This window comes from Sciurus carolinensis, chromosome 10, assembly GCF_902686445.1.
Source record: "Sciurus carolinensis chromosome 10, mSciCar1.2, whole genome shotgun sequence".
NCBI lineage: Eukaryota > Metazoa > Chordata > Mammalia > Rodentia > Sciuridae > Sciurus > Sciurus carolinensis.
The window spans coordinates 32,226,192-32,370,370 of record NC_062222.1 but is presented as its reverse complement, the minus strand read 5'-3'; the positions used below and the strand labels follow the sequence as shown (position 1 = coordinate 32,370,370).

Here is a 144,179-nt window from a genome sequence, read left to right as displayed (position 1 = left end):
TTCTCATGTTCTTTTAAAGTGCATTCAGTTCCTCCAAATAATTTTAGTGTTCTAGGATAATAACCCATGAAGGGTTAATTTTAGGATCTGAAAATATGCACTTTTTTATTTCAGTTCACTGTCTTAGAAAAACAGAAAATCTGGGCAAAATGAAGATTTGATTATATGAACTTTCACATAACTATGGTCAAAGGCATTAAATTTTGCAGTTTTTAAAAAATAGGACTCATGCATTTATTACATGGATATGTCCATTCTGTAAAAAATCATGGAGTTATATATGTGTGTTGTATTTGTACTATTTTGGCTATATATTTTATTTCAGTAAGATCTGTAAAACATATTTGTGAATACACATTCATATACATGCACACACACAATATTTTGAGGTCAAGAACCTAAACCTAATCTAAGGTAAACTATAATCTTTGATCTTTACAAAGACCCAACACGGAAATTCAACATGTGTTGGAATCAAAGAATATTCATTTTGTTTAATGGACTTATCCATTATGTTCTCAGAAATCTCCTCTCATTATTTTCACCAATGAATCAATTTCTCAGCTATTGACTATTTTCAAAATGTATAGGTGTCAACGTTAAAATCCACTTACTCCCAATACCCATAGTCTTCCCTTAGGACTCATTACTTTGCAAAGTATTGTCACACTAATATACAATTACATTTAGTTACTCAACACTGTTGCATATCGAACTTACAATTTAGGAAAAATAGAAACTTCTTGATATCAAACCAATAGTCTAGTTCCGGTAGGTAAATAGGTCAAGGAAGAAAGGCTTTCAAATTTAATTAAAGCAGGGTTTTTTGGTGTGTCTATTATGTACTAAAATTTGCTGATGTATTCTTCTACGACATTTTTGAAGCTGCAAATCCACTTTCTCTGACAGAGAGAGAGAGAGAGAGAGAGAGAGAGAGAGAGAGAGAGAGAGAGAGAGATCGATCTCGTGTAACTGTATTTGAAGAAAACAGCACCGAAACCTTATATTGGGTCCCTCATGAACACTGGATTCTGGTCATCTAACATGACACAATAATGCCCCTGTTCTGTCCCTCAAAGGAAATTATTCATTTCTTCATTCATCCGGGTGACAGTAGTTGCAAAATGAGTTGATGATGTTCCTGATATTATAATCAAGCCAAATCACCGAATGCATGATTAAAGCTTAATATGAGGAAGTGGGATGGCAACCAGTTGTTTGTCTAATGTGGGATCGCTGCAGTTGGGCTTTTCCTGTGGTAATTTTCCGCTAGCTACTTTACACTGTAGCCAAAGTGGGAGGTAAGCCATCTGCAAATCTCCCCCAAATTGTTACCTACGAAATAAGAACTATGAACATCACGGCAGGAAAGAATCACCCTAGCCCAGGCGGCAGGAAATGATGGCAGCTCTGGGAACCAGGCAGGAAGGTATAGTGGCGGCGGCTGCGCTGCCCACGCCGGCGGGGGCGCGGACCCTGGGAAAGGGCCGCCGACCTTTTCCACTGAACCTTTCAGACGCCTATTTGCTTGGTTTCTATTACTTTATCTGAAGCCTTGATGGAGCTTCGTCGCGAGTCTCCGAGCACTGAGTGGAGTGGTAGGGTTAATATGGAGAACTGCAAAGACTTAAAATGGCTGATCAGCGACTTCTTCAGATTTTAAAACTCGGCCGGATTCATCTGCTCGCCACTCCTTTTCCTCCGGCAGCCTTTGCCGGAGCCCGGCTACCTGGGAACAAAGCGCGCCGGGCGCCAGAGCCGACCGCGGCACTCCGGGCTGAATCGCCCTCTTCAACTCAGGCAGGAGGTCCACGGAAAAGGGACCGCGCTTCGCGCTGCCCCAGCCCCCCACCCCACCCGGCCAGGGCTGGGCCTGCGTCGGCCTCGCTCCCTGCTGCGCTGCGCCCCTCGGGTGGGCGTTATGTAACAGCCAAGAGCTCAACTCCAGAACCATTCTAACAACTTGTCGGGAGGAAGAGAAGAGCCTGGGGCTCGCGGGGGCCGCGGGATGAGCCTGAGCCGAGGCTGCAGAGCTAAGCCCGGACCACAGGCGCAGGCTGCAGCTACCGGGCAGGCGTCAGGGCTCTGGCAGTCCCGGGTGGGATCTGTCCAACAGCCCGACAGCGCGCCCTGGGGAACAGCGTGTTCTCTGTTGGCAGGGTGCCAATAGGCGCGCGAGAGGGGGAAGGGAGAGCTTCTCTTAGTACTCAAGGCAAGCGAGGACCCCCCCCCAACCCAAGAAAGACGCCCCCTCCAACCCCCACTCCGACTCCCTAGTGCGCACACTCTTCAATGCCTTTCGCCCCCTCTTTATCTCCCCAGCCAGCGGGGGTCTCTGAGATTACAGCCACCTTCTCTCTACGCCTTCACACGCACGCGCGTGTGCAGTCACTCACACCCACACACTGACACGCAGAAACACACACTCACATGCACACACACAATCCCACGCTCTCATTGCTAGCTTTCCGCGTGCAGCACCGGAAAGGCATGAATATTCATTACTTACAAGCATTGGTGACTGCGAAACTGTTGGCTACCTCCAAATTGTCGATGTGGGGTGTCAGTCTGAACTCCGAAGTGGAAAACTGAACCATCCCTACCCGAAATGCACTGTATTCTTGATCGGCGCCCCTCGGAAACAGCCCCCCTGCAAAGAGCAAACACCAAGCAAGAGAACCATGTCAGTGCCCTGGAGGGAGAAGAGGGGAGCCCGCTAGCACCCAGAAGCCCAGGAGTCTCTTATTCGCGCTAATAGGCCGAATAAACACATCCACGGAATCCGGCAGCCGGGGTCGAACGTCCAAAAGGTAGCCAAAGGGTCAAGACACTAATGAGCGTCTTGAGGGCAAGGTAGGTGGCCAGAAACGTTCGCCTTTACTCATAATCACAAGCTTTGCATTCAGACCCCTAGAGAACCTGAGCAAACTGGGAGATGTCATTAAGGCAGAATTAATAAAATTTGGGGGTCAGAAATGAGAAGACCTTTTCCTCTATTGTATCAAAGACATAGTCGTTTCTCCTTGCTTCATCCTAAGAAAATCATGTATATTCTAGGTAGTATAAAACTGGAATGCAGTCAAGGTATGACATAAGTCTACATGACATGAATTAATTTGTCCACTGTGAACAAAGATTACCACCAAATTATGCACAATTCAAAAGCATAGCACAAAGGGTACCTACCTATCTGTATGCTGTTAGAAGAGACACCAAAAATCAGTCCCCATAAAACAGGAGAAAGGAGGACAGAAATATGCATAATCTTTTGCATTTCCAAGAAAAGTAGAGCATCCACAAAATACCCCCTCTTTTTTTTTTTTTCCTTTTCCTCCTCTTCCTTCTTTGGCCGTTTTCCTCAGCAAATTAGATCCTTTGCATTTTGAGACAGCAGTTTAGCACCAAGCTGCTAAAAACCTGAAGTGGAGGCAGAAGAATCCCTATTTCCCAGGTCCTGCTGGTGGCTGCTGAAGCCCTGCGCCCTGTGCCCGCTCCCGAAGTCCGGAAGACTGGCTGAATGCAGTTTTCAGCGGAGCTGCCGCTGTAGTCCCAGTGTCTCGGAATATTCAGCACCCTCCCATGCACTCACACACACTCACCCTCTCTCGCGCTCTCTTCTCCCTCTCTCCTCTCTCACGCGCGCGCGCGCGCACACACACACACACACACATACACACACACACACATACACACACGGCACACACAGTCAAGTCACAGAGAGGAGCAGGCAGTCCCGGGCGCGCGTGCGCGACTCGCGGCAGGCCGCGGACTCGCGCGCACACCCCTCCCCCGCACGGTGCCCCGCACCCAGCACAGCACTGGCAGCTTCGCGTGAGCGGTGCTGAGAAAGCGCTGCTCAGAGCCGGGCAGCCGTTGTCCCCTGGAAAGACCTCTGGTCTCCGATGCTGTCGCGCCCACCGCGCACTTTCTGCCTTTCAGCACCGAGGACAGCGATTTCCTCCAGCCTGGAGATGTGGTTGTGCCTGGGCTGCAGCTCTCACTCGGAGATGCTCCAGCCTGGACCAAATGCAGCAAAGCTGATTTCCGGCTGCTGTGCATAAGAAGTCGAATTGCTAATTATTGTTGGCGGTGGAGTGCTCTCTCACCAGGCCCTATTGTTTTACATTAAAAACGATTTTGATTTTTATCTTCCATCTCCTGTGCAAACCCACTTCTCAATACAGGAACGCTGCTATTAACCTCACGGAACTTAGGTGAAGAGCAAACAAGCAAACAAATACTAAGAGAAGTGTTCCAAAACTGTGAACTTTGGCTTCATGTGTTGTACCAGGATCCAGGAAAAATCCAGAATTCTATCCTTAAAGGCTAAAATTGAGTAGAATATTTAGGAGATTGAATGTGTGAAGTGCTTTACATGGAAATTCCATCTGTAGAGTATATTCCATTGGACTGTGATGCCGACTTGCCAAGCCACCCTGCGTGCGTGCAAGGCTTTCGCTGACTTCACTGCAGACTCTCCTGCTGTAGAGAGATGTAGACTTGGCTCCTTAGATGTCCTTTCTTTGTATGGATTGAAAACAAAGATAGGCTCTTGGAAAGAAAAAAAAATAGAAGCTCAAGCTAGTCGAGAAGAGCCCCGGAGTTGCAGAATATCTTCTGCAACTTTTAGTTACAAACTTGATATCCCACCACATTTTGGCCCTCAGTTTCAAAACATCTTTTCCTAAAGGAAGTAAGCTATCTCACCGCGTAGTAGACGCAAACCACCGGAAAAGGAAAATGTGGCTAGGGATAAAAGTTTGTGGAAAGGAAATCGGTGGAGAGGAATGATTATAATCGCCCCTGTGGAATTTATGCCTTGCTCACTGCTTGCCAAGCCCATCCCTGAGAATCCATTCCCTCTGCTGCCTCAGAAATTCCTCACCAAATTACTGTTGTGAATAAACAAAGAAATGAAAGAACAAGTTAAAGGAACTTTCTATAGTAGCCAGGAGTTTGAGGCACAACACTAAGGAAGGAATTTACTAATATTCCAAAATGCCATCAGAGTTAGCCTATCATTTTACCTTCTGCAGCTGGGACATTAATATCACTATTGATGCTTCCTTATTGAATGTATTTACTCATACTTCCCCTTTTATCACAGTGGGCCTCAATATCTCCATTTTAAAAATGAGAAGGATGACTTTTAAATCCTATGATTTCAAATCAGGATCTTCTTTTTAAATTGTCAGTAAAGGAGAAAACCTATAATTTATTACTAAACTTATATACTACAGGTCAAAATAGTTTCTAATTTGATCACCAAGAATTATTGAAGTCAGTTAATAAAATCTTCTCAGTGTGGATAAAACCAGTCTTCTGAATCAAATTGCATTAGCTTTTTAAAAATCTAATGAATATAAAAACAGAAAGACACACACACACACATATCCAAAACTGCAACATGAAAAAGAATTTAGTAAATAATACATATTTAACCAATACATGTGATGCAAAGTACAAAAATACTTGAAAATATTCCCTCTTCCTATGTAAAAAAGAACATCTAAAAGAATAGATAATAGGACATAGCAAAATTCAAATAACTCTTCAGTAGTTTTCTTTCCTTCAATTTTTTTTTCACAAAAAAATCCTCAATCCCATACAAATAACTTGGTATGAAAGAGAGAGCGAGAGAGAGAGAGTGTGAGCCCAAGTGAGCTGAGAGAGGAGAGTAGCTTGAACATTGAAATGATGATTTTAAAGTACAGGTCGATGTAAATTGAATTTTAAAAGATAAGAATGTTTCAAAAACTATCTTCATCTTAACCTATTTCAAAGTCAAGAGCAGATATGAACTCAAAATTGAATGAACTACATTCTATAAAAAAAGAATTTGCTGAATCATAGAACATTTTTCCTAGTAAATATGTAGGAGCTCAGGCAAATATCACTATCCATTGACCAATTATAATTCATATATGAGATAGAAATAAAAATTTCAGCAGGCATTACCAGTAATTCAACTGCTATTCTATTAATCTATATTCACAATGTGCTTATGTATGGACCTTTCACACATCTGGGAAATTTCCTATAATATCAACATAATAGTATTGATATTATAATTCATGAAACTTTTCCAATTTACTATAATCTTAAATAACATCTATTTCTCAAGTGCAGAAAGCTGCCAATTTAATTGTAATATATTTAAAACAATTGAAATTAATGTTCTGCAAATAAATGGGAAATTTTTGTAATTTATTTTTCATATGTCCAGAGTTCTACTTTTAGCACTTAGAAACTTCTTTTTTTCTAGATTATTTATCTTAAATTGATCAATAATAAAATTGATTTTGAAAATTACTACAGTTGAATAGAATAGTGTACTCTAAGAAACAGTTTGTTATTTTCTGCCCTCTGCTGTTCAATTTTGGCAATTATATAAAACTTAAATATCGTTTTTGGATTCAAAGATAAGTTAGAGCAAAAAACAAGAAATAAAAAGTATTGGCCACCTTATCACTGACCTTTATGGTGGTTGATTGATTATTCTTGTTTTCTGTGTGTATATTTAAATATATTTTTTAGAATAAAGGCTAAAAATAAGTGTTACATGCAAAGTTGTAATTTATTCTATCTTTGTTTCAATATAGGAACTAGTGATTTCTCTTTTACATTTTCTATGAGATACTACCATGAAGAACTTTTGCATAAAAAATGTTTTTCCACCATGAAAACTTTTGCATAAATAAATGTTATTGTGTGTGGTGGGGGAGGGATGAATGGTAATTTCAAACAGAAGGGCACATTGACCTTCTAACTGATGTTATTATCAAAATTGCATTAAAAATACCAGTGCTAAGGATGAATTGTACAGAGGAAAGAGGGGTGGGAGGGGTAGGGGGAAGGAAAAATGACAGATTGAGACAAACATCATTACCTTATGTACATGTATGATTACACAAATGGTATGACTCTACTTCATGTACAATCAGAGAAATGAGTTTTACATCATTTGTTTACAATGAATCAAGATAAATAAATTATTTTAAAAATGCCAGTGCTATAATTCCTCTGATGAAGTCTGATCAAAGTCGACATCATCACCACCCTTCCTATTTACCCACTGAAACTGTGAAAATGTGGACCATCCGAAAGTCTTGGGTGCAATTCAAGTTAGAGAAAAATGAGAATCCATTCTGCTTTCACCAGGAGATGGCAAAAGGAACAACTCCTGCAGAAGGAACCTTGTTTTGAATGAGAAAACCAATAGAAGAGACAGGATTTTAATTACTTAGAACTATATATAAATAAATAAAAAGGGATATACATGCTGAGGAGTTTTAGTTCTTAACTAAAATAAAGAATAATGCTAATACAAATATTCAGTTTGAGACAGTATTGAACATACTTTATTTTTGTCACAAAATTTTAAATTATTGATTCAGAAATATCAATTTTATGACCTCAGAATATGTATCTAAAGCCAGGTTTTTGGAAGTATTTATGTGTTTTAAAAATAAAGACCAAAAATTGGAAAACTAGTTTTCATTTTAGGTCTAAAACATTTGATGATATGAATTTTAATTAATATTACCCCTAAAGGTAGCTATCCTATACCAGAAATATTTACTGGAATACAAAGCATTTCAATGGATTAATCTACTTAACAAACATTACTTAAGGAACTACAATATTCTCACTATTGCACTTAACACAGTGGGATAAAATGATGGGCACAACAGATAACTTCATGAAAATCCCAGACTTCAAGTAAATGCAGAATTAGGATCATGTGATAGGGCAAAAAGAAACCAGAGAAATGGCATATTATTTAGACAATGTAATGAGGGCAACTGAAAATCTTTTATGTCATTTATACCTTGGAGTTCACTAGAAGAGAAGTGTGTACACTATCTTGTAGGAAAAAAAGAATTAGCTTGAGGGTGATAAGAGAGCTTATCCTGGAACATGGCTTTACCTCTCTTTCTCCTTTACCTTCAACATATACAAATTCATTGGTAAAAGTTCTCAAAGGATGTGGACGAGGCTGGAAAGCAGAAGTGCAGGTGAGGTGATGGGTTCAGATTTGGACACATTGGGTTTACAAGGCTGGTGGGATATGACCACTCAATCTATAGTGTTAACACCTGAAACTGATTCTAAGACTCAGGGAAGAGACAAGTTAATTTTGAGACTCATCAGCCTATGGTATTTCATTAGACAGTTACTATTTCTTGACAAAGTCAATTAGAGCAAAAATTAGAAAATAGAAAATTTACTAAGAGGTGACATGTTTGTACATTTGAAATCCTACTTTGATTTAATACTAACAAATATACATCATTTTCCATTTTTTAAAAAATTGTCCAAGGCTATTACCTTGAGTATAGGCATACTGTGTAGTACCCCATTTTAGTTTCTTTACATAGAATAAGATCTTAAGAATATTGGTGAAGCAATCATAATACTAAATGCTTTTCAATTTTTAGGATTTTTTTAGTATTTAAAAATGGGTTTACACAAAACAATAAAAGTTTTACTCCTTATATTACTGATGCTTTCTATAACATTCAATATAACAGTCACAATTTTTATTATACATTATCAAGTTCCATGATATTTTAATTAAATTATGTAACCAAAACATCAAACTCAACTGCTATAGAAGTTTTTTCTTGTTTGTCTGTTTAAAAATATATTTAACTCTTGTTCAATGGATGACAGCAAAAATTAGATCATGATGTTGGACAAAACTAAACAGTGGGTTTCCACCAGTGTTTTTCATAAATTGTAAGAGGAAAAGGGAGTATAAAATATGAAATAAATAGCATAAAATTAGCTGCAACAGTTGGTATATTTTACATGATTCAAGATTTACACTTGTAAATCACCAAGAAATGACATCAGCAAAATTATAGAATGGGAAGTCCTGGACTTTTCTTCCCCCCACTGACTAAACAATATGCAGATCGATTTTTCTTTATGAGAAATCCAAAACTATTTGAAAGACTCCTGTACCCCAACTGAGTGCAAAAACACTCACACTGAAATCCTTGGGAAAATTTTGGACACTCTTCTTACCAAAGTCCCTGCTCATGGCACAGCACCATGTGAGTGGGGAGGAAAACTCCAACTCCAGCTTCTCCCTGGGGAGAGAAGTTGGACCACAGCTCTAATGCTTCAACTTTTCCAGGTGGCCAGGGGACTGGCTTCTGTCCTGGAGTGCTGACAATAGACTTCCTGAAGCTACCCAAAACAAAGATAACAGTCTAAACTAGTATGGAAACTTCACACAGTTTATTCTGCCAGTTCAGTGAAAAGTAAATGGGAGAAAGACAAATTAAAAAAAAAAAAAAAAAAAAAAAAAACTCAGCTCCCAGAGATACTCCCTGAGGGAAAGAGTTGCCTTACTCCTGAAGATGGAATGATCATCCAACATTCCAACACTTTCAGTTGCTACACAAGGAAATGTCTTTTTCTCTCCCATTTCATTGAACAGATGGGAGACCCCAGACGGTGGTGGGTTACTAAGAACAAAGACAGTAGAGTGGACTTACACAATGAATCTTCCACCAGGCCAACTGATGGAGGTTTTCTGTACACGGTGAATACCGGGAGAAGTAATATCCTATTTCTAATGTATAGATACCAATTTAAAAATTCAAGGAAAATGAAGAAAAAAGATTTAAACAAAGAAATAACTTTAAACTCTAAAAACTGGCCTTAATGAAATGAATACACTAAATTATCTGATCGAAGAATCAAAATAACTCTCATAAAAATGTTCAATGTGCTCATAAGAACATAATCAAAGTAAGAATGTCAACTGAGACAGAAAATTTTACAGTAGTCTATCAAAAATCTTGGAGCTCAATAATACCATAACCAAACTGGAAAAATTCTGAAGAGAAGTTCATTTAGACTCAGTCAAGCAGATGAAAAAAATCATCTCACTCAAAGAGAGTTCATTTAAAATAATGTAGTCAGAGGAACAAAAAGGAAAAAAAAAAAACAAAGAAAAAGAGTGAGGATGGATTAAAACCTTACAGAATATCATCAAGGGAACCAATATATGCATTATGGTAATCACACGAGGAGAAGAAAATGAGAAAGGAACCAGAAAGGTTTTAACAAGAAATAATGAATGAAAACTTTACAAATCTCAGAAAGCAAATGAAGATACAGATACAAACTTCAAAGGACTACAAATCAATGAATCCAAAGAAATCAACACCAAGACACATTATAATCCAATTTTCAAAAATCAAAGACAAAGAGAATTTTTGAAACTAATAAGTAAAAGCAACTTGTCATATAGGAGGAAGCTTCTAGGACTATCAATGTGTTTTTAAGCAGGAACTTTTCAGTGAGAAGAAAGTAGAATGGCATTTTCAAAATGCTGAAAGAAAAAAAAATACCAACCAGTGTTATATCCAGCAAAGTTATCCTTCAAAAATGAAAAAATATAAAGCCTTTCTCAGACAGACAAAAGCTGAGTTTGTTACAAGACTTGCCTTATAAGAAATGCTAAAGGAATACTTCAATTTGAAAAAAAAAAAATAGACCCTAAGCAGAAATAAGAATAAAACTCACTGGTAAAGGTAAATATATAAACAAATATAGAATACTCTATTCTTATAATAGTGGTTCATAAGTTACTTTTATTTCAAACATAAAAGTTAGGACTAAAGTACAGAAATGTGTTAATAGTTGTAATATAAATAGATGTAAATTGTGACATCACTAATATAATTATTTATATATATTTAAAGCTAAGCTGTTATCAAATAAACTGTCATATATAAGTTTTTTTCTAAAGCTTATGTCAACCACAAAGAAAATACAGAAGTTACACAAAAGAAAAACCATAATTACAGCATATAAATTTTCTTTTAAAAAATCAATAAAACACAATGGTAGACAACAAGAGAATAAAGAGGAAAAAAGAACTGTAAAATGGATGAAAAAAATTAGTAAAATGGCAATAAAAAATTCTTCCTTATCGATAATTCCTTTCAATTTAAAACACTTCTATTTTAGTCAGCTTTTTTACCACTTTGACTAAAAGACCTGACAAAAGCAATTTTAGAGAAGGAAAAATTCATTTAGTGCTCACAGTTTTAGAGGTCTCAGTCCCTTGATAACTGGCTCCATTGCTCTGGGCCCAAGATGAGGCAAAACATCATGGCAGAAAAGTCTCCATCCATAGACAGCCAGGCCCATTCCTTAAGGCCTGAGGTGAGGCAGAACATCATGACAGAAGAGTGTAGTGGAGGAAAGTGGCTCAGATCATGGCCAAGAAGCAGAGAGAGAGAGAGACTCCACTCACCAAATACAAAATATTTACCCCAAAGACATGCCTCCATTGCCCACTTCCTCCAACCACACTTTACCTGCCTTCAGTTACCATTCAGTTAATTCCCATCAGGATTATCTAAGTTATCTAAACCATAACAACTTTTCGATCCATTGACAAAGTGTCAGAATGGATTGGAAAAAGAAAGACAACTATATACTTGCTAAAAAGACTCACTATAGATTTAAGGATACATATAAGTTGAAAGTGAAGGAATGGAAAAAGAAGTCCAAAAGAAGCAAGGGTGGATATAGTTATATCTAATAAAATAGTCTCATAATAAAATATGACAGCCAAAAACTGTCATAAGAAATAGAGAAGAACATTACTCATATAATGATAAAGAGTGACTCTATCAGGAAGAAATAACAATGAAATACATAAGAGTGCATTGCAACTGATTGAGCAGAAATAAAAAGGATTGTAGTATACTACTATGAAAAAACTGGATAACCCAGAAGAAATAGATACATTGCTGGAAATGGAAACTTACCAAAGTTAAATCATGAAGAAATGGAAAAGATAAAATCTAAATAAGTAAAAAGATTAGTACTGAAAAAACTCCCAACAAAGAAAAGTCTATGAAGCTGAGCACAAGTTGTAATCTTAGGTGACTCAGGAGACTGAGATAGAAGGACAGAAAGTTCAAGGCCAGCCTAAGCAACTAAGCGAAATCCTGTCTCAGAAGAAAAAAAAAAAAGGAGATCTTGTGAACAAATAGCTTCAATAGTGTATTTCACCAAATGTTTAAAGAAGAATTAAACTCAATCTCACTCAAATCTTCCAAAGAATTAAAGAGGATATACTTTAAAACTCATTTTAGAAGGCCAACATTTCCCTGAAACCAAAGTCAAACCAAGACACAAGAAAAGGAAACTACAGGCCAATATATATGATGAACATAAGTGTAAAAATGCTCAAAAAATACAAAGAAATTGAATTTAATAGTGTATTTAAAAGATTATATACCATGACCCAGTAGGACTTATGCCTGAGATGCAAAGATGGTTCAAATATTGTGAATCGATTAATATGACACAAGCACATGAACATAATGAAGGTTCAAAGTTACATGATCATATCAATAGAGGCAGAAAAAGTATTTGGTGAAATATAATGTCCTTTTATGATAAAAATTCTTACCAAGTAAAATAGAGGGAAATTATATCAACATAATAAAAATTAAATATGGCATGTCATGTCCACAGCTAACATCATACTCAATGGTGAAAACTGGAAAATTTTCCACTATGAAGGAATGTATCAAACTATAAAGCTTTTTCATCTCAATGGGGAAAAAATCAACAGAGCAAAAAGGCAAGCTATGAAATCAGAGGAATTATTTCAACATCTGATAAATATGTTAAGGACTTAATGCCATTCTGTGGCACCAGGGTGGAAGGTGGCACCAAGGAAGGTGGTGGAAACATTTGGAGATGGGACCTGGTGGAAGGAAGTGAGGTCACTGGAGATGTACCCTTGACAGAAACGTCACTACTGCTCCTCCTCCTCCTTCTCCTCCTCCTCCTCCTCCTCTTACTCTTCCTTCTCCTCCTTCTTCTTTCCCTCTTTTGCTTTCTCTTTCACTCCCTTTCTCTGTTCTTTCAGGACACTATCAGGGGAGCAGCTTTGCTTCGTCACAGTCCATCATGGTCCCTGCCATGATGCTGTACCTTGCAAATTGATAAGCTACAGTCCAAGTGACATGGGAGGACTGGTCAAAGAATACTAAGAAGCACTCTAGTGAATAGTGAACTTTCTGGGTTTCGAATCTAATCTTCCTCTCTTCCATGTCTTTCTGGGTTTCCAATCTAATCTTCCTCTCTTCCATGTTATATCATATCCACTCCCCTGACTCCTCATAAGCAGGATCAATCATCCAGACTGCTAGGAAGAACTTGATACAGGCAATGCCATTTTGAAACATATCTTCCATCTTAGAACACAGTCACTCTCTGTTTACTCTGACTCACCCTGACCTAAACCTGAGACAATACTCCAACATTACATGAAGAAAGGAAATTGTAATCTGGGACTAAAATTCTGAAAAACACCTGATTCTACATGGAACAGTCACCAACACAAAGAATGGAGGTGAGGACCACAAAGACCCTTCCCTGACAACACCCTAGCAATGGCCTCACCACAAAATTTCCCCCACTCCCTCACTCCCCTATTACTTCCCTAGGCTGTAAATAGAAGATAGGTCTCAGTAACACTTATATTACTTGTTCATTTAGAATCAAAAAGAGCTCAATGTGGATAAAAAATAGCTTCCAATTCACCTAGAAAACAGCCTTATTTCCTAGAATAAATGTTCATTCCTCAGTCACACAGTCAATCATAACCAAGATTTTAGGATATCAAGAAAAACTTATTCAAGTAGGTCCTGATATGTCACAATGAGTGGTGTCACATACCATTAGTTCCAAGATTGTTAAATTCTGTTAATTAAAGGTATTTTATATCAGCCATTGTTTTTTAAAAATCCCTCTCTCATTTTGTATGACAATAGGGCATTATGGTGTTATCTCTAATCTAGTGTCAACACATAGCCATCTGCAAACTCATTCACCATTCTATGTAGCCAGTTGTTCTAGAAGGATAGAGTACATGTATAGCAAGATGAGAGAATTTTACCTAAAATGGACTCATGTACTACATACAGTTCTTTTGCCATAACATGTGTTTCCTGATGGGAATCAATACAGCAAGGTGATATGCTCTGGGTCTGTGTTGTTCCCCAAAGTCTCATGTGTTGAAGACTTGGTCTTTAATGCAGCAGTGTTCAGATATGGGGCTCTTGGGAAGTGATTGGATCATGAGGACTTTGACTTCATCAGTGGGTTAGTAATAATCTAATAATACTGTAGCCGACAGTATTATTGGAAGGTGGTGGATACTTCAGAAAGTGGGATCTAATTGGAGGAAGTAGGTCACTGGGTGTATGCCCTTGAATATATATCTCTTCTCCTGCCTTGCCCTGACTTTTTGCTTTTGCCTTTCTCTCTTTCTTTCTCTCTCTCTTTATCCTTTCTGGCTTCCATGAGATAAGTAGCTTACTCAACTATACACCCCTGCCACCATGATATTCTGCCTGCCTTAGGCCCAAATCAATTGAACCAGTCCACCTGGGATTGAAACCTCTGAAACTGAAAGCCAAAATGAATCTTTTCTCCTTTATTTTTTTCTCTAGTATTTTATGATGATGAAAAAATGACTAACACACAAGAGATTCCTTATAATGGAAAAGCATACTGCAAGTTCACTAACAGTAGTACTGGTAGGAGTTCTTAATGTTGGAAAAGCAAATCCATATCCAGAATATGATCTCAAAGTCATTCTGCATACAGACTTATGAAGAAAAGAATAGTGTGTTGGACAAAGAACTTAAATGATGTCCACAAACAGGTCTTCTTTCCACCTGATTGAGAATCAGTTTCAAAGATGTATGCACTTCTGAAGAGCATCTATGAATGGCATAAGTATCTTTACACTCTTCCCATCAATATTTCTGTCTCTCTCAGATAAATTAGTGCTCTAATTCTGTTCTATTCAGAACTTGGCAGTTGAACAACCTATTAGCCATTATCCATAGTCAGTGTACTTATGGATTCAGACTTGCTCTCACTTCAAATAAAGTTGAAAAACATGACATGTCATTTAGTTTACTAATGTCTTTCACATTCACTGTTGCGTGAGGTATTATATAGCAGTCATCCACTTTCAGCTGGTGCTCATATAACATACTTGGTCATCTGTAAACCAGGTCTACATAGTCCTGAATTAACAGGTCATAGGGAACTTCCCAAAAGACTGGATGAGTGTGAGTGTGAGAAGGAGTAAGCCTATAGGAAATGGTATCATGGAAGTCTCAGCCATCCTCTCATGCATTTTACTTGTGTTTATATATATGCTAAAATTCAGTCCTGAATATCTTTCTATTTCTATCTCATAATGATATAATGCTGTCCATGTCCAATTTTATCATTCAGTGGATGAGATAATACCCATTTCCTCTGGATTGGAAGATCACTGCAGAATCCTGTGGTGCCCTCCTGGAAAAAACTTAGTATATACCAGCATCCATGGGCAAATTAGAAACTGTATTTGACATGGAAAAAACTTTCCAACAGAGGGGAGCAAAAACTTGCTCCAAACCCTAGGCAACTGTGTGTGATTCTCTTATAGAAACTGCCCTATAGGCTTTATATTAGCATCTCTGTTTATTCCAGATATTTCCAATACCATTGAATCTACTGGATCTTAAGGTTCCAATGACAGCTTACATTCTATCCTAAACTGGCTGTTGTATTTTAATTCTCTCTGTCCAACTGTCATATTATAGGTCAATTCGAAGAAAAGTAAACCGTATGCCCAAATGTTATACATATCGTTTACAAAATGCAAAGAAGCCTACTAAGTATTGCTGCTTTCTTTGGGATGGGTCGTGCAAGGCACTAACTTCAGATCACAGAATACTTAAAAAGTTATCTATGATGCCTACCTCCTGACATCTGAGGGATATATGTGCTATGTACTGTCACACAATATTTTGCTAAGGCATCTTAGTTGCTTGCTACTTCTTGCTCATCAGACCCAATTATCTTGGTGTTATCAATATATCAATTTATTGTTTGGCTATAAGGGATATCACATCCAGATAAATCTTTGTATCTCTCTTGAGAGTACAGTGTGATCTAACTCTTAGTATCAGCCTATTATCAGTAAATGAATGATATTGGGTTGGGGAAGACTTGGCTTCATCTTGAAAGGTGACTGTTTTATTTGTGGTCATTAACTGATTTTGTTTTTCAAATAAAAGATGGTTTCCTCAGAGTCTTGACAGATTTGCTTCCACTTGCACAGAAATTTTGGGAAATTTGGTTTCTGAGCTCTTAGGCTCATCCAAGTCTGTATTAATATCTTCATTTTGTACATAAGAGTTATGCTCCTTGACCACCAGTACCATTAAGTTAGAGATGTGTGGTAGAGCATTTTATTGGCGCTGTGTAATCTTTGTTTACTTAAAAACAGAGCTTAGATTTCCCACAAGTCATAAATTCCTCACTACAACAGGAAAATCAGGGCTTTTTCCAAATTTCAAGGGATCTTTCTATTCTACCATGCATATTCTTAATTGTATGTTCACAGATTTTAATTTCTCATATTCTCTGCCTTTGCTCTCTGGGACCAGCAGAAGAAACTGGACGGCTCTAATGTCTAAAATCACTGCCAATTTCATGATTACTATATGCAACTGATTTCTCTCCTGCCTCTGCTCATCCTGTTCCCATATGTGAAAATGAATGCTGGTAATCATGATGCCACCATCTGACATTAATAATAGCTCACACCTCATGCCTCGTTTTATAAGAACACATTCGTTGATCCTTAAATACATGAGAATCTTATCCTTGAATCCTATTGTGAGGTTTTATTTCCTAGGGTCATTTCAGTACCAATTACTCTACATCTGATTCTCTGGAGAAAACAGGCAGCACATTCAAAAGGGATGATCCAAGGATATTTTGCTTATACTATGTGTGTATCTGGGGGAAACCACAGAAGTTAGTGCAATAATCCAGAGTTAGTTGCAACAGAGCTGTTAACACCCTTAGGCTGAGGAAGGAATCCAGTACCTGAACACAGGAAAGAATGATACATACAGAGAAGGCCTTCGTGAAAGATGCAGGGATCATTGGTTGAAGCACTGAGATCATCTCAGGTGACCTATTAGGAAGAAGCCAGAGGAAGAGACATTGTGATCTCATTCTTCTTTTTTCTTCCAACCATCTGACCAGTCCTGGTGTTCAATAAAGTCAACTAAAAGTCAGAGTGAAGGAAACCCATTGATGTAGTTCATACAGAGCAGTTGCCTGGGGCAGAGAACAGGGTAGAGAAAGAGAGAGAATGAATTTGAAGAGGAAATGGCAATATGCTCAGTGCACATGGGTCATTCTTTCTTAAGCAAAATTAAGATTCAGATAAATGTTAAAATAAGAGGTGAAAGCAAGACAGAAATCAAGAGTTGAACTGCATAACAGATATGGGATGAAGAAGATTAAAGAATGGAAAGAGAGCTTCATATCTGACTTATATGAGTTCAGATCATGGATTAAACCTCTAGAGAGAAAGAACAATAATTCAAGAGATGACCTCACAGAGTCTCTGTGAGAGAGAAAGATATGATTTTACATACTCCCCCTCCAAAATGTTTGGATTATGGTATAACAATGTCAGAATAAAGATGCAAGGAATTCTATGTGATTGATAGTTTGAGGCTTTGCCACTCTGATAAAACCTTATAAAGTATGTAAATGTTCTCTCGTGTGGCATTGGCATTAGTAGGTGAGGAAAGTACTATTATAAAAATGGCTTTGCATGTGTGTGTATAAGATATAGATGAAGAAATCAGAACTGTAAAACCTCGGAGGCAAGTTTGTCAACCTGCATGAGATAACTTCAGGAACTCACAACAGTTAAAATGAATTTGAGGATGAGAAGCTAATATACCGTATATTGCAGGAGACATCAAGAACCAAGGAAATTCTTAAAATCATCACTAAAAATTATACATTTTAAATCCACAAACTGAAAAAACCTGGGGAAACATATTTTGCACTGACAAGATCGGTTTTTATGGTATCAGTTACCTTTTCTGTATGACGTAAATATCCAACCTTCTGAATTTATTTTCTATAATTTAACTTTGTTAACAGGCACACAGACTTTACTTAGTAGCTCAAAAGGTCAGGAATCTGTCATTATTTTCAACATAGACAAATAAGAAGCATAACAAAGTTACCTTCTAATAGTTTCCCCTCCCCCCTTTGAGTATGAAAGGATAATTTATACAAAAAAAATTAATAATGGCAATTATCCTTAAAGATTCTTAGAACGACCCAACAAATCAAATAATATTAAAGACCGAAAAGTCTAATCATTGAAAGAAGTAGTACATTTCTTTTCAATAATCATTAATATAATATTAAAGGAATAATAAGTGAGTACAATACTTGGATAAAATTGCATTAATGTCTATGATATTTGGTAAAATTAAGTTCTTAATGCACTCAATTTTAATCTTTATTGCTGTTACATTGTCATGTATCCAACAATTATATATTAAATGTCTACAAAAATAAGAGAAATAAAAGACTAATATGATTCTTGCTTTTGCGGAGCTCATATTCTAGTGATCCAGACAGAGAAGAAATAATTCAAATGGCAGAAAAAATAAATTTCCTTTTGAACAGAGAGTTATGGAAGAGGAAAACAAAAATGACTTCAATCTCAAGACCTCTGCCAGTCTAAGCTACAAAGGGATGACATTCAGCGTGGTTAATCTTTTATTTAACAGAGCACTTTAAGGAGTTGTTGGAAGTCTTAGGATGGATCTATAGATAAGAAGTGGAGGAAATAACTTACGTGTGTGTGTGTGTGTGTGTGTGTGTGTGTGTGTGTAATTTTTTTTTTAATATAAGGAGACCATTTAGGCATGATGACATACAGCTATAGCCCGAGCACTTGGCAGGCTAAATCAGGAGCATCACTGAGCCCAGGAGTTTAAATCCAATCTAGGCAACAGAGTGAGACCAGGAAAAAAAAAAAGCAAAATGAAAATGAAATAGAATAAAATATAAAATAAAAGGAGACTTGAACTTATAAAAGATCCTCAAAGTGGCCCAGAAAACAGACACAAAGGAATACAGGATAACAGAAAGCTGGATACTACAGGGAAGGAGGTCCAGAATTCTTGGGAAAGAAGATATAAGCTACTTATTCAAAAAGTGGTCTAAGATTTAAAGTTCTATTGTTCGGATGAAAACTCTCTCTTTCCCAAACCTTCAACGTAACCTTGTAATGGAGGTAGAGTCTCAGCTCTTCATCAGAAGGGAGCAGAGAGAAATTACTATAAGGATTTTAGATATACAGAGCAATACCTACGACACTGTAACACACTTTAGTAAATTTGTTTTCAAGGGGAAAACAAGTTACGACGTAAGTTTTGGAAGCTCAAGCCTAAATAAAAATTTAGTTTAATGTAATATGAAAATACTGAATTTCTTATTAAGTCCGAATGAAGCAAAAAGCAGTGAAAGTTTTCTTTTCTAAAAAGAGTAATTTGATTGCTCAGCCCATGAAGTGTTATGCAAATAGCAGCAACAAAAACTGCAGTTCCAAGAACTTATTAACAGATATAATTAGATTCCAGAATCGAGCAGAATTTGGTTGATTCAATCAGTGTGATTTTCTTGGAATTGGTTTTAATCTAAGGTTAAGATTAATTCTCCTTAGTTTTATAGCAACTGGTGTTTTGTCTCCAGCTAGAGAGAAAGCAGTTTGGCCGTGGCATTCCAATCAGATGACCTAAGGTTTATCCTAACTGGCTTGCCAGCTCACATGGCTTACTTTGATCCAATGTCTATGTTGGGCGCCCAGCGGGTGGGGGGCAATGATATTTGAGAGATAACACTGAAGATGGGAAATTAAAGAATTTGTGTTAGTTAAAAATGGGGAGACATAAGAAAGGGATGTTGAACAGAGAGACAAGGAGGTAAAGTTGAATAAACAGAACAGAGAAACAACAATAACTCTAGTGAAGAAGAAATTTTATAACTTTATTTCTATATTCTTAGAAGACTAAAAATTGATTTAATCCCTTAAAAATAATTTGCTATGAATACAGCGTCCATTTCAAAGGGTAGTATTTACTAAAATTGTATAACCTAGTAACACTGTGAATTTAGGTGAAATAGTATCATTTGTGACTATATGTATAACCTGAGAGAATTTCAAGGTCATAAATGTAGTTTGAGACCCAAATAAACACTGAAATGTACTGAATGCCATGCTTTTTCCAGCAGTTTTACAACATCATAAATATTTTTGTGTCTTATACTGCTAATGAGTTCCATAAAAGAATTTTTAGCCCACAAACATCATTGTTCAGCATTCTTCTTTTGGCAACAGTAATTAGAATTTTTTATATGACTTTGCTAAAGTACTTCATGGTTGGATAGCTATTTTTAAAATATTAAAATAAACAACATTGTATATAAAATGACAAGTGGGTTTTATTTTTATTGATTTGTTGTTTTTGTTTGTTCACTCTTTTTTCCAGTATACTGAAAATATTAGTATACTAAATGGTATATTGCTACTGGGAAATCTTTGCTACCTTACCTCATGTATGGGGAATGCATTAAAATTACAACTGAGATTTTTCAGACAGTGACATTAAACAAAAATTCTAGTTAGAGTACATTGTACTAATGCATGAAGCAAAGCTATTTACTGAAATTAGGGAAACTTCAAATAAATCTCACAGACACCTAAGGTTTTGAAAAGTTAATTGTAAATGTACACAAACTTAGAGTTCATTATTAATTTTAGAAAAATGCTCCTGTCAGACAAAACACAAAAGTCTAATTCAGATATGCCATTAACATTCCTTTCTACTGGAATGCATTACAAAGCATAGCTCAGTGACAAGAAAACCTGGTACCGTTAATGGTAAGATAATTTATAGATATAAATAATTTATATTTTCAACTCCCTCTAATAAAAGGGAAGGAGAACTGTTTTAATTTTGGTACTCACCCTCTTTGAAATGTTTTTCTGGGCTTTAAGTTCTAAAGGCAGAGGATATATCTGGGATCAGATATAATTGACTTTGGATTAAACTGTCATCCTATGGAAAGGTATGGTTATGAAGTTAGAATATTAAAGCTGAAATGGTTTGAACTTCTAGAAACTTCCTCTGAGGTGATGGATAGAGATGGGTGTTTTCCTTACTTTAGTTTTTATTATTTTTCATGAGACTGGTAGGGTATGGGGTTCTTCATGAGGTATGGAGAAATCTGGAAGGACTTGAGAGCCACTAGAACCTACATTGTGTGGCCTGTGGGAACTGGGAGAGCAAAGAGTCCAGAGAACCACAGCCTTGGTACTAGGGCAGAGGATTCTGTGACCATACCTGGGAGGAAAGGATACCTGCTCCTGTCTGAATATCTCATGGCTCGGAAAATGAACATCTTGGCAACAGCTTGCATCATTGCAGAATGCCGTTTTTTCTCTCGCTTTCTAGATATTACTGATTCTTCAGTTTGTTATGTGACCCCAGGAAGGGAAAAGTTCCCTCCAAATATGACAACACTAAATTTCCCTCCACCCTGGGGAAAAAAGGGCACTGACTCGGTTTTAATTTAATTCAGCAAAATATGGGTCCTGTGACCTTCTCTACTGCTATGGAAGGAAATCACATCTTCTTTTTATTATTTTACTTTTGATCATAATTTCAGTCTGACACCAATAACTAAAATTTCCTTCTGGTTGGCATACTTCTCATTATTAAAATGATTTCCTTCTTTAAATTTGATAACAGTAGAGACAAAAAGAAACATTTATTTAGCTAAAATGTTTCCATAAATATATTAAAATCCCCTTTACTACGCAATTAAATGAGAAGAAAATACAAGTTATTACATTAGGAAAGAAGTAATCAAAGAATCAGATAAGGGTTACCTTTAGAGCACTTGGTTTCAAAACAATTTTAGAGTTATTGACAGAATGAATAGGTAGCGATAAAGAAGACATCAGCACCAAAATGTCCAAACTTTTCAAACAATACTTTTTGCCAATAGAAACATTTGAATAAATAAGTTATCCTATCTTCTTTTCAGTGGTGCGAAAAACAAGATACTGGGAGAAAGCGAAAGTTTGGAATAATATTTATGCAGCCCTGCCGGCATGGTGGTACAAGCCTGGTTCAGGAGGTTGAGGCAGAAGGATCATGAGTTCAAAGCCAGCCTCAGCAAATTAGCTAGGCCCTAAGCAACTCAGTGAGACCCTGTAACTAAATAAAATACAAAAAAGAGCTGAGGATGTGACCCAGTGGTTAAGCACCCCTGAGTTCAATCCCCAGTACCAAAAAAACCCAAATAATTATGCAGCCTAAATTTCTCCATAGACCAGCAGCAGAATTTGGGGCTCAGGGACCTGCATACATCACAGAGTACAACCATGGCATTCTTACTATGGTATTGTCCCATTTAGTATTTTTCTTGTTTGGCCATTAAAAATTTAAAGCAGTTTTTCAAATCCAGGAATGTTTCAAAATTATTTTCTAAAGAATAGAAACAGCAAATCTTTTGACATACTATACATACATGGAGTATAACTTATTCTAATCAGGATCCTATTCTTCTTCTTGTACATGATGTGGAGTTTCACTGGTGGTGTATTCATATATGAACAAAGGAAAATTATGTCAGATCATTCTACTGTCTTTCCTATTCCCATCCCCACTTCCTTCTTGGGCTCTGGATTTTTTTTTTTGTTGGGGGTTGGGCAGGAAGGGTACTGGGGCTTAACCCAGGGCCTCATGTATGCAGTGCAAGTCCCTTCACTGAACCCTACCTTGAACCCTGAGTTTTTTTAGGGCCTTGGCATATCAGGCAAGCACCCTGTCACTGAGCAAAATCCCCAACCCCATGGACCCTGCAGTTTAAAGCAGTCCTGCAATATATAGTAAGTGATAAATAAGAATGTTAATGTAGATTCTGTCTAATTCCTAAATGCATATGTGATCCACTGTTCATAACGCACTTAGAATATAAACCCATAATAAAATCATAGTAATGAGGAATAAGCTATGAGTCTCAATTTCTGAAACACATATGAAATCTACCATACAGGTCAGTCCTCACACATTTCTTCCTGTAATTTCATTCATCATTAATTTAATCATCACACATTTGCTGCATTTCTCCCGTAGGCAAGGCAATGAACTGTGGGAGATACAGTGGGAAACAATTCTAATGAGGTCCCTCTTCTTATAAAATTTTTATTTAATATTTTCTTATATTAAGTAAGAGAAACCAACAATAGCAAGTTAATAGACAAACTAAAAAAAAATAGTTGCAGAATGTGGGAAGGAGCAAGGGGAATCGAGTGCTTTGATAAAGAGGTGAGAATTGTCTTTTTAAAGAATAGCTATGAGAGAAGCCAATTTGAAGCTGTTATCTGAAGTAGTAGAAAGAACCACATCTTTCAACACGCTTATTTCCAAATTCAATTTAGGTGCTCATATAATTCAAAAGAGTGAAAAATTCACTCCAAGTAGACTGATGAATGTTCCAAGATACATCAGTGATGATCCATGTGACAGAATTGCATGCTCTTTCATTCTGACCACATAGCTGCAGAATCCCTTTATGACTCCTTAATGAAAATAGGAAAGAAGTGTCAGTGTAGACTCATAGATGAGCAGGCTGTGCTGCAGAGGACACAACATGAATTTAATCTGGTTCGTGTATAAGATTCTGTAGATCAGTAGGGGTGAGAGATTGAGTGATTAAACTGTTGTTATTATTTGTTGTTCTTGCTGTTGTTTTTATACTGAGGTTAAAAAGGTAACATATTTAAAGATCAGCTATAGCCTTCTGGAGCATGTTGTAGAGAATTCTGAATCTTTGATGAGTTCAGCAGGAAAGGTGTCAGAATGTGTGCTATGGATGTGGGAGAGGAGACTGGTGAAAAAGTGCCACCCATATGATCTTCCTCCTCTAAGTCTTATCTGAGAAAGATATCAGGAATTGGAGGTCATTAGCCAATTTTCTTCATCAGATCCTCCTAGAAACAGGGGATTCGAATGCCATCAGAAACCAGGAAAGGAAGCTGAATAGGGAAGGGGAATAAGTCAAAAAGACCTGTACATTTAGATAAAGTCCCAGATTTAATCTGATCCCTCACAAAGGTCTGGAACATGAGGTCCACCTCAAACAAAGGGTCCAAACTTCTGTTATCCCACACAGCCAGAAACTGGCCTCACATTACCCTGAGTTAGGAGCAGATGTAAACTCCTGGCACTTTCAGTTCTCAGTCCAATCCAGTGGTCAAGGACCATCTTCAAAAGAAGACCTCAGGCAAATTACATAACAGTTGATGGACCCAAAAATCTGATTTAAAAAATTCCCTATGAGGACCTGGAAACTGCACAAATAGGGTCCACAATACCACTTATCAAATTCTGCAATAAATGTGAGTGACCCAATCATTCACTGTGGCAATGGAGTAAAGAGGCCAACAATGAAGTGTAGCTTCTGGATTAAGATGTACACACCAAAGCCTCCCTGGCTTCACAGTGGTCAAATCCAGTCATCCTTCTAGGAAACAGAAATGGTGCTCTTGAGTTCCCGTGGTTGACACAGGGAGGGTATGAGATGCTGAGAAGGTAGAACGAGGTAGGGAAGAACTATAAATTGGACACTGGCTGGACAGATTATTCTATGACCTCTGTCTTTACATGCCTAAATGTAATAGATACATGTGAATGAGACACATGTACACTTTTCACAAGCTACATAAACTGTGTGGCCAATTTTAAATAACCACAGTAAATGGGAATTTGGCAATTGCCTGGGCTCTTCCCAGTAGCAAACATTAAAGAATATAAAAATCCAGAAGGGCAATAAAATATGACTGTTCTGATTCAGGAAATGGTAGAAGGGAGAGTTTGGGGTCTCCCACTCTTTCTCTTTTGAAAAATCTTGTCTGGCCAACAGATTAGCAAATATCTCTGGAAGGTTGACAGTAGACTATTAAGGATTACGTATGATGAATCCTCTTAGTCAGTCAGGCTGTATAAGAAGGGCAACAGAAAAAGGGAGCCCCACATGATCCTACACACCTGGCTAAGAACATCTTTTTCATTCCCTTTTACGGAGTCCAGCCAGGAGCAATTTGCCTTCTCCTGGAATGGAGCATACATTTCCGGTTTTGCCACTGGAAATATTTTAATTTACCAACACATTATAATAGTATATTGAAGTAGGATTTCAAAACGCTCACAAATAAGTTAGATCCCAAAACTATCGATATCATGATAAGCATATCCTAAGAGTAAGAATCACAGGAGGAACTCAAAACTGATTATCCCTTTATTCTTAATAGAGACTGGCTGATGAATTCAGGTTTAGCCTGGTCTGTGAAATTCCTGGGAAATTCATAAAACCATAAGCCATAATTTATTATTTCTCACAGACCCTGTCAATAAGGTGAAACTTAGTGATTTCTGAGGCCCTTTGGGTTTAGCAAAATCGTCTTCCTTATCTAAGAATCCCGATGACTTGTAATTTCAAAGTCACACACACCAAAAAAAAAAAAAAAAAATTCTGAATTGAAATTGAGATCTGAGTAGAAGCTTTCTACAGACTGGTGTCACAGGCAAGCCCATCAAGACCTTAGGGTCCAACTATTCAAATTACATTGCAAATGCCTATAATCAGATTAAACACCAAATGGACACTTCAGTGAGTTTGAGTAAAACCACCTAGCAGAAACCTTGGAGATTTGTATCTGAGAATAGCCTGAGACAGATGCTGATTGTAGCCTACTTGAAAGAATATTATTGTCAGCTTGTTATTGAATATTAATCAAAAGTCCCTCAATATAGAAAGGGTCAGATAAATCTAAGGCCAGAATTACCAAAGACAACTTAGATGATGATGTCAAAGAAGCATTTCCATAGGGAAAAAGCAGAATAGTGAGGGGCATTCACTAAGTGAAAATGGTATATTTAAAAGCAGCTAAAAGCTTGGAGAGTTCAACAGGTATTTCAGGATCATGGGAGAGGGAGCCCCACTCTGGTAGATCTTGTAACCTCTGAGGAACTCCTCACCTTCATTGCTGTAGATGCAGAAACTTATTCTTTACCAGTTGAGGAAAGGTAGGCCTCTTGGTCACTGGCAGTATTGTGAAATCTTAGGACCACATTGTTATTTGGAAATCAGCCACATATACTCAGCAGATGGTTAAATTTTGATGAGAAAAGGCAAGTGCAAGTTCACACAGGAGAGACAGAACCAAGAGGTGTTTAATTAAAAATGGAAGAGAAATTAGGCTCGGAACCTCTAAAGAGTGTTTGAATATTTATAGACTTGGGCTGTAGCCAAAGGCTTGCTATACAGTCAGGCAAATGGGCTCTAGATAGCACACAATAAAAAGTCCCACACATAAGAGCATTTGATAGGGCATTGTCCATGGGAATTTAGTGTAAAAATTAAATTGGTTCGTGCAGATGCCCGATAATACTGCTGCCAGCTATGCAAGGGATTGGGTAGATGCCTCTCTAGCTCGTGAGTTTGTGAACAAGTGGGTATGTGTGTGCTCAGACATGTGCTCCTGGCTTGGACGACACCATGTTCCTCTGGCACCTGTTGGAATGACAAAATGCAATAACAAACTGTGCCTAATGTTAATAGGAAGGAAATCACCTGTGAAGCTGATTACACTGGAGTTTGATACTGATTTATAACCAATAGAGCCTGGGATCTATAAATGGTTTTTAACTGGAATTGGCATAAAGTCTAATCTAGACTTGTCTTATTTTATCTCAAAAACAACCTTAGAGAAAATAATTAAAATGTAAAAAGAGAAAATTTTTCTACTGTCTCAGCCCACCTGGATATATTTTTTCTGGAAAAGAAAAGAAAAAGGTGCACATTTTACTGATACCAGTAAGCCAAAATGGGAACACACACACACACACACACACACACACACACACACACACACTAGTATCTGGACTTAAATATTTTAAAATTCTAATTGAAATACTAATTATTCAAAACAGGCATGGTTGGATTAGTTGTTTAATTGATTTGGTCCTCAAATCAACTTTGAGGGTAAGAGATGCTAGAAATCCACTTTAGGGACTTCTAGCATGAAGAGGTGGGAGTCTGCTGTAGAAGCACATGCCTATAATCCCAGCTACTTGGAAGACTGAGGCAGGAGGTCACAATTTCAAGGTCACCCTTGTCAACTCAGTGAGACTCTGTATTAAAATAAAAAATAAAAAGGACTGAGGACGTAGCTAAATGGCAGAGTGTCCCTGGGTTCGGTCCCCAGAACCACCCCCGCCACCATACACATGCATGCACACACACAGGTGGGAGTGTGTAGGATGGGAAAAAATGCAATGACTAATAATGATTTATATTTTTGCTGTATCCAGTGGTCCCACTCCTGGATTCAAATTTAACTATGCCAAAGAATGGTGATTATTCTATAAAAGATACACCATGCATGCTATTAAATATGGCAGCACCTATATTCACTAATAAGAGTCATAACTTCACTGCATGCAGATAAATTAGGGATAGTGTGACTGTATCATTATCAAATGGTGGGGACAAACCTGCAATTTTTAATCTGTCATATTCTACTACTTCTGCTTATGATTAGGGTCAAGAAGAGATTAGCAAGCCTGTTGTTATTACAGTGCTGTGGGTGAATAGGACATTAGAACCAGAAAAGGCTACCTTGAGCGGAAATCAATGGGAACAAGGGGAAATAAGAACCAACAGAAGAGGGTCTCATAAGTGAATCACAACCTGAGACAGGAATGCCATCATGTTATTTCCACAAGATATTTACAAGAGAGTCCTTAAGAATAAGAGAATAATATTCTTAACAATTTCTTTCATATCTGGCACTGATTGGGTCATTGGGGGAGTACCCTGAACTCATTTTCTTTGAAGAATTAGAATTGGAGTCCTTTTGTTATAGGAGCTCTCCCTTAAGAATTGAGTTCAGAAAATACAGGGGAAAGAGAGAGAATGGAGCACCTTGACAAGTCCAATGGGCTGTAGTCAAATTCAGCTCTTTTTCAGTTTATTTCTTCAGACCATAAAAGCATGAGAAATTGAATAATTACTCAGTTGGAACACCATAACTGTCAACAATCACAACAGAGGGCTGGCATTATCACCCAGGAAAGATTTTGAAAATCTAATCATTATGTAATTTGATATATTTAAAGTCTAGGTCAGGGAGTGCTTGGAGGGCTAAAGTAATTGGGAACATTTATGGAAATACAATTTGTTACAGTCTATGTTAAAATGAGATGCTATATCATGGGACATTGATGTTTTCCAATGGTTCATTATTTCAAATAAAAAAGATGCTGTTGTTTCCATGACCCAATGAGTTAGGATTGAAGGAAAAAAGGTATATTACTATATATCCCACAGCAAGGATAGGTCAGCAATTTGACATTATGTCTCTTTGACATCAGGCTCTGTAGAAACCTCTGCCATAATAAATAGGGTATGGTTATGTCCACAATCCTGATAGAATCTAGATTTACTGTACAAAGGTCTCTCTAGTCATCACCCAAGTTGTACTGATTATATGCACATTGTAAAACATACTTTCTGTTAAGAATGAGTGAAGAATAGTACTGTGATTTTACTGATGTATGATGTGCCAAGTATTCTTTTTTATCTGCTGCAGCCTGATGGGTAACAAAGGATCTGTAGCTCAATAAGTAAAATAAAATAAAGATTGTGCTTATTATAGATAATGACCACCAGGATGAGAAAATATTTTGAGAGGCAAATTTGAAAACCCAAATGATTTCAAATCACTTTCCTAAGGAATTTTCCAGCAAAAAATAAATAAATTTGCCCTTAAACTCTTAAAAATTCCTCCATCAACACGTTTCTAAAAAAGTTCAAATAGCTACAGATGCTGGAATTGAGAGAGCTAATAAAAAAAATCGAAGAACTGTAAAAAGACATGGTCACAGTTAACATGTTTTATAGAGAGAATTCCTTCTGCAAATATTCATAGTTCAAATCCTAGTGGTCAGAGGGCTTTGGAGCTTTATTATTTAATATAAAATAGTTTGTACAATAAAACATGAAAATTATGAAAATGTTTCTGATAAGTGTATATCAAGGATATCTCAACTGGGGTTAGAAGGGGGACTGGGAAGGAAAGACTACCATTAGGCACACAATAGAGTCTTTCCTTTATCACTGGTAAATGTGAAGAAAGGAAATAAAAGAAATCACATCTTTGTAAAGATGTTAGTAGCAAAGTAGCTGGAAAACACATTGGTAACAAAACTCCCTATCTTTGGAATATTTTTATAATGATATACTTGTTCTATCTAGCAATAACCATGGTAAATAAATCTGAAGCATACAGACCCCATGACTTCCTGGAAAATACAATGTAAACTATGCAACTATATATATATACACAAGGGCAATGCTTCTTGACCAAATTAACTCCCTTTAATAAGTAAAGAGGTTAAGATGATTATAGAAGTTTCAGAGAGAGGAGATAAAATGACAATGAGGCTTTGATTAAAAAAAAAAATAGCTAATCTGGGCAGGGTAACAAGCCTGTAATGCCAGCCACTTGGGAGGCTGAGGCAGGAAGATCATAAATTCAAGTCAAAGCTCAGCATTGTAGCAAGACACTGTCTCAAAATAAACAGTATAAAGAGCTTAGTGGTAAAGCACCCTTGAGTTTAAATCTCAGTACCTAATATGAAAAAACCCAAAACAAAACAACAGCAAAAAAAAGCTAAAAACTTCTCCAAAACCAAGAAGGAAAAAATACTTTATATTTCAAAATCCTATAAGAAAAGGAATAATGTTAAGGGGGAAAAGTTACCTAATTAAAATTTAGAGTATCAAAGAAAAAATCTTAAAAGTTATTGTGAGAACAGGCAGATAGCCTACAAAAAAAACAACAAACAAAAACATAAAACAACACACAATAAGATCTAGATTAATATCAGACATTTCACAAGGAACTTTCAAGGGAAAATAAATTTAAAATGTCATCCTCAATGAAATAGTCATTTAAGAATAAGGGAGAAGCACAATTTCTAGAAATTCATGATCTCATAAAACTTACCTTCGTACATAGTACCCTGCTGCAAACAATGTCAAATCCAGAGAAATAAACTCAGAATACAAAAATCAGTAACATTTCTAAACATTCACAATGAACTGTCCAAGAAGGAAAGAGAAAAAAAGTCCCATTCACAATTGTTACAAAATAAATTATTTTTAAGAAGTCTTGAAATAAATTTAACAAAGGAAGTGAAAGATCTGTACACTGAAATCTATAAAGCACTGGTGATAAAATTTTAAGAAGACACAAACAATGGAAAGATATCTTGTGTTTATGAATTGGAAAAAATAATATTGTTAAAACATCCATACTTCCAGAGTTATTGATAGATTCAGTGCAATTTCTACCAAAATACCAGTGGCATTTTTTATAGAAATTGTAAAAATAATCCTAAATGGAACCACAAAAACTCTGAATAACTTAAATAAATTTTCTTGGTGGGGAGAGGTACAGGAGATTGAACCCAGGGTTGCTTTACCACTGAGTCACATCCCCAGGCCTTTTGTATTTTTTATTTTGAGACAGGGTCTTGCTAAGTTGTTTAGTACCTGGCTAAATTGCTGAGGCTGGCCTGGAACTTGTGATCCTCCTGCACAACCAAGATGAACCCCAAGCAATCTTAAACTAATATTAACAAGAAGAATCACACCAGTTGATTTTAAAATACACTAAAAAGCTATAATAATCAGAGTAGCATGGTACTGGCACAAAAACAGACACATAAACCAATGGAACCAAAGAGAAAGTTCAGAAATTAACCCTTTAATTTATTGCCAATTGATTTTTGATGTTGGTATCAAGAATGCAAAATGGGAAAGGATAGTCTCTTCAATAAATAGTATTGGGTAAACTAGATATCTACATGTAGAAGAATGAAATTAGACCCTTATTTTACAACATATGCAACAATCAACTCAAAACTGATTAGTGATTTCAACATAAGAACAAACTGTGAAACTAAAAACAAACATGCAAACAAACGGGAGAACTCCGTGGCATTGATCTGGACAATACCTTTTTGGACCCTAAAGTACAGAAAACAAAAGTGAAAATGGACAAATGTGATTACATCAAACTTCAAAGCATCTGCAGAGCAAAGGAAACAACACAGTGAAGATACAAATAGAAGATGGGAGAAAGTACTTGCAAACAACATTTAATAAAGAGTTAATATCCAGAATGCATTAAAAACTCAAGGGTAGAAAAAAGAGCCAGTTTTTAAAGTGAGCAAAGGATTTAATTAGACATTTCTCAGAAGAAAACACATGAAAAGGCAATAGGTATATGAAAAGAGGCTTGGTATCACTAGTCTCCAAGGAAAAACCAACCAATACCACAATGAGATATCATTTCACATCTGTTAGGATGTCTGTTATCAAAAACACAAGAGTTAAATGTTGGTGTGAGTGTGCTGTGGTGTAGATATGGGTTGTGTCCCAGGAGGTCATGTAGGAGACAATACAAGAAAGTTCAGAGGTGAATGATTGGGTTTGGAGAATTAATCAAATCAGTGAATTAATCCACTAATACAGATTAAATGGGTGCTAAAAGTAGGCAGGTAGGGTGTGACTGGAAGTGCTAGGTCACCAGGGTAAACTTTGGAGTTTAAATTTTGTTCCTGGTGGGTAGAGCTCTCTGCTTCCGGGTTATGAGCTGCTTTACTTTGCCAGGTCCTTCTGCCATGACATTCTACCTCATCTTGGACCTAGAGCTATGAAGTTTGCAGACCCCAGACTAAACCTCTGAACTGTGAGCCAAAATAAACCTTTACTCCTTTAAAGTTGTTCTGGACAAGTCTTTTGGTCACAGCAATGCAAAAGCTGTCTAAAACAGTGTATGGAGGAAAGGAAGCGAAATTTCACTTAGTGGGGAATAAATTGAAGAGATTGCATTGTGCAGCATAACGAGGTATTTTGAAAATCACTGAGAGATTTTAAGTGGTCTCACTAGAGAAAAATGATAAGTATGTGAGGTAATGCTTATGTTAATTAGCCTGATAAAAACCATTCCATAACGTATACATACTTTAAAACAGTATGCCATGCTGTGCATGATTAATACATACAAAATTTATTCATCCATTATAAAGTAAAGTACACTTTTAAAATCTTCTAACTAATATATTCTAACAGGAAGAAAAGACAGGTAGAAATTGCATATGATAAAATGATTAGCAAAGAAATCAGGAAAACATATTGACAAGTTTAAATAAATATTGAATTCAATAATAAAATGGATATATTTTTTAGTATTCCAGAATTAAATTTTCAGGCAACTTCAAGTAATATCTGAGTTGAGAGAAATATTAAAAGAAATACTCGTTAATAGTCTTACTTGGTTCAGAGAGTGAATAGCTATGCTACATTTATTTAGACTTTGTGGAAAATACTTAGATATGTGAGTTAAATTTTTTATACACAAAATAATATAACATGTAGATTTCTACCTGCTAGAGCAAAGACAGAATCAAGAAAATGAGATCAAAACAACAAAGAGAAGGAGAAAGAGACAGAGAGGTAAAAATACCACAAAAAACGTCAGATGCAGGTTCATATCACTAAAACAGTAAATATAGTAAATATGGGTATGTCAAACATGCATATCAATAGACACTCAATTTACAGTGTTAAACTTTTATTTTGAACTTACTTTTGATTTACACAAGAGTAGCAAAGGAAATATCCAGTTCCCATGTTTTTCATGAAGCTTGCTCTAATGTTAGCCGTCCTATCTACCAAACTAACACACTGGTCTCAGCATTGTCTCTAATTGAATTACAGACTTTAGCGTAATTTCTCCTGTCTTTCCATCAATGTCCTTCTTATGTTCTAGGATCCCATGAAGGATATCATATTGTGTTAATTATCATATCTTCTTAGTTTCCTTTAAAAAGCGAGTATCCTTGCTTTTCATGAACTTGATACAATTGGGAGGGGTATAGTCTGTTTTTATGCTTTCATTAGTGCATTATACATAATGTTGGGGTTCATTTTGACATTATTATACTTGCATGGAATATAATTTGCCCCACATGAGCCTCCAGTATTTCTGGTAATTAGGATTGAACCCAGGAGTTCTTTACCACTCATTCACATCCCCAGCCCTATTTAGTTTTTGAGGCAGGATCTCATGTTTCCCAGGTAGCTTTGAACTTGCCATCCTCTTGCCTCAGTGTCGCATGTAGCTAAGATTATAGGTGTGGGCCACTATGGTCAGCATGACCTTAACTCTTCTGAAGATGACTGGCCAGGTCTTTCATATGCCCCGCAATTTGACATCTAGTATTTTATTACAATTCAGCAACGGTTCCAGATAGATTTAAAAATAATTCATATCACAGAGTTATATGCAATTCACAGGAAATATACATAATGCAAATAAAACCAGAAAGATGAAAACAGAAAGTTATATGATATATTAGCATTAGGTAAAATGAAGAAGTAAAAGAGAAAAGCTTGAAATTGTGCAATACAGAAAAATTCATGCAAATAAATGCAACAATCCACCAGAAAAGTTCATTGTGAACTCATATGTATGCAGTCATATTTATTTTTAATATTTATTTATGTTTACATAAAGCTTCAAAAAATATAGGAGATAAATAAATCTAGCAGAACTGTGACAAGAAAATGACAAACCCATAATTTTAAAAAATGTTTCTTGCAGATTATGTTCAAACACACACAGTAAAATAAGAAATCACTAACAAATGATAGCCAAATATACCATCAATTATGATACTAAAATCTATACTCTTAAATAATTTTAGATTAAAGGAAAATAAAAATTAAATATGTGGAGCATTTATAACTAAACATCCATAAAAATATCTGTCCACATTTTTGGTATGCGGTAATACCGAAAGGAGAATTTATAGTGCATTTGTTGGAAGATAAAAATGGTTAGCAAAATATGGACAAAGCATTCAAATCAAAGTATTAGGGAAAAAAAATAGCAAACCAAACCTAAAGAAAATCGAAGAAAGGAAATAATGAAGATGAAAAGAGAAATGAATGAAATAAAATACACAGACACACACAATAAATGAGTTTATCAATAAAAGTCAATTAAGACCAATAATGTAGAAACTCTCAAATGAAATCATAAAAAGAAAAAACCTGAAAAATATCAAGATAGAAAGTGACATAGATTTTAATAAATATTTTATATGCTGCAAGACATTATGAATGATGTTGAGACAATAAAGTTAAAGTCTAAATGAAATGGATAATTTTCTAGAGAAAAATATAAATTATCAAAATTTGCCTAAGAAGGAAAACATCTGAATTGTTCAGTATACATATATTTTTAAAAGAGCACAGAATCATAAATGTCCCCCAGCTGATCCTCAATGGCACAAGAACAAATCAATTATATGGCAATTATAGAAAACTAAAAAAAAAAAACATTAATTTCAGGTTAATTTACTCTTTTCCAGGGTTTGGTAAGACCTAGGAAGTTGCCCAACTCATTTTATGAGACTGGTGTAAGCCTGATGGCTAAACAGAATATAGATAACATTAAAAAAAAATAAATGGCCAATCTCACGTATAAGTACATATATAACAATTTTATAACTTTTAAGTGACTAAACTAAATATATAAGAAATATGCCAAAAATAATACATCACAAATATAGCTCATCCCAGGAAAAGTGGTATTATTTCAAATTACACAGTAACTATGTAGTAGGTTATAAGAGAAAAGCAATATGACCATCTCAATTGCTAAAAATTAAAACAACGCATTCAGCGTTTAGCTTCACAAAATTGCTTGATGTTATCTTCTAACTATACCACTTATTACAAAAGGACAATGAATTCTTCCATATAATCTTGGTAGTACTGTGATTGCATGGGATGTAGTTACCTTGCAGAATAATTTTGTACTATCAATTAAATTTTGGCTAACTACTGATGTGTGGTATTCTACTTGCTATCTACTTCCCAGAAACATTCTTACATAAATACCAGGAGATATTCACAAAAATGTTTATGGAAGATTTATTTGAAATAATAAAATATTTTTAAAATTTTATATTAATTGCTAATTAAATAAAATGTGATACATACTTATAAAGGAATAGTCTGGGTATTTATGTGAAATATTCTCAAACACTAATATTGTTATATTTTTCTTTTCAGTATTTAATTTAGATTAATAATCATGGATGCACCCAGGAATGATTACATAGGATCTCAATAAACAAATGGATGTGATCACAGCTTCAGCTTTATTATTCTCTTCTCTTTCACATTCCATTCTCTTTTAAACAATAAGATCACGTGTTTATATGTCACTGATAAAAAGAAAAAAATAAGCAAAATTTAAAGGAAATATAATATAAAGTTAAAATGATACAATTCTCAATGTTGGAATATGGATAAATATTTTCCTTTACCATGTTTCTGATTTTTTCCACTCTTACCTCTCTCTTCTTCCCTCTCATACACACACAAATTTAAAAGCATAATATAGAAAGATAGCTCAGTCTTCAAAAGAAAGGGGTTTTGCCCAGGCAGAGAAATAATATGGAAGCATTAATAGGAAGCAAGAAAAATGCTAATTCAAGTCCCATAACTCATATATGGTGAAACAAACAAACAAAAAAAACCCCACACCTATTTAACTTAGATATAATTTAATATCTATTTCACAGTTTGATATCTAACAGAAAGTTCTCTGGAGAGTCCAGATTAAGTACAAGCAAGGCAGGGTAGTAAACAGAACAAATAAAACTTGAGGATGAGAAGCTTTAGAAAGACTGGGCATTCAAGAGTGCACGGAGGAAGATACGTGGGAAGGAGGGAGCTAGAGGAAGACTGGGCCCAGAAATGGAAAATGAGTTGGGTTTGGGACTGCAATCAAGAATGGCCAGTCAGGAATACGTATAAGTTAGGATACCCTAACAAAATGTCTGCAGGTCCCCAAATCCCAGGAGGATGGGAGTGACTTGACCTATGTCAAAAGAGTTAAATGTAGCCTGAATTTTGTATAAGTCCAAAAAACTAAACTAGGTGAACAGGGAGGCAACTGGATATGTTTCTTCTCAGGATCATTTGGCATGGAAGTAATAGGGGTTGTTTTTGATGTATGGAATGAAGTGGGGTGAGAAGGGTGTATAGTTCGTTTTATGAGGTGGAGAAGAATGAGCCTGGGGTACATACAAGAATGGGAGTATTTTTAAATGAATAAACACACAAATAAATAAATGGAACAATCTGTGGAGACTAAGTTTTCTTTGTGGGCCATCTGGTTCATATCAATTAGCACACACTTATTTTATTTGATCTTTAAATAGGCATTCTGGCAAAAAGCTCCTAATGTAACCTTAAGTGAAACTGTTCCGTATATACATAAAATAGCCTTCAGAACTTCAAAAGGGGAAAAAATATAGTATGTATTAGTTACAAATAGAACACAATTGACGTTATTAAAATTTTTGCATATTTGTATACTTATATAAATATATCCAGTATGTCTATATACACGTACACATATTCATGTGCAAACATGGGTATGTGTGTCTCGTGTGTGTCATATGTGTGTGGAGGTTGGGTTAACCTACACCACTCTCATCTTAATTTGTTGTTTTGTAGGTAGAATACAAAATAAATCAGGGAAATAAAGTATACTACCCCTTAAAAACATACATAGGAATGGATGGCATCTAAAGGCCTTTTAAAGACCCTAGATATTTAAATAACGAAACAAAGTGTTATTGTATTTTCAGACATTCTTTTTCTGTTCTGGGAGTTACGGTATCTGCTTCTCATGTCTCATCAAATAGTATCGATAGTTGAAACTCACCAATTTAATAAATTAATTTACCTTAGTTTCTGTCCAGCAATATATTCATCTGAAGTGTTAAACACTTCAGAAAATGTTTTCTCAGTAAATGTACAGGAACTGTGGTTCTAATACAAAATATATTGCCTTAGTGGGAGATAAATATGATTTTAATAGTTAGAAATTCAAGTTGGTTTCATATATTTTAAGGATGAGTTCAGAATACAAAACATTATCATTATACAGAATTGGGTTAATTGGATATTTTGATTAATTGAGAATAACCATTATATTTAGTAGCTGGAACTTCAAAACATTAGACTATGATTCTATTAAACATAATTTAATATTCCATCTATGTTTCATAAAGAAACTTGGAATCATAGGGTTTTCCAGGATCATCATCATGAGAATTATTACCTTTTGTTTTTACCATGCATAGATTAATTATAAGAAATTGAAGTTCAATTTGTATATTATGTTTAATATAATTCTTTTTCTTTCAAAGATTCAGAAACATTCTCATTTATTCATGTTTTACTTTATATAGGATGGAAACTATATGAAATATTATCCTTAAATATGTGAATTTGGAAATTCTTTTTTTTTTGGCATTATTATCTTATATTGAATAACCCACAACCTAGCTTCTAATTATGAGTTACAAGTCAATATTCCAGACTCCTTTGCTTATTCCAATAATATCTCAATAAGTAATTTATAGTTCTATCTAACCCTCAAATTATATTCTATATGGATATCAATAAATTTGAATGCTAAGATATCTAAAGAGCAGAAGTAGTATGCATCTTTTGTCAAAATGGCTATGTGTTTTTTATTAGCTTAACATTCATTTTAATAAAACCATTTTGAAAAAAATGTGTTGTTAATAGTAATTTTACTGCAAGAAATAGCATAGTAGTAGTATGAAATAAAACCAGATAATTAAACATAGCTCCTTACATACTTATGTTCTGGGAGCTCTGCTGTGTACTGTGTATATAATGATACATTAAATTGTCACAATGTATGAAGTTGTCATTTTATTAAAAATACAAGTGGAGAAACTGAGGTTCACTCAAGTAAATGCTTTGCCAAGATCTACACAACTAGTGAGTATGACGCTAGCCAAGTCTATGTCCAAGTCATTGCTTTTAACCATTATAAAGACAGACATAACATTATAATTCATAAAACTTATATTATTATTCATCCCCTCTTTAAAAATGGGATGACCGAAGAAAACAAAGATTCTTTGACAAAGTCAGCAGGGTTGTAGGTGGCAAACCCTGAATCATAACCCACTATTTCCAATCCAAGTTTCTTTCTCCCTTCTTCTCCTATCTCCCCCTATATTTGTATGGGATATTGGCTTTCAGGTTAATTTAGCCCCTTAGTTTATTATGCAATGATGCATATTCCACATATATTCCTCACAACATTTTACACTTTAATTTGGACATTTAAATCAATTCACCTACAAGTTTGAAAGTTTCCAAGATGCCAGTGGACTGATGGGAAACTAGTGATTTTCAAATGAAAGAGCTTTTGAGCCTAGGAATGAATGAACCGGAAAAATGCAGCTGTGTTTAGAAAGAGGGTTTATAATAGTCCAAGACAGAATTTATTAGGTTATTCCCTCTTAATGAGTTCCACATAATATGCTCTCAGTTAATATGTTAAAGATCATCTTTGTAGTTGACAAGCCAGCAGACTTCGACTTAGCCTTAGGAAACATGCTGGAGTTTGTTACTAAGCAAGCAGAACTGATGCTGTGCTTGTCTTTCACATTCCAAGAACAAGATTCTCAAAAGCCTTATGCTGAGGGTATGGTCATCAAAGAGAGGCAGACAGATATCTACTACTGTCAAATTCTATTTCCCTTCTGCCTCATTTACAATTCTCAGAAAAGAACAGTCTGTCCAGTGGGAACATACAATAAACTAAGTTGAATTTTCCAAAGACTAAAATGATTTGCATCTTCCCCTAGTTTGCCATTTCACACACAAAAAAGTGTTTTTCTTACTGTCATCAATGGCACAGGGCAGGCAATACTAATTGACTAATAAAATCTCTATTCATTGAGGTAATTGGCAATGAACCTGCAGTTTCACTGCAATTCTTGCTAAACTGTGGGGGGCTCTGCCCTCCTTTGGGCTACTTCACTCTCAATGACATTAATTGAACTGCAAATGCCTCAGGCTGCAAATCGGGATTTACTGAAAATTGTGTCAGGTTATAGGATTGAGATCAGATGTGGGTTTTAGTTAAGAAACTTTAGCTAAAGTGCATTACATCACCAGCTCAGGAAGCTCTACTGCTCATTATTTCCTCAACAATGTTAAGTAGGATAAAAATTCAAATTGCATGTTAAGACTTTTTACTTCAATGTTTCTTCACTTTGCAACTTACATTTCTTCTTAGTTTCAGTAAACTTCTGACTTCTAGCCTCAATGTTCTGTGTTCTATTATAAAAGTTTCTATTTAGTCATCTTAAAGTATTTCTTCTTTATTTTTCTTTTAGACAAGTGATTTTGTTCCATCTTATGCCTTTTAATATGCATTATATTTTCATTTGTATTACAGTGATTTATGTATTTAGTATATTTGTCCTTCTCCCACTGTTGACTATATATCACTTAAGAATGGAAGTTATGTTTTATTCATCCTATAAACTCTTACTGATTTACAATCTTTCTGTTCCGAATTTCTTTCTGAGAGGGTTTTAAAGGAATTGCTCTTGAGTGTGATATGTGAGATTTGAGAAATTTGAAAATACTTATGGGAGTAAACTGTTTTACCAAAAATATACTAGAACAAAATTCACAAGTTTTTCATTATTTTCCTGGTTAAGAACATAATAAAATAATGCATATTTACATTTATATATAATGTAAACATATAGAAAATACAAAAATATATTAAGGTATAAAATAACAAGTTTGCATAACAAGTATACATATACAAAATAACAAATTTAACATATATGTATACATACTGAGAGCATAAGCAAACTTGAATATAACATCATATTTTCTGTTAATATTAATCACATGAAAATCTGTAAGATATTCTTACTCTAGTGATATAGTTGATGAATGAAAGAACTTGGCCCTAACCCCTCAAAAGATTAAGACCAGTTTCATTAAAAAAATGGAAGTGAGTGAAGGCTAAATCATTAATATATTGCATATGTATATGCAATTAACTTGAGAACACAATTTGAGTAAACCTACTGTTCTGAAGTAAGGTAATATTATCCTACCATGAAAATATTCAGTAAAGGCTATAAAAAAATTTCAAACTACTTCTCATTTTAGACCTAGTAGTTTAAAATTTTAAATCCAACAATGTGTATACACTGAAATCTTCAGTAATGCAGATGATGATAAATTGAGTAGATTTTAGAGCAGTTTAATTTGAACATGGCACACATAACAGAAAATATTTTGACTTCATCATATGCTGGACTTGAAATCATTTGACTTAAAAACATTTAACATTGAATAAAATACATTTCACTTAAATGAGTATTTGAAGACTCTTAACATCTGAGACTGGTTCATTTAAAAGAAATAGTGAACTTCAAATTAAGTACTTACCTAAAAGGAAAGAGACCGGCTGAACTTAAATGTGATATAAAATGTTCAAATCAGTTTGGTTGGATTTTAGGATGTGAGCAGAATAGAGGTGTGAGAAATGGCTGCAGAGATAAGTTCAATAATTAATAGAGATAATCGTATAAAAATTTTATGAGAATTTTTTATTCAGTTCATTGGGCAGCAGAAGGCACTAAAAATATTTGATCAGAAAAATGCAGTAATCGCAGTTCTATTTTAAAGACACTAATGTCACCACAATTAAATGAAACACATAATGCTAGATTGCATCCTGAACAATAGCAAAAAAGTAATGGGACCTTTGGTAAATTCAAATTGAAAGTCTAGATTATAGCATTTAATCAATGTTCATTTCCTGATGTTGGTACATTGTACTACTCTGGTTATGAAAGATAATGTCATTGTATTTTAGGAAACACTCCTAATGTAGAGGTAAAAGGACTCCGTCTGCTACTTTATTTTGAAAGTTTCAGAAAAAATAGTTTGAGGCACACATAGAAGAGAGAAAAATAAAGCAAGTGTGAGAAAATATTAACACTGGGAAATTTGGACAAAGGGTACATAGAATTATCTGTAACATTTTTTTCAGTAATTTTGAATGTCCAAAATGGTATAAAAAGTTTTTTAAAAAGAAAACCAACAGAGTAACAACATAATATGGGGTAAGAACTAAAATCAGAGATTGGGCAGATCATGGGTTACATTAGCATCTGTTTGGAGAGAAATTTAAGAGAACCTTAAATTTTTTATCTTTCAATTCAGTACTCCATTTCTGACGTCTGCGTCATGCAAATATTCATATCCATGCACACAGATACTTATTGTGATACTGCTGTTTTTTTATTAGGAAAAAACAAACAAACTAAGTTTCCACTTTAAAAAGAAATGAAATTCAGGTCCATTCATCCTACAGAATAAAAGGAGACAGAAGTTAGGTTTATGAATGTCATCTATGTCCCCACCTGGAAAGAACTCCAATACACATGAAATAAAAACAACAACAAAGAAATTGCAAAACAATACATACAATGTAAAATCTCATTTATGTTATATCCCATTATTTAAAATTATCTTTTATATTTAAAAATTAGATAGTGGATAAAATACTCAGGATAAGATCTGGGATGGTTGCAAATCAAGGTGAACCCTAGGGAAGAGAAAGACAAGCTTACAGAAAGAAAGTGATAATAGCAACTGACTCTGAATATAAGTGTGTGTTTGTTTGTTTTTGTACAGCAAATTGAACCCCAGAGGGGTTTAACCACTGAACCTCCTGCCCAGTCCTTTTTTTAAAAAAATGTTTTATTTTGAGACATGGTCTGGTTAAGTTTCTCAAGGCCTCACTAAATTGCTGAGACTGGCTTTGAACTTGCAATTCTCCTATCTCAGCCTCCTGAGATGCTGGGATTACAGGCATGCACCACTGCGCTTGGCCATGTGTTTTAAAATACATAAACATGTTAATGCATCATTTGTGCAATTCACAAATAAAATAATCACAAATTTAGTTCAAAATTAAGTCAAGTTATAGTGGAGTGAGACTGTCAACTGCTGATAGAGTCTGATTAAGTAGAGTGGGAAGATTAGGATAGTGTCATCAGGAATGGGTAGGAGGTAGAAAGTGTAGGGTGGAGAATGTTAGTCAGCTGTCACTGTGACAAATATCACAGATAAATCAACTTAAAAGGAGGAAAACTATATTTTGACTCAGAGTTTTTTGTTTGTGGTTGGGTGGTCACATTGCTTCTGGGCCTGTGGCACGGCAGAACATCATGGTGTGGAGAATGTGGTAGAGCAAAGATGTTAACCACATAGATTCTGGGAAGCAAAGAGAAAAAGAAGAGAGTCTGAGGTCCCAGTATCCCCTTTCAGTTATGCCCCTGATGACCTAATCTTCTTCCACTAGGGCCCACTTTATTAAGGTTCCCCTACTTTCCAATAGTGCCACAGGCTGGCTACCACTCCTTAAATACATGGCCTTTGGAAGAAATTTCCAAATTAATTTCCAAACCATAAGAGAGAATATTAGGACTGGGGACTTGAAAGAATATACAGTGTGATAAAGGAAGGGAAACTCTATGCCTTAAACAGAAATGGAAAATAAAAGGACCTACTGATTTATGAGGACATGATAATTTTTATTTTGAAGACACTTGATTTGAGGTACAGAAGATCCCACGAATTTAGAAATATATACTATAGAATGTACAGATGAGAACTGCCCTGGAGTTAAGTTACTAAACCTTAAAGAGAAGTATTACAAATCAACTTTTGATAACACTTCTCAGTTATGATCATTGTCTAATGTTCCATTTGAAGTCATATATACACACTTAATCCTGGGATAGCTATTTATATGTAATTTGGTATTACAATTGATCTTAAAGAGGGAACAATATTATATTACAAAGAAGAAATTCATTCACATTATTTTCAACAAATATATTTCTATATGAGATCCATCTTCAATATGGTACATCATACACTTAAAACTTTAGATCAAACTCCCCCATAAGAACGTAATTTGTAAAAATAAGTAAGACATAAGCAAATATAAGTTTTGCAAATACAATTTTAAATGATTTAAATCCTATTCAAGATCCCGTTTTTCCTACCACAGTTCCATTAAAGTGCTACTGCTTTGGGCCTCGGTAGGATACTGAAGTCCATCCATAGGGTTACTTGAGGCATTTTAAAATTATTCAGATGGGTACACTTTTGCAACTAGGGGGTGCTGAAGGACTAAAGAAGATTAAATTATATCCCATTAAAAAATTCAAGATCAGCAATGATCTTTTCAAAATTATATCCTCAATGAACTGAATAGCACTGAATTACAGATGGTGATTTGCATGAGCCATAATTATATTGAATTGGTCATAGGAAAGTTCAGCTGGAACAAAATCCTCCAAATAATATAAGTGTATTCCTTTGGTCTTATGTTTATGTTATGTGAATTACTGATAGTTCTAATTTCAGCTGTGGCAGAAATAAAAAGGTGCATTGGATGTGATATTAGAAAATGGGGGGGGTCTCATAAAAGGAGACTTAGTGCTTATTTTCAGGTTGGAACAAGATCAAAGTAAGTAAAACTCGGTTGTCTAGACTTTTGGCAAGAGAGAAAATACAAGTAGAAATGAAGTCTAACATAAACAAAGATATCATTTACATAATCTTTAAGGGTTTTGTAACATACTCCCAAATATTCAAATACATAAAACATAAAATAATTCAGAAAACATTTTTAATTTTACTTAAAATACGTAAGCATTTTAATAAAATAAAGAAGTTAAAAATCCTTTCATGATTATGGATTTTTTTTTTTCCAATTCAAGTTACTTCTAGTAATAGGGTACTTGTTTCCCCTTGGTTTCCTAAAAATGATGTGAAATCATATATCTGTCACTCCTCTCTGATTTAAAATATGTATAACTCTTTTTAAGGCACAATGCTTTTGTGTACTCTATCAACAAAAGAAATTCATGAAAATCTACTTGGGTTTTAAACTGGTTTAAATAAATTTTATGCTAAATATTTAATTGATGCATGTATCCTTTATGTATTTTTATTTACCAGAACTCAGAATTCAGTATGCATTTATATAAGTGTGGATTTCCCTTTATTTAAAAATGCTTACTGTGTTTTGTTATCTGGCAATTTGACAACACAGGCACACCTTAAAATGAGCTGATTTTACAAATTAATAGCTTTTGGAACTTTATTTCTCCACAGAGCCTGCATAATTATAACTGATATATTTCTACTTACAAAATTTAAACAATATGTAACACTACTTGGCTTAATCTGTGATAGTACCATCTAAAATTATACAAGAATAAGATGGTTTTCTTTGAAAGTTACAAGGAAGGAAATTGGGAATACTACATACATTAGAATAGTGACCATAACAGGAATCAGCGTGCACATCATTTTATTACCAGAAATATCTGAAGTATTTGCAGTTTACACTAACTGAAGAAAAATGTTTGGATTTATATTATGCAGTATGCTTATCCTTCATTTATTCCTAAAGCAATATGCTTGCTATACATATATACATCTTTATTAGAGCACAGACATTATAGGATCATGCTGCCATTCAAAAGTAAGGTGCCACATTTTATTATGATCAAATGGCATCCAAAATGCAATATATTGCTATGAAAATGCAAAAGTTTTCACATATCAGCAGGTATGAATTGGGTTTGTCACAATGAAATGGGATTTTACTTGATAGAAATGAAATAATTTATCATAAATATATAGACCAATATATAACATTGAAGAACAAGAAGCAGAAAGGAAATAGTGCTCTTGCATATAGGTCAATTCGCTTTGCTGCTGTTGGAATAACAGGTTTGGCAGGGGGAGGCTTCTTATTGTTCTTTGCCTGAGATTTCCCAAGTCCATTGTTGACTTCAATGGGTTTTCCATAGCAGTCATAATTGGATAATTCAAAATCTCTTGGTAAGCTTCCAACAATGCTGAAGTCATTAGATCTCAGGTCAGACTTTGAAGTACAAACCTTTTTGCATCTGGTCTCACCAACCTGAGGATAAAAATTAAGGACAAAATGTATTCAGATGGTACATCTAAAACTTTCTACTTATAAAACACATCTCTTCAAAAGGACATTTATAAAAATTGCTAGTTTCCACAAGAAGGTGTTTATTTTCACCACAAAGGACCAACAGAGATAATAAACAAATGATTAAACTATCAGATTGTGTTAACATTTAGGGCTTTGAAACGTTGCCTAAATAACAAAACCGTATCATGTGATAAAAGTTTGATTGGTTATTTTACACTAAGAAATAAAAGCAAAAATCAACATTGATTTTAGGCTTGTGAGAGTTTTCTCAGCTTGAAGACCAAGAAATAAAATTCATCGTTGGCCCAAGATATAACCATGATACAGATAATATTACTATAATGTATGGGTGACAGAAATCTAGTTCTAATCATTAATTTCCCTACTGTTCCTATTTCCAAATAGCGTTTTTATAAATAACAAGCATTTATCCCTTCGATGAGACAGACTGAAACTCTAAACCACATGTACAAATAAAAACCCAAAGAATCACAATTACAAAGCAAAGACTTGCTAGTGGGGAATATTCACAACTTGTTTGTTAAAGTTGTATGAAATCACGAGACAGAAAATACAAAGAAATTATATAAATTCACCCAGATGATACAGTACAGAGATAATTCAATTAATAATTTTAAATTATTAATTTAAAATCAATTCCTTATAAAACTAATTCTTTCTCACTGAACTCTGTCTAGCAATTAGAAATATGCTTAGAAAAATTAAAGGTATAGTTTAACCCCCAATGCACTATAATAGCACAAAAGGCCATGGAGAGGTCACCTAATGTCTCAATTGCTTAATTTTTTTTCTCTGTTCTTACAACTGAGTTTTGTGATTTGCCTTTGGAATCTTCATTATTGACATTTAGCAACTTCTTCTTACTGAGAAAGGAACTCATCTTATTGTCTAATGATTTCTGTTATAGTGACTCTAGATTTTGCATTCTTAGTATAATTAATATATTGAAACATTCTGTATATTCCATTTACCTTTACTAGATTATGGCTGGGTTAAAATATATATGCCTAATATAATAAATAAAACAAAACAAATTTTATTCATCAGTATTAATTTAGGTATAAGAAAACTATCTTTTATTTGAACAAATACTAAAATACATTTCCTTAGCAAGTGCCAGATGGCAGTGTTCAGAGACAGACAGCAAAAAATAATTCAGACATGCTGACTAAAAAAAAAAGCAAGTTCATAAGAACTTATGCCTCTTATTAAACAGTAACACTGTACTCATTAATTGTCCTTGGATATGCTAAGTACTCTGAGTTGACTTTTATGTTTATATGATCATTGTATGTATGACCAAAGCATCATATTGTACCACATAAATATGTACAAATATTATATATCAATAAAATAGTCAAAATAAAAAAACAAATGCTCAAATTACAAAATAGTGCTCATTTTTTAAAAGCACATACACATGTATTTATATGCACTCCTATCATTATACATTTAGTTTATTTTTAATTTTTTCCAATTATGAACATTTATTATATTATTTTTTAAGTTAGTAAACAAGTGTCAGCTTCATTATTAAATACTTTATATCACATCTATATATTGGATAAGAATGTATTGAAAGATGTTTATATGAATAAAATTGTAGAAGCATGTACAAAATATGTTGATAAGCAGGAATGACAATTAGGGAGTTAAAATTTCACCTTTGGAACTTCAAATACTTTCAGAAAAAAAAAAAAGATGTGAATCACCAATACATTGAAATACTTGGAGATTCTGTGAATCTCATTCTTACTTTCTCCCTTTAGAATTCTGGATATCAAAGGCTTTAGTTGCACTAACTCTGCTGCAGAATCCAGTTTGCAAAACTAAGGAGTACTTCAGCTTCTGCACTAGACTTCAAAAGCATAATTCCTTATCACTTAATTTTTACTTCTGCACAAACAAGAACAATTGGATTTAGTGTAAAAATGTACTTACTATTACTCAGATTTTTTTAATTTTTTTTTAATTTTTTTTTTTATTGTAAACAAATGGGATACATGTTGTTTCTCTGTCTGTACATGGCGTAAAGGCATACCATTTGTGTAATCATAAATTTACATAGGGTAATGTTGTTTGATTCATTCTGCCATTTTTTCCCTTCCCCCCCTCCCCTCCCACCCTTCCCCTCCATCTATACAGTCCTTCCTTCCTCCATTCCTGCCCCCCTCCCTAAACCCAACTCCAACCCCAACACTAACGCTTCCCACCCCCCATTATGTGTCATCATCCACTTATGAGCGATATCATTCTTCCTTTGGTTTTTTGAGATTGGCTTATCTCACTTAGCATGATATTCTCCAGTTTCATCCATTTGCCTGCAAATGCCATAATTTTATCGTTCTTTATGGCTGAGTAATATTCCATTGTATATATATATACCACATGTTCTTTATCCATTCATCAATTGAAGGACATCTAGGTTGGTTCCACAATCTGGCTATTGTGAACTGAGCAGCTATGAACATTGATGTGGCTGTATCTCTGTAATATGCTGATTTTAAGTCCTTTGGGTATAGGCCAAGGAGTGGGACAGCTGGGTCAAATGGTATTTCCATTCCAAGTTTTCTAAGGAATCTCCACATGGCTTTCCAGAGTGGCTGCACTAATTTGCAGCCCCACCAACAATGTAAGAGTGTACCTTTCTCCCCACATCCTCGCCAACACCTGTTGTTGCTTGTATTCTTGATAATTGCCATTCTAATTGGGGTGAGATGGAATCTTAGGGTGGTTTTGATTTGCATTTCTCTTATTACTAGAGATGTTGAACATTTTTCCATATGTTTGTTGATTGCTTGTATATCTTCTTCTGTGAAGTGTCTATTCATTTCTTTAGCCCATTTGTCAGTTGGATTATTTACATTCTTGGTGTAGAGTTTTTTGAGTTCTTTATAGATTCTGGAGATTAGCGCTCTATCTGAAGTATGATTGGCAAAGATTTTCTCCCACTCTGTAGGCTCTTTCTTTGCATTGCTGATAGTTTCCTTTGCTGAGAGAAAGCTTTTTAGTTTGAATCTATCCCAGTTATTAACTCTTGCTTTTATTTCTTGTGCTATGGGAGTCCTGTTGAGGAAGTCTGGTCCTAAGCCGACATGTTGAAGCTCTGGACCTACTTTTTCTTCTATAAGATGCAAGGTCTCTCGTCTGATTCCGAGATCCTTAATCCATTTTGAGTTTAGTTTCGTGCATGGTGAGAGATATGGGTTTAGTTTCATTCTGTTGCATATGGATTTCCAATTCTCCCAGCACCATTTGTTGAAGAGGCTATCTTTTCTCCATTGCATATTTTTGGCCCCTTTGTCTAGTATGAGAAAATTGTATTTATTTGGGTTTGTGTCCGTGTCATCTATTCTGTACCATTGATCCACCTTTCTATTTTGGTACCAATACCATGCCGTTTTTGTTACTATTGCTTTGTAGTAGAGTTGAAGATCTGGTATTGCGATACCCCCTGCTTCACTCTTTCTGCCAAGGATTGCTTTAGCTATTCTGGGTTTTTTATTCTTCCAGATGAATTTCATAATTGCTTGTTCTATTTCTGTAAGGTACATCATTGGGATTTTAATTGGAATTGCATTGAATCTGTATAGCACTTTTGGTAGTATGGCCATTTTGACAATATTAATTCTTCCTATCCAAGAACGTGGGAGATCTTTCCATCTTCTAAGGTTTTCTTGAATTTCTTTCTTTAGTGTTCTGTAGTTCTCATTGTAGAGGTCTTTCACCTCTTTTGTGAGATTGATTCCCAAATACTTTATTTTTTTCGAAGCTATTGTGAATGGGGTAGTTTTCCTAATTTCTCTTTCTGAAGATTCATCACTTATATATAAAAATGCCTTAGATTTATGTGCATTGATCTTATATCCCGCTACTTTACTGAATTCACTTATGAGATCTAAAAGTTTTCTGGTGGAATTTCCTGGTTCCTCTAAGTATACCATCATATCATCAGCAAATAGGGATAGTTTGAGTTCTTCTTTTCCTATTCATATCCCTTTAATTTCTTTGGTTTGTCTGATTGCTCTGGCTAGAGTTTCAAGGACGATATTGAATAGAAGTGGTGAAAGAGGGCATCCCTGCCTTGTTCCAGTTTTTAGAGGGAATGCTTTCAGTTTTTCACCATTTAGAATGATATTAGCCATGGGTTTAGCGTAGATGGCCTTTACAATGTTAAGGAATGTTCCCACTATCCCTATTTTTTCTAGTGTTTTGAGCATGAAGGGGTGCTGTATTTTATCAAATGCTTTTTCTGCATCTATCGAAATAATCATGTGATTCTTGACTTTAAGTCTATTGATATGGTGAATGACATTTATTGATTTCCTGATGTTGAACCAACCTTTCATCCCTGGGATAAAACCCACTTGATCATGGTGCACTATCTTTTTAATATGTTTTTGTATGCGATTTGCTAAAATTTTGTTGAGAATTTTTGCGTCGATGTTCATTAAGGATATTGGTCTGAAATTTTCTTTCCTCGATGTGTCTCTGTCTGGTTTAGGAATCAGGGTAATATTGGCTTCATAGAATGAGTTTGGGAGAGTTCCCTCCTCTTCTATTTTCTGGAATACTTTGAGAAGTATTGGAATGAGCTCTTCTTTAAAAGTTTTGTAGAACTCGGCTGAGAACCCATCTGGACCTGGACTTTTCTTGTTGGAAGGCTTTTGATGACTTCTTCTATTTCATTACTTGAAATTGGTCTATTTAAATTGTGTATGTCCTCCTCGTTCAGTTTAGGCAATTCATATGTCTCTAGAAACCTGTTGATGTCTTCGAAATTTTCTATTTTGTTTGAGTATAGATTTTCAAAATAGCTTCTAGTTATGTTTTGTATTTCAGTCGTGTCTGTTGTGATATTTCCTTGTTCATTCCGAATTTTAGTGATTTGGGTTTTCTCTCGTCTTCTCTTTGTTAGTGTGGCTAAAGGTTTATCAATTTTGTTTATTTTTTCGAAGAACCAACTATTTATTTTGTCAATTTTTGTATTGTTTCTTTCATTTCAATTTCGTTGATTTCAGCTCTCAGTTTAACTATTTCCTGTCTTCTACTACTTTTGGTGTTGGTCTGTTCTTTTTCTAGGGCTTTGAGCTGTAGTGTTAGGTTTATTTTTGAGTTTTACTTCTTTTATTAAATGCGCTCCATGAAATAAATCTTCCTCTAAGTACCGCTTTCATAGTGTCCCAGAGATTTTGATATGATGTTTCTTTGTTCTCGTTTACCTCTAAGAATTTTTTAATTTCCTTCCTAATATCTTCTGTTATCCATTCATCATATAGTAGCATATTGTTTAATCTCCAGGTGTTGGAGTAGTTTCTGTTTTTTACTCTTTCATTAATTTGTAACTTCAATCCATTATGATCTGATAGAATACAAGGTAGTGCTCTATCTTCTTGTATTTGCTGACATTAGCTTTGTGGCATAATATATGGTCTATTTTAGAGAAGGATCCATGTGCTGCTGAGAAGAAAGTGTATTCACTCTTGGTTGGATGGTATATTCTATAAATGTCTGTTAAGTCTAAATTATTGATTGTGTTATTGAGATCTATGGTTTCTTTGTTCAATTTTTGTTTGGAAGATCTGTCCAGTGGTGAAAGAGGCGTGTTAAAATCACCTAGTATTATTGTGTTATGGTCTATTTGGTTTCTAAAATTGAGAAGGATTTGTTTAACATACATGGATGAGCCACTGTTTGCGGCATAGATGTTTATGATTGTTATATCTTGCTGATTTATGCTTCCCTTAAGCAGTATGAAATGTCCTTCTTTATCCCTTCTAACTAACATTGGCTTGAAGTCCACATTATCTGAAATGAGGATGGATACTCCAGCTTTTTGCTGAGCCCATGTGCATGGTATGTTTTTCCCCATCCTTTCACCTTTAGTCTATGGGTATCTCTTTCTATGAGGTGAGTCTCTTGCAGGCAACATATTGTTGGATCTTTCTTTTTAATCCAATCTGCCAGTCTATGTCTTTTGATTGATGAATTCAGGCCATTAACATTCAGGGTTATTATTGAGATATGATTTGTATTCCCAGTCATTTGGTTCATATTTAAAATTTTTGACACATCTTGATTCCTCCTTTATTTGACAATTCCTTTAGGATAATTCCTCCCTTTGCTGATTTGCTTCTTTGTTTTTTATCTCTTCCTCATGAAATATTTTGCTGAGAATGTTCTGTAATGCTGGCTTTCTTTTTGTAAATTCTTTTAGCTTTTGTTTATCATGGAATGATCTTATTTCATTGTCAAATTTGAAGGTAAGTTTTGCTGGGTATAAGATTCTTGGTTGGCATCCATTTTCTTTCAGAGCTTGAAAAATGTTGTTCCAGGCCCTTCTAGCTTTTAGGGTCTGGATTGAAAAATCTGCTGATATCCGTATTGGTTTCCCCCTGAATGTAATTTGGTTCTTTTCTCTCACAGCCTTTAAAATTCTGTCTTTATTTTGTATGTTAGGTATTTTCATTATAATGTGCCTTGGTGTGGGTCTGTTGTAATTTTGTGTATTTGGAGTCCTATAAGCCTCTTGAACTTGATTTTCCATTTCATTCTTCAGATTTGGGAAATTTTCTGATATTATTTCATTGAATAGATTGTTCATTCCTTTGGTTTGTTTCTCTAAGCCTTCCTCAATCCCAATAATTCTCAAATTTGGCCTTTTCATGATATCCCATAGTTCTTGGAGATTCTGTTCATGATTTCTCACCATCTTCTCTGTTTGTTCAACTTTGTTTTCGAGGTTAAATATTTTGTCTTCAATATCTGAAGTTCTGTCTTCCAGCTGTTCTATCCTATTGGTTATGCTTTCTATGGAGTTCTTAATTTGGTTTATTGTTTCCTTCATTTCAAGGATTTCTGTTTGGTTTTTTTTCAATATCTCTAACTCTTTATTGAAATGATCTTTTGCTTCCTGAATTTGCTCTGTTAACTGTCGATTGGTGCGATCATTCAATGCTTGCATTTGCTCTTTCACCTCATCGTTTGCTTCCCTAACCATTTTAATTATGTACATTCTGAACTCCCTTTCTGTCATTTCTTCTGCCATGCTGTCGTTGGATTTTATTGATGTAACATCTAGATTTGTTTGGGGCATTTTCTTCCCTTGTTTTCTCATATTGTTCAGGAATCAGTGGGTCATTAAGCTATTGCAGATTTCCTCTATCAACTTATAATGTCCCTGAAGATTGCTAGTATATCCCCTCTTATCCTTCAGTAGCCTGAAGTCTTGGAGGAGGTTGATAATGCAGAGCTCCACGAAGAAGCTGCCTCTCTAGGTGTGGTAACCCTCAGGTGGCGTATATTCCCTGCTAGTGGGCAGAGGTGCCTCCACTTGTTGACCAATGGTCATCCAATGGGGAAATAGACCGCAGGCTGAGGCAAGGCCTGTTTGTGCCTATGTCTCTGGCTTTACCGTCCCTGTGGGAAAACCTCCCCCGGCCGGGAAGAGTCACTCTGTGGGGACGTCTCGCTGTTCAGTTGCCCTCCTAGAGGTTCCCCTCAATCTACAACTACCACCTGGGCTGGGCTGTCTTCCTCTGCAACGATCCCAGGGCCCGGACCTACATCCTGGGCCTGGGAGCCTCACCCTTCGCAGGCGAGTCTCCTTAGGCTGCCTCTCCCAGAGAATCTGCCCGCAGTCCTGGAAACTTCACTCCGCCCCTAGGCGTGTCTCTGTGCGGTTCTTCCAGCAAGAAGCCACCTAGTTCCTGGGACCCTGCTCTGCACCAATGGCCTGGCTATGCAGCCCCTCCCCTGAGCCACCACCTGGAGCCCCGTACAATAGCTCCGAGACCCAGAGACCCGCCACACACCTCCTCCTCCGGACAGCGGCCTGGTTTCCGACGCAGTCACTAGGAGTCCAAGCAACTCACTTCGGGTCTCCTCCTCCCGCCAACCACCCGTAGCCCTAGGCAGTCACTCCAAGTCCAAGTGACCCGCCCTGTTCCTCCTCCTCCTCCTTGGGGTAGCCCCCCGGGTGTTCAGGAGCGGTGGCTCTGAGACCAGGTGACTCACCACGCTCCTCCTCCAGGCAGGCCACCGGTGTTCAGGAGCGGTCGCTTTTACCAATCAACTCACCACTCGCCTCCTCCTCTGGCAACCGCCTGTGGTTCTGATGCAGTCACTCCCAGACTAAGCGTCCCACCACTCTCCTCCTCCAGGCAGGCCACCAGTGTTCTGGAGCAGCTGCTCCGAGTTCAAACAGCTCGTCACGCAGCTCCTCCTCCGGCAACCGCCCACGGCTCTGATGCAGTCACTCCCAGGTCAAGCAACACGCCGCGCTCCTCCTCCTCCTCTGGGCAACCTCCCGGCACTCAGGAGCCCTCGCTCTGAGTTCAAACAGTTCACCATGCAGCTCCTCCTCTGGCAACCGCCCGTGGCTCTGATGCAGTCACTCCTAGACCAAGCGTCCCGCCGCGCTCCTCCTCTTCCTCCGGGCACTCCCCCCCACCCCGTGTTCAGAAGCGGTTGTTCTGGGTCCAAACAGCTCACCACGCAGCTCCTCCCCAGGCAGCCGCCCGGAGCCCCAGCGGCTGCTCGAGTCCAAGGGCTATGCTGAGCCGCCTCCTCTACGATGATCCCAGTTGTCCGTGTTTACCGCTCCAGCGGGGGGAGGGGCGTCTCGCCGAGCAACTCCACTTCACAAATTCCCTGCGTTCCAGGGCTACTGCCCCATCCGGGACGCCTCCCCAACAGGAGAGACTCACCCGGCAGCTTTGAGTTGGTCCCAAGTCTCTCACTATCTCCTCTTTTGAATCTTGCGTCCTGGAGCAGCGTGAAATGCAGCCGCCCTCTAGTCCGCCATCTTGGCCCCTCTCAGATTTTTTTAAAACAGTTTAAGATGTGATTTTGGTGCCTGTAAGTAGCTAAACATGTGACCAAATTTATATGACTGTGACCTATGTCACACATGAATATTTCAAATTTTCTAAATAATTTTTGTTTATATAACCATATTCAATTCTGCAGCATTTTAATAAATATGTTTCTTTTACTACACAGTTTATTATTTGGCAATAGAATGCTATGTTTAGTCAGAGAGATTACTTAAATATAATAGACATGAAACTAAAGAATAACTTCTTCAAGGCTAAAATAATGTACAAAAGCAGTCTAAAAAGCTTCAAGTTGGTTATATTAAGATTTTACCATTTTAATTCATTGAAACCATGCTCAGAGATATACTGGAGAATTCTTATATTCAAAATGAGTGGAGTGCTCTTTTGTGCATGCGTGTGTATGTGCACACACCAGTGAAAAAAAATTAATGATGTGATACAACTGAATAAGAAGTAAGATTAGTTTCCCAACTAGGAAAGGTCTTTGAGGTTTTAAATAAGTCATGATTCATTAACTAGTTGTCTGATCTCTTGTTCCATTCACTGGAGAATTCACACACACAAAAAGTACTTCCTTTTTTAGTTGATAATATTTAGATTTTAGTAGCATATCAAATATATACATGAAAGTACAAAAGAGCTTGTAATATGAATACCATTTTCAACAGTTATCATAAGCAAAGGAAAGAAATAAACTGTTTAAATAATAACCCACTTAACACACAAGCCTAAAAATAAGTGTGGCTGTGCTAATCTACAATTTATAATTTTTCAATTGTTCCTTATTATGAATACGTGTCTTATTTACTTTCATCATACAAATTTATGTCACTTCTGAAAATTACTGGCAACAAAATTACCGGTAACAAAACAACAAAGAAGTTGTCAATAATAAAAAAAATTAAAAAGAATCACGCATATAAAACATTCCTAATTCTTCAAACTTTAGCCTCTAAAACTTTTTCTGTGGTCCTTTTAAGTTTCAATTGACATGCATTTAAAGGCAAATAATCTAGTGATCTGAACACTTAGTCATGATTTCATGGTGATAAGGTTTCTACTACAGAAGATAAAATATGTTCAGGGGAAATAATCTGTATCTATCAAGCTGTAATCAATCCTTATTCAAAACCAAATATCATTATCATAATAATGATACTATCTCACTCATGGACAAACAACAGCTTTTATTAGTTAATTTACTCAAAACTATGAGCATGGGTATTATTTGAATTTTATTCATAAAAGACTCAGAAAAGGTGCTGGGGACAGGAGATCCTCAACTGCTTTTGTTGAATAAAAAGAGAAATGTGAGTGAACTATCAAATTAGTGACCCAAATATTGAAATGGTTGAGAAAGTATCAGTGTTAAGATTATAAAAAAATCAAGACAATTATGTACATATAATGATAAATTTTTTTGTATGCAGGTCACAAATTTCATACTAGAAATCAGACTAATATTGTTTATCTTTTCTACTTTTAAAAGTCAATCTTTTCTTGAGAAAGTACAATATTATTTTGAAAATAAGCTACCAAAAGCTTTCTATGGTCCAAATTTCATTATACTTCCATTAATTACTATTGTTATTCCACATAAAAATAAATGACATAGCACCTGATTGAAATCACTTGGCAAAAGTCTGTGTTTAGAAAAGTAAAATACTGAAACAAATGAAGTTTGAATCCAAAACCATAATTATATTTTTCATAGGAAAACCACTGGCATGAAAGAAAATATAAAAATAGAACTTAAAAATTGTTTCCATTATTATACTTTCTTTCATGCATCTAATATGTAACAATCTTATGAATTAATCAAGTTACAGATTTGATATAGATCTGATGTGTACATTAATGTTTATTTATTTTTAGACTTGTTATTTTGAAGCCTGTCTCAAAATAAAAATATTACCTGGGTATAACATTTATTTTGGAAAGTTTATTTTCTCTGATAGAGATGAAGAATGATTTACATTTATTTCCAGAAATTAAAATTTCTGGTCAATTCTTACACTCTGTAAGCATCTCTCTATGATTTTTATAGCAAAAAGTCATAGCAATTTCAGAATCCAGAGAAGCTGTGTTTCTATTAGAAGTTAAAAACATAATTAAAATATAGAAGTTCTTAAATGTGTTGAACTATTATTCACTGGGTTATTATTCTAATGCTTGAAAGATAAATTTAATATAACATAACTGAGTCTTATATTTCAGGGATTCTCTTATCCTTCATATTCATGTTCATAAATAACCTTAATATGCTCTACAATGCTCTAAAAAGTTGATTCTAATTAGTCTCCTTCCATCAATATTCTACTTGACAGAATACATTAAGATGTCAAGGTCGTCCATACATGGTACTCTGTTACTAATTTCTGTGGTTATTAAGACCCCATAACATACTAGGGGATGGAACTGATTGTGGCATTGCTGGGGGAAAAAAGCATCTGTTCTGTGGAATAGCCTTGCCTTCTTCTGCACTAGATCTCAGCCAGAACTCAAGGTAGAGGGATTGGTGGGATGGAAACTTGAGGAATTCTCTATATACTAGCAACAGGTCCCCTCTTCCTGTGCAGTATCCATAGAGACCATGTAGAAGATATGGTCTTCTACCTCCACCCAGCAGTAACAAGGTACTTCTTCTCTTTCATACTGTGGTGAGATCATCGTAGGGCAACCATGCAGTCAGAAAGGTACCCCTCTGCTGTGTTAGTAGAGACCACATGGGGAACTCCCCATTCTACTCACTAGCAACAAGCCCACTCTTACTGAGTGAGGAACCTGGACTTTTACTGGAAAGTAATGAGATGGTTCCCTTCCCTTTCCTGGAAGGACAGAGTTAGAAGAAGCCAGCCAAAATAGGTTTAAACAAGATTCAATATTTCATAATGTGAAAGTGTCCACTTTACAACTGAAAATCATTATTATACCAAGAACTGGAGAAAATCACAAACTGAATGGAAAAAATTCAGCAGATGTCAAATTCAGGATGTCAAACATGCAAAATCTGAGAAAGATATCAGCATACCCATGATAACTATGCTACAGTGAGCTATCACATTATGCTTAGAAAAAAAATGAAATAAATAGAATGCTTCAGTAAAGAAATACAAATTGTAAGCAAAAATCATGTATACATATACACATACCAAATGATAAATTTTTGTACTGAAAAATACAAAACTAAATCATAAAGCTCATGAATGGTATCAACAGGAAAATGGAGGGGCAGAGGAAAGAATCAGTGAACTGAGGTGTAACAGAAGAGATTATCCCATCTCAAAAATAACAGAAGAAAATAGTCTGGGGAAAATGAACAGAGGCCAAGGATGTAAAATTATAACAATGGATCTAAAATTTTTGTCTGTCAGAATCTGAAAGATAGGAGAAAGAGGACAAGTCTAAAAAAGTACTCAATGAAATAATAACAGGAAACTTTACACATTAGCAAGAGATTCAAATCTACATTTTCAACAGGCTGAACAAATCCCAAAGAAGATTAACCCAAAGAAAACCACAGAAACATAATTTAACTTGTGATCACCGAAGACCCCAAAAAATAAATAAATAAAATGAAATTCAAAGATGAGTGACACTTTTCCTATAGGGGAAAAATAATTAGAATGTTACATTTTCATGAAAAGCCATGAAGTCAGAAGGAAGTGGCACAATACCAGTAAAGTACCTAATAGAAATGAAGTGTCACATCACAGTCCCATTCCCAGAGAAAAAATCATCCAGGAATGAAGGAAAAACTAAGACTTTCTCAGATGAAAGAAAACAAGAGTTTTCACCAGTACAACAATCAAAAAAAAATGGATAAAGAAATTACTTAAATGAAAAGAAAACAGTAAAACATCACCTTGGAACATCAGAATGAAAGAAAAATTAGTAAGAATACACAATAAGCTTTACTGCTTCTGAATTTTATAAATCATATTTGACAAGGATATAAAAATTATAACAATGTATCAATAATTAATTAAATATAAATGATTTAAATAAACCAGTTAAAACAAAAGAGATTGACAAAGCAAAAACCATAAACCAACTACAAGTTGTATACCAGAAACTCACTTGAAATATAATGATATAGACATGCTGGATGTAAAACTGTGGGAAAAGAGATATTAAAGACATGCCTTTGTTAAAGCCATAATCACTTCATTTTAATGAAAATTTTATCCTTACTCTTCATGAAGAGTATTAGGAAATCAAAAAGTTATACAACCTGAAAAGCCTCCTCCAAAGTAGCAGCTAAAGATTTGTAGAGGGCCTGGACTTTAGGCTCAGAAAACGAGTATAATGGCTTAACAATAACAACAAAAAAGAAGCCATAGACAGCACCATAGTTCATTTGCTTTTCTATGTAAAAAATGTGTATGTAGCATACTTGTCTAGCATTTAAGGTAGGAGGAGTAGTGGTGTTCAGCAAACTTACAGAGTAGTTTGGGGTCTGAACATAAGCAGAGCAGACAAGATTTTTAAGATTGGAGGATAGTGTGAAGTTAGTCTGTTAGTGGAATGGTAATGGTCTCCTGGTTGACTAGTCTTCCCAACCAGAAGACATCAGGAAGGGGCACTGTGGAGTTGGGAGACAACTAACCTTAATCAAAGAAGTTGCCTGTTGTTCCAGGACTCATCATTACTTGAATCTATAGGAAATGCCTACCATTCTTATATTAATGCCATGAACAAGTGGTAAAGTAAGGTTAAGGAATGAAATCCCATCCAATTCTCTAGCCACTAATGATTGGGCTGCACAGATCCCTCACTATGGGCACAGCTTCCCTGTGGGCTAGACATTCAATATACAAATAACCTGCCTGATATAGTCTATAGGTATTTCTCTAACTCCATGGGGGACAGGTGGGTTATTTCAACGAGAGCATTGGATTCCCCGAGTCTCCTTACTGATGAAAGGTCAGTGTTGTCCTCTGTCCTTTCACCAAGGTCTATCAGATGAGAAACACAGGGAGCTTCATATTCTGGCAAGATCTCCCTGTTTAATTATAACCATGAAAACTAAGTTGTATCATTAAACTCAGTGGGAAAGTCCTCAGCATTTTCAATTAAGCCACTGACTTTTTATTTTCTTAAGTAGTATTTGACCTAAGTGTTTTGAATCTTATCTAAAAAGCATATTTTCCAAAATGTATGTTGGGCTCAATTCCTTTTCATCTATGAGAAAAAAGTAAGTGAATGTGAATTCTATCACATCTTCTCACACAGAGAACAGAATCTCTCCTGACACTGCAGAGAGGATGGGGCAATCATGTCAATGGATAATGTCATTCTTACCTGCAATGTGCTAATATGAACAGGAGTCCCTGTGCCATTCACAGTATTCTTTTTAGCTGCATTTCCACCTTTTCCATCTGCTTGCTCGGCCTTAGCAATTCTGGCTTTCTCAGCTTCAACTCTTTTGGGGTTGTTCAACATCACCTGGACAACCGCATACTCCACCAGCGAAGCAAACCCAAAGAGGAGACAGGCAATGAGCCAAACATCAAGGGCCTTCACGTAGGATACTTTGGGAAGCTCAGCAGCAAGGGTGGTGCACTCAGAGGCCAAGCTCAGGACAGAGAAGATGCCTACAGAAACACACACAGAAATTGAAAGTTGCCTGTATCCCTAAAATAAATGATCTGCAGCCATTGATGATTTACTAAATTCCTTTCCTGTAACTTTCAATGAACCATAAACAACTCATTAGGTCCTTTGACATCTTGAAGACTAGAAGAAATAATGGGTGGATGCTTTTATGTGAGAATTATTGATTATCGTTAGGGATATTTGTGAATACTTATCATCCTAAAAATAAGTAGAAATTCAATGAAAACACAATTTGGTTCTGGTTTAAATACTGAAAATGTCTGAAACTATTCTGTAGAATCTCCAAGGAAGTCATAGAGCTATCTGATTAGAGAGGATTATTTCATCTTTTGGTTTTGTTTCAGAGAGATTTCAGTTACAGAGGGAATTTACACTCTGAACAAAATAGAACATACAAAGACATTTTCTGATAAGAATTATTTTTACGAAAAAAAATCCAATAGAGAAGACAAAGTAGAGAACATTCCTAATTGCTTTAGAAAAAAAAAAAAAAGCAACAATAATAACAAATTGAGTCCAACTTTTCAACAAAAGGAATAGAATTCTGCTATATGTAATATTAACTATACATGAAAAGTTAATGTCAATTTAACTAAAGTAATTAAAACTCACATAATCACATTAATTGAAGTAACTATAAAATGCTGAAGAATTGCAAAAATGAGTCTCTTTCTGAACTTGCTACCCTCTCTCTAATTTTCCCTTTTCTCTTTCTCCCTTCCTTCATATTTCAGGAAAGTGGAGACTGAAATACGACCTGTTGACACAGGCTACCAGTAACACACTGGTTCAGAAGAAACCTCACTCACTGTCAAAGGAGACTCACTTTAAGTCAACTCAGTTAACAGGTTAGAGTTGGCTCTCTAAGTCCATTTCACTTACTGGGTTAAGTATAGTATTTTCTTCTTAGATGTGGCCTCTCTAAGAATTAATGAATATATATTTTATATATATATATATAAAATTATATATATATAATTATATATATTATATATATTATATATTAATGAATATATATTTATATATACATATATATATAAAATTGCAATAATAAAAAGTGTACTAGACTCTTGTTTCCCTTTCCTTGAGGTGATAAGCACTATATCAATATTAATAATCAGTTAAAACACTAATATTATATTCTATGAATTACATCATCTCAAAACCTTCTGAAAGGTGTCAGTTTATTTACATTGTTCAAGAACCTAAGATATTATCTAGTAGAAAGAAAAACTTTCAGTAAAATATAATAACTTCTGAAGATGAAGTAATATTAGATATATAATGATTTGATAGGTATCTTGCTATTACAGTAATTATCCTCAGTTCTGAGGAAAAACTAATAATATAAGTTCTAATAAAATATAGAACTATATTTCAGAGTTAATATAGGTCTCAATGTTTCCTAAACTAAGTGGAAAACAACCCACCACCTAATACTATTTAGAACCTACACTACTAGCTTCTAGACTACCACATGAATACTTAACTGCATTTTTCTTTTCTTTTGAAATTCATATTTTCAAAGCAATGTACTGTAAGTAGCATTTTCAACTGAGTTGTTGTTTAGTGATATATTAAATAAATGGTTACATTTAAATTTTTTTCTTCTTTTTAGATATACATGACAGTAGAGTGTATCTTGACATACATACATGGAGTATAACTTATTCTAATTAGGATCCCATTCTTGTGGCTGTACATGATGTGGAGTTTTGCTGGTCACGCATTCATATGTGAATATAGGAAAGTTATGTACTACTGTCTTTCCTATTTCCATCTCCCTTCCCTTCCTTTCATTCCCCTTTGTCTAATTCAATGAATTTCTATTCTCTACTCCCACCCCTTATTATATGTTAGCATCCACATACCAGAGAGAACATTTAACCTTTGGTGTTTCTGGATTGGCTTATTTCACTTATTATAATACTCTCCAGTTCCATCCATTTACCAGTGAATGTCATAATTTCATTCTTCTTTATGGCTTAGTAATATTTCATTGTGTATATATACCATATTTTCCTTATCCATTCATCTGTTGAAAGGTACCTAGGTTGGTTCCATAGTTTAGCTATTGTGAATTGAGCTGCTATAAACATTGATGTGGCCACATCACTATGATACACTGTTTTAAGTCCTTCAGGGATATGCTGAGGAGTGGGGTAACTGGGTCAAATGGTGGTTCCATTCCAAATTTTCTGAGGAATCCTCATAATGCTTTTGAGAATGGTTGTACCAATTTGCATTCCCACCAGCAATGTATGAGTGTACTTTTTTCCCCACATCTTCACCAACATTTATTATTGCTTGTATTCTTATAATTGCCATTCTGACTGGAGTGAGATGAAATCTCAGTACAGTTTTCATTTGCAGTTCTCTAATTACTGTAGATATTGAACATTTTTTCATATATATGTTGACAAAATACTTGAGAATCAATCTAACAAAAGAGGTGAAAGACAATGAAGAGCACTAAAGAAAGAAACTGAAGAAGACCTTAGAAGATGAAACAATCTCCCATGTTCTTGGATAGGCAGAATTAATATTGTCAAAATGGTCATACTACCAAAAGCTCTATACAGATTTAATGTAATTCCTATTGAAACACTAATGATGTTCTTCAAAGAAATAGAAAAAGCAATCCCCACAAGAAAAGTGAAGCAGGAGGCATCACAATACCAGACCTTAAACTATACTACAGAGATATGGTAACAAAAATGGCATGGTATTGGCACCAAAACAGACATAAAGACCAAGGGTACAGAATAGAAGACACAGAGACAAAATCACTTAAATACAGTTATCTCACACTAGATAAAGGTGCTATAAACATACCTTGGAGAAAAGAGCCTCTTCTACAAATGGTGCTGTGAAAACTAGAAATCCATATGTAGTAGAATGAAACTGAACCCCTATCTCTCACCCTGCATAAAATTCAAACAAAGTAGATCAAGAACCTGGGCATTCAACCAGAGACCCTGTGCCTACCAGAAGAAATGTAGGCCCAAGTCTCCATCATGTTGGCTTAGGAACTGACTTCCTCAATAAGACTCCTAAAGCACAAGAAATAAAATCAAGAATCAATTAAAGGGGTGGTCTGAAACTAAACAGCTTCTTCAAAGCAAAGGAAACAACAGAAAATGTGAAGAGAGAAAATCTTTGCCACCTGCACCTCCTATACAGCATTAATCTCCAGGATATACAAAGTCAAAAACCTTAAAACCAAAAAATAAAAACAGAAACAACAACAACAACAAAAACAACCCATCAATAAATGGGTAAAGGAACTTAACAGTCACTTTACCTGGATTTTAGCAGGAACCTCTTTACTGCTTCCCTTGCTTCACCTTTACCCACCAGCAGTCTGATTTCTACAAAGTAGGCAACATTAAAATCAGTCAAAACTGATTAAAATTAGCCAGGTAAGGTGGTGCACGTTTGTAATATCAGAGACTCAGGAGGTTGAGGCAGGAGGATTGCAAGTTCAAGGTCAGCCTTAGCAACTTAGATAAGTCCTAAGCAACTTAGTGAGACCCTATCTCAGAAAATATAAAAGTCTGGGGATGTGGCTCAGTGGTTAAGCATCCCTAAGTTAAAGCCCCAATACTCCTCCCCCCCCCAAAAAAAAAAAAACCACTGATTAAAACTGGAGTCTGATCATGCTTTAAAGCCTTTTGGAGCATCTTATGTTGCTCTGAATAAACTTCGGAATACATTTGGAGGTTCTGCGGTTCATTCCTCACCATGGCTACCTTTCTGACCTCTCTCTCACTGCTCCACCTTTAACTCGTTCTGTTCCAGTTATGCTGGCCTCATCACTGTTTCCCCAGATACTCTAGCCATGGGCCTGCCTCAGTAATGCTGCCTCTGATGCTCACTGCTCAAGCCCACTCATTGTTTTTTTTGTTTTTAATTGGTGCATTATGATTACATGCACAATAGAAGGATTCATTAGGACATATTTGTACTTACACATAACATAATTTGATCAATTTCATTCTCTAGCACCTCCTCTTTCCCTTTCCCTTCCCTCCCCCTGCTCCATTCTTCTAACCTAACGATTCCTTTTCTACTTTTGTGACTACCTTTTTTTTTTTTTTTTTCTTTTTTTTTCCCCTCTAGATTCCACATATGAGAGGAAAACACATGGCCCTTGACTTTCTGAGTTTGGCTTATTTTCCTAAATAAGATGCTCTCCAGTTCCATTTTCCTGCAAATGACAGGATTTAATTCTTCTTTATGGCAGAACAAAACTCCACTGTGTACATATAACATATTTCCTTTATCCATTCATCTGTTGGTGGGCTATCTCACTGTTCCATAACTTGGATATTGTGAATTGTGCTGCTATACAAATTGGTATTCATGTATCACTACAGTACGCTTACTTTAATTCTTTAGGATAAATACCGAGGAGTGGTATAGCTGGGTCATTTGGTGACTCCAGTCCTACTCTTTCAAGGAACTGCCACACTGATTTCCAGAATGGTTGTACCAATTTACAATCCCATTAACACTGTGTAAGTGCTCCTTTCCCCTCACTTCCTTGCCCCCCTTTATTATTACTTGTATAAATACAGTCATCTAATTCTTGACAAAGGTGCCAAAAAGATAAATAGGAGAAAAGACAGGCTTCTTAACAAAAGATGCTGAGTAAACTGGACATCCATATGCGAAAGAAGCAACTGTATCCCTATCTCATACTCTGCACAAAAGTCAACTCAAAATGCATCAAAGACCTCGGAATTAGGCCTGAAACTTTTCAACTGCTAGAAGAAAACATAGGGGCAACAGTCCAACAGATAGGCACAGGCAACAGCTTTCTCAATAGGACTCTAAAGCTCAGGAAATAATACCAAGAATTTTCTGCATAGCAAAAAAAAAAAAAAAAAAAAAAGACGAAGAAGAAGAAAAGCAAGAGCATGAAGAGAGAACCTACAGACTCAGAGAAATCTTTGCCAGCTACTCTTCCAACAGGGGATTAACATTCATAATATAGAAAGAACACAAAAAACTTACCACCACAAAAACAAACAGCCCAACCAATAAATGGACCAATAAACTAAATAAAATTTTATCAAAAGAAGAAATTCAAACAGCCAACAATTATATGAAAAAATGTTCAACATCTTTGGCAATCAGGGAAATGGAAATAAAAACTTTGCCAAGATTTCATCTCACTCCAGTTCAAACAACAGTCACCAAGTTCACTCTTCACTCTTTCCTAGATAACCACATGATCCTCTTTTATTTCTTCACTTACTTCATTTCTTTATCCACATCGCCTCTCCTTGAGGCCTTTTCTGATAAGGAGGATGCTTTCCTTATAACACTGTCTTACATGTTACATACTGTACTTATATGGTATTTGTTTCCTCTCAAGAGAATATAAACTCATTAAGGCTAAGAAGTTTTGAAAAATTTATTAGCACTCATTTAATTATTAGCTACTTATTTTATGAACTACATCTCCATCTTCTTGAATAGTATCTTTCAATAGCACAAAATAAATATTTTGAACAAATTAAAGTACATGAAGTGCTTTTTCAAACTGTAAAGCGCTTATAAGTGTAGCTTAAAATTAACTTCAGAGTATTTAATATGGACTTCATACTCATTTTGTTAATCTTCCCAGTAGCCCCTGCAAACTTTCCAATCTTGGTTAATGTTAATATTATCTTTTTAATTTTTCAGTCAAAGAGAGAACCTTGAAGTTACCCTTGATTCTGCTTTCTTAAATCCCACAAAGGACACAATGACAAATATCTTTTATCATTCCTAAACTGACATTTCAGAAGAGTTGTTTAAAGTGGTTAGATCGGTTGGCCTAGTTCTTTTTTTTTTTTGTAAACACAGAGAGCTGGAATTCAGACCAAGGTTTAACTCTGGAGACTGACTTTCAACCAGCAAATACTTTTGCCCCAGGGACTAGGAGTATATCTCAGTGGTAGAGCATGTGCTTAGCATGTATAAGACCTTGCATTCAATCCTCAGCACCACAAAACAAAATAGTTACAAACAATAAAGTACTTCTGCCTCAGATAACAGACCCACAGAATATTAAGTGAAAGCTCAAGGACTTCATATCAGAAGTCTTTGAAAGAACGGGGATTTGCAGAGAAAAATCCTTTAAGGAAATATTAAATGACTGAGATGTTTCAAAAGTACCCTGGGAAATATACCGTTTAAATAAATAGCGCTGCATGATTGCAAAATATTTTCAATAAAAATTGATTATTTGGGAGAAATGCATGATAATTTTGACAAGTCTAAGAATTTAAATTTAGTGGAATTTTTTTGTTGTGTTGGTTTTTCTCCAATGCTATTTACTATATAGTTAAGTTTTATCCCATAAGGAAATAATTAATATATCAATTGTCCTTTTTTTCTTCATTATAGATACATAACCCTTAGGATAAAATTTCCCATATTTTTATATTTTAAGATATTAATTTGGTCTTCGTGGTTTACGTTAAATGTAAACCATGAAATTTCTTATTCAGACAACATTGTCCTTTTCATTGCTTCTTTCCTGGTTTCCTAATCTTTAAAATCTGTACTTCATTTAATTCCTCCAATAGGTTGGAAACAAGAGGTTCACAGGTCTTTTGAATGGAAGGAAAATATCAAATGTAACAAGCAATCACTCCTGAAAAAATCAGATACATCATGAATATATGAATTCCAGGTGACATTCAGAAAAAAACACAAACACAGAGAAGTAAAAACATTTTAGAACACTCCAAAACAATTAAAAATCTATGTCACAATATCCATATTTTTCGTTTACTTTACCCATAGGAAGGGCTCTTGATAATTTTCTAAAGCATTTTTCAATTCTTACAGACACTGGTATTTCTATGTTACAGATGACTAAAAATAATAAAATGGAGAGCAGGAAAATAAAGGGAAGATAATCAATTCCTATTAACTAAGTTTAAAAAGATAACTCATATCATTAGTTATGTGTCAGTTAATATCAACATTATATGCAGAGAAAAGCATCATTAGGTGACACAGTCATTGTGTGGACATCATAGAGTACAAATTTACATGGGCTAACCTACTATTCATCTAGGTTACATGGCATAAGATCATATACGAAGTCCATCATTGACTGAAATATCATTGTGTGGTGCATGACTGTATACCCTAAGATTGTGGGATGTATATAATATTATTGAAAAAGATTTCCATTAAAATAGTTGTTTTAAACTTTGTCACTTTTGAAGAAGTTTGATTTCAATAATATGTGAAAATTATGTATCAATATTTATTTAAGGTTTGAAAAAGAATAGATTAACTGCTTCAAATATACTGAGGATATGAAAAGGAAAGCTTCCAAACATTACAGAGGGCATAAATATTGAGAAAATCTAGTTCAGTATTAAATTTTGAAAGAAGCGTCCCTCCCCCCAAAAATAGGATGTCATTAATTCTGAAAGCCACTGTTTCAAAGTATCCAATTATATTATCAGTTATGTAAAGATACAGGTCAAGTAGCTCTTATCTGAAATCCAAAGAGTTTCATATTTCAGAATTTTTTTGGATTTTTAAATATTTGCATATATGTTATATGAATCTTTAGAATGGAACCCAAGCCTCAGCACAAAATTCCTTTATGTTTTATGTAAACTTAAACACATTGTTTGAAGATAATTTTGTACAATATTTTTAATGCACCTGCCTGCTGATGATAATCTATCACATGAGGTCAGTGTTGAATTTGTGTCAAGTTGGAGCTCAAAAAGCTTTGGATAAGCATTTTGCATTTCAGATTTTTGTATTTGCAAATGCTCAACCTGCATAACAGTCCTGACACAAGGGAGAAGCGTAGAATATTTTACCCAGGGGTACTCTGGCAGCACTTGCGTCTGGGTTGATCCAGAAGGAAAGCCAGGAGAGAACCACAATCAGCAAGGTCGGGGCGTAGACACCCATCATATAAAATCCGACCTGTCTTCTCAGGGTGAATATGACTTCCACACACGTGTAGTAGCCTTTTGGAAACAGACACACATTACAGTTATGAGGTCTGCACCAATATAAAAAAAAATCACTAACACACCCATAGGTGACAAGACATTTCCATCCAAGTCAATTTCACAAAGTAAATGCCATGACATGAGGAATGGATCCCACAGGCTGCTCCAGGATGGATGGCAATGTCTGGGAATTTAAGTCTCCGTGCAGTGAATCTGCCACCGTTCATCCCTTCCTGACCTGAGAGTACTGTTTGGGCTAATGATCTACAGGAGTCATAAAGGGAACAGTAGATCAAAGCACAGCAAGTATAAGAGGAAACTCTCTTAGACAGTCCTTTCCTCCCAAAAGAGTGTATCTGAGGGCCTGGAGTAGAGGTGGGGAGGGAATGGAGAAGACCAAATGTTGGCACTTCACAGTCTTTTGTGACTATAAACTGAAGACACTAATGGCAGTGTAATTTTCAGCCACATGTACCAGTGCTTATCCAGAAAGGATAAGTCCACCATAACCCAAATGCATAGTTAAAACAAAATTTTCAGTAAGTTTTGGAGATAAACAACAGCAATGGGAAGACATTGGTGTTTTCAGTTTATAGTTACAAAAGACTGAAGTACCAACATTTGGCCTTCTTCTCCATTCCCTCCCCATCTCCATTATAGGCCCTCAACACACTCTTAGTTGGGGAAGTGAGGAAGACTCTCTTTTCACACACTGAGACAAATGCAGAAATTGTTTTATAACATACTTCTAGAACTGCCAAGACAATTAGTCCCCAGATTTATTATGAATTACAGGCAGGCTCACGATAGCCTTTGCTGCGTAGAGGAAGAAAGTACAGAGATCTCACAGCACTGCAAACACAGGATATGTTTACAGATGTTGGAATGATTTTCAATGATTCAGTCCTTTTAGTTAGCAATTTAAATATGGGATATAATGCCTAAAATACTTAATTTAGAAAAAAGAATGTCATTTACCAGTTAACAAAAGTGAGACTATGCATAAATACCAAAAAAAAATTTTTTTTTAATTTCTCCAATTGTTTTCAGTTTAAGCTGTATATAATTACTTAAAATTGTTGGAACATATAAACAAATGAACAGTGAATAAGGAAAACAATTATGGGGGAAAGTATAAAGTTACTTTTTACTCTTTTACTGTTAAAAAATAACATTTACATAGTCTTCTTAATTAGGATGAATATTCATATTTGTAATGCCAGAATAATGTTTGGATTTATACACAGAGCAGTATTTATACACAACAGTTTCTTAATAACTGTTACTAAAAGGAAGGTTATTTATATCCCCTTAATAAGTAAATGAGAAATCTATTATTTTTCTTATATGAATTATAATCCTTGTTGCCTCTGAGAGATTAGAAAGGTAGTAGGGCTAATATGAAACAAAAATAATTAGCTGATTGGAATTGACATAAACTATAATTATCCCAAGTGCTCCCATATTATATTAAAACAAAAAAAAGTGCAGAGCATTTTTTTTTAATTTTCTCTTCATTAAAACTAGGCGATATATTAAATTGTTCACAGGTTTTATGAGATAGAAACAAACAAAACAATAAAAAATGTCCCTCCCTTTCCTGTTCCCCACCACTCATTTTAACTTCCTGCCCAATCAAGAACATATGTTTCCAACAATCATGTGTAATATTTCAAAAATATAAACTTTTATAAGTACAATTACTGCAATTAAGAAAGATCAGTTCCAAAGTACTTTGTTTTGTAAGTGTCCTTCTTCAGACTAATTTTATATTCACTTACCACACAGGAAAAGGAGCATGATGCATAGGGGCTTCTAAACATATTTTAGGTAGCCTCAGCTGTCACAAAGATTATGATAATTTACTACACACTTTAAAAGCAGCACACTTTAAAAATAACATTTTACGTTCCATCCCACTAGGTTTACATAACAGAAGTCCCGCATTTTGAAGCAAGCCTCCACCATGTACATTTTGCAAAGTTACCCACCAGGGGAGCCTCACAAGACATGGATGCATTTTGCAATAAAATACTATGTTTGATATTATAGTGATTTGGTCCATAAACTTTTATGAGAAACATTTCTTGATCTTTTTTGATCTTTCCCTAGTACTGTTACATTTATGAGAGACAGGTGGGCAGTTAATTGATATAAATGTTCATTGGGCAAATTCAATTTACTTTCTATTTCCTGTGAGGTTTTATTTCATTATTCACTCAGGCTACCAATTTAAGTATTTTTGTATATTTCTCCACCTTTCTGATTTCTTTAATCATAGAAAAGCATAATTTTAATAAAGTTAATGTTGAGTCATTATTTCCATACAAATTAAAGAGAATAATTGCCATGACTTTATATATGTATTGCTCTATCATATCTTTCTATTACTCTGCATCGTTCAGCATTCAATGTCCCATTTTTCACACATCTTCAAGTACCAACCAACATTAAAATGTTTTACTTATATTAATACAATATATGTAAATACTGATAAAGTACCTAAAACACAGTAAGTGCCAAAAAAATTGTTAGCCATAAGCTCTTTATTGTTTTCTGTAGCTAATGAGATTTCAGTGACTTGTTTATGCTTACTCAAAGAATACCACAAAAAATCCTACTCATGACTCTTGACTAATCCTCCCAATTCTTTGTACCAGAGTAAACTTTCTTATTTCCTTCTAAGAACTAAAATGAATTTTTATTGTATTTATTTACCACATAGGATTAGGGCTCTATAAAGAGCAGGGGCCTGTCTTTTATTCATTGCTCAGTATCTAATGGAGATTTTTTTAAGTAGGCCCTGAAAGTAAGACAAGGGAAAAAAAAAAAAAAGGCAAAACCTAGGATTTTCAATGCTACTAAATAACTTTGTGCCCTAAAACAAAATTACCAATAAAATTGCTAGTTTTATTTTCATCTCTAAATGAAGGTTAAAACTTAAATAGACTTGTCTTCAGATTTATCAAAGAAACTCAGTATTCATTTTGAAATACTAACTATATAATCTGAACATAGATAACTATTTTTTAAATTATAATAAACTGCACGAATAGTGTAATGATATCAAATTCAATATTCTAGTGCTTCACTTAGTAATATTATGACCTCAGCCAAGTGTCTTTGCTTCATTAGCCTAATGTGTCAAATGGAGATAATATAATACTTAACTCAGAGGATTACTGTGATGATTAAATGGTATAATTCCTGTAAAGCACTTAAAGCAATGCCTAGTATAGTAAGAACACAAAAAGCTGTCTTCTAAATGTGTTACTATGAAATAATCCCAAAACACTTTTTTTGACTTTCAAGATAATTTTTTCATAACCAGATGGTTATAAAATTCCTTTAAATTCTAGTCTTCTTAGTTTGAAGAAGTTTGGATGGGTGAAAGAATACTATGACTAGTGCCAAGGCTGATGTTAATTTGCTTGTTTATATTCAATAAGTCCTTCAGTTCCCCTGCACTTCAGTTATTGTACGTGTTAAACAAAGGAACTTGCTGGGTGCAAGGCTGAGGCAGGAGGATTACAAGCTCAAAGCCAGCCTCAGCAACTTAGCAAGATCCTAAACAACTTAGCGAGACCCTGTCTCAAAATAAAAAAATAAAAAGGGCTGGGATGTGGTTGAGCCCCTTTGGGTTCAATCCCCAGTACCTAAATAAATAAATAAATAAATAAATAAAGGTGCTAGCTACTTTTTATCCGTAAGATCACTTCTGTATCTAACAATCTACATTCATCTATGGTTGATTCATTGAGTATCTGATGGTCTAATTTTAAAGAGCTCTCAGTTTTTACTTTTTAAACACTTGATAATTAGTTAGCAATAAACTTATTATTTCTCTTATGCTAATATATTATAATTCCATAAATGAAAGAATTATATAGGTTATATAATCTGGCAATTATTTTATTCCCAAGTGTTATGGTTTTGATTTGGATGTCCCTCAAAAGCTCACATGTTCAGAGATAGGGCTTTTGGGAACTGATTGGATCATAATGTCTGACTACATCAGCCCTGGAAGGTGGGACATAGCTGGAGAACATAGGTCCCTGGGGGCATGCATACCCTGGAACTGTATATTTCCTTTCAAGTTCCCTCCTCTCCCACTGTTTCCCACCTGTCATAAGCTGAACTGCTTTCCTCCACCACATCCTTCCACCATGATGTTCTGCCTCACCTCCATCCCAAAGCATCACAGCCAACAGACCATGGACTGAATATTCTGAGTATGTGCCAAAAAATTCTTTCTTCCTTGAATTTTTTTCTTGTTAGGCATTTTGGTCATGACCACAAAATGCTAACTAATATACCCTGTTCTCTTTTGTTGTCTTTATTATAATAGTGTAGAGACATCAATATTTGCTCTCCAACTTTAATATCAAGAGGATTGTTTTAAATTATATTTTGTTCTTGACAATGTCATGATGGCGGCCTTTTATCTCAAACATTTGATCTCTCTAAGGTCTATGTGACTAACCTATATACCATTTTATTACTATAAAATAAATATTGCAATATAGTTAAACTTTACCTTTATCTAGTCCTGAGTATCTTCTGGCATGATTTACTTCTTGATACAGAATTACAATTGTTTAACAACTCACAAGTTGAACTGATTGTTACTAATAATAATGCTCAAAATTTTAGAATTTTTAAATTTATGTTGCCAAGTGAAATAAGTTAAAGCCCTTAATGCCTATAACTATCACTAGACAACAAAGATGAACACTAATTATATTATGACAGTACCGAATAGTGAATATCTTATTTTTTTGCAAGAGCTCAACATATTTTAATAAATGAGGATGATTTCCTTTTCATAACTGACTGTTCTATGATTTAGGCCAAGAAGATAGTACAGGGAATAAACATTGATGTCCAATTACCTCCCACTTTTATTGGTTTCTGTGTAGCACAAAAATTCATATTTAAAAAATTTTTTAAAATGGGCAAATCACAATTTAAAAACTGTTCAAAAGATAATGGAAGAATACACAGGGATTACATTGTTCATATCCAAAAATATTTAGCCCTAAACTGAGTTGATAACATGTACAAAAACCAATGACTTGGACAGTTAGCATTACTACAATAAAAAATCAAAAACCTCTTACCACCAGAATTAAATAAAGAAAAGCAAATCTACCTCATAAATAGAAGACCAGAAAACTTCAGTGAATGTAATGCTGTAAGTTTTAGTTTATAAATATAAACATAAAATACTTATACTGAACTTAATTTTAACTAGTTCTTTTCTATTCTTCCTTTAGCATCTATTAATATTAAAATGAACTTCTGAAATAGAACTCAGTTTTGTTTAAAATAAAGAAGACCACTTACCTGTGCCTTTGTAGTATTTTGTACAGTTGCCATACTCAATATCCTCCTTTTTAATATCAAATTGAGGCAAGGCAATTTTTTCTAACTGAACAGGATCCCCTGACTGCCAGATAAACCGTAAATCATCAGTTGTATAACCAACTATAAACAAAAATTAATGAACATGTTAGACTGAAATATAATTATACATTCTTAATATTTTAATACTCCAAATATTAAACAAAGGTAAGAAAATAGAACATTCTTATATGAAATTGTAGTTAAAAACGGAGAGTTAAAAATCCATGGTCGTTTATAAAAATATAAGCAAAACAGTTACAGATAATCAGCCTAAAGAAGGAATATGTTTAATTAATCAGCATATTTATAAAAGTTAAAATCCTAGGGCATCATGTATAGCAATTCACTTCTCTGTTAGAATTCTTAAGTCTCATCATCAATAAAATGATAAATGATACAAAATTTTTGGAGGTCTGGGGTTGTAGCCCGGTGGTACAGCGTTTGCCCTTCACAACTAAAAACCATATATATGGTTTAATTATATATATATATATATAAACCATAAATATATATATATTTAGAAAAAGATTTTTGACTACATACACTTAAAATCATGTGATAGATTACCCAAACATTTTCAAAAGAATGTTAAAGCATTCGAATACCTAATTTTTTGACAAATCCTGCCTGTCAGGAGGATAAGACAGGAGTTGCATTATGACAAAAGAGCAATCATAATTTCCCTATGTACACATATGAGTACACCATAGTGAATCTCAACATTGTATACATCCATAAGAATGGGGTCCTCATTAGAATAAGATATATTCATGCTTGTATAATTATGTCAAAATAAATTCTGTCACGTATAACTAAAGGAAGCATTAAAAAAAGGGCAATCAAACCATCTCTCAAATGGACATCATTACAGTGTCATTTCAGCATCCTTTTGGCTATAGTTAATGTGGTTACAATTCAAGGGGTACACAGCAGAGTGATCTACCATTGTAGATCACTAATGTGCATCTATTTTTAAATCCATTATTTTAGTGCATCTACTAATATAACTAAAATGTAAATGCACAGTTGGAATATTTTATAAAAATACATATCTTCAAACACACCTATAGGACAGATATAAAAATATGTATATATATACATATGCAATATGTGAAAAATCTCATTTTTTAGTTTGAAAGCAATAACTATTAACCAAATATAGGATCCATTAACAACAAATATTCACAAAGCAACTTTAGGTATAAAATCTAGCATGCATATGCATTATATTTTACAAGTTTATTATTCTTTACTTGTTGCCAAAATAGGTTGTGGTGTAGAGATAGTTAGACTAAAGATTTCTTATGTTAATTTTAGTGTTAATATTTCAAGGTTTTTGTGCTACTTTTATTTTCAAAAGATAAGCACCAGAGCAAATTAATTAATAAGCTTTATGGAAAATTTCAAGAAATTTATACAACATTTTTTATAAACTGAAAAAATATATGATCATGGGAACATGAAAAATATACTTTTGTAAAAGTCAAAATTATTTTTGGAGGAAGGAGGGACTGTACAGAGAGAAAAGAGGGGTGGGAGAGTGGGGGGGAAGGAAAAAAACAAAAGAATGAATCAAACACCATTATCCTATGTAAATGTAGGATTACACGAATTGTATGCCTCTACTTCATGTACAAACAGAGAAACAAGATGTACCCCATTTGTTTACAATAAAATAAATTTAAAAAGTCAGAATTATTTTTATACATTCATAAAAAATGAATTGATTGGGCTTACAGAGTTATTTTCAATGTTTTCCAAATTTCCTGCTGTAAAAATGGGGTCTTATCACTAGACAAGCTATTTTAATTCAGATGTCATTTTTTTCTTTATCTTTTCTGTATTACTCATTCAAACAGAGATGGCAATTGAATATACCCATATCAACTGTACTAAAATTAGACTGGAACAGGAAGGATTTGTCTATCTCCATATGAATTAATGTAATAAAATAATAATTACAGTTTTCCAAAACTATTCAAATGACCATTAATGTTTGAAATTATTTGTTTTACCACTGTTACATAAAATGTTAGTAGAATACATTTTCTAGACATAAGCATTTTATTTCCATAATCACTTATGCCATTATTTACTTACAGCTCTCGAGTTGCATCTTGCAGCGTTGTGTGTCCATGGGAAACAAAGTCAAGTCCAAAGGGCATGAAAGAGTAATGGATAACCTGAAAACAGGAACAGAGAAATCAGAGATAATTTATTATGTGCCTCTGCGATTCACTGATTTGAAAAGAAAAATACAAATAGACAAATATTAAGTATAAAGGAGTACCTCATGCTGACAAGGACATCACCATCGCGAAAAATAAAGAGAAGGATATTTTCCTGGGTTACATCATGAAAATTAGCACTTTTTTCATTTGCAAAAAATAAATCAGGTTTCCACAAACACTTGTACATGGTCGGATCCACCGTCAGTGCATCCGAGCCCCTAAAATCACTAGGGAGCTTCAGCCTGGGATCATTCCATTTTTGTCTCAGAAAGATGTTAACTCTATAATCCTGGGAAAAAAATAAATAAATGTGTGCATGTGTATATTTATTGCTACTTTCAATTATTTAAAAAATAGTGAATGTTTATATGTATTGCTATTTCTAAGAACATGTTCAACACCAGAGCAAAAATGTATTTCAGTAATTAGCAGCACAAATATTTTTGTTCTTCTGATATCATCTGAGATCACGACAACTCATAAATAGAGTATACACACATGGTAGTCCCCTGATATCTCCTAGGAACTGGTTCTAGGACTCCCTGTGTATGCCAAAATCTATGGATGCTCAAGTCCTTCACATAAAATGATTAGTACTTGCATATAACTGATGCAAGTCTTCTATATACTTTAAATCATCTCAAGGTTACTTATAACAATGCAATGTGAATATCATATGAACAGTTTTTATAATGTACTATTTTAGGAACAGTGACAAGGAAAGTTTGTATATGTTCAATACAGATGCAATGTTTTCCCCAATAGTTTTCATCTGTAGTTGACTGAACCCACAAATACAGAAGGTGACTATAAACTCTTCAATATAAAAAAGAAGGTAGATACAGAAGGTTACTATATGTTCTTTGGTAGGTCAAAGAAAAACTATCTGTGGCTACCCACATGTGTAAGTCATTATAGACAGAGTTTGAGATCAATAACCAATAAGACAGAGATTACATAAAACAGATCAGAGCCAGGCATGGTGGTGCATGCCTGTTATCCCAGCAGTTCAGGAGGCTGAGACAGGAGGATCATGAGTTCAAAGATAGCCTCAACAATTTAGTGAGGCCCTAAGCAACTTAGCAAGACCCTGCCTCAAAATAAAAACAAAAAAGGACTGGGGATGTTGCTTAATGGTTATGCACCTCTGGGTTCAATCCCTGGTACCAACAAAACAAAAACAAAAAGCAGATCAGAGTAGTTGCTAATTTCATAAGTGATATAGACATTCAACTACAGTAGAAAATATTTTTAAATGCACTAAATAGTTGAATATTTTAGTCAGTTATTTGCTTATCTTCAGTGATATTAATTTTAAAACTTTATAAAAACTGAATTTTTTAAGACATACAGATTCTGAAAGTATATGAACCCAGGAAGATGTATAATACCTTAGTATACTGTATATTTACCAATAAGAATGAAGTTCTGGCAGAAATTGAGTTATTAGTATATACAGTCAAATCAGTATTGAGATATGCTCAGATCTTCTAACTTTGATTTTATCTAAACTCAGCATATGTACCAAAGTATTCAAGTCATAAATTATATTGGCCTTCAGAGCCTTACCTATATTCTTTTTTTTTTTTTTTAATTTGGGAAAAATTTATATTTTCATTATTTGATTCATCTAATACACAAACATGGTATATCTATCCATCTATATAACTATTCTTTAAGGTTTTTCAATATAATTTTCAAAGCTTCCCATAAAGGTCTGCACATCTTTTCTAAGGTTTACATTCCTAAATACTTTATATTTAATATTATTTTAAATAACTATTGAAATTACATTTTCTAGGTATCTTGCTGTTGCATAGAAATGTTATCAGGTTTTGTGTATTTATTTTGTTTTATTCATATTAAATTACTTTATTAATGCTAGTGACTCGTCAGTGGATTTATTTGAATTATCTATTCAGATAGTCATATTATCTAAGAATGTTTTTCTAATTCTTATAGCTTTTATTTATGTACCTTGCCTTACTTATATTTGAAAGTAGTATAATAAGCACCTGTATTGTGTCCCTGATTTAAAGAAAACCTTTGATATTTCTTCATCTGGTATTTTTTTTTTTTTTGCATTTACATAGGGCAATGATGTTTATTTTTTTTCCCTTCCCCCACCCCTCCCACCCCTCTTTTCCCTCTATACAGTCCTTCTTTCCTTCATTCTTACCACTCTCCTTATTGTTTCTTTTCTTTTCTCTGAAATTGAGGCTTGAACTCACATTGCTTTTTTTGTTCATTTTTTAATTTGAGACAGGGTCTCACTAAGTTGCTGAGGGTCTTGCTAAATTGCTGAGGCTGGCCTTGAACTTGCAATCTTCCCGAATCAGTCTACAGAGTCACTGGGGTTACAGGTATATGACATGGCCTAATCCTTTCTTGTTTTCAGTAATCTAAAATTCATACAATACTTTTCCTCCAAAGACTTTGTTCTGGTCAAAATGAATTAGATCATGAACTTCAAAACAAAACCCAAATAATTAAATAGGATGGAATGATATATCATATTTTATTACATGATACAACCTAAAACATTTCTACATGACATAAATACATGTGCTTTAAAGTACAAATAAAATGTAAATAATGAGTAGTGATTCTAGAAAACCTTAGGAGCTTCTGCTCTCACTAATAAAATCTTATTTTTATGTCCAGATTCTATACAGCATTTGGAGAAGGATAAGGCACTAAATAATAATATGCATTTACTGAGCTACAGGTAGTGAAATAAGATTTGATCTACCTTTATCTTTCAAATCTAAGCTAGATATTCACAAAAACTTCAACAGACTGAGGTGATAGGTGCTAATTACACTGCTCTGTGTGTGTGTATTGAATGTAATATTGTATCCCATAAATATGAACAATTCATATATGTTGATTGAAATAAAAATTTTTAAAAATCTCAACATATAAGTGGACTCCTAAAAGTCATATGCAGATAGTTCTGAAGTTGAGGATTATATGAACAACAGTGAACATATTCATACCCCTAAAAAAATAACATTTTTCTAACTCAATGAACGTGGACTCAAGGAAGCCCTATAATACAGAAAATGAAGAGCTACACTACACAGCCACAAAAATTTTGTATTATAATGTACATATATAAAGTTTGTAATGGGAGTTAATTGACAACCCAATATCCAATTACAATTGTGTTATGTACAAAAATTAACTCAAGCATATCCAAGATGAAGGCCTACTTCATGTGAAGAAGCTTCCAGCAAATATACTGTTGCTTCCTGGCAGAACTTTTTATCTACTCCATGCAGGCATGAATGGCTTTCCACTTAAGAAGGAATATCTGAAATCCTAGTCAAATAAGCATGTGAAAATTTGATTTATACACTTATGATTTGTATATTTTTAACCATATATAGGTTATAACTTGATAAAAATGTAAATGAAAACTAATTAAATAAAAAGAATACATATTAGGTGCAATCATTTTCTAATAAAATATCAATTATACTACATTAGTGAAAGCACACAGTTAAAAGCCACTTGAAATCTTTTTGAGCACTCAACAGTATTCCATTTCAAATTCTTTGATAAAAACCTTGAAATGATCTGCCAAATTTATTGGTATTGTAAATTATATATACAAAAAACTATGTTATTACCTTCTCTGAGTGCTGTGCTTTTACCAAGGTAAAGAGAAGATGACTACATCTTTAAATTGTGTGTTTAATCTAAGTTTTCTCAACATTATGATCAAACAATATCATGTAACTATTTCTCAAGGATCACTATTAAAAAAAACAGGATGAGGTTGTCTATCTTTCATAAAATTGTTATTGAAGCTATAGTCCCATGTTTTGGTCAATAACTCCTGTGTAAAAACACACAAGAGGAATTCCTCTTATTTATTTAATGTTTTACTTGTTTATTCATGCATTACAAACATAATTGTATAACTATTTACTATGTGCTAAGTTTACTAAGTTTACTAAGTTTATTTAGTGTAAGTGCTTTACAAAAATGCATCTAATAATCAGAGTTTACTATGAAAACCTTCTCCTGATACTCTTAAATGCTTCCTTTTACTGTAAAATAAAAGTTTAGTATCTCACATTTTCCTTTTTCTTATCCTTATAGCTAGGAAACTGTAAGTTAGTCCTACTGACAATCTCCTTAACAATCTCTTCTCATATTCTGGTGTAACTGTCATTGCTTGACTATTGCATATTTTGTTGTATTTCAATTATCTCATTTGTTATTATATACCTTGAAAACTGTCCAGAAATAGCAAATTATGAAAAATAAATAACAGTTTGGAGATGTTATACAAGAGTCATTATTAGTTAGGTGTAGTTCCTGACATCTTCGCAGTTGTGGCTTCCAAAATAAAGGCATCTTATTTTAGCCTAATATTAGGTTTTCTTGTTTTATTAGATTACATTTATGTATGGAAATAGAAATGTTAAAGACCTCATTGGTATTCTTTAGACCAAAACAACTACTTTTCAGAATATATGCTGGTTTGCTTATCTGTAATTAATTTTAAGGACAGTACATCATATTTTATAATGATATTCCAGATATCATCAGGCAGGGATTAAAACAATGTTATTTAATTAACCACAGTCTGTTTTGCATAATTAAAAGAGAAGTCATCTATAATAATTGGGTAGAAGTTTAGAAATCAATTCCATGTTATATTGAATTATCTTTAACATTCACACACACACACACACACACACACACACACACACACTTTTGGTAGTACAATTCTATGTTCTACCTATTTCCCAAATGGTATGGTTAACTCATCTGAAATCATAGCAAAATTAGTTTTCCTCTTAAAGAATCTTTATAGAATCATTAATAGTGTTTCTCCAAGTTCGTTATTTCCTTAAATCTTTCTTGAAATCCAATCAATATTTCCACACAATTCAAAAATATATTTGTCACTTATTAGTATATTAAGTTTGAAGCATTTTAATTAGCAAAAGGCTGTATACAGTACACAAGAAAGCCCTGTGTAGCATGAGAGCCTTGATAAAATAAAGCTCATCTGTGGAAAAAATTAGAAATGATGAAAAACTTTGATTTACCGTCAACCCCCTTTTTATTCTATATGCCATCATCTATGACTTTTTAAAATTTTTTCATTAATCTAGTTTGGAAAGCCAAGTAAAATGGAGTCAGCAAGGACTTAGAACTATAACGTTCCTAATTTGAATCTCTACTTTGAATCTTAGAAGCTTTGATTCTGAACCAGTTTAACCATTTTAAGCTCAGTTTCTTAATATTGAAAAAGACAAATATTCCTAATGTGAGGATTACTATAGAACCTGCTATAAAGATAAGTTAGTTTCCTTCCCATTTTATGTCCTTGGAAATATGGCCATATATTGCATCACATGAATTTAGAATAGCATTTATTTAAAATTACTCCTAATCCATAGGTAATTGACTGGTTGGTTCATTCACTCAAAAATTACTTATTAGCCATGAATTCCTTTTCATGCTCCAGGTGCTAAGGATAGAGCTGCAAGTACTCCCTGCCTTTACAGAGATAACTATAAGGGATATTAATAACCAGTCCAATATAAAGCAAAAAAGACTATGCAAAGAAAAACAGTTTGCAATGGGACATCTACTACAGACTCTGAGGATCATTTAAAACTATACAAATCTACTGACACCTACATTCAGACCTGAAGAATCTTAAAATTTTTTGAAAAATTTGGATGTGAGTTATGTGCTAAATAATTTGCTATTTTGGCTAGGGCAAAGTGTTTTAGCCTCTTCAATCCTCAAATTCCTTGTTGATAAAACATGAGTTCCCAGATATTCCTAAGAATTAAATGAAATATTGTACCGAAAGCCTGAATCGTGGCTCAAGGTGAGTAGTCAGAAACATTAGTTATTTTTATTACATGTACCATGAATATTATTATCATTATAGCTACTATCATTTTGAAAATGTTACAGTTGCTATTGAGAGCAGTCCATTTCTACTGCTACCACCTTGAAGTTTTCCTGGGTTACTAAAAATAATCAAAATTAACATTAATTTTATTAAGTCCAAAAACTCTTTAAAATAATATTTTGTGTATACAAGATGTCAAGCATTATGTTGGTGTTAGTCCTACAGAGATAAACACAATATTACTAGAAAACAAATCTGAGATTTTTTAGACTTATTCAGTTTTCACTGATAAGATACATACGTTAACAAAGCAAACTTCCTTCATAAAGAAATAAAGTAAAACATCTAATCATATGTTCCATTTAATCTTTAGTTTAATTATTAAAGAGGTTTTAGATAAATAACAAGTAAGACAGTAAGAAAGTAATTGGTAAAGACCACAAGTAAGAAAGTAATTGGTAAAGACCCTAAAGGTAGTAAGAACAAAGTGATACTTGTTAAGAGAATAAATGATAGCTTCAGACACTAGGGACCGGGGAAGGTTGAAGAATCAAAGTATAGGAGACTACTGAAGAGAAGCAGAATTTTGACAGATGGTAATTGTTTTGGTTAGCTTTTTCATTGCTGTGACCAAAAGACCTGACAAAAACAATTAGAGGAGGAAAAATTTATTTAAGGGCTCATGGTTTCAGAGGTCTCAGTTCCTAGATGCCCGACTCCATTCCTCAGGGTCCAAGGTAACACAGAACATCACAGAAGGATGTGATCAAGGGAGAAGGCTCCAGACTTCACACCAGGAAGCACAGAAAGAGCTCTGCTCAACAAGGACAACATATATACCTCAGAGGCATGCCCCCAGGGACCCACCTTCTCCTATCTACTTTCAGTTACCACTCAGTTAATCTCCATCAGGAATTAATTCACTGATTTGAGTTGAGGTTCTCATAACCCAATCATTTCACCTCTAAACCTTCTTGCATTGTCTCACACATGAGCTTTTAGGGGACACCTCATATCTAAACCATAACAGCATCACTGTAACATGAGGGGATAGCAGAAGTAAAGAGTCAATAAGTCATCATTTCTTAGCATGTTCATCAACAACACAGAGCAATCATTAAATATTAAGCTAAGGAAAATGATGGACAATCAAGATCATCCCTATAAAGAAGACTGAACAAGAGATAGAGATTTTGGAGTGCTTATTGGAAAGATTTAAAATCAAAACCAAGAAATGAGCAAATGCTTAAAACTCAACAATAAGAAAACCACCAGATTTTAAAAACTGCTAAAAGACCTAAACATACAGCTCATCAAAGAATATATATACATGACAAATAAGTACATGAAAAGATGTTCAACATATGTCAGGGAAGTGGAAATTAAAACAAGATGGCATGACACACCTATTAGAATGGCCAAAACTCAGAACACTGACACCACCAAACCTTGTCAGGGATGTGGAGCAACAGGACCTCTCATTTGTACCGACAGAAACTACAAATTGGCATGGCCATTTGGGAAGACATATTAGTGGTTTCTTACAAAACTAAACCTTTGCTTACCATATGATCTAAGAGTCAAGCTCCTTGGTATTTGCCTGAAGGACTTGAAAACATATTATCAACACCAAAACTTGTACATTAATATTTAGAGCAGACTTATTCACAATTACAAAAATCCAGAAGCAACCAAAATATACTTCAAGTAGGTGAATGGTTGAATAAACTGTGGGACAGAGGAACAATAGGAATATTATTAGGAGCTAAAAAGAAAGAAACGCTCAAACCATGAAAAGATATGGGGAAAACAAATTTATGTTACAAAGTGAAAGAAGCCAATCTGAAATAGCAATATACTGCATGATTCCAAATATATGACACTCAGGGTCAAACCATGGAGAGACCATAGAAGTATTTCTGGTTGCTAAGTTTTGGAGAGGAAGGAAGGATGAACTGGTGAAGCGCAGTTGATACTGTGTATGATAACATAATGGTGGATACATGTCATCACACTATGACCTTTGGGTGATTTTGATGTGTCTGACTAGATTTATGAGTTGTAACAAAAGAACCCCTCTCCTGTGGGAACCTATATTGCTCTAAAATTGCATTTTGTTTATGATACATTTTGCTTTCACCTTTTAAAAGAATACTTTATGTTTTAGAGTAGTTTTAGGTTCGCAGAAAAACTGAGCAGAGAAGTCACAGATTTCCCATATATACTTTGTCCCCAGTTACTTCATCCACATCCAACATCAGAGAGGCACATGGATTACAATGGAGGAACCAAAGTGGTCACTCTTATTACTCAAAATTTACAGCTTACTTCAGGTTTCATCCTTGGTTTTGTATATCCTATGGGTTTTGATGAATGTTTGATTATGATTAATAATTTACCAATCTTCTATAAGCTACCTAATTTTATAGAATCCAGTTAATAGAAAGTAAACAATCAAACAAAATAACACTATCCTGAAAAATCATATGGCCTTTAGATGGGCTTATTCAACAAGATTTTATTTTTAAGTATGATAATAAAAAGATAAATAGTATCTTTGCTTATTCACAGTTTTGGAATATTTTTCCTGAATTTTTTATTAGATTACTGATTATGTATAATTAGACAGCTTATGGAAGGTGGATAAATTACATCACAAGGAAACCATACAGAGGAAGAGTTTGTCTAATATTGTTACACAGAGTACCAGAGTAGGAATGAAGGGCAAGAAAAAAATAAAATAAACAAAGAAGCCTGGGGAGAGCAAGATTTTGAAGAGCTGGCTAGGAGACTAATAATAATAAAATAAATAAATAACCCTGAGAATGTTATTTTACTAAACCAAAAATTCAACAGTTGAGGTGGTCAACAGCAACAATTGACACAGAAGACCACGTACAAACAATAATTTCGGACACCTGAGGAAGCTACCAAAGAGTAGAGCAAAAACATTTTTTGCTACAGTGGTATATTCAACACAAGATTACAGAGGATTAAGGAGTGAACAGAGAATATTTTCCTTATAATAAGGTCGGAAAAACAATGAAACACAAATAGGGTTTTAATAAGAATGAAATGAGGTGATATATGTACACTACATGAAATGAACCTGGAGATATTAAACACTAAACAAGTGTTTCACCCTCTCAGGATCTGTGCCTATGTTGCTGTTACTCCTTTATAGTTCTGGCAGTAGTGAATAATATTTTCTCTGATTCAAAAAACTTCTTCATATAGTATAACTAATTCAGTTTTGTTCTGGACTGTGGACACTGACCTACAATTATCCTTAACATTAATTTGTTTCAGTGACAACTCCACATGGTACTAAAATACAATTTTGTTGCATCTCCTGAATGCTCTTTCATGCTTTAAGATGCACTATTATAAGCTCAGCACACCACATAAAATTCAGATCTTTTTTCCAATCCTTTAAAATTAATTGCAATAGATATCTTTCAGAGTCATATTCCAAAGAGCATCTCTAAAACATTGGAGATCACCTGCTTTGTTGTCTCACTCAATGTATTGTTCTTGGCTATATTTTACTATTTTATTTTAAAAGAACTTCCAGGATTCTTTTCTATTACTTTTGTAGCTACATACTATTATGTTTCAACACAAGTTACAGCAAGCTTACACACCTTTTAAGAATGCGATAAAATTTCATAATTTAAATTAATATTTTGGGTTCAACATTCATTAAAAGGTAAAAGCTCATTAGTCAGTGTGCTTGGTTTCTGTTTAATGAGGATTTCCAAGTGATTGCTACTTACTGGCATTTTAAATGCTCTTTATTAAGATAACTATCTTTGAGACATTTATTTTCATTTTCAATTATTTAATCACAATAATTATAGCTGTTATTTATTTTTCAATGAACAAATTCCCCATCAGAAACAGACTGCTTTTTATCAGTGGGAAATTACTTAATTGTTTTTAAAGTGCTTGGTGACAAATACTATTCATTGTTTATTCCAAATGGCACACTATTAGTCATTATCTGGAAAATGGATGTTCTCCAAAATTTTCAGTATCAATTAACACCCAAATTAAACTCTTTCTTCAAGGCAATAAAACATTTCATAACAAGACAGTATAACTGGTTAGGTTTCATTAATGATATTTGACTACTAAGAACTTTCTATCTATATTTTGTAATGCTGCTAGGCTACCTCTGCTGGATGTCATTTTAACCTAACTCTTACATATGAAATCATCAACTCATTTATTTTCTCTACATTATGACAAAAAATTAGCATTTAAGAAAATAAAAGAGATCAGCATCTCACAGCATCTGGCAGCATTATAATTAGAGTTCTATCAACAGAGCTATTACAAGTCTGGTTTGAAAGGATTTAAAATTTAGACTTTAGTGAAGTTAAAAGTTTTACATAAGAATTAGAAGTTAACAAAAATGCCAATAAAATCTCTTGAGTGATATTTTAGCAATTTTTCTCAAAAAATCCTTTTAAAAGTTTACAGTTAACTATGACTTAGTATCACCTTATGAATAGTCACAATTTTCTAGACATATGCTAATAGCTCATTTTTATTAGGAGTGCCTCATAGGTAGTGCCACAGCGTCACACTAGACAGACTACAAATCCCCTGTATGAAGATGTTAGTTGTGTTCCTTCTGTGACAACAAAATACTTTAGACTTGGTTATTTATAAGTGAAGTTATTGCTCACAGTTCTAGAGACTGAGAAGTCCAAGATCAGTGTCTAGTGAGAAGCTGTTGCTCATAGATAGTACCTTCTATATGACATGGCAGAAGGTACAAATAAGTTCCCTCCAGCCTCCTTAATAAGGGCATTAAACCTGTTCATGTGGCTCCTGGTAATACGATTGCATGGAAGATTGGATATCAAGATATGAATTTGGGGGGGGACAGAGACCATAGCATGCAGCAGTCATGAAATTCATTTGGAAAAATAAGACCCAGAATAGCCAAAGCGATCCTTAGCAAGAAGAGTGAAGAAGTAAGTATCACAATACCAGACCTTAAACTATACTACAGAGTTAGAACAAAAACAGCATAGTATTGGCACGAAAACACACCCATTGACCAATGGTACAGAATAGAAGACAAAGAAAAAAATCCACATAAATACAGTTATCTTATGCTAGACAAAGCCACCATATTCAACAAATAGTGCTGGGAAAATTGGACATCCACATGTAACAAAATGAAATAAAACTTTATCTCTCACCCTGCACAAAAATAACTCGAAGTGAATCAAAGTCTTAGGCACTAGAACAGAGACCTTGCGCCTAATGGAAGAAAAAGTAGGCCCAAATCTTCACCATGTCAGTTTAGGATCTCACTTCCTTAACAAGCAATAAAATCAAGAATCAATACATGGGATTTATTCAAACTAAAAAGCTTCTTCTCAGCAAAGGAAACAATCAATAATGTGAAGAGAGCCTTCGGAATGGGAAAAAATTCTTTACCACATTCACCTTAGATAAAGCATTAATCTCCAGGATATATAAAGAACACAAAAAAACTCAACACCAAAAAAACAAATAACCCAGTAATAAACAAGCTAAGGAACTGAACAGACACTTTACAGAAGAAGAAACACCACAAATTTATTACCAAAATAAGTTTCCTTGGGCTAAATGCAAGGTATCTGTGCACAAAGCTGGTTCCCTCTTAGGTTTTGAGCAAAGAATCTATTTCTTGGCTCTTTTCATCTTCTAGAGAATTCTGCCTGAATTTTTTGACCTGTGGTTCCTTCCTCACATCATTCCACCATTATGATTCCTTTATCACAGCAACTGTTACTGCCTTGGATCTTCTTGTGTCTTTCTTATTAGGGCCTTTGTGATTACATGTGGACCCACTTGGATGAAGCAGAATAATTCCCCCTGTTCTTAATTGGATCACATCTGCCTCTTTTACCCTGAAAAACACCATATCCATAAGTTCTGGTGATTAGGACATGAACTTTTTGGGGGACTATTATTCAGCCTATCACAGGATATAATTCCTGAAGATAAATAATATGAAGAGAAATGAGTACAATGTCATTTTAAGCTTCATGATTTTATGTCTAAGATGTAAAATAAAATTTACTATGAAGAAAAGTTTTAAAAACTGTCAAAATATGTCTAATATCATCTTATCATAAATGAAACCATGCTAAAAATCAATAGGAAAAGCAACAAAATATGAAGAACAGTATACTAAGACACATTTTAAGGAAAAGATTTAAATATATATACACAAAGAAACACTGTTTTGCAACAACAAAGATGAGCAATTGCAAAGAACTTGAAATGAGCTCTTTAAGCTGATCCCAAATATGATTTTCTTTCTTGACAAGCACAGCTGTGTTGCCCAAAATGAGTTGAAGTCTATTATTAAAACAAACAAAAAGTCATGCAGCGGAAAGGCACAGAAAGACTGACAGGATCATGAATTGTAGTGCAATAATAATTCAATATAATTACAAAGCGTGCCTAAACTAAAGAAAGAAAATGGATTGTATATACAGGCTTTTATTTCCATGAAAGAGCTCTTATGTATTTCTGATGAGACAAAGTGCCTATGTATAGATTATTACAATAAACCATAATGTCCAATATTTCTCCCATGAGTGCAATAGTTCATATTTTCATTTATGAAAATCCCACCAGTTTAAGCCAAAGGTAGGAAATGAATAGAAAAATGAACAAATATTGTAAGCATAGAGCAGATGCCACCTAGACTCTCACAAATCATTCTTCTCACCGATCTGAATGCTCCTATCTCATTTGTCACAAATAGCACCACAAAAGCTGATAAAATTAGAAGTCACTGTTCCAGTAACTTCATATTGGGATGGTAACATTTATTTGACAATTTGGGGGATCCTACTATTAATATCAGTAAATGTCACTTTCGGTATTAATACTGATACCTTACAAAAACGTAAGGTAGTGGAATGTGAATGAACACACAGACATAAGAAATAGGAACTATAAAGCTACAGAATTGAGACATAAAACAGGTTGAAGGACAGGCGCAGGGGTGCCAGCCTGTAATCCCAGAGGCTCGGGAGGTTGAGGAAGGAGGATTGCAAGTTCAAAGTCAGCCTCAGCAACTTAGTGAGACCCTGTCTCAAAATAAAAAATAAAAATGGTCTGAGGATGTGGCTCAGTGGTTAAGCACCCTGGGTTCAATTCCCAGTACCGAACAACAACAAAAAAATAAGTAAGAATAAAACAGTCTGAAGGAGCTTATAACCAGAGATATGAAAGTGTATAAGGAATATGAACATAGCTGTAGCATTTCCTCCACTACACAAGTATGATTTGCAAATTACAGAGATTACTTTTAATTTAGCCAGCATTATTTGGCATTCAAAAGAAGAAAAAAAAAACATAAATGAGTAAGTAGGAAGGAATTTTTCCATCATTGACAACAATGTCAATGATGATTACCTTGAGTGTTTTGTTGTTTAATAATCAACTCACTGGAGAAAGGAGTTGCCCGGATCCCTGTCTGCTGCCTGACTAGTAGCAATTAATGTTCTATCTACCCTGAGGCTCTGTGTTCTGCATTGTGCTTTCTGGAATAAGCAAGCCTGTTGAGGTAGAAAGTCTGAACTGGAGAGGGAAATGTTGGGAAAATACTGAAATTTCCAAAATGTCAGGATATACTTTATTTCAGACGATCTTTTTAAAGAAGAGTTTTAGAAGGCTATTAATAAACAGATCCATAAATGCACAATGAGACTACTATTAAACCCATAAATGGCTTGTTTTCTTTAGGGTGAGATATTGTGAAATATCTTGTGAAACATTGTAATAGTTTGAAAATGCATGACAACCAAAGGGTCACTATCACTGAATAGTCACTATGCCAGGAAAAATACTATTGCTTTAAATTTGTAGTGTATCCCCTTTAAGATGTAATACAGCAGGTATACAACAGGTCTGTCTGCTGGCAACTCACATACTACCTTTACTTTTCCTGTTCTTAGATGAATCCAATATCTCTGCTTTCTCAATCTCATGCTGAGAAACTATTTTGTACTTAATTTGTTTTTGTACATTTTTTTGTAATTATTCATTGGCTTTTAAGGAGTATCCACTTAAAATAAGTCCTACCCATGAATGAATATGCTTTTTAGTTGCTCTCTTGAGTCTTCACTGTTGATTCTAATCAATGTCTATAACAAGTCATGAAGAACAAGTTTTGTCTAGATCCATTATTTCCTTGGAAGACATTTTAATGTTATCTATATATCTATAACTTGTGTCTTTCCTAACTAGTAAGCAACAAGGCTGAGCAAATCAATGGAGTAAATCTATGAAATATGACATCCTCACAAGATATGTCTATAACATTTTATAGAGGTGGATGAAGTAAACATTAGTGAAAGCAAAAAATAATGATTAGGATACAGTAGAATATTTAAGTCTATTTGATGACTGTGGTTCTGATTCTGAACATTTAGGCTGTGTCTTCCAACATGAGGTGTAGAAAAGACCAATTTTCATCCAGGTTATATGATCAAAAGAAATAGCAATAAATAATTTAACTCCTCTGGATAAAGACCTCCTCCAAAAATTTCAAAATTAACACTCTATGATAATGCTCAAAATTAATATCTTGTTTATACTTGTTGTGTCAATCCTTTTACTTACATTAGCCAAGAACAGAATTCATTCATTCAATATTAGCAAATATAAAAATTATTTATGTGTTCACTATCTATGCCTACTATCTTCTATATTTTATGGAAAATGAAAGCTAGAATATATTATATTTAACTTTAAGAGCTTTATAATTCATTACAGAATTAAATGAATATATTAAAATATAGCATATAGAAGGAATCATATGTAATTAACAAAAAAAAATAGAGATGAAAGACATAAATTAAAGTAAGTCAAAATGAGTGAAATACCCATAAAAGGATCTGATTAGAAGATAAGAGCTCAGTGGAGATAGGAATAAATAATAGAGGCAAAACTTCCATGATAAGAATCTGATCCAGGGGGCAGGAAATATGTGTGTGTGTGTGTGTGTGTGTGTGTGTGTGTGTGTGTATGCAAGCTACTATATTTGTTTTGTGATAGAGAATAAGAGTATTAGAAACGATAAAACATTTTATTGTAATCTTTAATCTGTAAGTTCTTCCTTTTTAAATACTCCATTCTCCCAGATACATTCAACTCAATGTAGTCAAATGATTGCTGAGGGAACCTAGAGAAGTTTAGGTCCCTGGTGCTTAGATGGTATTTAGCATGTATTAAAGAATAAATACATTAATGACACATGCTGAGCTCTGATCCATGTGAATAAATTCAAATGAGAAAATAGATCCTGGCATTAATTGCCCTGTGGATATGACTCCAGAGGCAAGCAAGGTAAAAAGTGGAGATGTTTCCAAGAGTCCCCATAGAACATCTTAGTAGTATTTAGGGTTAGTGTAAGTGGTGACATGCAAGATGTTCAGGGTACAGAGAGAATCATGGAGATCAAACAGAAGAATTAGTCCCCTTAAAACTATGCTATTATGAAATATTATCTCTTACTCTCACAGAGTGACGTGCTTAAGACAGACTAAGCATGTTTTAATTAACAAGTGCTATTCTAGTCTCCTCAGTGATATACGGCAGTTATATCTCTTTTCAGAGCAATCTTCTTGTGATCAATAATGTATGTCTATATCATTTAAGTGAACAAAAAGCCAGTAGAAGTGAACTTTGGACTTGATCCCAAAATCTTCTCTTAAAATAATTCTCTCAATATATCTACATACTATCCAAAATAGCAATTCTTTTATGTATGTGCTTCTACAAAAAGAAAATTAAAAATAACATATCACAATTAGATATAATGATGCGTGTCATAAATTAAATACAGTATACAATCACTTTTGGAACACAACACACTATGCTTCTACTTGGAATAAAGAATTAAATATTTTAAATCATTCTCTCTCTAGTTTGCAATACTCTTGGAAAGATTATACTGCACTCTAAACATTCTTAACTAGACATACAATCCAAAGCTGATGTGATTACTTAATAAATAAAAGATGTAAGTATCTCAAAATAAATAAACAAACGAACCCTTGGGTTTTCCTTCTCTCACCTGAAGTATCATATCTGCATGTCATTTGTCAAAAAGGGAACAGACCTAACATTCTAAAACGTCGAATGGCAAGTACACTTTACTGAATGTCTTTTAAGAACTTGGAGGTAAATGACATTATACAACATTCAGGAAACCTACTATTTATAATTTATAGAGGTCTTTGTTCCTGAAATCTAAATCATCGTGGGCAAAGGCCATTCTCTCAAAACTTTCTTCTCTCTTTTCTTCAAGAGAGGAGGCTGCCTGGTCGCTCGTCCCACCCTTCATCTGTCTTTCCATTGCCCTTTCACCTTGGTTCTCCATCTTTTCAGAGAGTTCTGGTACCCTATATGATGATAATCAATTTTCCTCTTTGCTTCTCACAGTTCCCTGCTTCACACATCACTAAATTAGCATATCAGAGAAAACAAGTATCTCCTTAGGAAACTGGAAGAAAAAACTGTGAATATGTGAAGTGTCTTTGGAGGCCCGGACATATAAGCATATTAGAAAGAAAAAAAAAAAAAACTGTTGCTCAAGAGATTTCATTGCATAAATCCTTTTCCCAGGCAGTATCAAGTCATAGCTTTCCAGGGAGAAAACATGAATTTTTCCAAAACTGTAAGTTTCAGTGCAACTTGTAAAGGTATATAATCACTGGCATAACAAAATCTAGGAATTTAAATATTTATACTAAGAGAAAGGAATGCGTTTTTTCCTTAGAGTGACTCCTTATTTTTTAGTTATAATTGTACTTACTCTAAAATTTTAACAATCAAAACTATTAAACATCTTACCATTGTTGTCTCTTGGATGGATCCAAAACTATTAATAAAAATGTTCACTACTACATCAACAGGAATGCCTATGAATAAAAATCAAGAATATATTTAGTAGTCATAAAAAACGTGATCAGATTCTTCATAATATGATTCATACATTTAGTTTTGGTATTTTTTAAATCCACATTGAGACACAAAATCTATGGTCTTACTAGAACAGGTTCATAATTGCTATTAAATTAGTTTTTCAAGTAGGGACAATACAAATAAAAATGAGTTGTGTTTTATAATGTTTGATATTTCAGAAATATTTCTCTTAATTTGAAGAAACTCTAGAAAACACATTTAACTTTCAAAAATGTTTTAATTGGCCTACTGCATTTAGCTCTATGAAACTGCAAATGATTCTTTTAAAAACTGTTTTAAAAATAGTTCATTTTTCATTTTTCTAATCATTTCAAATTTTTAAACCAAATGGCATAACGATATTCAATAACCTTTACTTGTAATGACTATATTTTAATTTTTAATTCATGAAAATACAAAGTTAATAAGATGTGTAACAGAGCCATTATAAAGATTTCTGACTGACCTGTTTGAAAATAATTTGAAAGTTCATGGAGTGAGAACTAAGGTATAATGTTGCAACTCTTTCTTTCTTTTTTTTTTTTTTTTTCTTCAAATCATTGTGACTGCTGGTTAGGCTATCAAAGAGAAAATGTGAATTTAGCCTTTTAGCCACATAACCACTGCCTGATGAAAACCAGGTGGGGAATCAATATATGGTGGACATGTGACAACCCAGACCATGGCTGTTGTTGAAAGTAACTGAATAGGTTCTGGTAATGAACAAAACCCCCTGTTTTTACAACATAGTTGTATAACTTCACTTGACTAGAAGCAGCTGCAGACCACTTTTTTTGCAAAGGAGAAAAAAATATCAAGCCTTATAATGTTAATCTGATCTACATTAATACCTGTCCTTAACCAACAATAAGTATTACAGTTTTCCAGAGGAGACTTTTTTTTTTCCACATAGCTTTCCCTAATTCATCAAGAGGATTAAAGAAAAAGGTTGGGGGAGTATACAAATATACAATCTGCTCATGACTTTTACTTATTGAAGTGGAGTTTTTTTTCTTGAAAGGTGTAATAAATGGTAATATTCTGTTGGAATAAAAATAATCTCTGTTGTAGAACATGTAGTCACTTTTATTCATAAAGTTAACATGCTTTTAAAAACCATATGGCCATTGTTTCAGCAAAAGGGGATTTTTTTTTTTTATCAATGTGAAGCACTAACAAAAGTAAAAGAGAACTTAAGTAAATATCAGAACTGCTCTTTTTCTCTAAATGGGTAAATGGTTATTCTACAAATTATAACTGTTGCATCTGTAAACGAAATCCAGAGCTGTATCCACAACTTAAAATTTTTAATCACTGAAGTTAAGAATACACAGAAAATCTTAGAAAGTCCGTTATTCCTTAGAAAATCCATTACATGGGTTAGATTACTAAGTTACAGCATATCATTTTTTAAAAACTAACAACCATATTAAACTCTTAAAGTTAATGTTTTCCTTATCATTTACTATGTCAGGTGTTAAATTGCTCTGAACTTAAAAGAAAAGCATATTGCAGGACAGTTATATGTCAATTTGAAATCATATTGTTTTGTATATTACAAAGAATGACATTTTTAAACTATAAAGGAAAAAGAGGTTCTTTTTCGAGGCAGACAGGCAACAAACCTTTGAAATTTGGTCTTATCCTAGGATCATAACTGACCAAGAGTCTGTTCAAGATATTGCTAGTGGAGTTGGCCGGTACCCTTGCAAGGTCCTCTGCTGACTGCTGACTATAAAAGAAAGAAAAAAATATAAGAGACAAGAAGCAACAAAAACGTTTTTTTTCCACTGGGACAAAAGACTTTGCTCTTTAGAAACAAACCCACAGATATGACAGTGCTTTTCCAAATACAAGTAACACAAGTAACTGAGCAGTAGTTAATATTTTAAGAAGTCCAAGAGATATTTGTATATTAAATAAAAAATAATAACAAAGTATTTTATCACTTACTTTACTAAATCCACAAAACACTGGCCTAAATACTCCAGGTCATTTCTAATAATCAGGTATCTTACTTGTTGTGAAACAACCCACTATCAAAATCTGGACAAGTACAAAAGGAACCTATCCATTAAGTCAAAATATATGTTGTTCAAAAGTGTTCTTTGAACAACATATATTATTAACTTTCCACTTAAGCAAAGGAGTGAGTTCATATTATGAGATATTGTAGCTAGAGAAGTAGCCTAAGAATAAAACAATCATGTCAACATTTATAAAGTGATATTTCTCAAGAAACACAGTGACTATTCTGATTACTGACTGAAATGTACTAGTCCAAGCCAGGCATGATGGTGCACGCCTATAATCCCAGTGGCTCAGGAGGATGAGGCAGGAGGATCACAAGTTCAAATCTAGCCTCAGCAACTTAGCAAGACCCTGTCTCAAAATAAAAAAATAAAAAGGGCTAGGGATGTGACTCAGTCATTATCAGCCCTCGGTTAAATCCCTGGTAACATATATATGTGTACATATATGTGTGTGTGTGTGTGTGTATAAATGTATGCATGTATATATATGTATGTGTGTATATATACATATGTATATACATGGGGGATAGTAGGTCATGTAAGGAAAATACGGAGCTATAAGACATTAATTACCTATTCACTTTATGAATGCATTTATCATCAGCTCTTTATTAAGAACAGGAAAACCTGTCCTGTTTTGCTATTTTAACTATCTGAAAAATGAGTCATGACTAAATTGGTGGTTGCTTCAGAGAACTTATATAAAAAGGCACTTCCTCAGAAGCCAAGGGAAAATTTTTTTGTTGTTTTTGTTCTGGTTTGTTTAACCACCAAAATGTTTTATCATATAATCATTTTCCCCCAAAACAAAATAAAAATTTAAAAAGTTCATGTCAATCACAAGGTCCATTAAAACTATACTTGGAGTATCTAGCATTGCTAATATTGTATTTATATGGTAAAAGCCTTAAATTCATAAATTATGTTAATTTATGTGAAGCAAACTTTGATGCAACAGGTTTGGCTTTGTACTGAAGTCAACTCTTTCTTACTAGAAATTATATTCTGACTTAATTATCATACAATTTTTTATAGGAGGCAACTACTACAGGTGAAATATGACAGCACAAAGTTTATTTAAAAATCTAAAATGACTTTGAATTGATACAGACAACTCTTTCAAATAGAAATGACTCAGGGTGTAAAACATTAAATCAAAAAAATGAAAATCAATTAGTTAAAATTCCCAAAGGTTCAGAAGATTATGTAGATTTTCTAAAATTGCTTCCCAGGTACTTATCAGTTTCCACATCACAGTTTCAGGGATTTCAGCACTAGTAATGAGATTTTCTATTTCATTGCAGGTGAAACTGTAACCTCCTTAGAGCCCATTGTGACTCCTTATCAAAAGATGGGAAGCTGTGCCGAGAAGGAGGGTATGTGGGGAAATTGGATATTGGATGCAAATTAGAGTTTGAACCGATCTCATTTTGAAGTTTTCTTATTCAAAGGAACAAACAGAATTGATTATGAAATACACTTGTATTGGATCAGTTAGCCTGCTATTGTGTCTCTTGATATAAAATCCTTTACATGTCTTCTAAGCAATGAATAGATAACATAAAAAAATTAACACTAATTTTTGTAGAGTAGAACTTCCCAGCCTAATTTGTTTCCTACCTATAAGCTATGTCAATCAAACTCAAATTCCGTCCTTTAATTCAGTAGCAAATTTCCCTTCCTCTTTTTACTGCTACAGAATTTGACCTTGTTCCCTGAAGAGTGAAATTTACATTTTCCACCATACTACTCTAAACCCAGTGTTTGACTGATTGATTGATTGATTGATAGCAGGAATTGAACCTAGGGGCTAAAAATGAGTCATATTCCCATTATTTTTTATATTGAGATAGGGTCTCACTAAGTTGCTTAGGCTAACTGAACTTGAAATCCTCCTGCCTCAGTCTCCTAAATTGCTGGGATTACAGGCATGTGCCACCAGGCCCATCCCAATGTGTCTCAGTGCTTTAAAACATCATTTTTTTAAAGTTTTTCCTCAATCATGCCACCTTATTCCAATGAACACAAACTAATAAATACACCACTTGCAATTATTTTAAACTATTTTTTCCATATTCATATATATTACCAACTAAACACAATGCAAACAGTATGGCTACTGAGGAAGTGGTGACTTCCATATATTTGTGTTTCCCTATATTGTTTGCTTATTAAATACACATTGGCTCAAGCACTTTACATTTTCCAACTTTTCCCAGTTAATATCAGCATCGTGGAGAGAAAGAAAGAACCCAGATAGGTAGAGAAGAGAGCAGGAGGTAAGTAAATAAAGTGAAAGAGCACATGGTACAGGAAGAAACTAAAACAGATAGGTTACAGGATTTTTCTAAGATGGCAGAATCAAGATTGAAACCTGGGCTGGGGCTGTTGCATAACGTACATGAGATCCTGGGTTCCACAAGTACTGCCAAAAACAAGAGCAAATCAATACACACAACACACACACACTCACACACACACACACAGATAGAGAGAGAGAGAGAGAGAGAGAGACAGAGACAGAGAGAGACAGAGACAGAGAGAGAGAGAGAGAATAGGCTATTCATACTTGGGATTCTCATTCCAGGTAAACCTGACCGAAAGGAAATGAAATAAGATCTATCTTCCTATTACCACTGTCAAAGGACAAAATTACAGCGATTGAGTTTTTAACATCTTAATTGACTTTGTTTTCAATTATAGAATGAGGCAACTCTTCATTGCATAAAAATGACATAAATGTTCCAAAGAATCCATCAAGAATCTATCCTTGGATAGATAAGAAAGGGCTGAAGAAAGCAGAATCAAAAAAAAAAAAAAAAAAAAAAAAAGAAGAAGAAGAAGAAGAAGTAGTAAACTGGTCATTTCAGAGTTACTTTCCTTATACATCAGGGACAAAGGAACAGAACAATCGAAAAACAACTGGTTAACATCACATTACTTCAAATTACCTTTTTTAATGTAAGGATTAAGGTAGTGGGCATTTCATTGTTATGCCAACTGAAACTGACCAGTTTATGAAATTGGCAGCAATCTGTAATATTGATTTCTTAGGAAGTAAAATAAACCTCTAATTTTGTCACAGAAGAAGGATCCCTGGGGTTCCCAGGAAGAAGGGGGAATTGGAGTCAGGACGGGCAGGGTTCTTGACATACATAAAGAAAAAGAAATTCAGCATGTGCCAATCATTTAATTAGGAAAAGCGGAGGTACATTCAAGGGAGAAACATGGGATATCTTAAGAGTGAGGACCAGCAAACCTTGCAGTGCGCAAAGGCGCATGCCTGTAATACCAGCGGCTCTGGGGACGAAGGCAGGAGGATCCTGAGTCCAAAGCCAGACTCCGCAATTTAGCTGTGGATGTGGCTCAGTGCTTAAGCAACCCTGGGTTCAATCCCCAGTCCCCGCAACCACCACCTCCAAAAAAAAGCAGCAACCCCCTTCGTGTGGGGTTTATAGAGTAAGGGTTGGCTAGGGACTGCAGTAGAGGTAAAATCGGGGAGTAGCTAAGCAATTTGAAGCCAGTTTTCCCTGCACATGCCCATTACCCTTCTGTTACTTTTGCAGACAAGGATGTAGGTCAGGGGTGCAGGCCAAGGGCATGAGCTGGGTTGATCAGGAGTTGTAACTGTTCATGAACACTTTCTGCATTTCAATAGTTCGTGGATGTTTCCTGCATTTCAGTGATTCATGGGCACTCAATATATCTCTTTCTCTTTTGTATCGCAGTTGCAGTCTGGCAATGGGGAACTTCATTGTTGAGTGTCTCCATTTTGATTGTTACCCATTTTGTTGGAGACCAGTGCAGAAGCTGGGTCCAAAGCAATGGCCTCCTGTAATTTTTATGATGTCATCCATACAGATATTGTTTTAGGGTTTATATATGCACTTTGGGTTCTATTAGTCTTACTAATTATTTTTTTAATTCATTATAGTGAAAATATGGATTGGCCTATTCTAAATTGCTCAGTGTTACACTAGCCACTTTCAAATGTTATTTCTCCCCACGGTTAAAAACAAATGCTTGTTTGGGATTCTATCCCAGTTGACAGAATCCCTGGAAAATTAAACAAAAAACCCATTCTTTGTGTCAATCTGAATTTTCATGACTCTGCTACAGGTAACCTGACATAAATATTTAGTTGACAGTGCACTTTATATTCAAAGACTTTAAAATTTCAATGGAATTCCATGTAGTTTATATTCACAAGCATGAATTTTGAATTCTTTCCTACCTAAGGAAATAAAAATAGAAACCATAGTTTTTAGTTTACCAATATTAAAAATCACAATCATCTCTACTGTTGAAAATGTTTAAGAATTAGATGGACAAGCTATGTCTGCAAATTAATAAATTAGAAGAGTTAAATGATTTTGATTAGGTCACACACTTAAGGCCTGCTTCGTTATTAATGTCTTCATATTCTGAATCTCAGTCCAATGTTTTATCCATTTGACTATACTATTATGTTTGATTTCAAGAAATCTAACAATTCTAATATTTCACAAAGCAGGATTTGTTTCTTGAAAATATGACACTAAATTAAGAAAATAACTTACTTTGCCTCTACTCAGGCAAAGTGATCAAATGACTACAGAAAATAATGTTTCATATTAAAAGTCTTTTTACAACCAGTCCTCTTGTTCACTTGCCTAAACTTCAACCAATGTCATTACTAATAAGTAAAGTTATGCGAGGAATGTGTCAGGCTATATAGCAGCATGATGTAATGTTTTCCAGCACTGAGGGCAAAATCCAAAAATTTCTTTGTAAAACGGGAAAGCTCATTTTGCACCAACTCTAGAACATGCTTATTTTTACAAGACCGGTTAGTGACTATTTCAAAACAGGTGTGTGTGAGCATATTGTCTTGATCTTCTCCCTCAAAAGTCTGAGTCCAAAAGGATTGCTTTATTTTTTTCAGAGTTATAAATGCAACAACAATGATCACAGGGCTTCTCAGACCTGAATGCAGTGTGGTACATGGCAATGTGAGAAACCTAGGGGCAGGGGCGACTCTGGACATAAAGGAAAGTAACCACAAAGCTACAGACGGGAAGAACACGGTATGTAAAGTGTATAGGTGTATAGGTTGCATTATTTTCTTCTTGCTCAAAGGAAATGATTCCTTACCTCTTTGTTAGGTGACAGACACCTCTGAGAATCCAATAAAACCTGCGTTTCCCTGAAAAATGTACACTAAGTTTGCAAGTCTGAGGGGTCCTGTACCTGCGGACCAGATTTAAGATACCCTCCTTCAAAGAAACAAATGTAATCATTCATCATCACATAGAAGAGATGCTGGCTCTGTGGGAGGCTTTGATAAATGCTAATTCTCCTTCCCAGACACAAGAAGATACAAGCACACAAAGGATCCTTGTTGGGTGAGTCTTTAGATGGCAGACTCCTTTCTGAATACCACACTAACAGGACTCACAGAGGAATCATATCATCAAGGAAAAAAAAATACAACTGCAAATAGTGGCAACAGTGACTTTATTATTCATTGTTTTTAAAAAGCTGTTATCCTATAAAGTGAGGGGAGAAGAGAAGATTTTAAATAGGAGTTTGGGGGAAGGGATTTAACAGTAACAAGCAAAAAACTCACCATGATGGTAACATGTCAAAAAGGGACCCAAAGATCAACTGACAGGACTCTCAATGGTCAAAGCCAGAATGATTTCAACAGCAAAATAAAGTAATATTGGATTATAATCCAAATTATGAAAAGAAATACATGAGTTCAAACTGGTAAAAATAGAAGAATGAATAAGTAAATAAATAAATAAATAGGGAACAACAGACACATCTCCCAGGCAGAATTTTGATAATTGGTATAGAACCTCTACTTTCAAGTTATCGGAACATAAACACCCCACTCCTTAGTGTGGGGCTGTGCATAGTGTCTTCCTTCAAAAAGGTTTAGAATATAAAAGGAGACAAGAGAATAACTCTACTATAGAGGAACTTGACAATGGTTTCCAGAGCAGATGACCAAGAATAACCATGCTGATAAAATGTACCCTTGACAAGATGCAGAAAGAATGGCATTTTAGTCTGTTCTGGTCTTTCTGCCCAAGCATATGACACAGACTGATCATGAGAAAACTATCGGGCTAATCCAAATTTAGGGAGAGTCTATAAGACACCTGAGCAGTACTCCTCACAGCCCTACAGGGCAAAAAAGAAACTGAAGGACTCATGAGAGCTGGATCATACAATCTTAACTGGAAGCAAGTGATCACATAGGAGTGACATCTTGATAATATGCTGTAGCTGAGGCTTATGAAAAAACACTGTCACAAGTCTGTACATATCAACTTATTAAAAATTCAGCATGACATTTCCATCTACATAGAACAATTTTTAGATATACAGGTGGGTAGAGAGATAATCAGATAGATAAAGAATCAAACACTTCATAAACATCAGTAATTAGTTATGAATATAGATCACTGTCAGTTTATTGTATTTTATTTGTTTTGTATTTTCTTATCTACCCCATAACATGTCATCTTTTTTGACTGCTTCTGTATTTATTTTCCATTCTATTTTCATGGATTAAGCCATGAATAGGAGGTTATGAATACAGACAGTAAGTGAAACCTTTCATACAATTAGTTTAGTCTAAATTTATTTAAGAAGAACGTGTTTATGGTATGTGTGTGGTGTGACAAAGTCTGTTGGTTTCTTATGGGCCAAGAATCTTAATTAAGAACAGTCTTACAGCGTTCATTTTATTTATCCTGAAGTTGGGCTGAAAGAACTGTCATACTCTGTGGAAACATTATCAAATCTTTTATATCTCCAATTATGCCATTACATCATTTGTGGCTCAAATAAAAGTATTTTTCATTATGTAGAAACATTTATTTGGAGAGATGCTGGATTTTGAACCAGCAATTTCCAAATGACATTGAAAGCTATCCTTGGTCACTTTTAGCTTTATATCACATGTGAGACCACTCATTCTCTGAATAACAGGATAGAAATATCTCCTATTTATATGAAATGTTTCTCAAATAGTGTAAACTATAATACATTCTTACTTATTCTAATTGGTTTCCTCCTGACATAAGGAATCATATTTAAACCTCATGACATAAGGAATCATATTTAAACCTCAATCCAAACAGAATATGTTATTGTGTAGTAATTTTCCATACCATGCAGAACAGGGTTTTACTTGGCTCAGCAAATAAGAATCTACAGTAAAACTTCTAATGCTGCTACCAACTGTAATGTAACTTAATTTTCTCTATACAGTACAAATATAAAATATTTCCCTCTTAGCCCAACAAAAATGTTTATAAGATAAACCACACACACACACTCAAGTTAAGTGTTAGTATAATTGAAAAACATTTCTCTAAGAGTCAAGAGACTAGTGGTAGAGCCCCATTCCATATGAGGTTAAGCAGATCACTGTGAGCTTCAGTACAGTTACCTTTAAAGATTCAAATTATAGAACCTCCAAGATCCTGTTCAGTTGATGATCTGATTCTACCTAGAGTGGATACAGTGTTCCACTATCAGGATGTCCCTTCAGAAGTGAGGTTGCTCACTCAAGGTTGAGCTGCTCAAGGTTTGGAGCTGGGTCTTTTCTGGAATAGCCTTAGTTGAAGTGGCTTGTCTTGCCTTGTGGCAGTCCACATCCAAGGTTTGAAATGGAAATGGAAATGGCTGGGTCCCTTCCCAGAAACTGAGACAAGTTTGAAGGGCCATTTCAGATTCAAAGCTCCCTGTGGTATAGAATACTGACTCAGATAACCTACACTGATTCTGTGTTTTAACCACTTGCTTATCATTGAGAGCTGTTGTTCCCAACAGTACATTTGATTTATTGCAAAGCTTGACTAGTAGTGGCACCAGCAAATCCATGCAACAAGAAACTCTGGATTTTCCTTCCCTCCAAGGGCACCCAAATTCAACAGCAACACATGGAACAGTGTCCTTTGTGGAAATTCTAAAACTACTTTTGAATCTCCTGCACCCCAGGCAAGTATGAAATCAACTACATGTGACCAGTAAGAAAGAGAGAGACACCCTTTGCCATATCCCCCACTGCAGCCGAGCACAATGTGATGGGGAGGGAATCCACAGCTCATTGCTTCTCCTTGAGAAGCAAAGAGTTGGATGATAGATGTAGTGTTCCAATTTCTCTAGGTGCTTTCTGAAGTGCTGGCTTCTATCTCTCCTCTCTGGAAACACTGAGGGGGTTCAGAGTACACTAGTGTCCTGAGGGCTACAGGAGAAAAAAAAAAAAAAAAGTTTGACTAGTATGCAAGCACTTGCTGCAGCTCAGCGCAGAGCAAGCAAGCAGTAAACCCCAGCTGTCAGCTTTGCACTGAAGAGGGAAACACCTGGACAACACATCTAACGTCCCAACTTTTTCTGGTATTACCCAAAGGAATGAATTTTATATCATCTTTTTCAGAACACTGACAGTATCCAAGATCCTTAAACCCTTGAAGATTCTAGAAAATGAAGTGGTGGTTGAACAAGTGTATAGGAGTCACAACAAATCCTTCCCAACTCAATATAGAGCAAGTAAATAAAGAGCCAGTCTCCTGATTCTCCCTAAGTAGGGAAAAGCTGAGCCACAGATTCAGCATTCCAACTTCTCCAAGAACTGTATGAGAGATTGTCTTCTGACCCACCTATCTTGAAGGGCAGACAGGACCTGACATATTCCAGACATCTGGGGACAAGTATGAATAAAGGATAGCGGTTTTTTACTAGCATGAAGGTTTGAGAAGCCCACAAAATTCTGACCAAATTGGTAAAGGTATTCTCCTATGAGGTCAGTCCATGAAGTCAGGGAGAGAGGGAGGTATTTTCTATGGTACAGATTCAACATGGACTCATGAAAAATGAAGAAACAAGAAAACATGACCCATAAAAAGAATAAGTTAAAATTCCAAAAATGAACCCTATTAAAATGGAAATGTGTGAGTTGTCTGACAGTCAGTGTAAAATAAATATCATAAAAATGCTAGACAAGTTCAAAAGAATAATGCAGAAAGTGAGATTTTCAATATACATGAGAAATTTTTAAATGAAACAAAGATAAGTCTCAGAGCTGAAGAATATAACAACTGAACGAGAAATTCAATAGTGATTTAAAAGCACATTAGAACAATTTTCTAGAGGAAAAAAGAAAGAATCGACAAACTTGAAGACAAGGTATTTAAAATTATTCAGCCAGGGGAATAAAAATGAAAAAGAATGAAAAAGTAAAGAAAGCTTAAAGGATTTGTGGGACAGTATTATATTGGGATTTATAATAAGTAAGCAAATTTCAATATATACATAGATATTACGTGTGTGTTTGTGTTATGTTTGTATGTGTGTCTATATATACGAAGACCAAGTGTGTGTGTGTGTATTTCTTCTTCATTCTCATTTTTTAGCACAGAGCACCTAAAATCTTTGGAATGAGATGACTGGTGGATGGTAGTCCCTGGATATCCTCAGGATGTGAGCTGTTTCTCAGAAAGTCATATTAATAGGGTCTTAGCACCACAGCACAACCTCAAGTATGGGGAGAAAGGTTGAGTTTGAATTGATGGCCAATGACCAGTGATCTAATCAATCATGCCTGTGTAATAAAACTTCCATAAAAACCTGAAAGGACTGGGTTTGAATGGTTTCCAGTTAGCGGAATACATCTTCTAGAGGGTGGTGTGTCAGGGGAGATCATGGAAGTTCTCTGCTGCTTCCCACATGCTTTACTCTATGCATGTTTTCTATTTGACTATTTATTTGTATTCTCTTTAATATTCCTTCATAATAATTGGGTAAATGTATTCAAAGAGCTTTCCTGGGTATTATGAGCTGCTTTCGGAAATTAATCAAACCCAAAAAGGGGGCCATGGAAACTCTGAGATACAGTTGGTTGATCAGAAATATAGGTGACGCCCTAGGCCTTGTAATTAGCATCTAAATGGGAGGGGGCTGTGGTCTTCTTAGAGCCCTCAAGCTGTAGTATTTGACACCATATCCAGAAAGATAGTGTCACAAATTATAGGATAGGTAACTGGTGCCCACTGGAACGCTGATAGTTTGATATATGAGGACCACTCTCCCTGCCGACACCCCCCCCACACGCATCGTCAGAGGCATAGTAGTCAATGGAGAATAGAGTACGTAAAATACTTCGGATTTTTTTCTATCTTTCCTATAGACAACATCAAGTAGACAGACTATATGCATTGGGTATGTTCCAGAAGGAAAAGAAAGAACCAGAAAGTTTATTCTAAGAAGTAACAGTTAAAATCTCCTCAACTGCCTCAACTGGATAACCAAATCCAGGAATCCCAAATAATAATAATAATAAAAAAATCCCAAGGAATACACCCTACAATACATTATATTATTAAGGATTCTCCAGAGAAACAGAATCAATAGGATATACCTATGTAAAGATAGGTATAAATAATATAGATATATGAGAAGAAGTTATCTCGCGGAATTGACTCACACTATTATAGAGGCTTTAGAAGTCCCACAGGCAGTCTGAAAGCTGGAGAACCTGGGGTGCCGAAAACACACCTCAGTCCGAGCCTAAAAATCTCAGAGGCAGGGACTCTGAAGCTGTAACTCTCAGTCCAAGTGTGAAGACCCAAGAACCTGGGGAACTCAGTGTAAGTCTCAGAAACCAAAGGCCAGAGAATCTAGAATTCTGATGTCCAAGGACAGAAGAAGGATGCCACAGCTCTAGGAGAGATGGAGAGAGAACTCTCCTTTCCATTTCTCTTTTTTGTTCTATCCAGGGACCCAGAAGATTAGATAGTGCCTGCCTACTTTGAGGGCAGATCTCCCCTACTTGATCCATTAATTCACATGCCAATTTCCTTTGAAATGCCCTCAAAGATAAACCCAGAAATAATGTTTTACTATTACATGTACCTTAATCCAGTTAAGTTGGCACCTAAAATTAAGCATCATGCATACTATAATCAAATTGTCAAAAGAGTTAGGCAAAGAATTGTGAAAGCAGTAAGATAAAAACATGTTGTCACAAAAAAGTGAACTTCTATATGACAGGACATTTCTTAACAGAAACCCTACAGGCTAGAAGGCAATGAGATGATACATTCAAAGTGCTCTAAGAAAAAAAGACAATGACAATAACAACAAAATATTGCCAAACAGGAATACTATACCTAGCAAAACTCTCCATCAAAAATGAAAGAGATATGAAGACTTTTCTAGACAAACAAAAGCTGAGGAAATTAATCATCAACAGACACACCTTACAAGAAATGCTGAAGGGAGTTCTTCCAATTATTATGGCAGCATAATGAAGTATAAAACTTGTTGGTAAAGTGAACTACATACAAATATACACAACACCGTATTACTATAATATTGGTGGGCAAATAATTTTAACTTTAATATAAAACTATATATAAAAAGTATCCAAAATAACTATTTAAGTATAAAGTGTGTTAATGGCATCACTGACAAAGTGAGGGGAAAGAAAGTAGATTGTGGAATATTTTCTGTTATTAACATTTGTCATCAACTTTATATACACACACTGTTAAATATTTTAAATATTTAAATACTTAAAATATTTTTGTAAGCCCCTTAATAATCACAATGAAAATACCTATAGAAGTCATAAAGGAGAAAAGAGAAAGGAACAAAAGCACATGCATATACAATCAACCTCTCACACACACACACACACACACACACACACACACAGAGAGAGAGAGAGAGAGAGAGAGAGAGACAGCAAAAGAAGAAAATAACAACAAAGAACTAAGATAGCACAATTTGCCAAATGATAATAGCACATTTTCCCCCATTGATGATTAAATTTATGTGCATGGAGCCAGGTGTGGTGATGCATACCTGTAATCCCAGGGGCTGGGCGGGCGGCGGGGCTTAGGCAGGAGGTTCACGAGTTCAAAGACAGCCTCAGTAAAATGTGAGTGCTAAGCAACTCAGTGAGACCCTGTCTCTAAACAAAGTACAAAATAGGCCTGGGGATGTGGCTCAGTGGTTGAGTGTCCCTGAGTTCAATCCCCGGAAACTCCTGCCAAAATTTATGTACATGGATTTAATTCCTCAGTTAAAAGATGCAGAATAGTTGAATGGATTTTAAGAAATATTGAACCATAGTTCTCTACAAGAGGTTTAGTTTAGACTTCAGGACATGCGTAGGCTGAAAGTGATGAATTAAAGTTACCCCATGCATATGGTAAACACTGGATCAGGGGGAACTATATTTATATTAGATCAAATTGATTTTAAGTCAAAGACTGTCACAAGAAACAAAGAAAAAATATATAAAGAAAAAACGGCCAATATGCCAGATGTAGCAATAATAATACCTATGTATCCAAATACAGAAGCACATAAACATACAAGGAAAATATTGATAAAACAGAAAAGACTAATAGCAATATCATAATAGGAGAGTTTAATACTACACTTTTAATAACTGATAAAAGAACCAGTCAGAAAAATCAACAAAAATGTAGACTTAATCCACACTATAAATTAAATATACATAACAAATACACAGCAGTTTATCTAACAACAGAATATACATTCTACTCAAGCACACATGGAACATTCCACAGGATAGATCAAATGTAAGGTCCAAAAAGAAGGTCTTTAAAAAAAAATTTGTTGGTGCATTCTAATTAAACATAATAGTGAGATTCATTGTGATATATTCATATGTTCGTATCATACATTGTTCTATTTCATTCTCCCGTGCCTCCTGTCTCCCTCCCTGACTCTCTTCCCCCTGGTGCTCTTCCTCTACTCTGTTGATCTTAGTCCATTTTCATGAGGTCCCTTTTTCTTTTTTCCTCTCTGGTTTCTGATTATGAGAGAAAACATACCACCCTTGATTTTCCGAGTCTGACCTCTCTCACTTTGCATGCTGTTTTCCAGTTGGATTCATTTTCCTGTGAATGCCATGATTTCAATCTCTATATGCTGAGTAAAACTCCATTGTGTATACAAACCACATTTCCAAAGAAAAAGTCATCTCAACATACTTAAGAAGAGTGACATCATTTGTCTTTTCCATCTGCAATGGAATGAAATCAGAAATCAATTGCTAAGTGGAAACTGGAAAATTCACAAATGTGGGAAAATTAACATACTTTCAAACAAACAAGGTGTCAAAGAAAAAACAAGATGAAAATTAGAAATACCTCTTTGAGAGAAACAGAAACACAATATATGAAGACATGGAAAGCAATAATAAATATATAAATTAGCACTTAAAAAGAAGTTGATAGAGATAAATGATTATATTAAATAGAAGAAAGTTCTCAAACATATAGCCCAACATTACAACTAAAAGAACTGGAAAAAATAAATAAATAAATCTAACAGTAGCAGAAAGTCGGAAATAATAAAGACTTGCAGAAAATAATTAGAATAAAGAATAGAAAAATAAGAGAAAAAATAACAACAGTTAGCTTTTAGAAAATATAAACAAAATAGACAAACTCTTAATTAGAATAACAAAGTGAAAAAAGAGAAGACTCAAAATATAAACTCAGAATTGAAAGAAACAGTATAACTGATGTCAAAGAAATGCAAAGGATTATAAGAGAAACTTTACGTGTGAACGAACTGGTAACCTAGAAGAAACGGGTAAAATTCTAGGCAAATACAACACGCTAACTGAATCATGAAGAAGGAGAAAATCTGAACAACTTATAATTTGTAGGGTGATTGAATGAGTAATTGAAGCCTCCAACAAAGAAAAGCCCAGGAAGAGATGGTTTTGCTGTCAAATACTAGCAAACGTTTATAGAAAAAATTAAAGCCAATCATTATCAAAATCTTCCAAAACATTAAAAAGGAAGGAAGACTTCCTAAGTCACACACCATGGCCAAGTGGCACTTACCCCTGAGAGGCTAGGAGAATTCAACATATGCAAATCAATTAGTGGCACACATCACCCATAACAATAAGAAGCAGATAAAAATTATCTACTCACATGGATGCACCAAAGGCAGCTAGTAAAGTTTAACATTCTTTCATGATAAAAAAATTCAACAAATTAGGAATAGAAGAAAATTACTTCAATCATACATAAAATTCCATAGCTGAAGTCATACTCAATAATTACAAATTGAAAGATTTTACACTAAAATCAAGAACAAGACAAGAATGTCCAGTCTTATAACTTCTATTCCACATAGTACTAAAAGTCCCACAGTAATTAGAGAGAGTAAAAGTATCATAATTGAAAAAAGAAGAAGAAATGTCTCTTTGCATATCACATGACATTATTTATAACAATCTGAAGACTACACACATAAACACAGAATTGATAAATTCAGTAAAGTTGCAGGATAAAATGTCAACATACAAAAATTAGTTGCTTTCCCATACATCAGTAATAAAATCCATGAAATGGAAATGTGGAAAACAATTCCATTTACAATAGCATCAAAAAGAATAATATATTTAGAAATAACCTTAACTAGTGTAATGAAAGATGTTTACACTGAAAACTGTAAAACACTGATGAAAAAGAAATCAAAAACACAATAAAATGGAAAGACATTTCATGTTTATGGTTTGAAAAACTTAACATTTTAAAAATATATGAACTACCTAAAGAGATTTACAGATTCAATGTAATCCCTATCAAAATCCCAATGGAAATAGAAAAATCAATCCCAGAATTCATATGGTGCCACAAAGGGTCAACTCCAAATAGCCAAAGCAAATTTAAGAGAAAAGAAAGCTGATGGCATGACATTTCCCAAATTTAGAGTATATAACAAAGGTACAGTAATTACAACAGTATGGTACTGGCATAAAAATATATAGGACATGGATCAAAATAGATAGCCCAGAAATAAATCCAGAATATATAGTCAACTGATCTTCAACAAGTGGACCGTGAATACCCTGTGGGGAAAGAACAGTTTCTTTAACAAATGATCTGAGCAAAACTGAAACCATACCTTTATCTTAAACCACACACAAATATCAACCCCAAAATATATTAAAGGCTTAAACACAGATCTGAAACTGTAAGACCCCTAGAAGAAAACATGAGAGAAGACTTCTGAAACATTGTTCTTGGCCATGATTTTATGCATGTTATATCAAAAGCACAGGCAAACAAAAGTCAAAATAGATAAGTATGACTGAAACTAAACAGTTTTGCACAGCAAAGAAAATAGTCAGTACATGAAAAGGTAACCTATGGAATGGAAGAAAATATCTTGTAAACCACATATCTAGTAAGAGATTAATTCCCAAAATATATGATGAACTCCTACAACTCAATAATGACAACAATCACAAAAAAACCTAATAACCTGCTTTAAAATGGGCTAAAGACTTGAATATATATTTCTCTAAAGAAGACATACGAAGAGCTAACATATCTATGAAAAGATATGTCACTAATTAGGGAAATACAAGTCAAAACCACAATGAGTTGTCACCTCACAGTTATTAGAATGGTTGCTATTAAAAACAAAAAAATTAAAGTCACAAGTTTGCAAGAACATGAAGAAATTAGAACCCTGTACACTGTTGGTAGGAATGTAAACTTTTTCAGTTGCTATGGAAAACAGTATGAAACTTCCTCAAAAATTAAAAACAGAACTACCACATACATCAGCAATAATCTTGCTTCTGTGTGCATTTATCCCAAAGAACTGCAATGGTAATTCTTGAAAGATATTATCACTGTCATATTCATTGCGGCATGATTCACAATAGGCAAGAATGGGATACACCCAACTATTTACCAACAGGTGAGTGAACAAAAAAAAAATGTGCTATAATAGATATATATCAGAACATTATTCAGACTTAAAAGGAAGTCCCACCATGTGTAACAAAACAGATGAATATTGAAGACACTGTGCTAACTGAATAAGCCAGTCCCAGAAAGACAAATACCATAGATTTCCAATTATATGAAGTTACTAAATTGTCAAATGGCAGAAAAAGAGAGTAGAATGGTGAGTGTGGGAGCTGGAGTGGGGGAAAGTGGAGGATTGCTGTTGAAGAGGAATAAAGTCTCATCTGCACAGGACGAGTAAGTTCTATGTATCTGCTATACAATATTGTGCCTAGAGTTAACAATACTATATACATAAAAATGTGTTAAGAGGGTAGATCTCATGTTAAGTGTTCTTACCATAATTTTATTTATTTATTTTTTTTTTAGAAAATAATCCCTAGGCAACTCTTCCTAAGAAACAAGTTGAAGGGTATATACATAAACACAATGACTTTTTGAGTTATTGCTTTACTCAGTACAGGAAAAAAAAAAATCAGTCAAAAATTAGCTTGTATTTTTTTAATGTAACAATGGCCTACTGTTTGAACTATCTGCATAGCTATTACTTGGAAACAAATTTAAATTCTTGGTTTTCTTCTAAATATAATCTGGCACATGAAGAGGTTATCAGTAAACACCACCAGGAGGAAACATCACTGATACAGTTTATACATATTTCAGCTTTGAAAATTAAAATAAATGGAGCTTTTCTACCCACCTCACCCTCCAAAAAAGAAAGGAAAATTTAATCATCAGGACGCCAGAAAAAGAAAAAAGAAATAGAGTAACAACTAGAGATGGTTGTCAGAGTAAGAGATGGGCTGGGATTTTTCTTTTCATTAGTCTATTAGAAAACCTGAGTATATTAAGAAAGATCTCATTGAAGAGAAAACTTGAAAAAGCTAATGCCAATTTCAGGTCTTCCCAGAAGATTGGAGGTAGTGAGATCCAAATCTCATTAGCATTAAACTCGGGCGAAGAGAGGGAAAATTTCCTCCCTGTGCGAAGGAGAAGAGGTGGGCAATGACAATGTAGGCCACACTCTGCACCCGCAGCAAGACTGTTAGATGGACTAGGTTTCCTTCTTAGAATCGTCAAGCCAGCAATCAAGAATAATACTCTCGTGTATATGCCCAAAATTAAGAGTTTTTGCATGAGCACCTAAAAGATAAAAAGTTAAGTATACTGCATTGTATTCTGAAACAACTCAGAACCTTAGAGGTAAACAAAAACATGTCAAATCCCTTGTATAAAATTGCATACTACTTGTGTGTAACTTATACAATCCTGGCATATAACTTGAATCATCTCTACTTATAATATCTAATCTAATATAAATGCTATGTAATGATTGTGATACTGTTTTGTTTATTGAATAATCAAAAGAAAATATCTGTGGATGTTCAGTAGAGATGCAATATTTTCCAAATATTTCCATCTTCAGTTGGTCAAATCCATCCATGTGGAACCCAGAGTTACAGAGAGCCAATGAATTTTAGTACATTCTCAAATATTTAATAAGGATCTATCACCCTTAACTTTCCATATTTTGTTAACAGTGCTTTTAGAGTAAAAATATTCCCTCAATTGAAATTTTCAAGAGTTGAAACTTTTTATCCCTCACACAATTCATGCTTAAATGGAACTACACCTTCTGAATACTGCACATATAGATTCATGCAGTTACTCAATAAATATTTAGTGAGGGCTAACTATTTATTCTAGGCCCATTTGTCATTTATTCTAGGCCCAGGAACAAATACAGAAAAAAAAAAAAAGAACATACAAAAATTTAACCCCTGTGTCATAAAGGAAATACTGGCCACAGGTGGAAATCAAAAAGTTTCAAAATTCCCATTCTACAAAGTAAAAGTGCTCTGGTTTTTATTCAATATGGTTCAAATGACCATTATCTCATGTCTAGCCACAGTTAAGAAAGGACTGGCTCTTCTGATGTTAAGGAAAATGTTTTGTTTATGTTTGCTTTGCTTTTTCTCACATGTGTGATTATTATTTGCTTTTTAACTAAATGTATGAATGCGAATTAGAAGCAAAATTGAGTTTGTACCATGCGAATGAAAATCCCAGCATTCTGTGCCTGTTTGTATGAAAATTTATCTGGAAAAGTAAAGGACCTAGAATGGTCAAGAGAATATTGAAGAACAAACCAGGACGTACCTTACTAGGCATTCGGCTTCAGCAGTAAGAGAGGCTGCACAATGTGACAGAAAACAGAAACTATTGATTTTCAATAAAGGCACACTGCGATTTAGTAATATAAAGATAACTTTTTCAATAAACATACCATATTGAATGGGTATGTCTCCTTTAAAATGAGTCTTGACACTATCCCACATCATATTTTTTTTAAAAAAATTGATTGGGTTGGGGATGTAGCTCAAAGGTAGAGTGATTACCTAGTACACATGAGGCCCTGGGATTAATCCCCAATACTGAAAAAAAATGGATTACAGGTCTAAGTGTAGAACATAAAGCAACAAACTTCTTCAAAATAATACAAAAACAGTTTTATGTTCATGACCTTAGAGTAGAAAAAAAATTTTTTAATACAAAAGCATTAACAATAAAAGATCAACAAATTGGACGTCATTAAAAATAAGTTCTTTAATGACTATTATCAAAAATACAAGAAAAATAATAATACTTATGAGGATGTAGTTAAAGGGGAATTCATACACAGTTTATGGGAATATAAAATTAGTACAGACATTATAGTAAATAGTATGGAGATTCTCTAAACAACTAAAAGTATATCTACATGTGATTCAGCAAACCCAGGATATATCTCCAGAGAAAATAAAATCACGGCATCAAAGATATACCTGCATTCACACATTTATTGCAATACCATTCACAATAGCCAATATTATGAGATCAATCAAGGTATACATCAATGAAGGAGTGCATAAAAACATCATATGCACATGATATATGTATTTATATACAAAAACTATATATTTATATATACAACATTTTCTTATCCACTCTTTATTCTGTTTCTTGTCCATTCCTTATCCATTTCTTATTCCACAAGGGAATATTGTTCACCCATAAAAACAATGAAATCCTGTTGTACACAGCAACATGGACAAAACTAGAGGTCAGCTTAAGTGAAATAAGTCAGTCACAGACAAGTACTGCATGCTTTCACTCATTTGTGAACACTAAAAAGCAATTTCAACAGAAGAACAGAGTGAAATTATGTCACAGAGACTGGGAAGGAAAGGGTTAAGGGGATAGAAATAAGTTAGAGGTCACCAAAACAGAGAGGAAGAATTTGTTCTGGTTTCCTATGGCACAGTAGGGTAACTATTGGTTAAAAGAGTCGATGATATATTTCAAAATAACTAGAAAAGCATGAAAGTTGCCAGTGCATAGAAATGATTAATGTTTAGGAGTTGAAGTGCTCATTATCCTGATTTGATCACTGCACACATTATTATGTTGCAACCCATAAATAGGTACAAATATTATGTCTCAAAATGTTTAAATATTAATTAATTAAAATATAAGCTCTTCAGTTCATTAGAGGACATTGTTAGAGAGTGAAAATGTACATCAAAGAATGGAGATCTGTAGTATAGTCATGTACAATACTTCAGTCACTGACAGACCACATAGATGATGGATGTCCCCAAAGATTATAATGGAGCTGAAAAATTTCCTATCACCTAGTGACAGTTTAATGTAATATTTTCAGGCAACACATTTTACACAAGTGTTGGTAGTGACACCGGTGTAAACAAACCTGTTCAGCTGCCAGTCTTAGAAAAGTATAGTACATACAATTTTGTATAATATGTAATACATAATACTCAATAATGATAACAATTGTTAGTAGTTTACATATTTATGCCACCATATTTTTCAATGTGATTTTAAAGTGTACTCGTCCTACTTATTTTTCAAAAAGTTAACTGTAAAATTAGCTTGGGCAGGTCCTTCAAGAGGCGTTCCTGAAGAAGTCATTATTATCATGAGATGACAGTTTCATGCATGCGATTGTCCCTGAAGACCTTCCAAGGACATGGGACAAGCTGTGGACATGGAAGACAGTGATAGTGATGATTCTGATCTGTGTAGGCTTTAGCTACCATGTGTATTTGTGTCCTAATTTTTAAGAAAAAAAAAAATTTTTAATTAAAAGTTTTTAAAATAGAAAAAAGCTCATAAGATAATGATATAAAGAAATAAAATATGTATAGATGTTCAACATTTGTGTTTCAAGTGAAGTATTATCACAAAAAAGTAAAAAAGTTTTTTTAAATAACAATCTATATGGTAAAAAAAAAATTTCCAGTAAACTAAAATTAATTTGTTATTGAAGAAAGTAACATTTTCAAAATAAATTGAGTATAGCCCATATGCTTGTAAAGTCCACAGCAGGACACAGCAATGTCCAAGGCCTCACATTTGCTCATCGCTCACACACTGACTCAATCAGGGCAATTTTCTGCCCTGTAGGCTCCAGTCATGGTAAGTGCCCTGTACATGTGTACCACTTTTGTATTTTTATGACCGCTTTTCAATGTTTTGATATGTTTAGAACGTAAATAATTACCAGGTGTTAAAGCTATAGTATTCAGTACAGTAATATGCTGTTCAGGTTTGCAGCCTAGGAACAATAGTATACAGCCTAGATGTGCAGTAGGCTACATCATCTAGGTTTGTGTAAGTGAGCTCTTTGGTTCCACACAATCATGAAACTGGCTGATGATGCATTTCTATAACCTATCCCTGTCATTAAGCAGCATACATCTATGCATATATCTGAAAAAAGATCTGATAGCATATATAAAGAACTTCTACATATCAATTAAAAAATCAATGATTTTTAAATGGGCAAACAGTTGAAAAACAACTTTGTAAAAGGAGACAGCTAAACTTAAAATGAATGCCAACAGTATCAAATTTTAATGAGGATGTAGAACAAAAGAGACTCTCATACACTGATGATGGGAGTATAATTAGAAAAATGTCCATATCTTCTAAAGCTATGTACACTATGATACAAAAGTTTTACTCTGGAGTATATGCCCAACAGATATGAATGCTCATGTTATCCAAAGTACATGTATAATGTAAATGTTCATAATACCTTTAAACATAAGAGGTCCAAGCTGAGAATATTCACCAATAGCAATGACAGTGAGAGCTGAACTTATCTGAGCTCCTGGAACAAGAATAACATTTAGAAATATCCTCATTCTTTTCTATTACATGGAGCATCTTACTGCAAACAATCACCATTTCCCAAATTACCTAACAAGACCTGCTGATGGTCCCCTTGTTTACCTATCACAAGACTGGATGCAGACCTTCCAAACTCTCCTGCTTAGCCTCATCTATGAGTAGCTCAACTATTTGTCCAAGGGGACCAATCTGAACAGCATGCTTGCCAACTTTACTTGATCAAACTTGAGTTAGGCTTCTTTCTCACGTGCTCCTCCTTCATTTTCTCTTACTCACTGTCCACTCATGCCACATGTTCAACTGTTGGTTCCTCTGACCTCCTGTGTTTTTGTAAGAGAGAACCCCTTTCTGCCAATCTTGGAGGGGCTTATCATTCTTCCAGTTGGAACATTCTCCCTACTGCAACACTCTTTTCAAATAAAGCTCCTCATCTATATATGGATTTGTTTTTTCATTTGACAGTAAAATAGATAAAGATAATATGTCCACAACAACTAAACAAACACTAAAGAGCAATGAGAAGAGACTGACCACTGCCACACCAGCAACAGAGACAAAATCTCACAGATAAGATTGCCAAGCAAGAGAGTAGATTCAAGAGTGACTATAGTTATCATTCCATTTATATGAAGGTCAAGAAGAGGAAAACTCAATCTAACAATCAAAATCAAGAGTGATTTACCTTTGGAAGGAGGTATTAACTGGAATATGGCATGTGGGAATTTTCTAGAGTACTAGACATGTTTTATGTTTGAGTTGAGGAATCATGAGCTGAATGAGAAAAGTCATTGAATTGGTCACTGAACTCTACTATTAAAATCTGTGTACTTTGCTGAATGTTACAGGTCAAACTCAAAGAGAGTTCAAAAAGAATCAGGTAGACTGAGTTTGGTACTATACTGCATAATGCATCAAAATATTCTATCAAGAAGAGGAATAGATGACTATGTAATTTACAACTAGCATTTGTGGTGAATATATGCTGTGTATTGTACATTTAAAACTAAAAGAATAGTCATGTTTCAATTCCTAGGCTGGGTAACACATACATACGTGTTTATTTTATTATCATTTTTTGAATTACACATCAGTATTATATATAGATTTGTCTATACAGCTTTATAATAACTTCTAAATTGTTCGCATATCATTTCAGACTTCCTAAGCTATAGACTAAAGGCAAGTTTTCTTTCTCACCTAATAGAAAAAAATACATAGCTCCCCTGACTTGGGAATGAAACATTTCTCTTCTGGAGACAAGAGTGACTGAATTTGAATCCTGGTTGGTATACCACTAATAGTGTAGCTTTGGACACTTAATCTCTGTGCCTTAATTAGTTCATTTGTAAGTAGAGATAATAATACCCCAAAATTACTTGTTCATATGCACAAAAAAAACCTTTCCATAATTAAGTTAAGCAAAGTAAGTAAGGAGATCAGAATAGCACCAAATGTTTGTGTGATAAACAATTCATGGTAACACCAAGAAGAAGAGAAATTTATGTTCCAAAAATAAGCGCTACTCAGAAAAAAAAAAAAAATCAAGTTCCAATTTCTTGAGAATTGTCAATATGTGGTTTGGTTAAGTTTGATTTCTTACATAAATACATACTATAAATTCAAGTATCCCTACTGTAATTTCACTGTTCTCTAGACATTGATGGGATCAAACATTTTTAAAAATAATTTAAAAATATTTATTTAGTTATTGATGGACTTTTATTTTCATTCATTTATTTATATGTGGTGCTGAGACTCAAACCCAGTGCCTCCCACATGCTAGGCAAGCACCCCACCACCGAGCCACAATCCCAGGCCCTGATGGGATCAAGTTTTAAAAGGAAATATTTTCCTTGCCACTATAAACAAAAACTGAAAAAGAAGAAGTTAAGCAAAGAGAGGCTCAAACAGAATTTGAGAACAGAAATGAATAATTTTTCACAGCCCTGTGAGCAATATTCACTCTTAGGGACACTACAGATAAAGGGGCTTTTTCCTCCTGTCCAGGAACCTCATGAACCTAGTGCAAAAGCCCTAAAAGACCACCCCTAAAACCCACTGTTTGCTTTCACTACGCTTTGCAGATGATCTTCATATAATCCCATATGTGTAAGATTATTTGTAATAGAGAGATAAGAAAATAATCTCTTGAATTGTCAACTTCATTATAACAACCACAGGTCCACCTGTCTAAAAAATGACCTGAATCCTCAACAAAAAACCCTACAGCACAGAGAGGCAACAAATACAGATGTGATTCTCAGTGAAGAATGCAATCTTGCATATGGATAATAATAAGCCTCTTTGTTCCTATCAATCATTGTTTAGAAACCAATGTCTTTGATTGAATAAACCAGAACCTATGCGACTTAATTATAAAGAAATTCCATATTCCCCGATCCAGCTCTGTGAGCTGGTACCTCCCAATACAGTTGGATGACATCTCATGTGAATTTCAGAACATTTTCAGGTCTCTCCTAAGAAAAACGGTCCCTCCTGGCACTTTCAGGACCACTTAAAATTGTCACACCATAAGTAAGATGTGTACACCTGGAACAATGAAAACTCTTCAGTTTGATTCAATAATGAAATCTCCTCCCTCCCCAGTCAGACCTTCCAGAGACTGGGAAGCTGCAGTGGGACCCGGGCAGGCGTTCCCTCTGTTCTCTTGCCATCCTAATTTACAGTATCTTTGCACTTTCTCAAAATCCCCTGCTGCAGAAGCTCAAAATTCAGTTTCCAAAGACCATGCGGTCTTTGTTGTTGTTATTGTTGTTTGTTTGTTTGTTTTGTTTTCCCAGCTGGCAACTCTTGATTCCAACCTTCAGCTGGGGGCATTTGCAGTCCACAGCAGGCTGTCACTGTGGGGTTCTGCCACCCTCCTTGGCCCATTTAGGGCAGTTTCTTTGTTTCATGCTTGAGCTAACACTTCACTTACTTGCTCTTTCTCTTGATCTCTCACTTTCTGGATCTCTCTCCTGTGATCTAAATCTGAGCCACGGTAAATACTTAGTACTCCTTTCCCTGACAGAAAACATTCCCTTCCCATGTCAGCTCTCCTCTCTCTGCTGCCTTGCTTCTGTCTTATAGTCACAGCCTGCCTTGACTTCTCTAGTGTGAATCAGATATCAGCGCACAAGGAGCAAAATACAGGGGGAGATACAATTCTGCCTTTAAGTCCGTCTCATTAGATTTGAGGAAAAGGAAAAGCATCTTCCTCCCATTCCCGTGGCTGGTAATATGAAAACAACCACAGGATTTCCTCCAAAGAATGTCTCCTACTTGGTCTCTCCAACCTTATCCCTTTTAGGCCACTGAAGTAAATGCTGAGCTAAAGGAAATAAAGCCAATTTTCAGTCTCTATATGAAAACCTTTTTTGGCATGACTTGTATAAGAGATCAGAATTCAAACTGATATTATAGGAGTTTCTGGTTCTATTATTTTGTTCTTGACCTTCAGGATTCAGCCATAACTGAGGAAGAGTCTCATTCAACATTTTGATACACTAAGTTAACTTTTAACTGATTAAAGTGTTAACTTAAACAGAAAATATAACTATTACTTATGTATTAAATGTACAACTTGCTCATATTAAATATATATTGACCACATAAGTAATATGAAAACAAATATTTACTTTAAAATTAAGAATAAGCAGGAGCTGGGATTGTGGCTCAGAGGTAGAGCACCTGCCTCACATGGTTGGGGCACTGGGTTCGATCCTCAGCACCACATAAAATGAATAAAAAAAAATTAAAAATAAGCAATTGTATTAAAACATTTTGTGCTGCTATAACAAAATATTTGAGATTGGTCACTTTATAAAGAAAACAGGTTTACTTAGGGTTAACCTCTGGCATAGCGCCTATATCCTGGTCCCCATAGCTAAATAACAACATGGCAAAGAAACAGAAAGGGAACCAGACATGCAGAAGAAGCAAAACACATCAGAGAGCCTCCCTTTATAAACTTGTTCTCATGAGAACTAACTTACTCTGTAAAACCAGTATTAATTCCTTCCAAGGATGGTGGCCCCATGACCTGATTATCCTATGCTAAGTAATGCCTTTTAGAAGTTGTGTCATGTAAACAGTACTACCCTAGAGACTAAGTTAAGTACCTAAGGGGGCACATTCAAGCAATGTCCAAACCATAGCAATAATTAGGATGTACCTTAATAGCAAAAAACTTAGTGATCATGTCTGTATTTTGGATTCTGGCAGGACACAGCTTAAAGACAAAGACTTCCAAATACAGAAGGTCATGGTAAATAAATATAGCTAGGCATAGCTTTTAAAACAGGAACTTAGGAAATTTCACATGAGCCAATATTTAAGAGCTATGAACATTATCAATTTTAAATTTAATAACTTGTTTTTAATTAAAGCTCTGTCATCTAAATTGGTTGTTTAATCAACCATTGGTCATTTCTATACAGAGCTCAAAAGCCTCTATGTGAAAACCTAGATTCATGATAGTTAAGCTATGAAATCAATCAAGATGCCAATCAACAGATCAACTGACAAAATGTGGTAGATATATATAATAAAATATAATTTCCCCATAAAAGAATAATATCCTATTATTCATGGCAAAATAGATGCAACTGGAGGACATCATGTTAAGTGAAATAAATCAGATGGAGAAAGACAAATTCCACATGTTCCCTCTCACATATGGATGTTAAAGAATTCTATCATAATGTATAACAGTGATTACTAGGATGGAAAGGGAGGAGGGGAGACAGCAGAAGATTAGATAAAACCAACTGTATAGACATAAGAAGTTCTAAAGTTCCACAGAAAAGTAGAGGTCTATAGTTTACAATAGCCTATTACATGATCCTTGAACAACTAGAAGAGAGGGATTTGAAATCCCCAAAAATAATAATGAAAAGGAGATAGAAAAAAATATTATCCTTATTTTGATCAGTACATATTATATATGTGTATGAAGCATCACACTGAGCCTCATGAATATGTATAGTTACTTTATGTTAAGCAACATTTTAAAAAATGTTTTAGCAGATAGAAATGTTCACTACTCTGATTGATCACAACATGCCATATAAATGTAATGAATCATAACATGGCACCTCACAAATTTGAAAACTAAAATAACAGTAAGTTTTTAAAGAACACCTAGCTTAACTTATGATACAAAGAGTTCCTATCTTAGAAACCCTATTCCTTTTCCTGCAAGGTCACTAAGAATTTTATCCAATATACTTAAGGAGGTCTTAGGACAATTAAGATTCCCATTCAAGCAAGCTTTTTCTCCCTAAGATTTCACACACTACTAAAAGGTAATTCACAAATACGGCTTAGAAATTGACCTTCATAAGCAATCTAAAGCTCCATACACTAATCTTCTGGAACCTGAGCAGAATGGGGATCCACAGACTGTTACCCATGATTTGGCAGAGGGATCAGTAACTTAAAACCTACACAGACTTTGCAGAGCTTTTTGGCTTATGTAATTGAGGCTTAAGAGAAAACACTTGGTGTTCTATTATTTATCAGAATCACTCAAGTAAGGTGTTTTGCTTTGCATGTATGTTCTAATTAAATGCCAATGTTAGAAGGCACTGACATGCTATGATATGAAATTCCTCACTATATTCCCCAACTTAATGTGGCTTTTAAGCAAAACAACTGATAATCTAATTTTTCTCTATCACTGTGAATCTCATGATAAGCTTGGAAAATGCTACTCAAGGTCACACTTTCCAATTGTCTGAGAATCCCTGCCATTGTGGAATCACTCCAGAAATTGTCCCTCTTTTTTGCATCATAAATTTTCTCTCTCTACCAGAACATTTTCATCACCTTATAAATACGCTTTATTATCCCTCATCTGTTAAAAACCTTTCTGATGATCCTACTTCCCCTTCAACTATGGCCAATTTTTCTGCTTTTGCGTATATCAAAATTCATCAAATATTAATACTTCAGTCCCTGTTTCTTCTCTTTGCAATATCTTTTGAATTCAATCTATTAGGACTTTTGTAACCAACACCTATATAAACAAGCCGTGTCAAGGTCAACCATGTGGTCAAACTCTATGGCCAATTTCCAACATTCTCTCTCTTGATCTAACAACGGTATCAGATATTATTGATCCCTAATATTTTTTTAACTTCACTACAGTTCCAAGTAAAAGACCTCACACTTTTAATCCTGATCTTACTTCCTTGATGTTTTCTCTTCATTCTTCTTTGCCTGTTCTTCATTTCTACAACCTTGTTCCCAAACAATTTTTTCTCAGGTACCTTTACATTTCTAGTTAACTCACTTTCTAAAGTAACCTCATCAGGTCTCATAGTTTTCCAGAGTTTCTGACAACTGACATTGCCTCTTTAATATCTAATGGATACCTCAAACTTATCATGTTCAAAACTAAACTCCTGGTTCCCCTCATCTCCTATCTACTTTTACTGCAATACATTTCATACTTTGCTTCCATACATGCACACATGCACTATTAAGAAGGAAGGCATCAGACACTTTTTCTTGACCATAGTAGCTCAGAGTAAGTTCTTATTTCAAAACTCCCCTTGGTAGTTAACATTCAAACTGAATACTATTAATCAAACTCATGATTATTTTTTATGTGGTGAAACATACACCCGTGAAGAGGAAGATTGTAAGACTGTGTGCTCAGAAAGCAATATTGTGTTATTTAAAAAGAACTTCAATGAACTTTAAATTTCAGTAAAAAACTATAAGTAAGCCCAAATGTTGCTTGAAAATGATAAAATAAACAAAGACCAAGTGACAATGAAGATGAAAAATTTGTTCCCATTAGTGAGGGTAATAACTAAATAAATATAAACACAGTGGCAAGAACATTAATGAAAAATCTTGGATAAGGAATGAAAAGAACAAAGTCTGACTGCCAAATCTGCCACTAATCAGATTTTTTTCCCCATAATTAGCTTTTCTATCTTTACAAATTATCTTAAGTAATGGCAGAAGAATGAGACCAAAAGTACTATTTAAATGCAAAACTCCTTTGGACTCTTTAAAGGAAACTCTAATATCACCAAGATAGGTAATCCACTTTGTAGAACTTTCACAATTTAGAAAATACTTTCATATATAATTTCAAATTATACTGTTTGAGAATTCTGTGAAATAGGTAAAGATGATCATTTCCATTTTGCAGATAAGAAAATGGAGACCTGAAAGAGGCAAAATGATAGCTTCTTACAAAAGCATTCAGTAATTCACTCTAAAACAGAAGCAAGGTCTCTTCCTTCTATAGACAATACTGTTTCCACATATTACAATTGCAGAATAAGTGTTTTTCCCAATGACACTGAGAAACTCATAAAATCATATTGCTAATGCCTTTAGTTTATGAATCAGGACCCAAGAAGAATTATATAAGGACACACAATAAATCCATAGTAGAGTGAACAGAAGCTCTATTTTCCTGAATTTTGTGACCCATTGATTTTTTTCCTCTGTATTAATTCAACTAATTTTACTTGAAATTTATCATTATTATTGTTATATTTTTACATTTTTAGCACTCATTTGGTACAGATTAAATGGCAGGAAGTTCATACAACAGATGACTTTTGTCTGGCACTAGAAGGGTAAGAAGAGGTGCAACAGAGTAAGAGGAAAGGGATAAGGAAATGCTAGGAAGAAGTTAAAGAACGTATAACAGAATAGGCTCACCAAGTGGTGTGGCTGTACGGGGACACTAAGAAGTACAGCAAGGCAGAAGAGGATGGAAATGAAGAGCAGGATGGAAAAGAAACTTGAAGGTTGGTCAAAAGCAGAGAAGTAAATGATCAGAGCTACAAGAAGCATCACAAATAATGTCGACACAGAAGAGTAACAGTTGTCCAAGTGGGGTACACCAACCCCTGAGTTGCCCAGACTCTCTCAGTCGACAGAATCAAAACTACTTTCATAATAATAATAACATATTATTTACATTTTTTATCTGTTGACATTTACACTGATGGTACAAAAACACTGCTGGAGCAATAGGACAAATCAAGAAAACAACACTTATATATACTAAGTGTAACTGTGCTCTTCACCACCACATATCCTGGCCAAACAAAATTTAAAGACAGTGTTCCTAAGCAATGTTGCTAAGTAAGTAGTAAGACAATTATTAATTTTTTTTTAATTCTGAAACTTGTATTCACACCTTTTAATATTCTGTGTGACAAAATGGAGAGTATTCAGATACCACTTCTGCTGCACACCAAACTATGATAATTTTCTGAGAAAAGTACAGTTGAGTGATTGTTTAACTTAACAGCTGAAATAAATACTCCTCAGGAAAGGCCATTTGCATGCAGTATCACAGAAAAACTATGATAATTCAGATGTGCATATTTGGGCAAACTTTTTGCAAAAGTGAATGAAAGGAGTTTGTACTTTTAAGGAAAAAAATGAAAGTATTTGCTTTCAATAACAGAATCTGAATTTCCAAACAAAAATATGAATTTTGGAAAACATAAATGCCACCATGATTTTGACAGTTTCTCAATATTTACACTCATTCCAGTGAGATAGGCAGTATTATTAGATGAATGTGATTTTTTGAAGTTGTATAATAAAATATGTCAGCATTTGGAAGATTTGCAAAAAACAAACCCTAACAAACCAATATTTTCCAAATGTCCAGTGCATGATGTTATAAAATCACTTTTGAACAAAAGAAGCCATTCAATGGGCAAGAGAGAACAGTGAATTTTAATGAAACAGAGAACAAAATGTTCACTGATCTGATTTCACATTCACATTGCAACTCTCTTTTAGGGAACTATCACTTGTTAAAATTTGGCATGACATTAAAGAACATTCACAGCTATGAAAAGGCTATTAAAACATTCTTCCCTCTTTCAATTATATGTCTGCATGAGGTCATACTTTCTTCATATACTTCAACCAAAACAATCTATCATAATGAACTGAATACAGAAGCAAATGAGAATCCATCTTTCATGAAGCCAGTCATTAAACTGATAAATAAAAAGGTCCCTCTTTTTTTAAATTTCTTTGGTTTTTGAAAATACAGATCATTTTCCATAAAAATAAGTTATTCATATTAATATTTAATAGATACAGTTACTTTAAGTGGTTTATTTTGTGTTTGTGTGCATGTGTATGTGTATGTGTGTGTGTGTGTGTGTATGGTGTGTTAAGAGTGAAACTAGAGCCCGCTACACACTATGCAATGCTCTATCCTGAACTACAATCACAGCACTGAAGTATTTTAAAATATAAATATTATTTAAAATCGATGTTCCAGTTGTAATAAGGTAATATAAATACAACCCACATAAGTGAAAGTTCTTTGTGTCCTTAAAAATGTATGAGATTCTATATTAGATGTATTATCTGAAGGGTTCCTGGAATAACAATTTGAGGTCCGCTGCTGTAGAGTATCAACCAGTGGAGAAGACAGGATGGTGATCAGGAGTGTTCGTATGTAACTGCGGTAATAGACTCAAGGTAAAACGTTAGCCTGACAAAGACCTCAGCAGTAGGGATGGGGAGAAACAGCCAGATCCAAGAGTCATTTTTGAGCAAGAATCGTGAGTCATGATGAGATGATAAAGATAAAAGGGCAATAAAAGAGCTGAGGATGATTCTGACATTTCTCATGAAAGTTTGGATACAGAGCCAGGAACCCAGAGGGCAGAGCCAGTTTAAGATGTCTGATACCATAACCTTGAGGTCCAAGAGGAAGATGGGGATAATGGCCTGGAAATCAAAGAGTAGTTACACCTAGCGATGAAGATAAAGGCCTAAGCACTGACACAAATGGAAAACTGATGAGTAAGAGACTAAAAAAAATAATGATGTAATATCTGCTAAAACTCAATATTTCAGGACAAGAATACAGAGGAACAGTCAGCGAAGATGGATAATCAGTTGCAGTCAGAAAGGTAGAAAAATGACCCAAAAATGAGCAAAATTCTAAGAAGTCATAGGTAAGGCAGATGAAATAGGGGATTATTTCAGAATGCAGAAGATGGTATTTCTTACCAAATAATAATGACCTAAAGAAAGTCACTAGATTTATTTTAAAGGAAGAAGATAAATATCTTTATCAAAAGGTACAGCAGTGACAGAAATCAATATTAATAGGAGAATGACTAAAAAGCACATAATGCTTTATTTGTTTTAAAAATCATGTGTGGCTTTTGTAATTTAAGGAACTTCAACTAAGAGAAAAAATCCTGAAGGAGAACTCAAAAAGCGCAGGTCATTTTGGTTCAAGAAATAGAGTAATTAATAGAGTAAAGGGAAGTTAATGAAATAGGAATATAAGAATCACATTTTTTTTTTTTTTCTGGCAAGAGAACCTTCAGTATGTCTGTAAGCCCTTAAGGGAAAAAATTACCAAATAGAAGAAGAAAATTAAAAACTTGGGAGACCTGAGGTCAGCTGATAAGAGATGACTCAGGAGAGAATGGAGAAGACAGGACCTTGGGCTTTGACCAAAGGAAGTTCCTTTTCTCCTAAGGCAGCAGCAGAGGAGAAAAGGAAAAATATTGTTACATTTGTTAGCTTTGGAGTAAAAACAGACACCAGCAGAGTTTCTGCTCAAAGACTTTATTCTTCATCTTTGAAGTGAAAGTTAAAATTTCATTGCTAAGGCTGAAAGGGCTGGGCCTGAAAGAGTATGGTCAGAGAAAACAGAATTGCTATGGGACATGAAAGAGGACTGTGGAACCATAGGGAGGACCCAGACAAGAACAGATCCACACAAAACAATTAATAATGATTCTAAGTAACCGAGAACATACACACTTGTAAAATTAAATTTAAAAAGTTATGTTCTAGGCAGGTCAAAGTAGAACATATAGGTGATATGAAAGAATGCTGCATTAAGACCTTCAGACAAGCTTGTCTATGGGTCAAGGTGTCACTGAGAGTTAAAGGCTGATGCAAAGAACACCATGCATCTCCTCGTTAATAGCTCAATCTTTCATATGAGGTTATTCCCAGGAATCAGGAATCCAAGCAGTTAACTTCCTGAATACTCATGAGTTCCTACTATCATGCCCTTACATGAGCTTTAATGTTTCAAGTTATCCAACATATTCTAATAATGACTTAATAAGCGTTTTACTATTTTTCCAATCAGAGCTCTAGAAATATTATTTCATATTTACATCCTTTCTCAGAGTAATTATTCCTATGTACATAAAGTTGAATAATTTGCTTCATGAATACTAAGTGTAAATTTACATAAAATGTCTGTAAAGGAACTCATTTATAAAGAGTTCTCAGCTCTCCATAGCAGGGCAGTCATGTGTCTTTCTCAGGCAGTAGCCCATAAAGAACACAGCAGACGTTTATAAATCTACTCTATTCTTGGCAATATTACAGAAATTATTAGCTTCCAAAAGAAAAAAAATAGATGGTACAAACATCTTAATTTGTGAAAATGTGGTCAGCTAAGAAGGTAGACAATTCAATTGACACATGCCTTATTCTACTTCCTTGTAAAAACCTTCAAAAACCTACCAAAGTCAATTCTAAAATTATATCCCTTTGCAATTAGCTTGATATTTTGAGTATTTTTTTCTAGACGTGACTGGTTCAAAACTGGAAAACAAAACAGAATGACAGAAATGTTCAAAAACATGCATACAAAGAAATTTAAGTCATAATAGGTATAATTGCCATTAATGAAAGAGGGAAATTAAGAAACTACTGAAATCACACTTTTCACTATACAAGTAAGAACAGTGAGACCAAGATACATGAAATGTCTCAGTGAATGTCATTAAGTCAATCAAAAACACTGCTAATTGAGATATGGTAGTGTTCTTTCTGCTATATTATAATTCCCATCATAATTTAGTAAGCAGACACATAAAGTTAACTTTAAACTGTACAAGTTTAGATTTGGTACTTCTAAACAATTCCAGTGAACCACTGACCCATCAAAAATTAACTTTTGATTTTTTCTATGTAATCAGTTACCCATTTGATTCCATCTGATTCATCAAACATAAATGGAGTTCTTATACAAAGAATTCTGAAACAGGTAGTATATATAAGCATCTCACCTCAAGTACTTACAACATAGTTAATTAACACTATGCATATTTTAACTAGAAAATGAAGGACATTGTCACATAAAGAATCAACTCTAATAAAGTATCAAACCATGCAAGATGGACCAAAAGGGTTTGGTAAATTGCAGGTCTTAAGTTACAGAACTTAAGACCAGCAAGAGAGAAATGCAAACAGCATAAGATGGATAATAATGAGAAAAGAAAAAGTAGAGTGAATAACTGGGAAAATATTGTAATGGAAATGTTGAAAATAATGGTAAGAGATGCACTGAAGAAAAACGTGAACATGATCTTGGAGTTCATTTTAAAAGCAAGGCAAATTCCATTTAAGTTTCATGCCTGAGTAACTGATAAAATGAGGATGCCAATTTCAAAACCTGGTAAATTATTTGGAAAGGGGATTATCATTAATTCAATTGACTACAAAATAATAGCCTGCCATTAAAGTGCAATTATTCAATAGGCAGTAAGAAAATACATAACCAAACATTGGCAAAAATGTCAAAAACTTGGTCTAGGTAACTATTAATAACAAGACAGGCAACTTTCATTTGTATCTGTTTTACAGATTATCCATATCTTTTTCCAATCAGTCTTTCATCTTTTGACCAATATAACTGTCTCAAGCATTTCCATGAGGAAGCAAGAAATTGGTACTAAATTGAATCCACCTAGTTCATTAAACAATACCAGATAGGACAATCAGAACAGGAAGATGATTTAACATAATCTTGAGACAGTACATGATGACTTTGATTATTAATGTTCCGCCCCACAACATATAGACCTCAAGAGCACACATACTATCATTAAATGGCATAATATCTCTGTGCAGGAGACAAAAAGTTCTCATAACAGATATCAAACACATGTAAATGCATACATCAAGTTTTCAGCTTATGAACAAACTACTAGAAATAAGTCACGTTTTCCCAAAATGCATATAGAACCCAAACCAAAACAAAAACAAAAAACGAAAACATTTTATGTCATGAGCGTAAAGCTACCGTGTCAACAGTTTGTAGGAAAGCTGATTTAGAAGACAAGATAAGCACATGCTAACATAAACACATAACTGATATAAAAGCAGTCTTCATACTTGAGAGCTTATTAAGTTCTTCACACCTGAGGTATAGTATAAACAATTTGGGAGATTTCAAATGCATCTTGTAAACATATTAGTAGTACTTATCATAAACTAGCAGATGTCTAAAATCTGAACAATCCTCAACAAAAGGAAAAAGCTTCCCTAGCTCAGTGATGGCAAAAATGGTGCCAAGACATTGCACAGCCTGGACAATCAGTATTAAAAAGTGTTAGCTCTGCTATGAGTAAAAATAAAAATGGCAAACAGTACTCTGGAGTTTTATGATGGTATTGTTGAGACCATTCTGTTTTGTTTTCATTGTTATTATTCAATCAAACATTCTGAAAGTATATCTTAGTAAGTTCTGGTTTCATATGCACTACATATACAAATATAAGTCCATATTACTAGGCCTTCTTATAAATTATGGTAGGCATTGATTAAATCATTTCTAATTGTCATCCTGTAATGATTATTACTTGAGAGGTACAGTAGATTGACACATTTTCTCCACCATGCCTGATGATCTTTAGGTTTTTACTGAGCCTTTAAACAAATTGTATTAGATGTACATTTTGTGTCAGGCACTATGCTGTTCTCTGGTGATTGAGACAAATAAGACACTGATGTTAAGGAATTTAAAATCTAGTGGAAAAAACAGGCAGTTACAACTTATGATTGCCATAAAATATTATAAACATGAGAGGCAATCAAAGAACCGTGGAGGTACAGATTGTGATTATCTAAATCACACCATCAGAATTAGGAAAGGGGACTAGACAGATCAGTGGTAAGCACTTAATACAGCATATATGAGGTCCTGAGTTAGATCTCCAGTACCTCAAACTTAGAAGAAAAAACAAAATTAGGATAAGTTTTCCAAAGGAGGCAACAGAGTTCGAGTTTGAGTTTGAGGTCATGATGAGGTAGTCAGATTAACATGTTGGATGTAGTATAGTAGCTCTTCAGAGAGCTCTGGGCTAGACATACAGGCTTAGGAATCAATAGTGAATAAATTATAGTTATAACTATGAATTTGTATTTGGAAAAGACCACTGAGGCAGGAGAAAGAGGGAAAGCACTGGTAGAGTGTAGAACAGTTGCAGAGATGTAAAAGATCAAATACAGATGAGATATGGGTCATGTATATGCTAGATTAGAACAGGGGCAAGCATGGAGGAGATACTATTGGAGATGTAAGACACCAGTTCAAGAGCCTTGTGGGTGAAGCCAAGAAATCTGAGCCTCATCCAGTAAGCTATGCAGTTCAATAATGGATCTCAACATTGGAATGGCCTAACTAGATTTAAGATTCGAGAAATACACTTCAGAGTCAGGGTGGAATATGAGTTGATAGAAGATGATAAGAAGTAGTGAGACTAAAAAAGGGTCCACCAAAGAGGGAGGAAAAGGAGTAATTAAAGCAATGTGTACATGGTAATGGAAATGAAGGAGATTTCAGAGATGGAAAAGATTCTGGATTGACAAGTCTGCATGACGCTAAATTTGAGAAACTCTGGTAGAAAGAGGTCTATAGTGATCCCCAGGAGTTTAGTTTAGATGGCAAAGGAGAAGGACGTGTCATTTGCTAAGAAAGGGCCTGTTGTGTTAGGAGTGGTGGGGAAGAGTTTTGAATTCAGGCTTTGTCATGTTGAGTTTGAGGTCACGTTGGAATAGTCAGGATATACAGGTGTAGCACTCTTCAGGGAGATCTGAACTAGACACAGAGACTTAGGAATTAACAAGGAATGTTGGCAGAGACTTAGGAGTTGACAGGGAATGATGGCAGTTTTAGCCATGGATTTGGACAAAATCACTGAGGTACAAGAGAAAATCAGAAGAAAGACCAATGTAACTAAAGCCAACATCAAATTCAAGTTGTAAAAGAAAAAACTGAAGGTGCACAAGGACTTATTTAAAATATTTATACTAATTTAAATTTTCTTATTTGTTAATCCCTATTAATTTTCTAAAATTTTGTAAGTAAATGTATTGCATACTTTATCAAGCCTGGTATTGCTGCTTCACTTACACATCAAGGAAAAAAAGGAATAATAGCACAATTTATGATTTTCTAGTGCTTCAAAACACTGTGGGCTTAATGAATTTAAAAAGCCAGAAAAGTTTCTGATCTGACTCAAATTCATACACACACACACACACACACACACACAGTCCATTTACATATGTAATTCACACTGTGTAAGATACATGATAGTTCTAAGACTAGTTTTTGCAAACTTCATAAAAATCCAACCATGATTTTTGATGTTAGGCAGGGGTCAGGGAGGAGAACAGAGCCCTGCCATCTTTATCACATAGGAAAATCTGACTGAGCCAAGAGGGCTTAAGTTCACACATGGAATCACAGGACAACAAAGCATGTACCAGAGTTGATGTCAATAGGTCAGCCTTCATCAAATAAAAGGTTATTATAAGGAACCTCTAACGTGAACATGGGAAGAGTAAGACCTGACAACATCCAGTTCATGCTCATCTCTTGGCTATGACACAAAAACTGCAACTGTGAAAAATGGTGATGGTTGCAGACTATGTAACCATGAATCTGGCCCCAGTGTCCCAGTTGATACTCAACTGAGCAGATGGCCAAGGGTGGACATGTGAATAACTCAAGGACATGGTATCAGACACCTTAAACTCTGGCTCTGACATCAGACTATTAAATAAGTAGGAATATCAAAGGTGAACATTAGGAGATGTCCTTTAATAAGGAGCTCTGTCTAATGCTAGGCTTTATGTCTTTGTGACGCTGACTTGAGACTTTTGGTCTCATATAATCATACAAATACCAGTTGCAAAATACCAATTCTAATGTCCCTTCTTTATAAAATACACTTCCCCAAATATACCCTAATTTTTAGTTTGTTTTGGGGTACTAGGGATTGAATGCAGGGGTGCTTAACCACTGAGCCACATCCCCAACTGTTTCTATTATTATTTTGATACAAGGTTTCACTAAGTTGCTTAGGTCCTCACTAAGTTGCTGAGGCTGGCCTGAAACTTGTAATTGTCCTGCCTCAGCCTCCCAAATCCCTGTGATTACAGGAGTGTGTCACCACACCCAACACCCTAATGTTTCTTACAGAACATCTATAAAATTGTAATAGCCAATACTTAAGTAAAAATGATGCCACAATATATTGTCTATGATCAATATGACATTTAAGAAATCTTAATGGAAAAATTACCTGTACTAGCAAATTAATTTCTATTCCAGATCATTGCACATGTTGTATTGAGAAATTTATTTATGTATATAGTTTGACTATTCTAACTAGTGAATATTATCTGCCTTTATTCACCAGTAGTATTTTCCTATAAAAATAGAGTCCAAAATGCAAAATGTTGTTTTTGTAGGGCTAGATTTAAATCTTTTTACAAATAACATCACATTTAATTATATGCTTTATGAGAAATACCCTAATTTCCTAATATTTCAGTGTCTTTACTGAAATAGAAATTTCATTTACCATGCAAATTTTCTCCTTTCATGCATTAATATAAACTAAAAAGACCTTGAAATCATAGATTAGCTATCTGATTTTTAAGAATACTCAAACCTTTTTGAACTAGTGTTTGCTCAAAACATGGTATCTAAGTTGCACAAATAGCATAAGAAAACAACAGTAAATTTTTCTTACTTTTTTCTTACTAAAGGATGTATAAAAATTATACAAACCCATGACACTAATAAAACTTTATAAACTTTAACAGAGAATTAGGTGTCATATTCTAAACCTCACTTCACACTGTCATTTTGTGACATGAAAAGTTTTGCAGATGTGTCTTTTAATAAACCACCTTGCTTTTATAACAAATGCATTCACAATTCTCTAAATAAGAATATAAGACATAAAGAACATACGATGGGCATAGGTATTGCTTCTTTTTCCCCTTTCCTTTCTTTGAAGACTTTTCCTTAGAATAGACTTCTTCAACCCACAAAGAAATTAAAATTAAAAAGGCTATTGCCAATAAAAACTTCATCTTGAAAAGTTAATTTCAGGAGATGAACCTATAAAAGAACAAGAAAATGTTTACATTTATGAAGCAAATGATAAATATATGACTGTCCCTTTAAGAATTATGATCCTTAGTACCCACAGGGCAAATACATTTGTATATCAAATCCTCATTGCTCAATCCCACATGGTTACACATCGCTCTACATTTAAAGTCTCTTCTATATCGTAGTAGTAAAATCTTTTTTATATAGTAGTAAAAGTCAGTTGAAATAATGATATATACAAAATAGGATTCCAATGAGGTATAATGGGTTACTATGTAAAATTTCCACTCTAGGGTTATGTAAAATTGTAAATTGATACTGAATTGAACAGTATATCAAAATATGTTTAGGAAGATACCTGGGAGGATGTCTGACAATGTTAAAATGGTTATTTCTGACTAGTACCTTTGTGTAATTCTTGTTTTCTTTTAAAATGTCTATGCTGTTTGGATTTTGTATGTAAAGTTTTTCAAAAACAATGAAAGTATTTTAATTCTAAGTACTAAACAACTAAAAGAGATAAAGGAAAAATTCAGCATCCAAGTTTCTACCCTAAGTTCATTGTTTTTATTTACACCATGAAATTTGCAAGATATTTTTACCTCACAACAGTACATATTAATATGCTAGCTTTCCCACTTATGGGATACTAACATTTATCATCAAAAAGATTTCTCTAGAAATTGGAGGGAACACTACATGAAAGAATACAGCAAGTGTGGCTACACTCTTTAAATAATCTTCTTAGCTACATTTTAATAAAATTGTTAATGCTCAAATGAGAATTAAATGTTCGCCAGTCTAATGCATAAAAAAAAAAAAAAACTTTAAGCATCTACTAACACTGGAATATTGGACCCTCTTTTAGATTCTTCACTGCCAAGCCATAAATTGTTTCTCTCATTGTTTTCTGCAGAGCACAAGACCTGTCAGGTTCCTGAACACTAACTTAATTTCCATCTCAGCCTCATAAATCTGCTACTTCTATGTCATGCTTTTCATCTTTTTCCTAGATTATTTTTTCTTCCAATGCAGGCCAGAAGGGCATCTTCCTAGGTCCTTACACCCAACACAATTGAGGGGCTGATGAGACCCACAGCAACTGAAGGCTCTCTGTCAACTTACAGCCTCGGGAGCTCCCTTCCCCCATCCTAGCCAGGCATCTGCTTCCAGTCACTTTTGCCCTCAGCAGCAGGTACTTCTCCCATCTCCACATCTTTCCCCAAGAAAATGGTTCGAAGGGGAGACAGGAGAAAAATTCAACACGGCTCTCAGGCTTCATTCTCAGTCTCTCAAAAGAGACAGCTACAATGACTGGAGGGACCCGCACACACACAGCACCACAGGGAGCCCACCCAGTCAATCCTGCGTTCCCTAATTATCCGCGGCCCTCTGCGCACCTTCTTCCCCAGCGTCCAGGTGGACGCCACCGCATCGGTGACGCGGTTGCAGCGGCCCGGCGCCCGCGCCCCTCTGCGGGGCGAGCGGCGCTCTCTGCCTCCGCTGCACGCCGCAGTGCTCCCCGCGCCCCCGCCACCCCAGACCGGACCCACTCTTTTCCGCAGCGGCGTTAATTCCTGTCCCTAGACCTCCGCCGCCGTCCCTTCCCGTCCTTTCCTGCGCCTCCCTCCTGGGTGCAGCCCCCGGCCCTTACCCGAGGCGCCCCGCCCGCAGCCGCCAGGCGAGATCACGGCGGCCCGGGGCCGAGGTGACGGTGGCGGCCGGGGTGCAGCGGGCGCAGAGCGGGGTCAGCTGCGTCCCCGCCGCCCGCGCGACCGCCGAGCTCGGCTGACGCGCCTGCTCGGGCCGCGGAGCGTGCGCCGTGGCGCGCCGCTGTCGGGGCCGCTGCGGGGACCGTGGGGGCCGCGCGGGAGCAGCACCGCGACGGGGGAGGGAAGAAGTAGCCCGACCAGCGAGGACGGACGCCTCCCCTCCGGGCGCACTGGGGGACTCTGAGCGGAGCGGTTTTGTCGCCGCCCGTTTTAAGGGACTAACTAGGATAGGGAGGGATACAGGGGAGAACAATGTTGGTACAAGAAGGAAAAATAGTAATAATACTAACACCTTTCACGGGACTGGAATTATTTAGGGTCAGTTTTTGACCACTAGCAGGAAACACAGGATAGAGTACAAATGACCTTCTTGGACCGAAAAGGTCAAAGTAGTTGGTGTGATTTCATATTTGCCTGGAATCCTGGCATCTAAATCTCAGAGTGAGGGTTCCAATTTCGAAAAGCCTGCCCTTTCTAAGCAAGCTTAATTGATTAGAATTACTAGCACAATATAGATCTGTGTGTAAAATGGCTTTTAACATTTGTTACATAATTAGCAATTGTACATAGCTTGACGGTTTCTGAACACCTTTCACCCATGTCGAGTTTGACCTAATGATGGGCCTGTGCAAGTTTTAAGTCTCTCTTCCCATTTTATAGATAAATAAACTGAAGCTCAGAAATACTAAGAGCCTGGCTTAAGGTTAAAATCTTGAATTTACCAAACTCGAAGTCACTTATTTTTACTCATCTGGGCCAGGTATTAGCTTTGCTATCCTTAGCAAGATGCTGATGTCTTCATCGTTATTTAAGAAATGCACCTTGCCAGGTTCAGTAGTGCAAGCTATAATCCCAGCATCAAGGGAGTCTGAGACAGGAGGATTGCAAGTTTGAGGCCAACCTGGGCAGTTTAGGAAGACTTTAAAATAAAAACAAAAGGACTTTGTTATGTAGCTCAGTAGTTGAGCATTCCTGGGTTCAATCCCCACTACTACAAAAATAAACAAAATAGCTTTATTTGGATATCCAACTCTTGGATAATAGACATGGTTTTCCTGTTAACTCTTAAGTGAATATCTGATTTTTTTTTAAGAAAGCATTGTCTCAGTGAGCAATTCTTAGCATTGTGTTGTAGACATACTGATGTACCCACTAATAAATGTTTTTGACCCAGAGCATGTGAGAAAGAATATTCCCTATATGTAGCCATGTTCTACAAGATCTACAAAATATTATGCTACATGAGAGTAACAGTCATTAATAAGTGATCATTATTTACATTACTAAGTGGTCATTATTTTATTTAAAGAGTTGTACTATTTGGAGACTTCCAAATTGGATCAGGATAGGACTTTGAATTTTAGAATAATGTTAATAACATAACTTGCATACAACACAACTTTTGGAGAACAGGCCAAATAAGAAAGGATAAGATAGCTGTCGTGTAACTACGTGGGTTCAGAAGCTGAAGAAATCTTTAAACCTAGTTTTCAAGTAACCAAGGAATTAAGAGGTGAAAATAAGATGTTTGGATTCCTGCAATGAAGTAAACATATCTTTTATTTACAAAATCTTATGGAAACATGTGGAAGAACTTCTATGCTGGAAGTCTCTATGGTTGACTTGTTCACTCTCCCTTGTATTGTCTCCAGCTCTGCCACTGTTGGGAATTGTAGTGGAGAATGAGGTTATTCATAAGAAAAGCATATCCCACTCAGGACAGCTCTGTGAGTTGTTTTGCCCAAAAGTTGGGAAATATAGTTGGTGACCTAAAAAAATTTCTTATAGGGTCACAAAGCAGTCACAGTCATTGTTTTAAACATTTTTTCTATAAAGATGATCTGCTTACCAATATTTATTGTCCCAGCCTGCACAACAGTTTATTCAGAGCTAACCAGAGCAGTTGGTGAGGGGTTGGGGAAAAGATAAACAGAGACACAAATAGATAAAAAGTCAGGGCTCAGTGGTTCAGCCAACTTCTGATGAAGGAAAACTGACCAAGAGCAAACTTGGCACATTTATTATATAGGTTTAAACATCAAAAGTAAGAAAGTTTCTTCAAAGAACTCTTAGTGAAGAATAAACTTCAATGAAGCCCACTTATAATTATCAGCCTATGCCTATAACTCTCTACTGTTGGAGCAGCTGGTGTTTGAACCTGAGGTCAAGAACTGATAAATTCTGAGACTGGCACAAAATTTCCCTTTGAACAGGGCAACATCATAGCAACTGGGCAATCTTCCATCTGTGCCTTTGCACCTAGAGTTCTCCAGAGGGGCATCACCTCTGTCACAAGAGAGTTCAAGACCCATAATTTAGTCACTGCTCCCAACAATTTATATAGTTATTTTATAGTGTAATATGAAAGGGTAAGCTTCAAAAATAATGCCATGAAATGACCTGTTTTCCCCAGTCATATCAAGTATAGACCCACTCTCCTCTAGTTTTTCTGTATATTCACTCATAGGATTTCATTCATTCACACAGTTGTAAATATCATGTTCATGACTCCTAAATTTACTTCTCCATTCCTTCTTCCAGACCTCCAAACTCTGTTTATCCAACGCAGCTTCTCACCCTTCACATTTAATGAGTATATCAAGTTCAGCATGTCCAAAGTTGAACTTGGTTTTCCCTAAAATTTCTCTACCTTCAGTCTCCTTCTAGTTGATTGCAGCCTCATCCCTTGGGTTGGTTACTTAAGCCAAACACTGTAAAACTGTTCAAAATTTCTGTCTTCCTCACACTCCACATCCAATCTGTAAGGAAATCCTGTTCACTCTCAAATTATATCCAGAATCCATCTACTTCTTACTGTTTTTAGTCACCAACCTGAACTGAGCCACAAACATCTCTAACTTGGATTCATGCAATAGTGTTCTAACTGCTCTCCCTGCCTCTTCCACTTCTTCCTTCATCCTTGAGTTTTCTCAACCTAGCAGCCAGAGTGATCCCTTTTAAACATATCGTGTGTCTTATCATGTCTTTCCTCAACTCAAAATCCAGCAATAAGTACCTCAATGAGATTATAAACCAAAATGTTTGTAATGCTAAAGGATCCCAATTGTTATTTGCCTCCCCCAAATAATTGACTTTGCTACTTCTCTCTTCTTCCCGCTCTGCTCCAGTTATTCTGATCTTGCCAATTATGGTCCCACCTTACATTATTGGTTCCAATTATTCCCTCTGCCTAAATGCTTTCTCCTCAGACAGGCATATATCTAACTCCCTAACATCTTCAATTTTCTCAGATGTTTCTATCTTTAAAAGTGCACTCTCTCCTCCATTGAAGCATTACTGATCCTCTTCAACCTGCTTTTCTTTTCTCTCTTTTCATAGTAATTATCATGTTCTAATATATTGTGTTTTACTCAACTTTTTCATTGTTGTGACCTGAGAAGAACAATTAGCAGAGGAAATGTGGCTCATGGGGACTCATGGTTTCAGAGGTCTCAATTCATAGATGGCCAGATCTATTGCTCTGGGCCCAAAGTGAGACAGAACATCAGAGCAGAAGGTCCTGGCAGAGGAAAGCAACTCGGGATGAACATGACAATCAGGAAGTAGTGAGAGAGCTCAACTCACCAAAGAGAAAATTTAAGCCCAAAGGCATGTCTGCAATGACCCACCTCCTCCAGTCAATGGTTACCTCCCCGTTAATCCCTATCGGCAGATTCATGCACTAATTGGGTTAAAGCTCTCATAAACTCCTCCCCCAATCATTTTACCTCTAAACTTTCTTGCACTGTCTCACACATGAACTTTTGGGGGCCACCTCATATCTAAACCGTAACAATATGGTATACTTACTTCATGTTTATTGCAACTCTTTCCTTGCTACACTAAGTTCAAAGAAAGGCAGGGTTTTTTTTGTTTGTTTGTTTCTTTTCACCCATTATAGATACCCAAGCACCTAGAATAGTATTGAATAATAGTACATCTTGCTCTACTAACTTAAATTTCTGAAATTTCATGTTTTCTTATCAGCAAAATGAAAATGACAAAAAGGATTTACAGAATCATATATATCTGAAGAGATATATTGTTGTTAAATTTCTGATCCGAGAAGAAGGGCCACAAGGAATTACCCCTTCCATACTACATCTTTCTTTTTGATTAATTGTATGATAAAAGTTTGATTGATGGGTCCCTGTTATACATTTCTTTCTACTTTTTGGTTATTTTCTTGACATCTGTACTGGAAATATTTTGTAGACTTATCTGAAAACATTTAATAGGAGCCCTCCTTTCTCTGTACACAGACCTAGCCTAAAATATATCAATTGTATTTTACTTGATCACAAATCCTAAATTCAGCACAAAATATCTTGTTTTAGACTAAGAAATCAAATATTGAACAGAGATTATTCCTACCAAATCATTTGTTCATATGACATGAATACTTACCACTCTTATCATTGCCTAAGTAGTCTTAACATCTACTTCTTGAATATAAAATTCTTCCTTATTTTTCCTTTGAGTTGTTATTTTTTAATGACAGCTGGAATTGTAATAGTCATTCATGAATTTTTTCATCAAAACTTCCATGCATTGTAATTATCAGATATTTGTAAGAAAGGCAAACCCATATGTTCTTGATGTTTTTTTCCCCAAATCACCATCTTCAAAAATTTCTCAAAATAGATAATGGGAGTATAAATAATAAAGAGAATATTACAAAAGGAAATGATGAAAATGATGGGTCGATGCAGTCTCTGTTCAGGAATACTGATAAATTTTAGAAGACAGCAAATTTACATTAGGAGATGCTGCAGAGTCAGTCTTCTTAGAATAATAAACACAATATTTGATAACCTAAGATCACTTCCATATGTATTCCTGACACAGTATATTATCCTTGAAATATTCTCAAATCTCTTAAATATTTTTAAACCTAAGTTTAAATGCTAGGCATATTTTATCAATTCCTTACTAATTAAAGAACGACCTTTTGTGTTATGTTTTTAAAACTTCAAGTTTTTTGCAAGTTATTTTTCATATCCATATTTTTATGAGGAAAAAAAGGTTCAGAGAGGGAAATTAAATTAACCAGGATAATAGATTTGGAAGGGGGAGCATAGGATTATTCATCTTTAATACTCTATTATGTCATTAAAACTCTGTTTCCAAGGATCAGAGATGTGAACTTAATAGTACAGCCCTTGTTTAATATTTGTGAAGCCCTGGGTTCAATGTTCAGCTTCTAAAAACATGTCTGTAATTCAGTAGCATGTAGGTGAGGGAAAGCGGCTTAGTTTTTAGACATAGAAGTACTTTTAAAATTTCTGCCTGCGTAAGAAAAAGTTGAGGACAAAGGAGCTGATGTAGTGCTAGATCTGGTTCTTCCTTCCAACTCAAGGTTGGCCTTAAAACTCAACTAATATGTGAGTTATTTTTTACTTAAATGGTTCTGTTCAAAATACTCATAGCAAAAATAATAGCAAAATAATAATCTAACAAATAATAATGATCATCATATTGATTAAGGGTATATATTATGTACAGAGCCTTAAATGTTTATGACGACATCTCTACCTCTAGTATCAAAAACAGATACATAATCTCAGTTGAATAAGCAATCCAAAAATCTGTCTTAGAAACTCATCAATAATGTCAATCTTGATTTTGTTGTTAGTTCCAGTTTTTAAGATCTAGGTAAGCAATTAATATTGCAGAAGTATTATCTAAGGACCATGTTACAATTTATTCCTCCTGGTTTAGTACATCAAGAGAGATCAACTGAAAACTCCAACCATGTAGAGTATGAATGCTACATCTGTCGTTGTGGGAAATGCTTCATATTAACCACATCAGTAAACTCCATTTATAATTTATACGTGTGGTATGAGAGGTGATGAATCAGCAGTGGCACTCTAGTATTTTTTTTAATAAGAAAGTGAATGGACAACTGTCCTAAAAATATATTTAAATAGGCTATTAAAAGAAAAGAATGTCATTTATTAAATTATTGAGGCTTTAAAATAAGACTTTAAATTTAGCCTCACCAAGCAAGCTGTCATCATATCATCATCATTAAGTAAGCTTGCTGGAGATTTTTAAGATTATATCTCTCTAACCTTATTTTAAAAACTTTCTTTGTCAACAGTATTTATATGCAGTACTGGTACAAAAGGAGCAGAACATTTGTCCTAAGGTTATAACATCAGCAGAGAGAAAACAGAGAGGTAAAGACCCAGTGCTGAGGCTGGCTTGTCTGGGGAAGGTGCCAAGAAAAGACTCAATAAAACATTAGTTTGGGTTAGTAAAAATGGGACCAGAATAAATATTCAGATAAAATTCAATGGGTTAGCAATTCCTAAAGTGTTCTATTCAACATTAGTCCTCAGGGTCCTTCATGGGGGAAAAAAAGAAAAAGGACAAAATTTTAAAAATAAAACATATTATCTATCTATCATATTTTCTCCTTTTAAAAATGTACCAAGTATTTTAGCATATTAACTTTTTATGTCATAAGTACAGAAACTTGTTAATATTATTAAACCCAGGGTTAAAAAACCAACACCATCTTTAGCTAGCAACCTTTATAATTGTGCATTTTAGGAGGAATGCCCTTGTGCCAGTTCCTTTAAGAGTTAGAATGCTGTCCTTTATCTTTACCTACAATGTTTTGTCAGCATTTTCTACTCCCTGGTCTAAATTAGTACCACATATCATTTTCCATTTCATTATACTGTTTAGTTTCTTCATAACCCTTGGCACAGTCTAAAATTATCGTTTTTTTATTTACTTATTTATCTCTCCTACTAAAATGTAATGTCTCCAAGAGTAGAAATTTTTTCTGTCTTACTCACCATTATATCTTCTGCATCTAAATGTGAAGTTCCTGCCACATGGTAGGAACTCTGTGGTATTTTAAAAATAAACTCATTGGGCATTTCTTTGCCGAACTACAGAAGGCTAAGCAAGCAACCCAGGAAAGGATCATTAAAACTGTGAATAGAAGGATATCTTGAGTTGGTAATTCCAGATAGTGAATACACCATTGAGATATTATATTGTGAAGGGGTGTTTTTTACTGTAATAATTTATTTTACTAAATGTAGTAGATTCCCTTTTACTAAAAGCCAAAAAAAAAAAAAAAAAAAACAGGTAAATAGGTCGTTTAGTTTCATTTTTAGTATATCCATGTAGATAATTCAGAAAGTCAAGAAATAATAAAATGGATACTCCTATACCTCACTTCATTTTAAAAACTTGATGCTTCATGTGCCTTTTATTGAGCAAATAGGGATAAACTGACAGGCTAAGTAACCTACTATTAACTGTAAAAAATACAAGGAATGGATAAAAATCATTCTGACTTTGAAGCTTTATGTCTATATTCATGCTTGCTTTTGCTTATTTTGTTCTTACTTTTTTTCTCTTTTTACACAATTAATCTTACTGTGTATTGGAGAAATAACACCAGTATACCTACTGTAATGGAAAACACCATACTCAAGTTCTTTACTATTTTATTAGTTTACTAGGACCGCAGTACAAAATTCCAGTGTGATTGGCTTAAAAAAGCAGTTTATTTTCTTACAGTTTTGGAGGTTGGAAATCAAAGACCAAGGTGCCAAGAAAGTTGGTTTCCTGTGAGTCCTCTTTCCTTGACCTGCAGATGGCTATGCTCTTGCTGCCCCTTTGCAAGGTTGCTCCGCTCTGCATACACATCCCTGGTGACTCTTCCTCTCTTTCCATGACCCCAGTTATACTGGACTGGGCCCTACTCTAACGGGCTCACTTTAACTTAATCCCTCTTGAAAGACCCCATCTACAAATACATTTACACTGTGCATGCTGAAGTTTGGTTCTTCAACCTCTGAATTTCAGAGAGACACAACTCAGCCATGCAAATATTAGAAGCAAATAAAAAAGCAGAACAAACTAAAAACTCTTACAACTTTATCCACTACTTACATTATTAGCTTATTAATTTATTCTCTCATTATGAAGATAGATGGAAAATTTTCAGATCTAGTATAATACATAAACTGAATATTTGGTACGCTGTAATGTATATCAAAGATGGATGTGAAGAGGACTTTGAACAGGCAGGTGAAATGGGGAAGATATATGTGTGATGTATTTCAATAGAAGAAGCCACATACTCGGAAACTGATCGAATAAGAAGTATAATGAAAAACAAAGACAACTCAGAGATTTTGAAGTTGGACACCTAGGTGGTTAATAGGATATTTATAGAAATATGAAGTAAATGAGGAAGTACACTTGTGGGAAGAAGGCTGAAGTATTCTCATTCAGGTGCTTTGAAACTGAGGCATCAGATGGTAACACCTAATAGGCTGTTAGAAATGAAAACCCCTATATTTAGGAGAAAGTACAGGATAGAGGCATAATACCAACTGATGCTCTAAAGGAAGATACAGAAAAAGAAATCTAGCTGTGTCTTTGAGAATACTTACACTTAGAGGAAGACAGAAGAAGAATCATTATTATAGACAAGGAAAAAAAAGTGCAATGTTAGGGGAGTGAAGAAATAAAACAACTTGAGAGAAGGGCAGTAGCCAGAGCTGAAGGCTGAAATCTTTCATCTTCAATGAGTAAGATGGAAAAAAAAAGAAAGAAAAAGAAAACTTGGGGTGAGGAGGTACAAAGGACTGAAACCCAGCATGGATTGGTTGCCTAGTACCAGAATCATGGTGTACAACGTCTCTAATGCTGGATGTAGAGGTCATATCTCTGTTTTTCTGTGTATTTGATGGAAATCTGGGTCTTTTTATAAATTATTTCAAAAACTACATAGATTATTTATAGTAAAATATCTGCCTAGAACTTTAAAATAAATATGCAGAAGTCAAAACACAGTATTGAAGGGAAAATAGAATTAGTAAAAATTATTGATAGATCTGCCTACTCTACAAATATTAATAAAAATGAGGTCTGACATTTTCAACATCATATATAGGTCATCAAGTGCCAATCAGAGATTCCATAAGATTTCATGGAGGTCATTAGTCAAACTGGAGAGTCCCAAGTGAAAACTTTTCATCCAGAGACAAAATAGTTCACTGTAATTTTGATGAGGCTCCATCTCTTATTCTTATGTTCAATTTATCTTCTTTATTAATTCAACTCAAGTAGTTTCCTGTACTTTCCTTTATAAATTAATAAAACCCAAGATCTAGTTATCAATGGTTTATGAAGATGCAAATGATAGAAGGCTAGAACAATATGTCAGACAATAATATTTAAAAAGGAAAGAAAATTATTCATTAAGATTGAAGGGTTACCACCTAGCTCATTTCAATTAAATTTGCTTTTAATAAAAATATTTTTTTGATATCTGTGATGGGTCAAATATCTATAATATAAAAAACTCATAAAAAGTGGATTCTACAGTAAAATTATGCAATGTAGAAGGGAAAAACCAGATGTTTATAAATCGGCATAGGAAGAGTTGTCACAGGTGAGTCTACACACTCTGGGAGCACATGGACCAGTAGGGGGGACTCAGGAAGTCTTCTTGAAGGAGATGACTGACATGGATCTTGCAACAAAATTAGGAGTGAACTGGATCAAAGTTCTTCTGGTGCAGATATTTTTTTCCGATCAGATAGATTGTGGTGCATGTGGACATTTGAATCAAGCATGAATCCAATAAACAATCAGAACATCAGTGTGGTTGGAGCATAGTAGGGAAGAAAATGGGAAAAGATAGGACCAAAGAAGTAAGATCAAATAATGGAGCATCCTGAACACATGCTAGAGTTTATTCTTTTTTCATTCTGAAGAATGAGATCCATTGTATCACAACCCACATGACATTTTCTCAGTTTCCCCAAACTAGGGCAGTGAGTCAGATCCAAAATGTTAAAGGTATGAGAAATTTAAGAAATAAAGACAAGACACAGAAATGAGTGAAAAGTGGGGGCATGAGGGATGATCTAGCTCCAATGGAGACTGGATCTAACCACAAAATGGAGCCCTCTTTATTTCAACGGGTAGGAATGCCAATGGGATTCAGAGTGAAGGGCTTCCTGAAAAAAACAGGGAGAAGATGGCAAAGACAACTTGTTTGAGGCTTGGCAGGTTACGCCTACCTCCTCTAATTCCAGGTTGCTACGTTTGAACCTAGGGCTGTCTGAGCCAATGGGCAGGGTGTCAACACAAAGTGAGCAGTCTTGAATTGGTGAGATTTCATC

The 144,179-nt window shown here is 34.8% G+C and overlaps 2 protein-coding genes across 8 annotated transcripts in view; both read right to left on the bottom strand.

The window, feature by feature from the left end:
- Positions 1-3,699, bottom strand: part of Gria2 (glutamate ionotropic receptor AMPA type subunit 2) — a 134,493-nt gene extending 130,794 nt beyond the window's left edge. For all 7 annotated transcript variants that reach the window (XR_007110508.1, XM_047566548.1, XM_047566543.1 and 4 more), the window contains exons 1-2: positions 3,187-3,699; positions 2,510-2,650 (exon numbers count right to left, since the gene is read on the bottom strand). Coding sequence is in view for 6 of the 7 variants with exons in the window: in XM_047566548.1 (XP_047422504.1) it covers positions 2,510-2,650; positions 3,187-3,274 (229 nt within the window). In the remaining variant the exon portion in view is untranslated. The remainder of the gene's footprint in view (positions 1-2,509; positions 2,651-3,186) is intronic.
- A 36,845-nt stretch (positions 3,700-40,544) lies between these two features.
- On the bottom strand, positions 40,545-134,155 carry Glrb (glycine receptor beta). The gene is made up of 10 exons (XM_047567552.1): positions 133,893-134,155; positions 132,095-132,244; positions 93,635-93,741; positions 91,899-91,966; positions 75,190-75,419; positions 75,000-75,082; positions 72,840-72,980; positions 67,356-67,508; positions 59,194-59,486; positions 40,545-44,986 (listed from the first exon to the last, which is right to left on the bottom strand). The coding sequence occupies exons 2-10, from the start codon at positions 132,214-132,216 to the stop codon at positions 44,690-44,692; spliced, it is 1,494 nt and encodes a 497-aa protein (XP_047423508.1). The 5' UTR covers positions 132,217-132,244; positions 133,893-134,155; the 3' UTR covers positions 40,545-44,689.
- Positions 134,156-144,179: the final 10,024 nt, after the last annotated feature.

Bases quoted from the DNA above. Each gene is read 5' to 3' on its own strand.
- Glrb (XM_047567552.1), bottom strand. From the start codon at position 132,216: ATGAAGTTTTTATTGGCAATAGCCTTTTTAATTTTAATTTCTTTGTGG. The intron at 75,083-75,189 runs GTACTCCTTTAT...TCCTGTTTTCAG, and splicing joins GATGTCCTTGTCAGCATGAG to GTTATCCATTACTCTTTCAT. The intron at 44,987-59,193 runs GTAAGAATGACA...TTTTATCCTCAG, and splicing joins TTCATATTAGCACATTGCAG to GTTGGTGAGACCAGATGCAA.